At 36.6% G+C, this 144179-nt stretch overlaps 1 pseudogene; it reads right to left on the bottom strand.

Moving 5' to 3' along the window:
* Window positions 1-16160: 16160 nt before the first annotated feature.
* LOC103549835 (lipid scramblase CLPTM1L pseudogene) lies at window positions 16161-89257 on the bottom strand (annotated as a pseudogene).
* Between the last annotated feature and the right edge of the window lie 54922 nt (window positions 89258-144179).

Raw genomic sequence — 144179 nt, forward strand, 5'->3', positions numbered from 1 at the left:
CTGTGAGGGAAACCCACAACACCTAAATAAAAAGGGAATTGAAGTTCTGCTGTGATGATCATTCAATAGCTAATCTCAGATCCCCAGGCTCCTGTAAAATAAAGCCCTTTATTAGTAGATATCTCTTATCTCCAGAGTCTCTTTGAACATTGACAAGAAAACTCCACAAGACAAGCTGGGTCAGAAAAAATTAGCCACTGTATGATAGTTCTCATATAAGCACAATTAAGAAATATGTCTAGTGTCTTGTTTTGATAATTATTACAATAATGAAAAATGTATGCTCACATGAATATCAAATCAACATTTTTCTGAAAGTCCAATATGGGAAAAGACCGGTGCTAAGAGATATGGAAAAATAGAAAATGTGAATGAAAAAATAGGTAAAATTAAGATATTCCTTGCCTTCCAGGAGCTCATAATTTATTGAGACAGAGACACAAATGAAGAACTCTGATACTCAGTTGTCCTCAATTACTGCAACAGTGACATTCTTTGAAATAGAGTCCTTCAGAAAGACAAATTGGTTCTGGCTGGGGAAACCAGGAAGACTTCTTGGAGGAGATTAGAAGTTTGTATTTTTAAGGAAAGAAGGTCATTACTTTAGAATTCAGATAATGATTATAATAACTGCCCTTCATGTCAACTATGTGTCAGATTCTGTGCTCAGTGCTTTTTGTTTAAAGTTTTTATTTTGAGACATTTATAGATTCACATGCAGTTGTAAGGAATAATAGAGAGAGAATGTATAACCTTCACCTAGTTACCCCAACAGCAACATCTTGCATAGCTGTGGTACAATATTAAGGCAGGAAACCAACATTGATCTTATTCAGATCTTATTTTACCAGTTATACATGCACGTGAGTGTGTGTATGTATTTAGTTCTAGGTAATTTTATCACATGTGTAAATTCACATAACCATCACCACAGTCAGGATATAGAATACCCGGTGCTTTTTGTCTATGTGTTCATATTAATATTTACAGATAATATTTCTTGCTATGAGATGAGTTCTTGCTATGTGGCATCCTTAGCACTGTGTGTATACATTCATTCACATTCAGTGGCTCACTTAACTACTCTCTATGGGATAAATGGTAGAGATAGCCACTGTTTTTATCAATGGGCCTTCTTCAGGTAATATTCCTCAGGATGATTACCATGTCCTCCACCATTAGTCTCTGTGACTCCAGTGACTGACTCCTAACTTAGGTTCAAGGTTGATCATATGACACAGATTTGGACAATCTTGCCATGTGACAGGAACACAAATTAGCTAAAGCTAATAAGACTTTTGAGAGTCTTCCTTCTTTCTCTGGATTTGACCTGAAATGCTGTGGATGTAGAGTCACTGGTGGCCATCTCAATACGTCGTGAAGACTAACAATGACAGCAACATGAAGGAGAGTGGTTGATACATGGAGAGAGAGAACATTCTAATGATGTGTTCAGACTCCTGAAAGCAGAAGTGCCTGACAACAGGCTACACTTTCATTTTTCAATTAACTGAGCCATATTCCTCAAACCAATTTAAATCAGGTTTTCTGCCACTTGCAGCAAAAAATTCCTAACTGATACACAGGTACTGTTATTACATACATTTTTGTAAGTGAGAAAACCGAAGCACAGAGATGTTATTTATTTATTTATTTATTTATTTTAGAGAAATAGGAAAAGGAAAACCAGTTAGATATGACAGAGCCAAGGTTGAAATCAGACGGTGTGAGTCTAGATGCTCTACTCCAAGGGCGAGAGTATTACATTACGTCATTTGGACCAACCAACAGGGGGTTAGAGTCTTCATTTTATGGGTGAAGAAACAGGTCTGAGAGGTTAGGCAGATAATTTTAACAGTTATCTATTGCTGAATTAAAAAAAAATACTTCAAAACTTCATGACTTAAATATCAACTATTTTATTTGCCTGTGATTCTATATGTCAGCAAGTTGGACTGGTTCAGCAGGGAGTGTCTTATGCTTGTCTCTCCTGGGACATTCATGTGACTACAGCTAGGTAGCCAATAGTCGGGTGAGGGGTGCTTGGTAAGGTGGGCATTAACTCAGATGGCTCATCTCTGATCCATGTGGTCATTCACCCTCACAGGTAAGCAGAGAGAATGGTAGTAGAAGAGTTTCCAGGAGAGGGGCAGTGGGCAAGTACTTTTCAAGCTTCTGCTTGTGTCACGTTTGCTAATGTCCCATTGGCCAAAGCAAGTCATGCTCATGACCAAGGCTTTCACACCATATCATAATACACTTCTCTCAGATAAACGAGGAGGAATGGGTTACTAGGTAGAAGGAATAGAAACAGGAAAGTATCAGACAAGATTAAATATTACGAAGGATCAGAAAAGCAACGTTAAGAGGAGACTGATGGAAAAGATTTCATGGAGGAAATATCGGTGCGCCCCACAGGAGCAGTTGGACAGGGGGAAAAGGAGAGGACGAAGGAGGGCATGCAGGGAAGGAAAAATGCCTTCAATTAAGTAACAGACCTGCGTACGGTCCTGGAGCCAGGTAAGCTGGAACACAGAATGGATGAGTAGAAGTGGCCTGAGAACAGCTTGTAAAACACTCAGAAGACCTGTTGTGGACGGCTAGGAAACTTCCATTTTCCAGGCGGGGGTAGCTACAGATTATATGGGCAACATGGCATTTTAATCTCTTCAGATTTTAACATTTTCTAATTAATTGCTGTTTCAGTTGCTCTGCCCTACTGCGATTTATGAAGGACTTATACTTTTAGTTAATAGATTTTTTAATACCTTTCAAACTAAAAAAAATAAATACAAGTGCTTTGACGTTATGAATATGTTTTAAAATCATGTGCTAAAGCCATTCATTTCCATACAAAATGTAAAAAGTTACAGATATTTCCTATCTTTGGTCATCTCTAGAATTACCACAAATGTAATTATGCAACTGCTAATAATTATAATCTTGGCTATTTAGCTGAGAGCCATATAAATTTTATAAGGCAATAAATCTTATTAAGTGTTCCCTGGAGCATCAATTGATTCATTAACTTATAATAAATGCTTTTAAAATGCAAATTAAATAATAACTGGAAACACCTCAGTTAAATGCCACCAGCATACCTATTATCTACTTCCTGGAAAGATTTGAAATTTCTCTTCTTTTTAAAGCAGTCTGTTCATACACATAGAGTCAATAAGATGTTTACTATAGTGGAGGAGGGTGTTGGGGGGTGTGGGTGTGGAGGGGAGGGCTTGGTAAATTAGATTGTAGCTAAAAATGATCAATCTTAAATCATTCAAATCTGAATCTTTTTTTAGGAGTAATACTTTGTGCAGCCATTCTGAAAAGCTACTTGGCACTAAATCAAAGGTGTCTTGTCATTCCACTCAACCATTTCACTTACGGGAAATTAGCTAAGGAAATAATCAGAAAGTCATTCAAAGATACAGGTGTAAAGATAGTCACTGTAACAATATTCTAAATATGCAAAAATGTCCAAATTGATTTGGTATTTTCATTTGATCAAATATTCAGAAATTCCCAATGATTTTTTTTTAAAGATGTTTAATTACATGAGGGAAATGCATATAATGTATCATTCACAGCTATTGTTAAAATATTGATTTTTTGGAAATGGTATAAAACCACATTTTTGGCTTCATCCCAATTTTATAAAAACATATGATACAAAAACAGGCCAAAGTAAGTTTATTAAATATTAAGTGTGATTATATCTATATGATGATATAATGAATAGTGGTTTTTATTTTATTTCCTTTTTGGAGTTCTGTAATACTTTTTAAACTTAAAAAAATTCTTTAAAATCTATTAGATTTCTAATTTGAGAAAATAAACATGTTACTTAGAGAAAGAGAGAGAAACATCCTTATTAATGGAGCATAATAAAGGCTTCAGATTTTAATAAGGAATAATCCAGTTGATGACAGAAACGTACAATCACTGAGCCTAAGAGAAGCTGACCCAATCCCATAATAGGAATATAACTGTAGAGTTCTGTCCATGCAGAGCAAGAAAAGGATGAAAACACTCTAAGAAAGCTGACAAATAAGAAAATAAAACATTGCCAAATTTAAAAACAGGCTCAAAAGCTTAGAGTTTGATATATTAATTCACCAGCTGGATTTAAAATAGACTGTAGTATTTTAAATGTTTAGGTTTTATTACTATTGTAATCATTATATAAAAGTATCAAGTTAATCTATTTAAGCATAGCTTAATATTCCAATTTCAGCTCTTAATTACTGTAATTTATTTTCAATCCTTTGTTTCAAGAGATTTTATTTGTTCCACAAGCAGGTTTTTTTTTCCCAAAACTAACATAGTGATTAGATTTCAACAGGTACCTACACCAAAGTCCCTGTAAATTTGATTTTCCGAGGAATAAATAAATGTTGATAACTCTCATAAGTCTAAAGAGGGAGCTATTTACTAAGAATGGCTGGAATATTGACATATTTGACAATTGAATAAAGATGTTTCTCAATTCACAAAGGAAACCTTGCACGTGTTACTAACTGAATTTGATGCTATTGAAACTTGATTCAAAAAAGTCAAACACTTTAAGAATCAACTTCAGCACTACAAATTTGAAATACTTTTTCCATTGACATCATTTTTCTTGATTCAACAGTTTCTTGTCCCTAGCACTATCTCCTTGCCTTTATTGTAAATTGGTATTAAAACCTTCCACTTTTGACAAATACTATATGTTTATGTGTTCTATGATAAAGTATTATGTATTTGCTACATCTCCTTTATATGTCTTCTTCACAATATTCATAAGTGATTATGTTGTCTGCAAGCTTATCTTTGAAAGTGGAGCCAGAAACTTGGCCTCTGGAGGGTCATGATATTTTTAAAAAATAGTGTATTTCATAACTTCAAGTTGCAATGGATTATAATATACCAAAGAAGAAACTTGGTACTTAAAAGTATATGGGGTAGTAAGGGGGCCAGCCTGGTGGCACAGTGGTTAAGTTCACTTTTCACTTTGGCGGCCCATGATTCTCCAGTTCAGATCCTGGGTACAGACCTATGCACCACTTGTCAAGCCACACTGTGGCAGGCGTCCCACATACAAAGTAGAGGAAGATGGGCATGGATGTTAGCTCAGGGCCAGTCTTCCTCAGCAAAAAGAGGAGGATTGACAGCAGATGTTAGCTCAGGGCTAATCTCCCTCAAAAAGAAAAGCATATGAGGTAATAATTTCTAAAACATCAGTTATCCACAGTATATGTATGTGCCTCTTAAAATGAAGATGGCCAACTTCAGGTACTATTTACTCCAGCCTAGTGATTTATAAGATTTAATAACATCTTTGACATGTTCTTGTTATGGAATATAATCAAGATAGTTTCTGCCACATACATTCCTGAATGCTAAAAAGCATTCAGAGAGCAATGCCAAGCACACACAATTTGTATTTTTAAAACTGTTCAAATACTGTCAATGAATTTGCACGCAATGCTCCACTGAAGGGAACTCCTTCTTCTTTTCATAGACAAAACCAAATATCTCGAGAGATCTTCCCAGGTAAATTGTTAATACTTCCTTGATGGGAACATTTTTATGAAATGAGCATGATGTGACATGTGATAGACATTATACCTCTGTTTCCCTCCAATATACTTTGGGAGATCAATAGGATGTGACTTGTGGTAACTGACGAAGAATACAATCCAAAAGGCTGTTTCTTTCACATTTGACTTTGCCAACCGCTCAAAATCCTCTAAGGCACTCTGCTAAGATTTCAAGTTAGTACTATATAGTTACTTAACTACCCTTTGAGAGCAATTAATGAAAGTATAATAAAATACACTGACAATAAAACTTGAGCAAATGATAAAGAAATATTTGCATTGTTAAAAAAGACATAAATTAAGCACATTCCTGAATATAAAAGTAATAGATATATTTTACATTTAACTTTAGAAATAGGTTTTAAATTTTAAATCGTTAAGAGAAAAAGTAACCGAAGACCTATTTTTACAATGGGTAATAGATGCTCTTAAACTTTGATGTTTTCAATACTAGGAAATACATCCTGATTTAGCTCTTATCTAGACACACTGTAAGAATTTATAGAAAAATCATTTTTGAGTTGAATAGAAAATAAACCTGACAATTATTCTTCTACTTATATCAAGCTATACATCATTAGCTCAAAGTCACTTGACTACCAGGAAAGAAAGACTAAAAAGGTTAATTGTCTTGTATTTGAGATCAAGCTTAGCCTAAAGGAGATAGGTACTCAGAGTTCATTTCTAGCACATTTCTAGACTGACTTCCCATAGATAAATTTATTCACTATGAAAGAGTGCATTAACATTATTTTAGTACCTCAGCCATCTGTGATTTGGATTTGAATCATTTAAAATGTATGACACTTTAAGAATATGTATCAAATGTGAAGGCAACACTTTTTTGATCTTACTATAATTTACGTGTTTTATTATGTTTTTAGAACTTTGGTTGTTGAATTCCTATTAAGCCAGTTAAGCTCTATAACTTAATCATCTCTCTGAATAGAAGTACTGGTCTTTGATAGTGGTTTAGGATTAGAGTTGCAAGCTGGTGAAGAGATTTTCTCCATGTGATCTCAACTGGTCCCATGAGAATTATTTCACAGCTTTGACCTCCTTGTTCCCTATAACCATGCTAACAGGTTCAGACATTTTCTACAAACAATTTATGGAACAATATAGATTTTTTCCTAAAAAATAACTATCAACATGTTTTAAAAATATCTTTTCAAGACTTTTGTATGCAGCATCAGTCAACATAATGAGTATGGCAAATTTTATCATTTGTATTTAACAATATTTTAAAGCATAATCTAGGTAGGAAACTCATTAGATTACCATAAACAATTCAAAGGAGGGTAAAAACAAAATAATACTTAAATATTATCAATTTAAGTGAAATTATGAGTTTCCCAGTGTAATATTAGCTTTCTCACTGCAAACATTGGCACTGGGAGTTAAGAAGAAATTAACATCACAATAGGTCATAAATCATCAAACCCTATGGTTTGAAAGTTTATTCACGGTATTGATTGATGCTAACATATTGAAATTGTCGCCTTTAATGCAAAGATGATAAGCACATAAGAAATCAATGTGAGCAATGTCTCATTTTTGGAATTGCCAATTTGATTCCAAATTGCTGATTAGTTCTGCTCGGAGGACAGGGTCATTATGAACTATTAGAGAGCTCAGTTATTTGTAACAGACATTTTCAGGGTCAGAGTTAGCGAGTAAGGACTGTGTTCCTGTAATATATAAAACAGCTGTTGCAGCTGGGAGATCCATAGGGAAATTAAAATCTATAGAGGTACATTTTTGCATTTATATTCCATTTGGAGAACAGTCATCTCTGTTTTTAAAAGATAAAGTTTCACCTAGATTATTCATCATTCAACAAACATTTATTGAGAGCCAGCACTAAACTCAGGGCTCAAAAATGAATAAAACTTGCCTTCTCTCAAGGTGCTGTGTTTCTGAGTCCGCTTATTTTTAACCTGTTCCTCATTTTGATGAAGTGGGATTCCCATACTGTCATTTAAAATTACTTGAAATTCGAATACAAATGCACATATGTGACTAGAAACAAGTAAAATAACATTATTTGTGAATTACCCACATGCCTCTTAACCACTAGAAAATTTCAACATGCTCTCACTCCTCCACCTCACCCCATCATGGACCCTCTGAATTAACATTTCTTGGTATGGAGCTGGGAGTCTATATTTTTCAGTTGCTATGAACTATAATTCTCAAGAGCCTCTAGTAAAAACAAAAAGCTTCTTAGGAACAGGAAACTTAGATAAGAAGGATTGTTTTTAATTCAGCCTTTACCATTGAAGATACTTTTAAAAAGTTATACAAATTATATAGAAATATATCCCAGTACAAAGAAGCATTTTTAACAATGCATTAGCATGGGTACTTGCTCAAGTTTTTAATTCCTCTTTAACAGAAATCACACAAGGTGTAGATGACATTTCATGCCCAATGACTTACACTAGAATCTTATTTTCTAATATATTATTATAAAAATAACTCTTAATATTTTGTCCAAATATTGCAAACAAAATTTTTTCCTTATTCTTCACCTAAATCAATGGCCTTTTGCTCATGTCTTCCTTCTCCTCTCTTCTTTAGAACTTATTTTAAAGATCACAGTGTTAGTATTGCTAAGTCTTGTAAAGGCATTTGGACAAAAGCAATAAAGTTCTGACTTAAAATCATAGCAAATAAGTTTTGGGGGAGGTATTATTTCCCTTTGGATGTTCCCTTAAATAGGAGTCCAGATAGTATTGATAATGGAAGTAGAAAAGGTCCAATTTGAGAGCAAAAACTTTTTGGAACTCTGAGACTAAAATAGTATCATTTAGGTTTCTGGGAATTGTATGGAATCTATTACTAAACACTTCCTATATGTCAAGCATTTTATTTATCTTACCCTAAGTCCCGAGTATTCTTTATAAGTTATACTCTATTGTGAGAAATGAACAGAGAACTTTCACATCTGGAAAGATGCGTATCTTCTTTGCTCCTTGTTAGTTTAAGGCAAGGGCAACTGATGGGCTAGTTTCTGTTGACAACTCATCGAGGAGTAGTGGCTACATAGAACGTAGTGATGAAAAGGATTCTGAGGTGGAGGCAGGGGCCTACAGGAGCAAGCTGATTGGCGACATCTGTGTTCCTTATAGAAGCAGGTGACATGAGTGTGTATTTACTGTCTCTGACTTAGATACTGCAAACAGAGCAGGGTATCTGCCTCTTATGCTTAATTCCAAAATTTAAGTCCACCCAGCAGAACACACTTTACACACTTTGCCAACGATATAAGAAGATTTCCACAAATACAATTTGGTGATACTGTTTCTCCATGTGCCCACTCCTATCCATGTACTTGGTAGTTTACTACAGCTTTTCAAAGATATGTTTTTAAAAATGGATATAAGAGTAATAAATAGGAAAATGCAAATCTGAAATATTATTAAATAAGAAATGACAGATCTAAATTTAAAAATCAATATTTAATCAACTTAATATATTACCAACAGGTGAGGCTAAGTTTACTATTTCTGTATGCTTTCAGTATGAATAAAAAGCGGCTCATAATTGAGTAAGATTCATGATTTATCATAGGTCACAAGAATCTATAACTTGTTCTAGCCTCCATATTTCCATTAACATGAGCACTTGTGAAATATCAGACAATTTCTGGCAATGATGGTCACTTAGATTACATAGATATGAAAACTTAAGAGTTTACATCCTAAAAATCTATTTCTAAGGTTCAGCTGGAAGCTGTAGACAGCCAAAGAACAACAGATCTCTAAGATCAAATTGTTACTTCCCCTGCCTTTCATGCTGGAAGAACTGAGAATAAAATTCAAACATCTTACCACAGCCTTTTAGGTCCTACACGATCCAGTCCTGCCCACCCCTCTGATCTTAGGCACTGCCACTCTCTCCTTTCCCACTTTGCTCCAGAAGCTTTGAAGTTATCTCCAATCTCTTAAATCACTGAAGTTTGTTCCAGCTTCAAGTCCTATGCACTTATTTCCCCTGCCTAAATGGCTCTTCCTCCAAATTTTCATGCGATTGCCATGTCTTGTCATTGAGGTCTCAGCTCAAGTCACACAACCTCAGAGAGCTCTGACCTGACCTGCACTATCTATTTAACTACTATCTAAAAATACCTTAGTTTTTCAATTGCTGATCGTTATTGTCTGTCTTCCTCCATAAGAAACTAAGCTCCAGGCAGACATGACTTTTGTCAATATTGTTTATTTCTCTATCACCAGAGGTCAGACTAGTGCCTAGCCTAGGGGCTTGGAAAATATTTATGAAAAGATTGAGTTAGTAAATAAAAGAAGACGCAGCTGAATATGAATGCTGTTCCATTTTATTCTATCACAAGATTGTCATGTATCTGACAGTGTAACATATTAGACAGTGTTCCCAAGACAAAAGCATCATTCGGCTGTATAAGGTTGGTTCTTCAATAATTTTATGGTGCACTTTCTTCTCTTATTTAGCATCTCAGCTCTGTATCATTGATAGCTCTTGCTGGAAGGGGATTCTTGGACTGGCTTCCCTCTTGAGTTGGTTTATACTAACTTCCAGAATATTCCTTTTATAAGGCTGTACCACAATAACTCCAATTAAACGAACAAAAGTGTGCACAACTACTAGAATGAGGATTTCTATAGTAATTGCTGAAAGGCTCTTTACTATAATAATGTGAGTTAAGATTGCTATAATAGAGATACATTAATTCAGAAAGGGGACTTATCTTGAATGTAGCTTTTCCTTATTCTGTTAGCACTGGGAGTGCGCCTAACTACGTATAATAGCATTTTATATCAACGCTATCATGTGTTAATATGAAAGAAGTTACTGGAGTGCCTGCAAAATAAACCTTAGCCTAATAAACTATCCAATTCTGAGAGTTTCAAGTATACTACAGTTTTAGATTTATGTATAACAGACTTAGTGGGATTTTCATGGTTTTAGGCCTTGGACATATTTGGAAATCTATAATTACCATAAAACCATCTGATATTTATCAAGTACCTTTTAAATGTTAGGAGTATTCATACTTGTATAAAAGACTTTCTGCCTTCAAAGAATGTATTAGGTAGGATTAGTTTTGATTTAACAGATCAAAACCCAAAATAACTGAGATATAAATACAATAGGAATTCATTTCTCTCCCAAGGGAAATAAGCCTGGAAAAAGTTGGTTTAGGGCTGTTCAGTGTGGCACAGGGTCAAGGACCCAGGGTCCTTCTGCATTGCTTCTCTATCATCCTTAGCCTGTGGATTCCATAGCATATTACCTGAGATGGCTAGTCCAGTGCCAACCCCAGGACTCAGATCCAATTGGGAGAGTGAACAGAGGATCAAAGGATGATACACTTTCTCCTTTTTAAGGAGAAATTTCATTGACAACTCATTAGCCGGCCTTGATCACATTGATGCATAGGAAATTTGGGATATTCTTGATGGCGAAGTGCCTACCTAAAATTGAAAGATTTCAATTCTGAGAAAGAAACGGAGAAAAGATTATTGGAAAAAATTGAAATCACAGCTACATAGAAGTCTCCAAAAAGGGTGACAAAACATAGAAAAATTAAAAGTTAAATACCTAATATTTCATTTATAATGCGGAGTAGCAAAGTATAGTGGTTAAGAAATTAGAGCTTTAAAGTTAGGCTGCCTGGATGTGAAGTTTGGGTTCATCTTTTATTTGCGGTGTGAATTTGGGTAAGTACTTATAATTTCCAAGTCTCCATAAACAGAGAATAATAATAGCATGTATCTTAGAGAGAGCTATTGAGATGATTAAATAAAATAATGGACATAGGCCTTTAGCATAGAGCTTGCTCACATTTAGCACTCAATAAATATTGATGATGAAGAACATGATGATAGTGATGTTAATTGAGTAATAGTTGAAATAATGGCATTAGTAGTAATGTAAGAACCACCAAAACATTATGATTTTTTAAAATTAATTTTTTATTGAGGTGATACTGGTTTATAACATTATATAAATTTCAGGCATACATCATTATATTTTGATATGTGTAGACTACATCGTGTTCACCACCCAAAGTCTAATCATCATCCATCACCACACAAATGTGCCCTTTTACGTCATTCAGCCAGCCTCCTACCCCTTCCCCTCTGGTAACCACCAACCTTTAGTTCTTTCTCTAGTTCCTCTAGGTGTATTGTTAGATTATTTGAGATTTTTCTTATTTCTTGAGCTAGGTCTGCATTGCTATAAACTTCTCCCTTAGTAGCACTTTTGCTGTATCTCATAGATTTTAATATGTCATATTTTCATTTTCATTTTCTTCAGGTATTTTTTGATTCCTCCTTTGATTTTTTTTGTTGACCCAATAGTAGTTAAGTAGCATTTTGTTTAATTTCCATATATTTGTGACTTTTCCAGTTTTCTTCTTGTAGTTGGTTTCTAGTTTCATACAGTTGTGTTCAGAAAAGATGCTTGATATTATTTCAAACTTCTTAAACTTATTGTTACCTGTTTAGTGGCCTAATACATGATCCATCCTGGAAAATGTTCCTTGTGCATTCAAAAAGAATGTATATTCTGCACTTTTTGGATGGAATGTTCTATATATATATCTATTAAGTCCATCTGGTCTAATTTGTCATTTAAGGCCAATGTTTCCTTATTGATCTTCTCTCTGGATGATGGTTGATGTAAGTGATATAAGCAGAGTGTTATGATCCTCTACTATTATTATGTTACTGTCAATTTCTCCTTTTAAGTCTGTTAATATTTGCTTTATGTATTTAGGTGCTCTTATGTTGGGCATATGGATATTTACAAGTGTTATATCCTCTTATTGGAGTGTTCCCTTTATCATTATGTAATGCCCTTCTTTGTCTCTTGTTGCAGTGTTTGTTTTAAAGTCTATTTTGTCTGATATAAGTAATGCTACCCCAGCTTTCTTTTCATTGCCATTTGTGTGGAATAGCTATTTCCATTCCTTCACTTTCAGTTTGTGAGTGTCTTTAGGTCTGAAGTGTGTCTTTTGTATGCAGCATATATATGGGTCTTGTTTTTTATCCATTTAGCCACCCTATGCCTTTTGACTGAGCATTTAGTCCTTTTATATTTAAAATATACTTACTGCTGTTTTGTTACTTTTTAATGATGTTTTTGTAGTGTTTCTCTGTTCCTTTCTTCTTCTCTTGCTCTCTTCCCTTGTGATTTGATGGCTTTCTTTAGTGCTATGTTTGGGTTCCTTTGTTTTTACTTTTATGTGTATTCATTGTAGGTTTCTGATTTGCGGTTACCATGAGGTTCATATGTAATAACTAATGTAAATAGCAATCTATATTAAGTTGATGGTCTCTTAAGTTTGACCTCTTACTAAAAGCCCTATGCTTTTACTCTCTTCCCCTCCACATTTTATGTTTTCAATATCATATTTTACCTCCTTTATTTTTGTGTATCCCTTAACCTCTTATCAAGAAAAAGATAATTTTAGTACTTCTGTCTTTTGACCTTCATACAAGCTTTATAGGTGGTTGATCCACTACCTTTCCAGTATATTTGCCTTTACCAGTGATATTTTTTCTTTGATAATTTCTTATTCCTATTTGCAGCCTTTTCTTTTCCACTTAAATGAGTTCCTTTGACTTTTCTTATAAGGCCAGTTTGGTGGTGATGAACTCCTTTAGTTTTTGCTTATTTGTAAAACTCTTTATCTCTCCTTCCATTCTGATTGATAAGTTTGCTGGGTAGAGTATTCTTGGTTGCAGGTTTTCTCCTTTTAGCACTTTGAGTATATTGTGCCACTCCCTTCTACCCTGTAAGGTTTCTGCTGAGATGTCAGCTGATAGTCTTATGGGGTTTCCTTTGTATGTAACTTGTTGCTTTTCTCTTCCAGCTTTTAGAATTCTCTCTTTATCTTTAATTCTTGATATTTTAATTATAATGTGTCTTGGTGTGAGCCTCTTTGGGTTCATCTTATTTGCTACTCTCTGTCCTTCCTGTACCTGGATGTTTTGTTTACCAGGTTAGGGAAGTTTTCAACTACTATTTCTTCAAATAAGTCCTCTGTCCCTTTGTCTTTCTCTTCTTCTGGGACATCTATAATGTGGATGTTAGTATGCTCGATGTTGTCCCAGAGGCCCCTTAGACTGTCCTTGTTCTTTTTAACTGTTTTTTTCTGTTCAACTTCAGTGATGTCCTCTACTCTTTCACCCAGATCACTGATCCCTTCTGCATCATCTACTCTGCTGTTGATTACCTCTAATGAATTTTTCATTTCTATTGTCGTAGTCTTCAGCTTGATTGGTTCTTTTTTATATTTTCTAATTCTTTGTTGAAGTTCTCACTGTGTTCATCTATTCTCCTCAGATAAGTGAGCATCCTTATGACTATTAGTTTCTACTCTTTATCACTTAGATTGTTTATCTTTGTTTCATTTAGTTCTTTTTCTGAGGATTTGTCCTGTTCTCTTATTTGGAGCATATTCCCTTGTCTCTTCATTTTGCCTACTTCTCTTTGTTTATTTCTATGTATTAGCTAGATCAGGTACTTCTCCTGTTCTGATAAATGTGGATGTATGTAAGAGATGCTTTAGGGGGCCCAGTAGCATGCTCCTCTCGTCTCCTGTGCCAAATGTTCCAGGAATGTCCCATGTGTAGGCTGTGTGTGCCCTTATATTGTGGCAGGGTTACTATTGCTGCAAGCACATGGGTAGGCTAGACTGGCCCCCAGCCTCACTGGTTATAAGGCTCAGCTGTGTGTGACTGCTACAGGTACTTTATTGGGTGGGGCAAGCCCCTGGTAAGGCTGGCTGTGAGGTTTAATAGTATACCACTACTGCAGTTTTGCTGGAAAGCAAGTCAGGCCCTTAGCGTGGCTGGTTGCTAGACTCAGGTGTACATAATTGCACAGGCCCCTGGTGCAGCTCCCTGCGGTGCTCAGCAGCCTCTGTGTTGGTGGGTGGGGCAGGTTTTAGGTGAGGCTAGCTGCCTGGCGTGAGGCTGTTGTCAGGTCACATTTGGACAGGGCAGGCCTCTGGCAAGAACTAGCTATGCTCCCCTGTGGTACACAGCTGCCTCAGGAGAAGAGATGGGTGGGGCAGGCCCCAGGCGAAGCAGCACACAATCATTTCAGGCATTGGTAGGAAAGGCAGCTCCCCTTTGTGGTTGTTCATGATGGCCAGTGGCACAAGTTTGCTGTGGGCCCACAAGTCCACCTCAGGCCCACAAGGCCTCTGTGGGTCCACAAGCCTGCTTCAAGCCCATGAGTCTGCCTTGTACCCACAAGTTGGCTGCAATCTCGCTAATGGGTGAGGACAGTTCCTGGGTGGGCTGCCTGCTGCTTGGCTATGCTTATTACCTCGAGTGCTCTAGTAGGCAGGGCAGAGGCTAGAGGAAAGATTCCAATAGCACCTGACAGCATCTGTGTCAGCACCACTGAACCAGGTCACAATAATGGCTGCTGCCAGTTTCTCAGTCCCTGAGGGAAGGGCCCAGCTACCCCATTGCCTCTCTGGGATGTGCACCAAGCTTAGTAAATGAGTCTCTTTTACCAATGAGCTATGTACTTCTCTATCTGGTGTTTTTGTGCTGGTTTCCAGGTCGAGTGACTCTGTGTGTGGGCCCTATATGAACGAGATTTTTTTCCCCCTGAAGTTCTGTAGTTTTCCTAGGCATATTCCCCATTGGCTTTCAAAGCCAGCAAAGCCAGATACTGTGGGATCTCATTTCTCTTGTGCTGGGTCTAACGGCTGGGGTCTAAGGGTCTAATGTGGAACTCGATTCCCCTACTTCTCTGGCAAAATCTCCATAACTTTGAGATCACTCCCAGCCATGAAGCGCTGTGGCTGGGGCGTGGCAATTTCCTCAGTGGGGCTGTATCTCTGCTTTTTTCACCTCTGTTGTTTGTCCCTTGTTGGGGAGGTTCTTTCTATCCCATTTCCAGAGCTCTCAGAGGAAATCATTCCACAGGTAGTTGTTGATTTGCTGTGAGCGTGGGAGGAGCCGAGTTCAGGATCCTCCTATGCCCCATCTTTCAAACTCTCTTCCAACAGTATGTAAATCTCTACAAATGAACTTGACTGATAGCAGATTTCTTATTAGCAATAGGAAATAAGTTTGGTGCTCATCTTCAGTCTCTGAGGTAATGACCACATCCATTTGTTACAGCCAGAGAAATTTATTTTAAAATAGAAATATCCATACATTAAGCTTTAAAATAGTCAAATTTTAAACAAAAAGGAAAAAACCCATCTGATCCTAGAGTCTATTCGAAATGGATTTAATGAAGCATTTGAAATTTACATAAGGTGCACTTACAGACAACCTGAAATACAAATGCACACCTCCCAGCCCCTGGTGTCTGCTGGGTGGGGGGACACTGTAGTGATGTCACGGCCCCCACTGACACTAGACACTCCTGCACTGAAAGCTGCCAATGGCCATGAGGATGGCAAGTGCCCAACATCTCAGTGACTGAGACAGACGTTTGCAGATTGAGGCTGCCGTGTAAATGCTTCCAGCTCCTCTCAAACACAGCATAAAGGGCCTCAAGACATGTAGGAGACAAGTTCAGAGACTTTGGAAATGCAGATGTAATGTCCAGGAAATTCTACCAAAAGAGTCCAAAAATACTCAGCTGATAATCCAAGCTTTGTTGTGTGGTGACAGCCCACAAGTAGCCCCAGCTCTGCATTGTATTTCCCTTCGGCTTCTCCTTGCAGGACTCACCAAATTCATCCACTCTGCTCTTGCTCCCTGGATAAAGCCATTGTTGCTAGAGCTAAACAAGGAACACCACATCGTCCCTGAAACACACCAGCTGGTGGGAGGTGGGCATGATGATGATGAAGGCAAAGACATCATCAATGAAGGTGCTGAAGTTCTTATAGGTGAAGGCTTTCCTGGGCAGGTACACTGCCGACTTCATCTTTTAGTTCACAAAGAGCTCTAGCAGCACAAAGAGGAAGCCAAAAGCATATACCCTATTGATGAAGCTGTTGATCAACTGAGAATATCAACGATTATACTTGATGTTCTGCAGCAAATAGATAGCACCCTGGATACATGGAATGCAGAGCAGGTAATGCAAATACCTCATGGCCCAGGTGTCATATTCTTTGGTTTTCCTTTCAGGTTCACTGTAAGTGGCAAACTAAAACTCAGGTCTTAGGATTCTCAAATAAGTCATTTTCAATGCCTTTTTCACTTTTCATAGCTCGATGGCAGCTCCGATGCCCACCGAGACCAGCCCCAGGAGGCTCGTCTGCTTGTCCGGCAGGGACAGGAAGATGGCCACCGTACTGAAGCAGCACCAGTGCACTGCTTTGGGAGACATCCCAATCATGCTCTTCTTTTTATTCTGGAAACTGATATCATTTTTAAAGGCCAGGAAATCAAGAAGAAAGTGAAATGCTGTGACAAAGAAGTTCAATGCTAAGAAGTACAAGTTGGTATCAAGAACAATTCCCTTTCTTTCATCAGCATCTTTCTCTGAAAACCCGAACTGCTGCAGGAAGTACACGGCATCCTGCATGTGGATCGAGATGCAGAGCCTTCCCAGTGAGATCCTGTCCTAGGACACTGCAAGGGGCAGCTCGGTGGTGGAACAGGATATGACCGTGAAGTCCTTTACTCGATTGCTGAGCTGTTCAATGAACAGGATAAGGAGGTAGGGAGGACAACACGCAGTTGTCCACCATCGTGTTCAGTGTTAGTCTTGGTCTCCAGTGGGAAATGAGCTCATCCAAGGCAATTGCTGGCTTCTTCTCTGCTCCAATCTGCTGTGTAGCAGATTCCCCAGGGAGCAGATTGACCCCTTCCATTTGGGGGATGATGTAGGTGGTGAGACGGCTCACCAGATGCCCTGCTTTCCTGCCATGCCAGGGCCGAATACCAGCATGACGGAGGAAGATGTAGGCCTACAGCCTGCTGTTATTTCTGGTTTTCTCTGGTACAGAAACATTAACTGGCCTTTCAAATTTGGACTCCAAGTCAAAGTCTTCCATGTTCCAGAGCAGATCCACATTGTTCTCAGCACCAAAATTGGACCCCCTGCTAGTGCATACACCCAGCTGCAGCTTGGGCCTCCATGCCAGACAGGGCTGGATGCACTTGCCATTCCAGTGCACAGGCGGGTATAGACAATGCCGTACATGACCCAGCAGGTGTGCACCACGTACACCAGGCACACGTCTACCCCCAGGCTGGTAAAGGATCTGCAGCCCCTCCATATGGTGCTGCACTCCCCACACCATCACCACAGCTCATTCAAGAGCCTCCACTGGGGGAGCAAATGCACCACATGAGCCATGGGCTGCCAGCTCCTCTGCATGCTCCTGCCACTGCCACCGACCTGTAGCCCATAAACATTATGATTATTATGATTAATATTCAGAATGCTTGGAAGGCTTCATAGACTAGGGAGTACTTGAACAGACCCAGGTGGAGAGGTTGGATTTACAGAGCTAGAAAGAGAATTCCCAGGGGAATATATTAATATATCTGGACCAAGTACAACATCGAGCTCTGCCCTGTTCAAATCTTCCATAACTTCCCTGCAAATGGATTTAAAGCAGTTGGGAGACTGAAGCTTACTGAACTTAGGTGTAAACATTGTCTAATGATTTAATTACTAAGACAGACCATTATTCCATTGCAGAACATGATCTGAGTTGCGTCTTAGGGAAATACAAATTATTAAGTGGATTTGCTAGAATCTGGCTAAGTGAAATACTTAGATAGCACCTTTGAATGGAAAACAAACAGCCTTCTGCATCTTCAAAAACTGAATAATTTTTTTACTTTGATAATAGCAATCTTATGTTACCAAAAAGCCCCCAGAAATCTTAAAAGTCCTCACAGATGGTAACCTAGTGAGCAAAAGTATGGTTATCAAATCTATTTTCCATCCAGTATTTGTGAGTGTGTGTGTGTATGTATGTGTGTGTGTATATATATATATATATGTGTGTGTGTGTGTGTGTGTGTGTGTATCTTTTCTTCAAAATGTAGGGAGCTTTGCATATACCTTCAATTGTAGTAATTAATTTATTCTCCCCTAAAACACTAAAACATTCACCTGAGCGTGAATGCTTCATTTTCCCACCATTGGAAATTAGTTGAAAAGTTTTACCCCTATTAGAAAGCTTAATTTAAAATTAATATGTAGGCATTGTCTTTCATCTTTTAAATATGCAAAAATAAGCTGTTTCTCAGTGATGAAGAACTAAACAGTGGTTTGAAATGCCACTTATTTGAATTTCATAAGTCAGTCTTTCCCTATATCTTTTTTTCTTCCTTGAGCTGTCACTCAGAATTGCAGGCAATGGTAGAGAACAAAGCAATGTTCTCTACAAGGTCTGAGTCTTAAAGAGCTAGTTCTTTTACCACTTTCAGTCATACGGTTTACTCGACTTAGGTGATGTAACTACTATCTATTAATTTTTTTTATCCTTTAATATGTGCCAGGCACTCTTCTAAGGTCTTCACGTTCTCTGACTCATTTAATACTCACCAGAACTAGATGAGGTAGACGCTCTTATTGTACCCACTTCAGAACCAAGATAACTGAGACACAGAGAGAATAAGTAACTTGGCCAATGTCATACAGGTGATAAACGGTGGAAACAGGATTGGAACCTAGCCCATCTGCCTCTACATAGCACACACCTAATCTCTGCATTACTCTGCCTCTCGGGCACATAGATCCACTTTCAGGCCACTGGGTAGAAAGAAATCTTTCCTTCTTTAGTTGAAAATTTTCTTATAACACTTTATTTCCATAAAGATAATTGTCTTGTATGGCATCTGTGGCTTCATTTCTCAATTCTACAAACGATTGGCTGAACACATTATATATATATAGTCTTTCTATGGGAAACATCCCAGTGAGCACACATTTATGCTATAGAATTCAGTTATATTCAGAGAAATGACAGAGTGACATGTTTGATTCTCCCTCAAAAGAGTCTGGCTCAATGTCTACACACCTGTCTAAGACAGAGTGAACTCTTTTTTAAAGGCAGAGGAGAAAAACACTGCAAATGGGAAAATACTGGCTGTTTTATGTGTGTATGAAGCTAGCTGGAACTTTACAAGATGAATGCTCCATCTGATAAAAAGCTACCAGAGCTACACAAGCGCCAAGCAGAGTACATGCTTAGCTTCTTAATAATCCCTTGTTGTTTTAACAAACACACATCATCATAGCCCATTTTGACAGCCAAATAATGCTACCACCAACTTGTTGTGATAGAATATAAACCTGATTGAACGTAAATGAAAAAACCCATTTAAAATATGTTAAAGAAATAAACATACACCAGTCTAAGCAAGACATTAAATAGATTTTCAGTCAGTTCAAATCCTTTATGGAAAGAGGACATGAGGATAAATTAAAAGAACAGAGTTTTTTCATTATAGGAAAAAGGGAATTACACGTGCACATACACACACATGCATACTGTTTAGATAAAGAATACACTAACTTTCTCATCCTCTGCCAATCCTAAATGATTCTTTCATTTATCCAGGTGAATTGCATGAGATTATTTATAAAGTGTGGATGAGAGGTATTTTCCAAAGAATAGAGTATTTTAGAGTGAATAGAATCACCTTGTATATGCTTCACTAAGGCCAAACACTCCTAAAAATAAAGAGAAGGTGGGGCTTTCTCAATGAGCAATGAATCTGGGAAGGGCTTTAAAGTTCGTCTTCGTACAGATCTTCTTCAAATAGACACCCAAGGAAATTTTTGAAACAGAATCTGATTGTGTCACCCCCACCTCCACCCCTGCTTAGACACTTTTGACGGCTTCGTGTTGCTTTTAGGATGAAAACAATGCTTACAAGCCTCTGTATATCCCTTCTTCTACCAAATGCTAGGTTCCAATTCATATCTCCCCCACCCCATGCTCCAAGCTCACTGATTTTTCAGTTGTTGGAAAACCCATGTACCTCTTACATCAGGGGTATTCTCCAAGTCTCACTGGGCCTGTTTCCCCAGTACCTAGGACAGCACCTGTGATTTCATCAGCGCCCATAAAGAGTATTGAATACGTGGATGACTGAATGCATGCCACTCCCTCTACCTGGTATGTTCTCTTCCCTTTCATCCTTAACTTCAGGAAGCCTCACATCTTAGCCTAACATCGTCAAATGGTACCACATCCCTCTCTTCAAGGCACTGATAATTGTTGTAATTCCACGTTTATTTCTGTGATAGTTTAATATTTACTTCCTCTACTAAACTCTTAGCTCTATGAGACGAGGAACCAAGCCTTTTTTTGCTCCCTGTTGTTTCCCCAGTGCCGGGCATAGCAGCTCACACATTTGGCAGCCCATAAATGCTTGTTGAATATATGAGTGAGTGAGCAAGTGAGTGAATGAATGAATAGTTGAATGATGAAAGAAAGATCCTAGGAAGAGTGAAGTCCCCCAACACTTTTTTTTTTTTTTTTTTTGAGGAAGAATAGACCTGAGCTAACATCTGCCAGAAATCCTCCTCTTTTTGCTGGGGAAGACTGGTCCTGAGCTAAGATACATGCCGATCTTCCTCTATTTTATGTGGGACCTGCCACAGCATGGCTTGAAAAGCTGTCCCTGGATCCGCACCCAGGATCCAAACTAACTAACCCTGGACCGCTGAAGCAGAACCTGCGACTGCTGTGCCACCGGGCTAGCTCCCCCTCCCCCAACACTTTTGTAAAGTAACCCAGGTATGACATTCGTTCTGTCGAATAAAGGAAGCAGATGGGCAGAACTCTAACCCACTGGCTAATGATAAAGAACCTGGAAATATGGTACTTAAAATCTGAAAATTTAAATATTTTTGGAAAATTTCTCTACTAATAGTTTTAAGTAAAGTATATGCTTGCCACGTACCTGATCAATGGCTGCATTTCTGATACTTCAACTTTGGACTGAGCAAAAAAATTCCATCCATTTCCAGGGGGCGCTTTATAGCTTCTGGGTCAAAGGGAATTGGTTTAAAACTTACTGGGATTCTATGAAAATACATCAAAAATAATTGCTCCACTTTATTTCATTCTGAAGATACACAGGTGAATCTGTGAAATAATGATGAATTTCTAACCAGTGGCTTTAAAATAGTGTCCTCCTGCAAACCTATTGGTCATAGCTTGCAGTAGTTGCAGCTAAATGAATTCCTCTACAAATTAATGAAGTCAATGAGTCAGAGACTTTTGAATTGTAATTGAATTTCAAAAAAATCCTACATGATAAAATCACACATGACTTATAGAAGAACATCTTTGTTTTACTTATTTATTTTGCAGACTTCTGCAGTATTTTTCCTGTCTAGGAGAAATACAAATATTTGAAAAGGGCAGCCTTTATTTTATTGTCTCTTAGGCAGCCAAATTCCACAGTTACCTGGTAACCATAAAATGGGTATTACAAAATATGACCAAAAAAACCACATAGATTGTATTTGCTATATGTTGTCAAATGAATAGTCTTTCTTTTGTAGGGTTTCATTGTCAGTTATTAATTAAGACTAGAGTGAGCTGGTTATAAGGATGTGCACCCTACAGCAAAGTTTTCATCTGAAGTGGGACCGTGACCTTTACAGGGTTCTTAACGACTCGACTCAAACAAAAACATGTTGATACCTCAAGTTATCAAGAACGGATGTTTGCTGAAATTCTCAAATATGTCACTGATATCAATTATAATGTGTTAGGATGTATTCTCTATATTTAAAGGATTTGAGTATTCATAGCCATTTGGGGGAAAGTAGAAAATAATTCAAGATTCTACAGTTTTCAAAAAGAAAGTATCAGAAGCATACTATCGATTCCCTCTATTTGCCATTTCTTCTTTATTCAGTTTAAACTTTTATTCCCACCTCCTGTTTCCACAGTCTTTTGAAAATTCCATTCATTTCAACTTTCAACTCATCACTTTTTTATCAAATTTTCTCTGAAAATACACTGCCTTGACAGTTTTCCCAGAGGTAAGAGGGAAGATTTTTAAAAGAAAAAATTCTGAACTTAATGGCCTTTCAACCGGAGAGATTTTATTTTTGTTTTATTTACTTATTTATCGTTGGTAGTGCTGACATTGATTTGGCTGTTCAAAGAAGGGAATAATATTGTTATACGCTTATGGAGCTTTCCTCCCAATCTAATTTAAAAAATGGAAAGGAGGTCAAAAGTCACCATACTGTGCTGGCTCAAGTCCTTCTGACATGTAATATAGGGATGAGCATTAATCTGGAATGATTTTTGCACTTGAGACTTCACTATTTTGTCTGGAATCAATGTTCAGCAGTACGGGCAGCCTCTGATAATTGGTAATTTCTTTGTTGTCTTGCAGGGTCAGGAAATGGATTATCCTTGTTGTACAAGCATTTGGTTTAATTAAACAATCAATTATTCATTAAGTCCCTATTTAGGTTCAGCACTGGGCTAGGTGCTTTGGGGAAAAAACAGGTATAAGACAGTGCCTGTGGTTCAGTCTAAAGCATACGACTAAGGCACCCATACTAACTAAGGGGAGAAAGATCGGAAGTAAAGGTTCAACTAAGAATGAGGACTACAGAAACTATGACGGGTTCCAGAGAGAAGTTTGACTATGTGTAGGAAGGAGTGAATGGGAAATAATTTTGATGGAAATGTGTTTCAAGGGAGAACAACATAAGAATTGTTAGAAACCCAAGTGCCATGATCATACAATGAGAATTCTACAAAAGTATGCTTGCAGTTCGAACAACATGGGGCAAACAGCAAAGCCCCTTAGATAGTTTAATAGCCTGCTGCATTTTACATATGCAAATGAAAGTCATCAGCTTTGAAGTATTTAAAAACTCTTCATATCTGTTGGAAGAATTATTTTCTTCTTTATAACATATCTTTTTTTAAAGATTAGATGTATAAAGTCTGTTGTTGCCAAATTTTTCAAAATGAATATGCATTTTTAAAAACACACACCGGTTTTTCCTGGACATGCTTCGTGTCTATTCATAACTTTATTTAAAACATATAAAACATTGATGTTTCAGCCAAAAATACCTGCATAGAATGTTACCATTTTGGAATGATCCTGAACCAAAGAGAGTCAAGGTCATATTCATCTCCTGATGTTATAACCTACCCTACCTTTGCCATTATAATACTCGTTTCTTTGCCACAGTCGAGAAACTGACAAAAAGCTTCCATGCTGCACATAGTGCTCTTTGTCTCTCTTTTTTACTTAAAAAAAACAAAAAACAGAAACATGCATCAGATTTGTGTAATGAGGGTATGCCAAGAGGATAGCCAGTCTTGCTTATAATCGTATAAAGGAAAGTTTGTGATCTTACCTACATACACATACACCTACATATATATATATATATATATATATATATATATATATACACCCTTCCCAAGCAACAAAATTTTGTTTATATCGCAAATAAATATTATTTTTTCTTTAAAATAAAAGTTGTCTTAGAGGACAGTTGGGAAATTTGTATATATAGACTGACTCATGCATATACACATCTCTCTATTTCTGTATCTATCTTTCTGTAGAAAAAATGAATACGACTTCACACTGATGCCTTCAACCCTAATCCAGAACCAAAAAGTGATTTCTATCATTCCCTCTTTGCTTATTTCAGACTATGTTCTCCAATAGTAAGAAAACTGGCTCTCATCTATTCTGTATTTATTTGTTGATAGACCCTAGTATACATGTAAAGTTGTTTCACAATTCCTAACCAATATCTTTGGGAGAAACAAATTTACCAACCAGTGCAAAGTGTTTATGAACAGTTCATTTCATTTTATATTTAGCCTTAAAGTATCTAGTCAAAACTGCTTTCAGAAGTTACTTAAATCAGCTCCTTTCTTCTCTATCTCCTTCAGTGTGATTATGTTATATATTTCTAATATAGTTGGATTTATTTGTCATAGTTTGCACTCCATCTTGGGTTCAACAGATATCTGGGTAATTTTCTTTTTAAGATTAGCATACAGGAAAATTAACTGTTTGTAGTTTATGGTTCTACAGGTTTGAAACAGTTATATAACCTCCAAATTGTGTCACACTGTCCCTTTGTAGCCAATACCTCCCTAAACTTGAACTTTTGTAAAACTGAATATTTTGTGGTCCCAGGACCAAGAGTCTCCTGAGCTCCCCTCCTCCTACAGATGTACAGCTACACGTGGAGCAATTCCCTCTAAAAGAGATCCAGAAACTAGCTGAGCAACTCCTACACATCAGACAAATGAGAAAATACTCATACTGAAACAAGTAGGAAAGGTCAGGACACACTCTTGCTATAAACCCCATCCCCAAAACAGCACCATATAATCAGGAGAGAACACCCAACGTGTAGCTCCTCCCTAAGGAGCAAAGAGTTCGGATCCTACATTTAGTGCTCAGTTTTTAAGACTCCTACTGGAGTGGCAGGCTCCCAAAACACCAGGCTCTGAAAGCCAACAGGATTTGTGTCCAAAAGACCCACAAGACTAAGGCAAATAAAGTAATTCTTAACTGACATGCAGCACTCACCATGGCTACTTCCCAGGGTTCAGCACAGAGGGAGTAGACAAAATCACCCATCTTTCAGTCTTTCCCTGAAAGAGGTTTATCTGCAGACTTTAAAAGCTGTTGCTGAGGGCCACAAAGCTCACCTAAGGGAACCCCTGTAAGACTTCCAGCAGATTTTTCAGCAGAAGTCTTGTAGGCCAGAATGGAGTGGGATGATATATTCCAAGTTCCAGAAGAAAAAACTTCCAACCAAGAATACAACACCCAGCAAACTTGTCCTTCAGAATTGAAGGGAAGATAAAGAGTTTTCCAGACAAACAAAAGCTGAAGGAATTCATGAACACTAGACTGGACTTACAATAAATGTTAAAGGGAGTTCATCAAGCTGAAAGAAAAGGAAGCTAATTAGTAACCGGAAAACATATAAAACTCACTGGTAAAGGTAAACATATAGTTAAATTCAAAATCCTCTAATGTTATATATATATATATAATGGTGGGAAAATCACATATAACTCTAGTATAAAGGCTAAAGACAAAAGTCTTAGAAATAATTGTAACTACAATAATTTGTTAATGGATACACAAAGTAAAAGATGCAAATTGTAACATCAAAAGCAAAACGTGGAGTGAGGGAGCTTTGGTATGTCTTTGAAGTTATTATCAGCCTAAAGTAGAATGTTATAAATATAAGATATTTTATGTAAGACTCATGCTAACCACAAAGCAAAGGCCTATAGTAGATACGCAAAAGATAAACAGAAAGGAATCAAAGCATACTACTATAGAAAATTGTCAAATCACAAAGGAAGAGAACACAGGACAAAGAAAAGGACAAAAGAATTACAAAACAACCATGAAACAATTAAGTAAGTGGCAATAGTAAGTCCAACCTATCATTAATTACTTTAAACATGAATGGACTAAATTCTCCAATCAAAAGATATAGCGTGGCTGAATGGATTAAAAAAAACAAGACCCAACTACATGCTGCCTACAGGAGACTCACTTTAGCTTTAAGGACATGCATAGACTAAAAGCGAAGGGACGAAAACAGATATTCCATGCAAATGAAAATCAAAAGAAAGCAGAGGTGGCTTTACTTACATCAAACAAAATAGACCTTAAGGCAAAGATGGTAATAGACAAAGAAGGCCATTATATAATGATAAAGGGGTGAATCCAGCAGGAAGATATAACATTTGCAAATGTTTATGCACCTAAGATAGGAGCACCTAAATATATAAAGCAAATATCAGCAGGTCTAAAGGGAGAAGTAGACAGCAATACAATAAATAGCAGGGGACTTCAATATCCTACTTTCAAAAAAAGATAGATCAGCCAGTCAGAAAATCAGTAAAGAAACATTGGACTTAAACTACACGTTAGACCAGATGGACCTAACGGATATATTCAAAACATTCCATCCAACAGCAGCATTCAGAATACACATTCTTCTCAAGCGCACATGGAACATTCTCTAGGAGAGAGCATATGTTAGGCCACAAAATAAGTCTTAATAAATTTAAGAAGATTGAAATCATAATAAGCATCTCTTCCAATCACAATGGTATAAAAATAGAAATCATTTGGGGCCAGCCTGGTGGTGCAGAAGTGAAATTTGCACATTCCTCTTCAGTGGCCTGGGGTTTGCCAGTTCAGATCCTGGGTGTGGACCTACACACCACTTGTCAAGCCATGCTGTAGCAGGCATCCCAGATATAAAAGTAGAGGAAGATGGGCATGGATGTTAGCTCAGGGCTAATCCTCCTCAAAAAAAAAAAAATAGAAATCATTTACAAGAAGAATATTGGGAAATTCACAAATATGTGAAGATTAAACAACATCCTACTGAACAATGAATGAGTCAAAGAAGAAATCAAAAGAGAAAACAAAAAGTATCTTGAAATAAATAGAAGTGGAAACATAACATACTAAAACTTATGAGAATCAGTAAAAGTTCTAAGAGGGAAGTTTAGAGTGACAATGCCTAAATTAAGAAAAAAGAAAGATCTCAAAGGAACAACTTTACTTAAACCTCAAAGAAGGGGGAAAAGAAAAATAAACTAAGCCCAAAGTTAGAAGAAGGAAGGAAATAACAAAATCACACAGAAATAAATTAAATGGAGACAAAAAAAGAAATAAAAAAGATGAATGAAACTAAGAGCTGGTTTTTGAAAAGATAAATATAATTGAGAAATCTCCAGCTAGACTTAACAAGAAAAAAAGAGAGAACACTCAAATAAACAAAGTCAGAAAATAGAGAGAAGACATTACAACCGATGCCACAGAAATACAAATAATTTCTCTAAAACTGCAGGATACAAAATCAATATACAAAAATTAGCTGCATTTCTACACACCAACAACAAACTATGAGAAAGAGAAATTAAGAGGATAATTTCATTTACAATAGCACCAAAAAGAATTAAATATTTAGGAATAAATTTGACCAAGGAGGTGAACGACCTGTGCACTGAAACTGTAAGAGACTGATGGAAGAAATTGAAGAGGGCACAAATAAATGGAAAGATAGTCCACGTTCATAGTTTGGAAGGATTAATTTTGTTAAAATATTCATATTATCCAAAGTGATCTACAGATTTAATGCAGTCCCTATCAAAATTCTAATGGCGTTTTTCACAGAAATAGAAAAAACTATCCTAAAATTTGTATGGAAATGCAAAATACCCTGAATAGCCAAAGCAAACTTGAGAAAAAAATAACAAAGATGGAGGCATCACACTTCCTGATGTGATATTACAAAGCTATAGTAATCAAAACAATATGCTACTGGCATAAAAATAGACACAGAGATCAATGGAACAGAATAGAGAGCTGAGAAATAAAGTCACGAATATATAGCCAATTAATTTTTGACAAAATATCCAAGAATATACTATGGGGAAAGGATAGTCTCTTAAATAAATGGTGTCGGGAAAATTGGATAGTCCACTTGTAAAAGAATGAACTGGTCTCCTATATACACTATACACAAGAATCAACTCAAAATGGATTAAAGACTTGAATTCCTCTAAGAATACATAGTGGGTAAGCACCCTGATAATGGTTTTGGTGATGATTTTTTGGATATGATGCCAACACAAAGGCAACACAAGCAAAAATAAACAAGTGGGACTACATCAAACTAAAAAGCTCTGCTCAGCAAAGGAAACTTACAACAAAATGAAAAGGCAACCCACTGATTGGGAGAAAATATTTGCAAACCACGTATCTGATAAGGTGTTAATTTCCAAAATATACAAGGAACTCATACAACTCAATAGTAAAAAAAAAAAAAAAAAAGCCCTATTAAAAAATCAGCAAATGCCTAAATAGATATTTTTCCAAAGAAGGCATGCGCATGGCCAACAAGGACATAAAAATGTGTTCAACATAATAATCATCAGGAAAATGCAAATCAAAGCCACAATTTTGTACATAAATGAAAGTTTAGGTAATCTCAAATTGCCTGTGTACTACCTGCCAATACCAGCTTTAGTTTGGTTTTAATACACAGTTTTGAAACAGTTTTAAACAGAGTTTTCCTATCCAGACCACCAAGTTTTCAAGACTAGAATACAAAATAAAATTTTGATTTTGTTTGAAGTGAAGAATAAAAGTTTGGTGGGAAAAGAGCTGAATCTTTAATAAAAGTAAAATAATGTGATTAGCCGTGAATTTTAATCGTCTATTTGCTTCTTATCTTTTCATGTCATTATTAACTGAAAATAAACTGTATTGATAAATCAAAACCCATTTAAAAATATGTGGACACAAATTTAGTCCTATTTTTTAAAAATTAATAATGCTCATTAGGGATAATAACAATTTTAATTTTAGCAAGGCTTAAAAAGGGATTTTTAAAAAGTTTTATTTCCTGGGGCTGGCCCCGTGGCCTAGTGGTTAAGTTCGCGCGCTCCGCTGCAGGCGGCCCAGTGTTTCGTCGGTTCGAATCCTGGGCGCAGACATGGCACTGCTCATCAAACCACGCTGAGGCAGCGTCCCACATGCCACAACTAGAAGGATCCACAATGAAGAATACACAACTATGTACTGGGGGGCTTTGGGGAGAAAAAGGAAAAAATAAAATCTTTAAAAAAAAGTTTTATTTCCTAAAATAATGTTTAGCACATAGTAGGTGTTTAACAACCTTGTGTTTGATTAATCTGAAATATTGAAAAGAATTTATAACTTCTTTGTCATTTCTGCTAAATCATATACATATTAAACAAGAATATTCATGAATACATTTAAAAATGAATACCCATGGGGCCGACCGGTGGCGCAGTGGTTTAAAGTTCGCACATTCTGCTTTGGTGGCCTGGGGTTCACGCACTGGGATCCCAGGTGCATACCCACACATTGCTTGCCATGCCATGCTGTGGCAGGTGTCCCACATATAAAGTAGAGGAAGATGGGTATGGATGTTAGCTCAGGGCCAATCTTCCTCAGAAAAGAAGAGGAGGATTGGCAGCAGATGTTAGCTCAGGGCTGATCTTCCTCCAAAAACAAAAAGAATACCCACAAATTATCCCTTAAATTATTATCAATATTTACTGCACGACTGTGAATAAATGAACTAAATATTCATTTTATAATTCAATTGGATTATCAAGAAAAAGACTAATTTAGAAAACCAAAAGCTAGTGAAGTCACGAAAATATTTTTCCATTGGTACATTATCCATTGAGCATGTTAATATGGAAATGGAAAATTAGTTTAAGTCATGAATGTATTATTTTTATTTTAGTAAAATAGGGAGGTTCAATATATTTACATAAACTATTTTAACTGCAGCTATTTTAACAAATTCGTTGTGAAATTAACATTCTTTACGAAAGTAATTTTAAGAATGCGATACTCATTATGCTATGCTGTTCTTTCTTTACCCCTCACTCGACCTCAATCACCCACTCAAATAATTACAAATCTCATCTGATTCAACGACAGGAAGGATTTTATCACCCTAATATTGAAGACAAATATTAATTATATTTTTGATTGTCTAAATGACAAAGTTGCTTGAGAAAAACTGACATCTCTATTCAGGAACATGTTGGAGTCCTTATTCCAGCTTTTTCTAGCTATGTTCCCTTGACTGGATTATCTAATCTCTCTTCATGTAACTTATCTCTATAAACAAGGATCATAATAAGTACCTTAAAGGTCCGTTGGGAGTGTATATCATCATACTCATCATTATTTTGATGTTAGGAGTGTTTGGTCTTCATTTTCAATACCCTGTGGGAGCCACAAACATCAGGGAAGATAACTGATTAACAAAAGATACTTTACATGTTATAATTCTACCAGATAAGTTAATGGTTTTTTAATAATGATGGTGCAGAACTTCAATTTAAAATCTTGATTAAGTGAGGTCCAATTGGATAGCCTATCTGTGTTGCACAAACTAACAAATTGCTTCTCTGAGGGTTATTGAAATATGGCAAATCAATGTGAATAGTAACAGTTTTTAATAGAGAGCATGAAAGTAGTATGTGATTTCCTGCTTCTGAGACTATATTTCCACTTATTAAAATTAAAATATTTATCAGTGTTTCTTATTAATATTGAGTAATTATCAATAAGAAAATGAATGAAATAACGTTAAAAGATAACTGTCCATTTTATCATAAGAAAAGCAGCTTGATATAATGGAAAATATGTAGATTTTGAAATCTGAAGGAAACATATTCAAGTCCAAATCTCCACTGCTTAGTGAAAAATAGCAATATCTCTGAATCTTAGTTTCCTCATCATTGATATGGGACTAATGAAATTTCTCTTTCAGAGTCATTGTGATGGTAAGAGTTAATATATATGAAAGGATTATTGTGCCGCTTGATACTTAATGGGCCCTCAGTCCATGAAAAAGTTTCCTATGATGAGAATGTCTCCTGTTTTCACAAACATCCCTATCAAAAATGTAGGCAGCAACTTTGACACGTATCTATCATGCGTTCATTAAACATATTCATTCATTCATTCTAATATTCATCACATTGGGGACAATGAAGTGAGGGAAATCAGTACAAGTAACCACAGTGCAAAGCAAGAGATCAAGTAGTGAAGTAGAGACAGTCATCAGAATGCGAGAAAAGGAAAATGTGTTAGGAAAACTGTCATAGGGGAGCTAGAATTTAAGATTGATCATGGAAGATGAACATGGTTCCTAAAATTTGGGAAGACTGTAGAAAGGATTTAGACTGCAAAACCCAGAGTGAGTTCCATGCAAAACCTGGATAAAGTTCTGATCCTCAGGTGACCCGATCTTCAAGCAAACAGACTCCAGTAACAATAACAAAGTAATTCCACTTTTTAAATTGTGTCTCTCAAAGAACATCAAAGAGAACACAATTTAAAACCTACTTCTGCCATTCTTTTCATTCATTTTCTTTTTTCCACCCCCTTCTGTTTCCCCTGAAGCACCTCTCCATGTTTCTCCTTCTCTACACAGCATCAAAACACACTTCATCCCAAGAGGTCTTTCCCTTTCCATTTCCTTTGCCGTATTTCTCTTTATCTTATCCCTTGTAGGAGTTACTCTTGACACAATTCAAATTCTCTATTCTGATTTTCCCTCCACTGATTGGCATGATCTGCATAAAAAGGCCCAAGATCTAGGGCAGGGGTTCTTTTGCAAGAGATTCAATGTTAGGACTGTAGTTCAGTGTAATTGGTTTCTCTTATAATCCTGTGCATTTTATTTTCTGCATTTAGAAACTTTATTCTGAGAAGTAATCCCTAGGTTTCTCTAGATTGCCAAAGAAGCTCATGGCACAAAACAAATTTAAGAATCCATGAAACTAGGAAGAAGAAGGAGCAGTTGGAAATGGCAGCAAATGTTTATTCATTCAAATTTTGTCCCTATTTCTCTTGAAAGGACTGCAGTTTTGTGGGAAGCAGTGAGCAGTCTATGTGGCCAAAACTTGTGACAAGGACAGGAAGCAAAGAGAGATGAGACACTGATTTCTACATGAACAGAAACAAAAATGACACAGAAAACAGCCATTATCCTGTGCATAAATAGTAACAGCCTCTTCATGAAAACATAGAGGGCTCATTCCTTCTATTTTTCTTTCTATCCTCTTCGATTATCCTGCTACTTCTCTCATTAGTTTTCCCAAAATTATCCATAGCCAAAATCTCGCAAAGAAATATTCAAACTTACTAAAACTTCTGATTTCAAAGCAGGTCGGTTGCTGCTCCAAATTAAACGGAAATCAGCTGTCAGAGTTCAAATATTTCACAGCAGTTACTCAGCCATCTATTCCCATCCTGTCTCCCCTTCTACCCTGCACACCTCTTCTAATACTTTAACTAGAAATCTTCAAGGAAGTTGATTTCTGAAAGACGTTCCCGTCAGCTTCTAGTGTTGCTGAAAAACCAACCCATCTGCCACCAGCCGCGTGACAGTTTATATAGTGTTGTCAGGCCCATAATGGTTCAGAGTGTTTGTGAATATATTATTTTTGACAGGTTCCTCTTCCAATTAAGGACCACGCAGAACTCTCCATTCACAGTCAAAAATCCCAGCAGTGCTGTCCCTTGAGTAGTTAAGGAGTTTTACAGCTAGGAAACAATAAAGTCTGTAGGATTTCGGGGGAACCTGGGAAGGGGCGCGAATCAGCCAGCAGCTCATTCTTTTACATTATTAGTCGGTCAGTCTTCAGGGGCAGCGCTGACTGCCAATTTGCAGGATGTTAGGTCACCTTCTGCCATCAGCTCCGTGACAGTGGCAAAACTATCCCATAATACTTAAACTTTTGCTTTTGTGAAAGCAGCAGAATTCCAATTATTCTCACAAATGCAAGACTCGGAACAGACCAAATCACATGTCAGGTTTTTCTCGAGGACAGATTGAATATGGCAGCCGCTTTCAAGTAATGACCACTTAAAAGATCAAGCTACTGTCTGAAAACATACAGATAACAAATAAATTTGAATGGGTTCTCATGGTTTACAGTCTCTGGTCAATGAGAACTGATTTTCTTTTGCAGTTTAGCTCCCCTGACAACTTCAAAATTTATGAATAATATTACTGACCAGTGGTTATACTAGCTGATATGTATTCTATTCCCAGTAATAATAAAATTCAAATAATTTATTGTGTGCTTAGTATATATCAAAGACTTCATACATCTTAATGCATCTAATTTCCCCTCAAACCCTTTGATTTAGATACTAAGACCATTCATTTTGTAGAGGAGAAAACTGAGCAGGTAAAGTTACTTTCTAAAGCTAGTATTGGGCAGAGCCTGGATTTGAGTCCAGGAAGTCTGGAGCCAGAGCCCACTGCAATTTTTGCTGCTGTGCAGGGTCCATGTTTAAAAGAGCCCCCTACTTAGATTAACGCTCTCCTATCATTGTCTTGAAATTCTTAATAATTTTTGGACAAAGGCCCTCTATTTTCATTTTGCACCAGGCCCCACAAATTATGTAGCCAGTCCTGCCGACGTAGTCAACTTGTAGGCAACATTGCCTGTATTTCACCACCTAAGTCATAGAAAGATCAGCAAACTCCGCTTTATCCTTAACCACTGCTCGGAGTTCTTATTTGTCCTTGTCTAACTGAAATGTGGCTCTCACTAGGGGACCTCACTCCTCTGCAGCTCTCTCAAGTGGCAGCCGCATTTCGTTTGCCTTCTACCCTCTATGTACCTCGGGGTTTGGGGGGCTGTTGTACTCCATGCTTCTCATTGCCACTTCTAGGCAATTTCTTCCAGCCTCTTATAAAACAGTCCCTGCTTCCTTGAATACCAAACCATTTGAGTGGGCTATTCTTCCTCCTTCTTAGTTGTGATCATTTTTTAAGCCTCCTGTTCATTCTCTGTTTATTTACCTGAACCTTTGGAACAAGGCCAAACCCTCATTAAGATCCCAGTGCCTTCATCATGCACACAGACAACCCAGCTATTCATTCCCTGGTCTCTCAGTTCCTTGACCTCTGGGTCTCTGGTATTGTTGCAGCCACACATTGCAGAGGTTACACCCAGGTCTTTGTCATTACCAGAAACTGAACTGCCTCCTTCAACATAAATTCATACTTGTTACATTTTTGTTACTGCCCTGACTCCTTCCAGTTGAACTGTTGACTTACTCTTTTGACCTTAATCCTTGACCCTGTTAGAGCTTCCCATCCTTTCACTCTCTGATTTTTCCTTCTGCCTCAGCACTTTCCTTTCTTGTTGTCTTTCCTTACTCATTAAGATACCACTGACCACTATGCCTATACTTATGTTAATATCCCAACTGCGGGGCACTTCTATCTTTTCAACATACTCCTCTGGTAAAATCTCATCCTAAATTAATCCCATTTGCTTTCACTATGTCTGCATTTTACAAGCCAAACAATACTGAATATAGACACACACTAGATAGTTTTGAATCCCTATATTACTCATGATCACCAGTTCCCAATAGGTCATCAGCCCTGCCAGACAATTCTCCAAGAAGTTTCCAGGATATTTGCCCTTAGATTGAGTTCTTTAGTGATATTGTTTGAGACAAGTATTCTGAGCAAGTGATTTATAGAATGAAGGAAGCAGTACAGGACAGGGGAAGAAGTAAGGCAGAGGGGGCTTCTGCTGAGTTCCAGCCTCAATCTCAACCCTATGGAGTCTGGAATAAGAATGGCACTACAGAGCTGGACAACCTGAGGCAAGGACAAGGGGTCTAGGCTTTTGTATATTGCCCTCCCCTCCAAATCCATCAGCTGTCCATACTCTGGGGGTGAGGGTGGGGGATGACCTCATGCCATTTCTGGAGCAAGATGGCTGCATTAGGCCAAGAGCAATTCTGGGAAATGTGTATCTATGAGTTGCTTGCAGTCAATCGTCACAGCAGCTGGGTAATGAGTACACTGCCTAGTAAATGAGATCTGGGTGGGGGTACCACATCATCTACTACATTCACTTTCTCAATTTCCACTCTAATTATTTAACAGTTTTTCTATTTTCCTCCCCGACTAACCTGACTTCCCCATACTCAACCCCTGCTGCTATCTAAGTCATTTTACTTTGTCATATGCTCACCTAGAATGGTGTTACTCAATCTCAGCGATTTTATTTCATTTTGTATGTGTGCTTAATATCTTTCTCCTCAACCAAACTGAAAGCTCCATGAGAACAAGGACCACATCTTTTTGACCACCAATATTATACCTCTTGGACTTAGAAGACGGGTACATATAAGTTACTCAATGAACGAAAGAATGAAAACAGCTATCACTTCTATAGAACCTACAATGTGCCAGACACTATTCCAAAGACTTTATGTATATTAAATCTTTAATCTGCATAGCAACTCAATGAGGTAGGTACGATTAATATCCCCATTTCACAGGTGAGAACTTAAGGAAGGTGATCAAGTTCACATGGTTAGCAGGAAGAAGATCTGGGATATTAATCCAAACTGTGGGAAATAGAGTTCCTGCTCTTATCTGTTACACTATGCAACACTATACTGCCTCTCAAATGAATGATGCAATGAATAAAGGACAGAAGAAATCGAGAGAGAGAAAAGGGAGGGGAATGGAGGAAGAAAGGAAGAAAGAAAGAGAGAGAGGTGAGGAGGAAGAAAAGAAGAAAGACAGAATGCATGCAGACCTACACACATATATTCTATGCATGATGTAGTCAGGAGCTTTTGAGGCTTTCGCAGTAAATGATGCTTTGTTTAACCAGTCTCCTTAATAAGATATCAGCTATCACTCAGCTTAAAGCCTAATTTCCTCATTTCTAATTTGTTGACTCATTACACTAGATTGTAAAGACCAAATACATGGAATCACTATTGCCAATCATTCAGAACTAAGATGCTCAGAAAATTCAACCATGCTAGCCCCATCACAAGTCACCCACCAAATTGTCTATGGATTATCTAGCAGATGCAGCTATGATACCAGGCCCCCCACCAGACTTTGTATATAGCAATAAAGGAAAGGCACCAGCTTCACCCAGTAAATGTATCACTTTAAACATAACTGGAAGCAGAGAGCATGTCAATAATGGAAGGGAATAGGATACTAATTGTTTGAAACCACTGGTCTCCTAGGAATCCGAATGGGAAATTCATAGTTGCTCAGGTTTGGAAGGAACTTAAGGGTCATTCTGTTCAAACCTCTCAGTGACATTTGGCCCAATGAGAAGAATATATTATCTAAAATTCTTTTTCTTTCCCATAAAGACTCCAATTCATGAGTTTATTATTATTATTTTTAAGATTAAGATTAGAAATTGAGAGCAGATGTATTTCATATCTTCTGGCTGCTTTACAACTAAACTGGATTAAAGGTTTGTTAATCAGATATCCCTTTTTGATAAACCATCCAAAATGTCTTTAGTCATCATCAGAATGTAGGTTGAGCCTTCATGTGTGTGAGAACATTTTTCTCAGTTTATTATAATTTATGTGATTTATGAACAACAATGATGGAAACAGCCTAGTGTAGGTTTCCAATGCACAGTGTGGGAGGCACTGTGTATGCACAAATCCCATTATTTGTTAATAGGATTTGTCCACATACCTTCTGCCCAATCTGCCCAATGCTTTGAAATATTGCAGCTGCTTTCATTTCCTGTTAAATCCAATTGGTAGAAATGTCAATGCTACAACTCAACCTGCAAACAGAAGCTCGACTCCAAGCAAGAACACACAGGTGGCAAAACAGTGATTAATGCCACCAGGAAGCAAAAATTTCCCATAGCAGGATGCCATCTGGGGAATTCAGTTACCATTAGGCCCAGCTCTAAAGTAAGATATTTCATCTTTAACTGGATATTTCTTTGTACTATTGGTGACTCCAACATAGTGGTTCTTAACTGGGGTCAATTTTGATTCCCATGGGACATTTGGCAATGTGTGCAGACACTTTTCATTGTCACAACTAAGAGGTGCTATTGATCAAGTGGGTAGAAGGCCAGGGGTCCTGCTAAATATCCTACAACGCATCTGAAAGCCTTCCATGACAAAGAATTTTCCAATACAAGAGGTTGAGAACCCTGTGCAAGGATTTTAAATTAACCTAAGAGCCATAAATGATGGTTTTCCTTTTTTATCACCTTTTAGTATAGAAACAGCATTGCCTTTTGGAGAAAAGCACTTTTAAATGCATGGAAACTGATTTGGTATTATATTTCTGTGTTGGTGACATTTATGAATACATCTCTTGCTGTATAGTTTGATCAAGATAAGAAGTACCAACAATAAGGAGAAGAAAAAAGGCAGAGTCTTAGAAATGGTACACCTGGAAGGGGCAAACTTTATTCCCTAAAATACCAGTTCAGCAAAATGTATGGGTATCCCATGACTAAAGTCATCCAGGTTGAATGACACAGTGAAATGTCGGCTTAAACAGGGGTGAAATGTGTTTCAATCCTGCAGGATGATTCTCAGAGCCTTAAACTGCTCCCAGGCACTATGGCTTTCCAAAGGGACTATAGTGAAAAAAGGAAAAAAATCTTCAAACTCGTTGGATCATGAAATCTTTTACTTCTGTAACATCTGCTAATATTGCCTTAAACAAAGATCTAGTCCAGCGAGCTTGTCCATAAGTAAAGAAGTAGGAGACAAAAGCTGGAGTTATTTGCCCAGGATTACTCATCAAGTAAGGGGTGAAGCAAGGACCACATCAAAGACCACCTCACCCAGTCCATTCTCCCTTCCACTATGCAACATTTCTTTATACAGTTATCATTTTTAAAAGAGGAATTCGTTACACTATTACATCGTAGTATATAGTGAAATACAAAGCATATAGTTAGAATAAATATTACTTTTGACAGAGCATTTTCAAATTCATTACCATGTTTAACACTCACAACTCACATCAGGTTACTTTTTCCTCTTCTCCTTCTCTCACCTTCTCCACCTTCATCATCATCATTCCTTTCATCATCACTACCACCATCCTTTGAATATAAACTCAACAACTAGAATTTACCATAAGGTTAGGGCCTTTGTTACCCCAGTGTTCAAAACAATCTGTGGCACATTGAAGCCACTCACTGTGTGTTGACTTAATGAATGCTCCATTGTATATATAAAATATAGGAAGCATAGAGAGGCTAATTTGAAGACAGAAGTACACATTTTTTTTAAAACACCTACTATGCTGAAGGCACTATTGTAGCTATTTTTCATATATCATTGAATTAGTGAGAAGTAGTAGCATCATCAAAAGATAAAGCAAAATTGGCAAAGGGAAGAAAAAATAATACATTCTTTAGGAAAGTGTCTAATAGAAACTACAGATTAAATGAAGGAAAATTGCAGTAATCTATTTTTTTCTTGCTTTTTTGCTTTAAGACAGACAGTGGGTAGAGTCAGGCTGGACTTACTTTCTACTTCAGCATACTGACTCACATTCATTTGGTTTTATGCAAAAGACCAATGATTTTGCTGGGCAAAATTTCCCAGTAGAGCTACAAGAAGAGACAGGATGATGAGCAATGAACTTTTCATGACCATCCAGTTAAACTAGCTGGAATTAAACACTTCAGTAGTTCTACTTCAATTCTATTTTTATTTATTATGGTCAGGGGGTCTAGTCAACTTGATGTTTAACTCACAATTCTCAAAAAACAAAATTAAAAAAGACTCATTCCAAAAACAAGGAGATGAAAGATCATCTCTAACAATTAATTCTCAAACTGTGTTATTATGTGGCAGATTAGCTTACTGAGGATGCTTGTCAGTTCTTCCCCACCAAAATAGAGTCCAGCAATGCTAAAAATGAACTTGGAATGCAACACAAAATTATTTTAATGAAAGAACTTTTTACTAGCGAAGAATGCTTAACAACGGGATATGTTACCAATTTAAAGGTAATCCAAAAGAGCATTATAACTGAAAGCAGATAAAATTAGCTCTGAATTAGCTAATTTCTAGACCTAAAATTAATGTTTTTAATTTCCAGCAATAGCCAAATGTTTACAAAAATCTTAAATGATCTTGAAGCATATGGTAAACCAAGTTGAAAGATTTCCACAACATACTTGCTCATCGACAAAGTAGTTTGTCAATTATTCATTGAAATATCAATGTTTACCAACCATATAGAAAGCACCAGGCTCAGTGTTGTTGAGGATTAAAGATAAAGACCGTGCTATTAAAGAAATCATGTCCTGAAAAGGAGAATCATATACAAAAAATGATAAACCCACGCCTGTGCACACGAGTTGGGTAACAAAGATGCTCACTGTGGCATTGTTTGTGAAGAAAAATTGCAAGAACATAAATATACACAAAGAGAAAAATGACTAAAATAATATGAATTATTCACATTATGTAATAGCATAGCAGAAGTAGATCAAAAACAACTCCAATATCCAGAATCTGAGTGAATAAAGCAAGTTGTTGAATAAATATGGCCACATAAATATCATATATTTATGGATACATAACATGTATAGAAATGCATATGGAAAAGTTCTGGAAAGACATAAATGAAATGAGAACAGTGATTCCTTCTGGGTAAAATATTAGAACTGGGGGAGATGGCGATAAAAATTATAGTTTTGCTTCTAATGCTCAGATTTTAAAATGAGAATATATTCATGTATTATTTATCAAATGTATGCACATAGAGAAACGTATATATAGGTATATATGAACATGATCAATTCCATAGGGAGGAGCACATAAAGTGATACAGAATTTTAAATGAGTAGCATGGTTTCTTCCAGAAGAATTTATGCAACATTTATGTAGAAGAAGCCACATCTTATTAGTTATAAAAAAATTCAGAGGTGGAAACAGAGCAGAAGAGACAAATGTATAACTATTTATAAAAGTGCTATAATACACAAAAATTAACTAAAAATGGGTGCCAGAGATTTGAGAGGAGGGAGAGAGGGATGAATAGGTGAAGCGGAGGTGATTTTCAGGGCAGTGAAACTATTCTGTATGAGCTGGAACAGTGGATACATGACTTTATGCACCTGGCAAAATCGGAAGAACTGTACAACTGTACAACGTAACTGATGAGCTTTAGTTAACAACAATGTATCAACATTGGTTCTTCAATCGTAACAAATTTACCACACCAATTCAAGATGTTAATAACAGGGGAAACGGGGGCAGGGGGCAGGGAGCACGGAGTATATGGGAATTCTCTGTACTTTCTGTTCCATTTTCTGTAAACTTAAAACTGCTCTAAGAAATAAGCTTACTTTAATTTAAAAATGTTATGATAGAAGAATGCATGAATGACAAGAACATGAATAAAAGAATAATTAATGCTTTGGAAGGAAGACTGAGCTGGTGGTTATATTATATTAACGACATGACAATACATAGAGAGCTCTGTTGTGGCTGGTACACAGAGCATCCAATGTTGTAATTATTGTTAGTTATTCTGTGTTTGTTTTGTTTATAATTTCTGGTATGTCTTAAAGAAGAAATAGGATTGTGCCAGGAAGGCAAGAGCAGAAAAATATTTCAAGGAAAGAGAATAGCTAGATTGATGACACACATGTGTGAGAAAGAGCCCTTGCTGACAGTGGAATAGAATCTGGTGTGGCTAAAGTGCAGACTCATGTCCAAAAGACTGGAAGTGAAACCAGAACACTAAGATGAGATTAGACTGTGAAGTGTATTGAATGCCTTGCCAGGGAGTTTGGGTTAGGTACAGAAATCAAGACTTTTTTTGAGGAAGTTTAGCCCTGAACTAACTACTGCCAATCCTCCTCTTTTTGCTGAGAAAGACTAACCCTGAGCTAACATCCAGGCCCATCTTCCTCTACTTTATACATGAGATGCCTACCACAGCATGGCATGCCAAGCGGTGCCATGTCCGCACCCGGGATCCGAACCAGCAAACCCCGGGCCACCAAGAAGCGGAACGTGTACTTAACCGCTGTGCCACCAGGCCGGCCCCCAAGATTTTCTTAAGAGCATGTCCTACTCGCTTCTGTGCTCCTGGGAGACGGATGGGAATGAGGACAGATGCAGAGGGACCAGGAAGGGAACAGTGAGTGTAATCAGGGTCATGGTTTAGGAATTAAAATGTGTGGGTTCAAATTCTGGTTCTCATACTTCTTAGCTGTGTATGTAAACCAAGGGCACACATCTTGAATGTTTTAAATCTCAATTTCCTCATGAATAGTAACAAATATAATTTTAAAACTCTCTAACAGGTTTGTTGGTGGCATTAAATGAGATATATACTAAAACACCTGGTACAGAATCTTACACACAGCTAAGCGTTCTAGAAGTTTAAGAGTTTTTGTTACCATACTCAGTACAGCCCTTGTTGTGTTAGCGACTCAAGAATAGATGAAGAGAAAAAAGATGTATTTAATACAGTAGAGAGAGAAAAGGTATGAATGCACCTCAGTTTGAGTTTCTGGAAGGATGGTGATGTTAAAGACAAACATAGGAAGCAAAGGGAGACAAGAAGTTTGAGCAAAGATGATTTTGACCATAGACACAAGGACTTCATGATATTCATCCAAACCCCAACTGGAATCACAGAGTAGTAGGCAATGTGGGAAAAAACCTCAGAGCTTAAGGCAAGAAACTACATGAGAAATCAAGATATTTTTAATTGATTCACATAGGAAATGGGCATCATAGGTGCAGGGAGAACACACAGGATAATGTCTGTGATGAAGGCAGAAGGCTGTGGAGAAGCAAGTAGAAACACCCACCATGTTCAGCCAGTGGGAAATGAGCAGAAAGGCAAGAGTGGGTTGCGTGAAGGCTCCGAAGAATTCTATCAGAAAACCAGTATTCTTCTACTGGCCCATTGGCCCATTTATCTCTTTGCTTCATCTCATCTAGGGCCTCCACACAGAAGCCTTAAAGGCATGTGTTAGTCAGCTTGGGCACCTGTAACAAAATACCATAGATTGAGTGTTTCAAACAACATTTATTTCCCATAGTTCTGGAGGCTGGAAGTCCAAGATCAAGGAGCCTACAAGGTAGGTTTTATTCTGAGGCTTCTTCTCTTGGCTTGTGGGTGACCACCATCTTGCTGTGCGATCACAAGATCTCTTCTTTGTGTGCCCATGGAGAAAGAGAGCTAGCTAATCCCATCATGAGGGTTCCACCCTCATGACTTAATTACCTCCTAAAGGTCCCATCTCCAAATACCATATGTTGGGGGTTAGGGATTCAAGGTATGAATTTTGAGGGAAACGTGATTCAGTCCACAGCAAGGCACCACATGCAAATTCTTACAAGTAAATCATAATTAGGACTCACAATTTTCTGAATAATAATTTTCCAACTATCCCTTAAATTTTAGTATTTTCTGTTATTAAGAATAAAAGAAAATGAAAGGACATGGAAAAATATCTGAGCTACTATACTATATCCATTATATAGACATTTACACACAAACATGCACATACACAAACACAAATCTACAGATTCTAAACAATTGTTCTAAAAATAGTGGAAATGTAGTGGAAATTTACCTTGTTTAGAATCCATTATCCTCATGACCTTAACACTTTGTCCTTTATGAGCCATCTTTAAAAGAACATTAATCCCCAAAGTGAATACATCTTTTAGAAAATATTTTGTTTTACAGGCAGAAGTTTTCTCATACTATGAATAAGAATGCATATTTTAATATTTTATGTTAAAAATATTTTGAAGAGTTATATGAAGGATGGAATGATACTGGGGAAAACAATAAAAGCGATATTGAAAAATGAATAGTTCTATAATTTGATAATTTTTTCCTCTCTTATCAAAAAGGAATTTGACCTTTGTTATGCTATCTACTATTTTTTCACTATATTCTCTCAATTACTAAATCAATGGACAATTGCCTAATTGTTTTGTCTTCTAATAATTTTAAAACAATCACTCTTACATTAATTTTGCTCACTGGCATATAGCACCACTGATTATTTTGTTTCATGCATAATATTTTACCACAGTTATAGAAGGAACAAATTGAATTACACATGTATAAACTCTATCCTGCTGTTGTTCACTGATCAGATATTTCATTATTCTACTAATTGTAACACCTCCCATGTTCAGGGTAGAGCTGAGGGTTGCTGGGGCATTAATATTCATTTCCAGGAACTTTAAAGTTAAGTCATTCATTCTTTTTCTCAAAACAGTCTCGTTGTTTCTCCATTAGACTCAAATTGCATCTTATGGTTTTATTCAGTGACTAATTTATGCCATTTTCCAGAACAAATCTCTGACAGGGTTGAGAATAAAAGCCTAATTTAGAATGCAAAAACAATGGACAACATGGTCGTGGCCCGTGACTTTTACTCAAAAGTCAATGCCAGCTAATTACAATGCTTGGAAAGTTGCACAAGGGATCAATGACAACTTATTCTGTTCAGGTTCTTCCCATTAATAATCCAGATGTCTACCAGAATGACTGCCATCCACCTAAGAAAAGACTTCAGAAGGCAGCAAACAAGATGAAATCAATAATGATCATAAAGTGCTTACCACAGAGCCAGGCACAAAATAATTATTTAATAAATGCTAGCTAATGTTAATAAGAGTATTATACTACCAGCTTTGGTAAGGGCCCTGGTTAAAGTTCAGAAAATATACAAGATCAAAAATTAAAACAACTCCAACATGCAATGTATCTGATAAATAAATATTTAAGAATGTCATAAAAAATTCTTAGCTCAGTGTCTGGAAAACAGAACGTGTCAAATAACTGTTCATTGAGTGAGTACCTGAATAAATGGTCTGCAGAATATAAACTGTGTATGTGAGCAAAGGAGGAGGCATAGGAAATGACCGCGGGAACTGTCCCTTTTGTAGTGTTTTGTGCAATGACTCTGCTAGGCTGCTCTAACTTAGGTAACCTGGGTCCCAACACCTGTCACAGGGATCCAAAAAAATCTTCACCTTGCCAGGCCTGCAAGTCTGAAAGAAACAGGGCCACTCCGAAAGAGTCAAAAAATAATAATAATCAAATAAAAATCTAGAAAAAATGCAAAAATGTGACTTACTTCCACTCTGTCTTTACCTATAAGATATACCAAACCAAACTTGAAGTAGGGAGAGAATGTGATACTTTTTTGCTAACCGCTGAGCTTCTGCATTAAATGCCTCAACATAATAAACATTATTTATTTAATTGCATATTATTTAAATTCCATAGATTACTCTCCATTTATATAATTTTAGAGTCAGTCTTGACAGCATCATAATTAGAGAAAAAACAAGATTTTTAAAATTACACCTCTAAAAAGATTGCATTCCTTGTCATCCCTGCACTAGATGTGCACTGGCTATTTAAAGTTTTGTCTTTCTATACATATATCTATTTTAACTTTCTGTTTTCCAAGCACCCTTAAAAGTATACTTTTGCAATATCCTGAGGGAAATTGTGTTCTAATTGCATTTTTAAATTATTACACATGTGTATGCTGGGTAGGATTTTTAGTTAATGTCTCTGCCTATTACGTAATTTACCTTGAAGTTTGAAATAATTTGTTATTATACATTGTTTAAATAATCCCATGACAACAATAGAGCCATTACTATGTCTAGCTATGATTGTATATTCATACATAATGTCTATCACGTATGAGTAAATATTACAATAAGCCAGTCATTAACTCAATGTTAAATGGTAGACCCAATTCAGCTGCTGCTGCCACCTTCACTTTACAACGTCCTCTTGAGATTTCTAATTCAGCGTTATGTGAGTAAAGCCAAGTCGAGATTGCATACAGAATTATAGACAAAATTATGTTAACTCTAATAGCAGTTCCAGGCCTTCGGTCTTGATATATGTTACTAAGCTGCATATACACAACTTCATAGGTACCAAGGCCTATAATTTTCTAGACTTTAGCCACAGAGCCCTCCCCCTCCCTATTTTTTTAATATACCGTAGCATAACAACATAATATACAGAGTTTTAAGACATAAAGCAGGTAAGACTGATGCTCTCCTTGGGTGAAGCAGATGAATAGATCCCCTGGAGCACCCCAGAGTACCTTCTATGGAACTCAGGGCTCCACAGAAAACTGCTAAAAGAACATGCCTTGTTTTAGATTCTAAACTTGACAAACTAATGACAATGTTGGAGAGTTTCTGGTGCAACACCTGTTGTGTTCAATAAGTGTATCTGGATAGGTAGCACAAGAGAAAACTCTGAAGCACTCTAATCATTTTTATTGGAAATCGTGACAAAACTGGATTACCACAAGAGTTCATTTATGAGGCCCTTTGCTCCAGAATACTCTTGGATTCATAAGAGATTCCAAGAAACCATACAGAATATAGCATATCTGTGTGATACTAATTTTGATCAATTCAGTTGATCATTCAAACATCTCCTCACTGTCTATCTATGCCACTTTTGAAGGCTTTTTGAAAATCAAATGTATTAGATGATTTTTTTTTCTATTTCTTGGCATCCTGCTGCTTTTTAAAAATAGTGTGACATTCGGCCTTGGAGATAGCAAAGGCAAGGAGTTGTCTTATTTTTTATTTTGTGATGAATTTCTCTGTCAGGAATTCCCCTCTCCCCCAATCCCATCATCTCTATCCTCTCTCCTTCTCTCTCCCTTCACCTTACTCTGGAAGAGGCTCTGAAGTTAGGGGGAACATGCCTCTAGCCACAAACTACTGCCATCTCAGATTTTTAAAGAGTTTCCTCCACATATTTGTACAACAAAACACAACAGTCCAAAGTCTTCCCCACTCCTGTACATATGGTATTCTATACTATAGAATAGAAGAGGATAGAATAGAATGGAATGGAATGGAATAGAATGGAATAGACTAGAATAGAAATAAAGCTTTTTCAAAGACAAAACCTTTCTTAATATCCTAGGATCCTGGCCAAGGATTCTAAAACTAAAAACTGTCTGCAGATGAAGTAAATCTAGCATACTTTAAAGGACTTTTTAGTTTATTTACTATTTTGCTAAAATATCCTTATTTTGCCATTGATTGCACCTTTGTCAAAAATCAAATTATTATATTTGAATGAATTTATTTCCAGGATCTCTGTTTTGTTCCATTGATTTATGTGTCTGTTCTTTCAGCAGTATCACACAATCTTGATTACTGTAGTTTTATAAGTTCTGAGATTGGCTATTGTAACATATATCACCAACGAATGTCTATAAACTCCTATTAGAGTTAAAACAGTTCTATGTATAACTAAGAAAATAAGCTAGACTTGGTTTTACATACTTTTTGAAGTCATTTTGTCTATTCAAGTCTCTTTCTCTTTTCATAGGATTGGCTTGTAAATAGCTTTCAACAACAATGAAAAAGTCTGCTGGATTTTGATTGAGATTGTGTTGAATCTATAGATCAAATTAGGCAGAACTGACATCTTCAGGACACTGAGTCCTTTGATTCATGAACATGGTATATCTCTGCATTTCCTTAGGTCTTTTTCATTTCTTTCATTAGTGTTCCGTGGTCTTAGCATGGAGATTCTGTACTATTCTGTTAGGTGTATACCTAATTGTTTCACTTTCTGGTGCCTTTAAAAAAATATATTGATTTTTAAATTATTGTAGTTCCTTGCAAGTATATAGAACTGCATGATTTGTTACCTATGAACTTGCAAAACTCACTTACTCCTTGTGGAGATTTTTGTAGATCTTTGAAAGGTTTGACATAGACAATTATGTCATCTGCAAATAGAGATGATTTTATTTCTTCTTTTGCCAACTGTATGTATGCCTTTTATTTGTTTATTTTGGATTGGCTAGAGTTTTATTTAAAAAATGATTTTGAATAGGAATGATGAGACAAGATGCCCTTCCCTTGTGTCTGAACTCAGAGACAAAAAATTCAATCTTTCATCACTAACTGGGATGTAGCTTAGGTTTTTGATGCCCTGATAACTTTAAACTGAATAGCTGGTGGGAGTTTTCTTCTATGCTTAGTTTGCTAAGATTTTTTTATTATGATGAATTCATTTATTTATTATGATGAATTGCATTGATTTTCTAATGTTGAGCCAGGTTTATATACCTGGGCTAGAACCCATGTGGGCATGATGTATTATACTTTTTATATATTGCTGGATTTGATTTGCAAATATTTGGTGGACAATTTTTGCAGTTAGATTCATGACAGATATTGATATGTAGCTTTCTTTTCTAGTAATGTCTTTGCCTAGTAATGGTTTTGATATTACAGAAATGCTAGTCTCATGAAAATGAATTGGAAGTTTTTCCTTCTATTTTTTGAAAGAAATTGTGTAGAATTGATATCGCATATTGCTGAATTGTTTGGTAGAATTCACTATTAAAAACAACTAGGCTTTATGTTTCCTTCTTTGGAGCTTTATGATTTAGAATCCAATTTCATTTATAGATATAAGACTATTCACAAAATCTACTCTTCCTGAGTGAATTTTAATAGTGTTTTCAAAAATGTGTTCATTTCATCTAAGTTTTCAAATTTATTGGCACGGATCTGTTCATAGTATTCTTCTATTATCCTTTTGATGTTTGTGAGGTCTTACAATGACGTGTCCTCTTTCCTTCATGACATTGGTAATTTGTGTCTCATGTTTTTTCTTGGTCATTCTGATTAGATGTTTCTCAATTGCATTCATGTTGACAAAGAATCAGCTTTTGATTTCACCTTCATTGATTTTCCTGATTGTTCTTTTGTGTTCACTTTCATTGATTTTTGTTGTTTTTCCTATCTTCTAATGGCTTGGGGTTTAATTTTCTCTCTCTTTTCTAATTTCTTATGGAAGAAGCATAGATTATTGGTTTTAGATCTGTATTATTTTCTAAGTTACGCTTTCAAAGATAGAAATTTCCCTCCAAGCACTGCTTTAGCTACATCCCACACATTTTGAAATATATATATTTTTCAGTTTTCTTTCATCTCAAAAAATATTTAAAATTCTCTTTAGACTTTCTCTTTGAAGTGTGTTTAATTTCCACATAGTTGTGGATTTTTCAGATATTTCTCTGTTATGGATTTCTAGTTTAATTCCATTATGGTCCAATAACATACTTGTTATGATTTCTATTCTTTTAAATTTATTGTAGTTTATTTTATGATCCAGATTATGGTCTACCTTGGTTAATTTTTCATGTGCACTTGAGAACACAGGGTATTGTGTCTCTTCTTCCAGATCCACCCCACAATGGAGTCTGAAATGCTCTTCCCAATCTTTTTGTGTGAACCTGGTGGGGTTTATAACGAAAAATCTTGCAAGCAAAGAAGGTACAGATCCTGCCAATTTCTATAGCCCATTAGTGTTTCCCACTTCTTCCAATTCTGGGCTTCATTAATTTGCCAACTACTCTTGCTGAACTCTTCTTACTAGTTCAGGTTATGTATGCCTCAAGTGAGCAAGTGCCCAATGTCTTTCATTGTGCTCACTTCTCTCTCCTGAGACTTTCGGTCAGTTGGGTGCTCTGCCAATTGGTTCAAAGAATGTCATGAATATAAAATTAGTCTGACTTTTTAATTATAAGAATGAAAATGATGCTCCTTCCGACTCTCTGTCATCTAAGATCAGAAAGTCTTCTCATTCATTTACTCTCATTGCCTATAATAGGCACTTTTTACTTTACTTAAAAAGTAAATTTACTGCCTATCCTATAATTAACTACTGAATATCTTTTACAGAGCAAAATCCACACGCTTCCCAATGATTATAAAGACTTAAAATACTATCAATTTGTGTATAGCTGAAAACTTTATATTTTTTGTAGTTTCTACAAAATAAGCTAAAATTATAAATCTAAGAGAAACAATAAGAATAGGTTACAAAAACTGAATCCCTTATTAATAATTAAAGCCAAATGCTTGGTTATATTTTTGCTTAAATACATAACCAAAATTCTATAAAACACTTAAAAAATGGAAAAATAAATGAACACATCCTTTAAGGAAATGTAATTGTTGAATAATGAAGAAATAAAGTTATGGATGCTGAACCTAAACAGAAACCAGAACAAAGAATTGTCTGCTTTCATCTACCATTCCACATCTGGGAGCAGAAAGCCTCATGGAGCATCTCAGGCCACAGTTTAACAAGAATGACCCTTGCAATTGGGCTCCATATTTCAGATACTTAACTATAAGGCATTATAACATGGGTATTAGAAGAGAACATATTTTGGCATCAGACAGATTTGGCTCCAATTCCCGCACTCAACTCCATCAATTAACCAAAGGTTACTTTGAGGATAATGAAAGAAGTAGACTCTCCAAGTAGAGACACTTATATTAAAATATTTCATGATTGTTTTCAGATAGCATGGCAATTAATGGCCTAATTAGCTCAAACTGTTAACACACCCAGAAACAAAGAAACATCCACGGTGATCATGTGCTTGCAATTATTTTGTTTAAATTTGGAAGCCAAACAACATATTCTTTGGCATGACATCCTTGTTTAGTGAAAAAAAAATTGACTTTTTGAGCCAGACCCAATTGGGATCTAATTCCAGCCACACACTTATTAGAAGAGCAAATTTTGTAATCACTAAGCTGATATGACCTACAGTTTCTTTACCTAAAAATGAGAATTAAAAATATCTTTCTCTGGGGCTGGCCTGGTGGCACAGCAGTTAAATGCTGGCATTCTGCTTCGGCAGCCCAGGGTTTGCCAATTCAGATCCCAGGTGTGGACGTGGCACCGCTTGGCAAGTCATGCTGTGGTAGGCGTCCCACGTAAAAAGTAGAGAAAGATAGGCATGGATGTTAGCTCAGGGCCAGTCTTCCTCAGCTAAAAGAGGAGGATTGGCAGTGGATGTTAGCTCAGAGCTAATCTTCCTAAATAAAATATATATATATACCCTTCAGGACCATCATAAATAATGCAGAAAAATGCCTAAATCTCTATTACTTCTATCATCATCTTCACTTTTAATATTACAGAACTTGAGAATACCAGGTTCAAGATTCAATCCCAAATCTGGTTGCAAATCCTTGCCACTACCAAAATAAAAAATATTACTACTCCATAATGGACTTCCATATTTAAACTCCACAATTAAGGTAAGAATATAGAAAATAAAAGCTTTGCACCCGGGATAACACAATAATGTCCCGAGGTATTTTTTAAGTGACTTCTAAACTCAACTAATTAGCAACTTCAGCTTGCCAAAATAATTAGGTAACCAAGAATAAATTTGATTTCAGGTACATTGATGTTGCTATTTTCAAATACTGAATTAAACAATTACAGAGTAGACTGGGTGTCATATGACATTCCATATTTAGAGATGTCCTTGGTTCTTTATACTATTTGAAACCTTTGATGCTTTTGATGATTTATCATCTGCTACTCTCTCATGGATTTGCCCTTACAGTGTCCCTGTGAAAAGCTTAGGGGCTTATTTTAAAAACTAAATAGTACATTTCCATAATAATAACTGGAAAACAAGTTACCCAGGCTTAAATGCATTCTATCTAACTTTATTTTTTAACAGCTTTATTGAGGTATAATTGATATATAAAAAACTGCACACATTTAATGTATACAATTTGGTGAATTTGGGCATATGCATATGCCTGTGATACCATCACCACAACCAAGATAACATCCATATCCATCACCTCCAAAAGTTTCCTCGTGCCCTTTTGTTAATTCTAAAAATAAAGTCAATCCCATAGGCACCCATCACTCTGACTTTCATAAACAACATAATGAAGGTAAGGAATGTTTGTTGGAGGGACGTTTTACTTGAATTGATACGTCAGTTTCTGCTGTGATGCTTTCTAACATAAAGCCAACTGACAGAATTTATTTTGAGGTATTACACAAAACTTAATGGTGAGGGGACCAAAAACAGAGCACATTTGTATATGGTATTCGATGTTCTCTATTACCAAGTAGGAAAACTTTTTGAAACACCAGATGTTGATTTAAATACAAATAGAGTAACCTTTAGAAAAACACCACAGACTTATTATACTTCCACGTATGGTCAAAATAAATTGCAACAAATATCCTCAGTAGATATTTCTTTGCCTTGCTTTTCAGCATAGGCTTGAGCTAATATGGTTGTTCATTTCCCATTCTGTTTTGTAATAATCACAAAATGCCTACATTTCTAATTCCACCTGTCGCTGGCCACTGAATGGACTCCTTTTCCAGACCTCTTGGTTTCTGCAGACAGGCTCTCTGTGTATCCTACAGCTTAAATATCAAAGAATTGTGGAAAAGCATTAGGGAAAACTTGCTAGCTTACACGTGAATTCTGATTTCTAGCTTTCATAAAATCAGTCTTATTCTCCAGAGTATCTCTTGTCTTTCACACTTACTGCATTTCCTCTTTTCTATGTTTGGTGAGGTTTGTTTTTTCCATGCAGGATGCTGTTATATCTGGAATGCAACGTAAACTCAGTGAGTTGTGAGTCCTATCACTTTTAAGAGACTTTCTTTTTTAACGAAAAGAGAAATGCTTTCCATATAGTTACTGTAATTTTAGGACACACGGAGCATATCACATTTGTTTCTTAAAGCAATTTTCGAAAACATTAAAACATAATCATGAGGAATGACAGTTTAAGAAAAAAAAATTCTTATTAATGTAAGCCAAATCCAGGTCTGATTCTAGTCTTAATCACCTTTACTTTAGCCAAGACATTGGCCATCCACATATTGTAATACATGAGTTTGATCAGAAGCTTTCTTTCCATTGCTACCTGTTTAATAACTAGAAGAGCCACAACCAAGTTAGATATTTTTCAAGTCAACACAGTTTGTGCAAAGACATATAAAAATAAATATTTCATGGAACATTGACTTAAACCTTATATGAGAAAGGATATTGTCTGACCCTTGCCTGAACTACACACAGGAAATCAAGAAAAACATCACAAAGAAGGAAGAACAGAGGGTCATGAGAAGCTCAGAATGATATGCGATAATGTTAAATTATTATAAATTATCTTTCCAATAAAATTCTCCTTCATCCATCATTTTTATAAAGTGTCACTCCTCCTGTTGTTTCCTAACCAGCTAGACATACTCACTGACCATTGCATCCAGACAACTGACAATCTATCTGTTCGTCCCTCCATCTTCCTATTCATCAATCCATCCACTCACCTTTACTGATTATCTACTTTCCATAAGTCCCTGTGTTAATGCTGACAGAGTTTCAAAGAGGGCTAAGATAAATAGGTTGTTGACCAGCCACTTTAGTAAAGGGACCTACTTTACTGCTTAAGAGTATAGATTTTGAGTCACAAAGATGTAAATTCAAATCCCATCTCTGCTAACTACTAGCTGTGGGTTATTTGCATTTGACTTAACCTTCCTTTGCCTAAACTTATTTATTGGTAAAACAGACGTTATAAAATCTACACTTGAGGGTTGTAACATGTTTAAATGAGATTATCATGCAACCTGTTTGTTGCCCTCTGAAATGATAAGTATCATTATTATTCAAGAGATGGGAAGAAAAACAATCACACAAATAGAAGCTAAAAAATCATCAAATATTATTGATGGAAAGAAGCATTCGGGGACATCAGTGGACTACGACGACATAAGCAGACAGCAAGGAAAGAGGTTTAATTTTTTTTTTAAAGGTACTATCAAACGCTAGGGAAAAATTGAGGAAAATGAGTATTTCTGTCCATTGGTTCTTCCTGGAAATCAGTGAGAAAGTGTGACTGGGTTAAGTTCTTTTTATTTAATGCCACTCATAACTGGAAGCAATGGCATTGCGTAAATAAGTGGAGGAAATAGGATGTATATATATATATAAACACACACTAACGAACTGTGCCATACACACACACACACTAATTTTATTTGAACAGTTGTCACATATTTGAATATTAATTTAGAAAAGTTTGAATACAGAGAAAGTTTAAATGAAGAACTGTGTAAACCTTTTGTTGATGTTCTTGTTTCTTAAGGAAATAAAGTGTACCATTACTTCCTTACTTTCTGGGTACCAAATGACGGTACTTATTTCGCTAGGATCCTCATATATGAAAGGTTAAGAAAATAACGTAAGAACAAAATATTTAAAAAGTAGAGAAATCAATTCATATGAAATCTTGGAGGGCTGCCATCCGAGGTCTCTTACCCTAATGCGTTTAGTTAAAGCTAACTTTACGCCCTATGAGCTTCAGTGAAGGAATATCCTCAAAGTTTATTATATAATTTACTTGAGCCATTATTGAAAGGTGGAAAATCCAAAACTGAGGAAGACATTTGGTTCAGGTGGTCTCTATTTGTAATGAAAGTATGTAGAATTTACAGCCAGAGAAATCTGGAGATCGGAATGACAGCTGACCTGAGTCACCATGGATAAATGACTTCATCACTTTCCGTTTGTGAGAGACAAGACAGTGGGTCTGAGAAAAGCAGAGGGTTTACCGGTATCATATCTGGCTCTATTGTTTATTAGATGAGTTGCCTTGGACATGTAATTTAATCTTTCTGAGTAACTGTTTTCTAACGAACGGTGAATAACACTACTAAATTCATCAGTGTAATGCTAGCAGCTGTAACAAATAAACACCAACACTGCACCATCTTGATGCAATAGAAGTTTATTTTTCTCTTGTGTAACCATCCTGGCAGGGGCTCCCGGTGGGCAGGCAGTTTTCCAACACATGGCAGTTCCTGCATACAGGCTCCTAGGGTCCTGTGGCTCCCCTAATAGCCAGAGTCTCCGCAGTCAGCCAGTGGGAGGGGAAAAAATCCTGAAGAAGTCTCACTCAGCTCCTAAAAGCTTTCACCCAGAGTGGCACATGTCATTTCCACTCAGATTCTGTTTATGACGCATGCCATAGGGTCACATGTGGAAGCAAGACAGCCTGGGAAAGATGGTCCTCGCCTGGCCACGCACTTCTAAGTCGTGACTCTACAATGGACTCGGGCACATGCATAGTGGCAGACAGCTAGCCATCTTCGAGTCCCTACTTTTATGGCTGATGAGAGGTTCAGAGGTCACCTGTGTAAGGCATCAGCCCAACATATGCCACACTGTGAGCAATCAATAGATGATTGCTGCTAATTACTAACTCCTCCAAGTGTGCTTGGGATTTTCCTGGCTGTCGCACTGAAGATCCTGTGTTCTGGGAGCCCTTCGAGCTCCAGGCAACCTGGGATCAGTTACAGGCAAACCAAGATGGTTGGTTATCCTACCACTAATACTAACATTATTATTATCATAGCTTTGGATAAAAGAGAGTAATTTTTTATTTAAGTGTACTCAGTATGTGTGTGTATATGTATAAAGTAATAACTTCTTTGGTGATATGAATCCAATATAATATAGGAAAAGTACCGAACACAAATTTCTATTTTGAAAATGATCTGCTGTGGATGACTCCAGGATATATTTGAGATGTCTGCAAGAGCGAAAGCTGCCTTCAAATGCACAAATACAGGCATGTGCAAGTGTTTAGATGTACCCTGTGTTCCAGAAGGCTGACCTGAGACCTACAGGTGGCAGATAGGAGAGGTGGATGACAGCTCAACATAAAGATTTAAAAACAATAGAACTCTTCAATCAGAAAACAGACCAAATTAGCAGTCCCAAGGCAGATTTGAAAAGTAAAACACACACTGTAACCACACCCCAAAAGGCTTGCGTTATCATTTAACGTGCTCTAAATACAACATCTTTCTGGCCCTTTTGCACGGAGGAGCAGGCCTTTATAAACTGATCCAGGTTCTCAGGCAAAATAGATACTAAGGAGACATTTTAGCAATAAATATAGAATAGGAACATATTTTCGCCTTACTTCTCTGAGCTTTGTATGGTCTATGTTTTAATCTCAATTCTCTGTTATCACCTATTTTTCCATTTCTAATGTCAAACAATGTGGTTCTGTGGGAGCAGAGCTGATCCAGACCTCCCTGCTGCTTAAACCAACCACTAGAGGTGATTTCTCCATTTTCTCTATGGGTCAGAGGAGCAATAGATTACATGCTTGGGCTGAAAAGCGAATACTGGCTAAAGCCTTTGGAGGTGACGATGTTCGGATTCTGCAGAATCTATAGAATTGGCCACCCAAAAGACGTTCGTTGCGAGATCAGCAGAATCTCTGAGTTTCCTTTCCTGACGACATTTTTTCTGGATGCCAACATACACCATGATGACAAGTAAAGAAGAAGTTCTCTGTGAGACCCCAACGTGTGCTACATCTAGAACCTTGTCTTTTTTTTTTTCTTTTTCGGATGTACATCATATGTCGAATTCTGTGTATATTACATCATGTTCACCACCCAAAAACTAATTATAGTCCATCCCCTCACATGTGAGCCTAATAACCCCTTTTGCCCTCCCCCCCTTCTCCTATGGTAACCACCAATCCAATCTCCAATTCTATGTGTTTTCTTGTTGTTGTTTTTATCTTCTACTTATGATTGAGATCACATGGTTATCTGACTTTCTCCCTCTGACTTATTTCACTCAGCATAATACCCTCAAGGTCCATCCATGGAACCTTGTCTGTCTTTGATAGGACTGCCATGCTGATTAACATATACTGTCTTTCTATTTAGGTGACCAGTGGTTGGAATTATTCGTTTTGCTATTGGCAAATCCAAAGAGAAAGAAATAACCACAAGATCTGGAAAGGAGGGAATGAGTCAAACGCTAAAGACTAGTCTACCAGTAATCCTGCATAATTGGGATGTAGGAGCCTGTGCTTTTGAAACGAGACTCCCTGTTAGAGCCCAAAAAGAAATATGTTTGCCATGTGAAGTGGCGAATTTCCATCATTTATTCATCAAGCATGTTGCATTTACTATGTGACAGGAAATGAGCTTTTTATATTAGGCTTAATCAGAAATCATGGAGGACTGTCAGAAGATAGTTGAGGAGGTCCCTTCATGGGACAAGACACTCCCCCAAATCTAAGGTCTTGTGATTCTCTATATAAGTGTGGGGGTTGTTTTCCTCTCACTCTTGCTATGCCATTTCAGTAAATGTCACATCAACACACTAAATGCCTTCCTGGAGTTCCCAAGAAAACAGTACTCAATACAATTTGATAAACAAATGAATGCTGGTTGGATGAATGATATGACTTCTAGAGAAGAAAGGTAGAGGATTAGCATCCAAATAGATTAAATTTTGGTAATTGTTCAAATCCACTTTCAAAAGATAAGTGAGCTGTTAAATTCTACTCGGCTCATAAAATCTTAATTCATCTTAGGACACCAGTGTTTCACTTTCACATTATCACCTCATCCTTTCTACCTCCCCATATGACTTTTCAGAGCACGAAGATGGCACGATATCATTTCTTCAGTCTGTTCAACTTGGATATTAGTGAAAACTGGAAAAGAGAGGACTAAATGTTTGTAGAAGGGCAAAAATGATGACTTTTTGCCAACAACGTAAGTGTCGATTAATCAGGGATATAGGCTAGACCTTTGAAAGAATGTGAAAGTTCTAGCACTTGCCTTAGCATCTCACCCTAAACTCCTTGAGCCTCAGAATTTTAAATGATGGAATGGGGTATATATTATGCACCGATTCTTTCTATCCTTTACATTATAGTCATTACTTATATGTTTCCCCTTATCAGACTCTGAGCTTCAAGCAAGCTCAGAGTCATTTCTTATCTGTTCATATTATTAATGTCACATTAATGTAAAGTAAAAAGGGAATTTATCAGTGTAGAATACAAAGACTGGAGAAGCACTAGCTCTAGGCACAGCTGTCTCAAGGAGGTCAAACAATGTTCCAAGACTCTCTTCCTCTTGGTTCAATTTTTGGCTTTATTTTTTGGCTAGCTTTCTCCATGTTTTGACACTTGACAGCTCTAGGCTTATTCTATCTTTTCAGTCAGCAATTCTACTGAACAGACTACTTCTCTTTAACTAGTACACCAAAACTCCTGGAATAAGTTTCACTACCTTGGTTTGGGTCACATACACACGCTTTAACCAGGTCCTATGGCTCAGCAAATTGAATAAGCTGATTGCCCAGATGTTGTTTATTTACTCACCTGAGAGGTTAAGGGTCAGGCTAGAGTGGATTTCGCCCCATCTCATTAGTCAGAACTATTTCAGGTAATTGTGGCAGAGGAATATTTCCATAAAAACAGATAGTGAAGAAGTAATGGATTCCAGGCAGATATTCACTACATACTGTCTCTCTCTCTCTCTCTCTCTCTCTCTCTCTCTCTCTGTCTCTCTCTCTCTCTCTCTCTGTCTCTCTCTCTCTCTCTCTCTCTCTCACACACACACACACAGACACACGGACAAAATGTATGTGCTGTTACAATCTGACCTGCATGTTTGAGAGTAACTATATTTTAGAGTCGGTTTTCAAACTTAACATCAGACAAGCCCTTTGGGTTATTACAGATCCAAAAGAGTTAGCTTTTTAAACTATCGTCATTTGTAGCATACTAGTAAGGGTACCCATCAGAAAATATTTGGCCTACACAAATGTAATATAAGATAACTAGATGAATTTAAAAAATGAAAACAAGGATAGCCAATGTCCTGTGTAATTATGTTTCTCCTGCTGAACTTCACATTCTATTGAATTTTTCCTCTTGAAGATCTTTATGCTTCAAATATTAGATTAACACAGGTTTCATGCAATTCATTTTTAGCCCAAGAGTCTATGCATTTTCTCATTTCAAATAAGAACTCTTTAAAGAACAAGTTTTCTGCTAAATTATAAATTCTACAAAATTATAACTAAAACTAAACAGGTTTTATCAAATCTAAATATGATACATTTTTTCAATCTTCTGAAAATTATGCTGAAAAATATGGTTATTAAAAAGTGCAATAAAGATAAAGAGTACGAAATAATGGCTCACTCTGCAAAAATTAAAATATGAGTTGAAGTGTTTTATAATTCTTTCTCTGGGTTCCCCCTTCTTAATACATTCCCCTTACAACTAAATTAATTTGAAGAAAAAAAAAAACACTGTTACAACTGACAACATTTAAAAATATGTTATTTCAAATAATAAATACTTTTAAGAGGCCCATACATTAGTTTGAATCATATGCAACTGCAATCTCTGTAGGCAAAAAGCCACCAAATATTAGACATTTTATATAAAACCACAGTTTGGAAATCTCACAAGATTGTAATCTATCATAACATTAATTAAAAAAAAAACAACCACAGTTTGGTAAAACAATTCCCATATATATTTTAGTATCATTACCAGTGATATGGAGACATTCAGAGGATAATTCTATACGTTAAAGTCACTACTCATTTCAAAGATACTTCGCTGCAGCCTAAGCTGCAGACACAGTGTGTTTTCTACCACATCTTTTCTTGAGGTGCTTTTTGTCAATTACTAAAACTAGTTAAAAATTTAATAATTTGGTTTTTCTTTAGAGTATTCAAGCAAGGGAAAGATGAGGAGCTGATATCAAATTATATGCACCCTGCCTATTTTACTGCATTTTCATTTCATCCCTAAGCTGTTCTTATTTTATTGGAAGATGTGAGACAAGTCCCCATTCATAATGGCAACTATTCATTCCTAATTCAATAAAGACATCCTCTTCCACTTCTTTTTCTTCTTCTTCTTTTTTTTTGTGAGGAAGATTGGCCCTAAGCTAACATCTGTTGCCAATCTTCCTCTTTTAACTTGAGGAGGATTGTTGCTGAGCTAACACCTGTGCCCATTTTCCTCCATTTTATGTGGGATGACACCACAGCATGGCTTGGCAAGGGGTGCTAGGTCTGTGCCTGGGATCCAAACCTGCAAACTTTGGGCCACTGAAGCAGATTGCACAAACTTAAGCACTACGCCACCGGGCTGGCCCCCTCCACTTCTTTTTCTTACTCCTTTATTCTCCTTTATATCTTATGAGAATATCTAGATATCCCTGAGACCATAGTATTTTGAATATCTTAAGTATGTTAGTGTCAATGTTGACATCACAATATATTGCCTGTACATCCTGGAGAATAGGAATGCCCTTATTTTTCATCTTTGTACACGGTATCTGAAACATGCATGTAAAATTGAAATTACACACCTTAAAGCAAATCCTAAGACAAAGGGCTACATCAAAATATTGTTAAGCATCTTAAAACATATTAAATTCAGTCACAAATGGAATTTTTTGGATGACTATTTTTCTGCTAGCAGAAACATTTTTATAGGAATGTGACTATATTTACCCACAAATACAGGAAAATTTCATAAAATATCGCTTCCTGAAATGCGTTTATAGTGAAGCATCTTTCAGACATATTCAGTAAGGATTTACATTTCTTTGGTTTGAAACATCTATGGAAAAAGAGATTACTTTTGTTTCTGAGCTGCTAGTATTATTTTTTGTTATTTCTAACAAAGCTGTTAACGCATACAGCTAAAAATTTCCAACATTGTAGAATAGCTTAAGATGAAAACAGGTTCTTGCTGGAGTTCTCCCCTTTACAAGCTTCTCCACTAGAATCAAATACCAAACTTGGTTGACTCTTTTTGGTTTTAGATTCTTCCAGTGGTTGCCTACAAAAGTCTAAATGCTATGCTTATACTGCTATACAAGATATACAAGGTACACAGATATACAAAGTATCCTTTATGGTCTTTCTGCTATGATACTTGAAAGTTTAGCTCAAATATTCTAATGCCATCTCCATCTTCCCTTGCAATATATTTACACACCATTTTTAAGTTCCTACCTGGAACTTTAAACAACATATTAAAACTCAAATTTTCATTCCATTTACCTAGACAGAATATCCTTTGGCTCCACCATTTTGTAACTTGAAGACATACCCACTTTCTCCTAGCCTCATCCCCAGCCCCCACCTCTGCTCACCATCTTCTGTCTCTTACATTTTATCTGTATCTTTAGTTTTGTATTACCTGGTTTTAAATTTCATATTCTTTTTTTGTTTTGTTTTTTGCTGAGGAGGATTCACCCTGAGCTAATATCTGTGCCAATCTTCCTCTATTTTGTATGTGGGTTGTCACCACAGCATGGCTGCTGCTGAGTGGTGTAGGTCCATGCCCAGGAACCGAACCTGGGGCACCAAAGCGGAGTGTGCCAAACTTAACCACTAGGACTCAGGGCCAGCCCCTCATGTTCTTTTCTCTAACTGTAGCCACATGTTCTGTGTCTCACCATAACTATTGATTCTAGATGTTGGAAACCATTAAATCATTAAAACTGCTTACATCATTATGATTAGAAAAATAATACACACATTAGGGCCAATGAGGATGCTAGGAGATCATTTCCTTCTCTCCTTATAATGTCCTAATTTTTAAATCACTTAATAGAATGAAGTTGAAATTTATTCATTCAACATTTTCCTACTCTGCAAATTACTGCTTATCTCCTTAAGGTTTTCCAAGTTCTCTATCATACTATCAATTTCTTTGATTTTCATGGGGGTCTCTGTCTTGGACACCTTTGTGCTTCTGCTTTATTCTTGACTGTTTCTACCCAGTGATATAGTTTTCTTTATGAAATTCCCCTTTTTGCTTTTCTGTGTTTTCTGGATTCCAAAGTTTCCTGGTTCTTGAGTTAATTATTTATTTTACTGAAGCACATCTATGAAAACTTCCAAAGAAAGAATTTGTAATATACTTTCTGAAACTTTGCATATCTGAAATGTCTTTTGTTGTTGTTGTTGTTACTTTTTGTCCTCACATTTGATGACAGCTTGTCCAGGTATAAAATTCAAGTTTGAAAATATTCTTTCAATGTTTGGAATGAGTTTGTCTGTTGAATTCTAACATATAGTGTGGTTGGTATGAATCTCACGCTATTACTCACCGTTCTGATTGTGGTCTCTTTTTTTCTCTCTGGAAGCTTTTAATCTCTCTCTCTCTCACTCTCTGCATCTCTCTGCCACCCAACCCCCCCACTCTCAGTTTTAGTTTCTGAAAGTTCACAATGTCTTGTCAAGTAAAGGTCTTTATTCAGTGTGACTAGCCATGTGGTGGGCCATTTCGATTTAACATCTGTTCTTCAAGGTTTCTATTATTTTTCCTTTTTTCATCAACCCCTACTTTCTGTTCTCCCTCTGGAAATCCGAGTGATCAGACGTGTTTTATTTCCTGATTCTATCCTCTATTTTTTCATTTTAATTTTTATATGTCCTTTTGTTCTAATTCTTAGATTATTTCTTCAATTTTACATTCCAATGTGTATTAATTTTTTTGGAATCATATTTTTAAATTCCAAGAGGTTTTTTGTTTGTTTGTTTACTAATTATTTCTATTTAATTCTGTTTGTGGGTTTTTTGTTGTTTTTTTGGGGGGTGAAATTATCTCCTAATCGATCTGGTAATAACAGCTGGATGCGATTGTCTTTGTTCATTTTATAGTTATTACGTGCCTTTAATTATCTTTGTTTAATTGTTGGTTAGGTTTTCTGTTTTATTTCTCAGATTTTTCGTTATTGTGTTTGTTGCTGTTTGTTTTTGTTTGGTCGTATTTAAGGATGAAGCAACAACAACAAGCAGACACACTGGTAAGAATTAGCATTTAGTTAATAAACAACCCTAGCTGAAACAGAGAAACCATATTGGGAAGTTGTATCACTCAGTAACTGAGAGTATAAGCTCTAGAATCAAATAGGAGCTCCAGCACTTAGCAATAGCGTGATTTTAGACAATTTGTTTTCCCCCAAGTCTCGGTTTCCTAGTGTCTAAAATATGAGTAATAATGATTACACTTACTTATAGGATTATTGTGAGCGTAACTTATATAAGATATATAAGTGACACAATAAGGTATGTAACTGCTGTGAAACAGTATTTCCTATGGGAACTATGGGAAAATATTCTGAATAAAATCTAAAGCTGTCCACAGTCTCCTGTAGAACTAAATTAATTACTGCCACAAAAGTGACATTGATTTTCTGAGGTAAGATTTTTCTAATCAGTTACCTATATATGAAGTCTTAAATGGAAGAAATAAATGTTATGGATCTAAGTTACTAAAATTATGCTACTGATTTTTTTCAAGAAGACCTTAATATTACATCTTTTAATCACATCCAGAAACTCCTTTTTATTTCCTTTGTTTCTTTGTTTTGATATGAATTTTTAATAAGATTATATTTTCAAAAGCACTTGGAGCTGTTATACTTTCCAAAAATCTAAGTCAGAAATAAATCAACATTAAGTGTACTCAGTCAGAACATAGAGGGAAAAAATACATAGGTAAATAAATAAAACCTTGGGAAGATATGGGAGGTGTGGTGGAAAAAAGCCAGGAGCTCATGCTCAGAGAACCTAGACCTGATCCCCCTCTCCCACTCCTGCTCCCAAGCACCTAAGTCACACTTGCCCCCTCATATATGATTTATATTCAAATGACCCAACAATTTGAAGATTCTAGAATCATTTATCCATAAGTTAAAAGCTCCCTTTTGTAGCATCTTGGAAAAAATATGCAAATTGGAAATCTATTTTGATATCTTAAAATCCTCATCTGGTGTGATTCTCAGCGAGATTTATTAATATAACTTCATATATATATATATATATATATATATATATATATATATAATCCATCTTTTACTTTCTTCTTCATTACATTCTCTAAGATAACTTTTGAGAGTAACCTTAGAGAGGAGTGATAAATGCCTTCTACATGTGCCTCTAGAAAAGGTTGTGAACTAGCTTCTCTAGTTTTTCTAATAAATTTAGAAGTGGTTTTATTAGTCAAACAAACCTATGATAAGATTATCTTTTTATCATTTTTACCAAAAAAATGCCCTCCAGAGTTCTGTTCAATTCAGCTTCACTAGAGTTAAATCTGCTTTAAGGACTATTAACGACAATGATATTCAAGTTAATCATGAAGAACTGAAAAGATTTATCTTGCTGTCAGTCACAGCCCAGTTGAATACATTGAGCATATAAAGTTTAAGGAGCTTAAAAATAGCAAGCTATGCTAATTAGAAAAGTTGTTTTAGGTGTTAAACACCTTCAAGTTGTGTGGATATTTATATATAGATGGAAACTTTTCCGCTTGACATGATCATATTGAAAGAGACGATAGTGCCTGGTTATTGAAAATCAAAGGGTTAGTACATGAAGTTTGGGAGTTTAGTCAGGGGCCAATTAGTTCAATGGGTTGGAACTGTTTCCTACAATAAGATGTTGACTTTGTGGTTTCATATTTCTAGAAAGCCTCCTGTTCTGGTTCTGTTGTTGGCTTCTCTCCATCTTCAGCTTCACTATCACTTTCTTAAGAAGACTTCCTTGACGACTCTGTCATTTTCTATCATATTATCCCTTTAATTTCCTTTAAATCATTACAATAATCAACAATTATGTTGTTTCTTTACTTTTGAACTGTCTATATCCCACAACAGAGTGCAAATTCCATGAGTTAGAGAATTTACCTGGATTATTCTCTATTTAGCACAATGCCTAGTGCACAGTAGGAACTTAACCCATACTTTAAATAAATAAGGGAAGACTAGGTCACACATTTAACCTATTTGGGGGTGATTTTCATATTCTTCTCCGACCTAAAGGCTTGCAGAAAATTCTATCAACTTCTGTTACAATAGAGATCATAGTAGTTAAGGGAATGTTATCCCAGAATCTCAGTAGCTTAACACATAGAAGTTAATTTCTTGATCATATGAGTCCATAATGGAACTCCTGATTGGTGGGTGGCAGAGCTTTAGGGACCCAGGCTTCTTCCTGTGACTCTGCCATCTTTAATATTTGGCACCCAAGGTCATCCCTGGAAGAGGAAAAAGCAAGAAGAATAGTACACACAAGTGCACAGCACTGCCGATAATCTTCCACTGGCCAGAATTCTGTCACATAGCTACCTGTAACTACAAGGAGCCTGGGAAATGCAGTCTAGTTGTGTGCCTAGGTCATAGAGGAAATGGATTGGGTGGACACATAACCAGTCCCTGCCACAAGGATTAAATAAATATGTATCTATCATCATTTTTGTTTTGTTTTGTTTTGTTTGGTGAGGAAGATTGGTTCTGAGCTAACATCTGTTGCCAATCCTCCTCTTTTTGATTGAGGAAGATTGTTTCTGAGTTAACATCTGTGACAATCTTCTTCAACCTTCTGCTCTGCCAAAGCATGGCTGATGAGCGGTGTGTAGGTCTGTGCCAGGGATACAAAACTGAAAATGCCAGGCTGCCAAAGTGGAGCGCACAAACTTAACCACTAAGCCACCGGGCTGGCCCCATATCTATCATTATTTTTTAAAACTTGGGCTTTACTCATATATGTCTAACACAGTGACTGAAACATAGTTGGCATGTAATCAATATGTATTAAATAAATTATGTTGAGATAGATATATTTGCATTTTAAGGATGTCTTACAAAGTCATAACTATATGTCAAATCTACAATGTTTCAGTTTTTTTCTTTCATGGCTTCAACAAGTATAAGTGTAATACCTTTTTTTTAGATTAAGGAAAATGGAAGCTTACATGACAGTCTCTGGTATTGATAACTCATCAACTCCACACATAGTTTAAACCACTTTGAGTGTTATTTGACAAAATTGGATGTGGCATAAGTGCCCTACTTTTCCAAACTTGCTTAGATTTTATAATTTGGCGATTCCACAAGATCATTATTAATCACAGTTGATAGATAAGAAAGTTGACTCAATATCAAAATCACATGATTAGAAAAATGTCTTCTTTCCAGGTGTCTAAGCTCTTGTCAGCTATTAGTTTTCACCATTTCACTGTGCTAATTTTCAAAGCTGGTTTTATCAAGTCAAGAGAACAATTGAGTACATATACAAAAATACGTGCAGATCTTGGAGTCAGAGAGCACTTAAATCTCAACTGTGTGACACCGAAAAAGTTATGTAACCTGCCATCATTTTTATCACCTGTAAAATGGTGGTTATATGACCTCAAATAAGCCAGGTTGTGGGAAAACACTGTAGAAATATGATTTATTGTTCCGGAGCTAGCTATTATTATTCTTGATATGTTTGTTGATGGTTCACCCCTTTTTATTCCATATCAAGACCTTCTCTACATAGTTGTAGGGAAGAGCTTTAATTAGTTAAGTCTCGTTTATATATAGATAGATAGATAGATAGATAGATAGATAGATAGATTATGAAGAGGTCATATTTTCTGAGTTTCAGAAAAAGGTTCTTTCATTGGGCTTATTTGCATAACAACCTCAGTATCTCACCAAGAAAATGTAAATATTCTTAAGGATGAAGATTTGAAAATAAAAAATAATAGTAATATTATGGAATTTGGGGTATAAAAGGTCTTATACTAAGAGTTTCAAGAGGCAACAAGGGATTGGAATCCAACTGAAATCGAGATTAATTTCATTCACTATGGTTAAAAAACCAGACTTCAACTGAAGACATTTAAAAGATCTTTTGGCTGTATTCGATGATTCATGAATCAGGCAGCATCCCATCTAGCAGACAGAAAGGAGCTCCACGGAGCTGCTCAAAATGAAAGACTTTTACAGGCAGAAGGGAGAGGGATGAGCAAGTTATACTGCAAAAAGTGGATTGGTTGTGACAAGGTCACTCTCCTTTAGGGGATGGCAGGGTCTATCAGACAGATGACCTCACTAGTGCTGACCTGGTGATTCCTGACTGACTGGTTTAAGATTCCATTTTTGGGAGAGGTCAAAACTGTTATTAAGGTAAGTCTTGGTGTGGTGATGTGGGAGTTAGCATAAGTGACTCCATTTTGTGCCTGTTGTCTTGTTTTTAATACTATGAAATCAGTTAAAGTGACTTTTATGTTTACTGAGATATTTGTAAGAAAGAGAAACCATGGGAGTGGTCTAAAAGGAACAGATTTTGAGATCAGATTATCCTGAATTTGAATCCTTGCTCTCTGCCACTTCTTAGCCATGAGCATATATCTAGTCTGTTTGGACTTCAACTTTCTCATCTACAAAAATCATCTATGAAAATTGCTTAATAATCCCTACCATATACATCTCAACAGCTAGGAAAGATGAATTGCTTAAGTGCCTAGCACAGTGCCCCAGTGTGAAAGATCTCAGAAATACTAACATTGACATATGACATCAGGAAGATAAATCCCCCAATCTCTCTCCACAAACACTCACCACATTGCAGTCTTATCATTTCCTCTTGTTACTTTTTTAGCCTCTCTATTCAGTCTGGACTTCATATGATCATGAAGATGTCTTGATCAAGCTTCATGTCTTAGGGCTGTCTTAGAAGAAGTTAGCACCCAAATTTAACAATATCACTATCTTGGCAATTTTAACTTTGAATACTCCCTGTCATTGAATTTATCCAATCTCATCATGGAAACTGTTGCCTAAGAACATCACATCCATTCCCAAACCTACTAAAATCACAGTCTTTCACTAATAGTCAAGAATCCATTCCCTTCCCCAACATACACACAATTGATGTTGTTGGTTTTAGTTCTCTGTAAACATGTTGTGTTTTCTCAACAATTTTTTTTTCCAAATCTAAACTCTACTCTTGCTAGTCACCAAACACAGCTTTCAGTCTGTGACAGTGAACACAAGGCACTTTCTCAGGTTTCCACAATCCCCTCAGGAGGAAATTAACTCAATCTCTCTCTCTCCTTTTTGTTTGTTTTTACATTATGTCTGTGCATGCGTGCACATATGTTTGATGTTGATATTCTTATGTGTGTATTTGTGTGTGTATGTTAGTGGGTATATATTTGCCTATAAGTTTGTGTCTTACTTTTTCTGTGTGTTCCTCTGTGTGTGTGTCCTTTTATCTTCCCTCCCCTTCCAACAGCCCCTAAAGAGAGAGTCCTTGCTTTTCTTATTCTTTCTATGTAACCCCATTGTAATGCAAATTTTATGGATGCTCAGTAAATATTTGAATAAATGATAATATTTTGTATCCATTATATTTTTCCTTTTCACATAAATCCCAATTCTTAACCACATTGGCAGAAAACGTGATCACGCTGGATTGAATATTTTAATATGGCTTTCTTCAGATGGAATTGTTATAACTGGGACTGAAATTCAATGCGTCATTTACATATCTTTGAACCTCATTAATCCAGGCCAGAAACAATGAGACTGTATTTTTTCCCTAACTTGTGAATTAGAGCATGAATACAAGATCCAAATGCATTTTTCAAACTAATGAAAAGGATTCATAATACACATTGCTGGTTTTTCAAATGCAATAATACTTCGTTCTTCATATATAAATGTGTTATACCACAATACCTAAAATAAAAGGAGCTTTTCTATTAGTCATACCACTTTCTAATAGCATTATTAAGCATTCAGAGTAAGATCGCCAACACAACTTGGTGGAAATAGAAATATTTGCAAATCCATCAAGTAATAATTACTTGCATTCTATTTCTTAGAGACAGTTAACAATTTTCTAAAATCTATATTTAAAACTTGCTTTTAAAAAATGTAATAGCTTTATTAAGATATAAATCACATACCATGTAATTTTCCCATTTAAAGTGTACAAATTCATCGGTTTTTAGCATATTCATAGAGTTGTGCAACCATCAGCATTAACCTCACTTTAAAAATTTTCATTACCCTTTAAAACAACTCTGTACCCCTTATCCCAAAAAGAAAGCCTGTACCCATTTCTTCCCAATTCTACCCTCCAGCCCTACACAATCACATATTCTACCCTCTTTCTTTATAGAATTGCCTATTTTGGACTTTATATGTGAATAGAACAGTACAATGCGTGTTTTTTTGTAACTGACTTCTTTCACTTAACACACTATTTTCAAGGTTCATCTATTTTGAATCAGCAGTTCATTCCTTTTTTATTTTGCAGAATAATATTCTACTGTGCGGACATACCAGCTTTTGTTTATCCATTGATCAATCGATGGACATTTGAATTGTTTTTACTTTTGGCTACTATAAATAATGCTTCTATGAACAGCCATATACATATTTTTTGTGACATATATTTTTAATTTTCCTAGGTAAACACTTAGGGATGGAATTGCTGAGTTATATATAAAATCCACTTTCATGATGCCTCTTCCCAGCAATTATATGTAGAATATGTTTATAATATATATTATAATTTTTAAATTGGGTGTCTTGGGGTCACTTCATTTAGAGCATTGGAATTTAATCACATTTATTTCAACATAGTAAAGATGTTTAATTCAGAGCTGGCTAAGACTTTGATTAAAAGAGAATAATATTCATTAATAAAATTTGAGTTTCTGCTAATGTATAAAAATTTGATTTAAAAATCGTATCTAAGTTATTCAATTAAAAAATCTAAAGAAATTGATGCATTGCAATATAAATCACATCAAATCCTAATTTTCACAGGCATATACTAAAGAATGCTCTGATGTCCAAATGGAATAACTTGCCAAGGACAAGTGCCAAATGGATCCCAGCTCAAGGATAAAAATTGTTATCTTCCCCACTACAGTGGAATTGGTAGCCTTATCTCTGTGCAGTCCACTAACCATATGGTGGTATAGTCTCACCTCCATGACTACTTCCTATATAACCCATTCAGAAGACCCCATACTGAAGTCGGAAGTTATGAGAGGGATAAGAGTACGAGTCTTTCATTTTCCTCCAGAATTTAGGAAATTTGGGGAAATATACAGTTCCCAGAGGCAGCCATGAAGCAACAGAGGAAATAGGAACCAAAATAACTCTGGCAGTCAGCTGTCCTCAGATTCCAGAAAACACTCAAAAAGCTGAAGAAAGCTGGAAAGTTTCAATATAGCAGCATTATTTTTCTCTTTTTCTAAATATTCACAGGAGAATAGCCTCATTTCACCAGCTTCTAGAGCTGTTATTTTTGGTCTACTCTGCATTATACTGGTTGTTCCTTGGGTACAGGAGAAGATGCTGGCATTCAAGGGCTAATAGGAATGTGGCAAGAGGACAGTTCAAAACTGTCCTATATTGAAGAAAAGGAATGTAGCGCAAGGTTATTTCTTCTTCAATGATTTTGTGACATGAGATTTTACATTTGGACTGGCTTATTTGTAATAATGCATCTCCTCAAATTTCATGGTTGGGTGAGAGATGAGCCAAAACCCCGAGAGGAATGGATTAAAATAGTCAAAAAGAGGAGGGTGCGCTTTATTTCTTTCATATAGTAGACACACGACATTTCCTCTCTGATAAGGAAAGGAGATGGTTATAAGAAGAGGCTGGTAATAGCTTTATTTATGCCTCCAATATTTAAGAGAGGAGAAATCACAGGGCAGAAGTTAGCTTCTGATCAATGTGAACAGGCAACCTACACAGAGAGAAAGAATAACATTTACATTTGACATCTTCCCCAGAAGGCTCCAATACTAGCTAAGAGGATGCAGAGCTGAGGCAGATCAGCCTGATGATGAACAACAATGTAGGCTTAAACTGCAAAATGGAGAGTAAACGCAGTTTACCCAACCCTGTAGCAAGGGAAAGTCTTAATAGTTGGCAAGAGGAATATGGGGGATGATATACAGGAACATACTTAAATATCAAAGAAGTTTTTAAAATTTCCTTGCAGTTTTGCTTTAGATTGGTATTTCATGTACATTAATATTTTTAAAGAAAATATAGATATGTTAATTGTTCTAGTGATTTTTAAAGAGCTTCATTGAAAACTGGTTCCTTGTCAAAAGCATTTTTAAAAAACTTTGTTGGTTATCAGTAGTGCTAAAACGAAATAGGTAGTAATTACACCAGCTGAAAACTTTCACATATTGGAAATGTACCAAATGCATACTTTGGTCAAATTACTTAGGGTTGAATTTTTAAATCAATATTTGTATAAAAACTAGGCTGAAATTGAATATTATTGTCATAGAATGAACTTAATAAACATGACTTTTTAAAAATCACTTACTATTTAACCAAGTACTACTATTACCATTTTGTTATTTATCTTTATTTAAACTTTTAAACATTTGGCCTTATATTGGAGGGTTCCTTTGTTCCTTTTTCATCATTATTTGTTCTAGATTGTTCCTATAGTTATTACTACAATGCACCATTACAGTGCTAAAGTCCTTGCTTGTTTGCAGCCTAGGACCATGAAGGGATGAGATATTTCTGGCCAGCTCTGACAGTAAGAGGTATTGATAATGCAGTGATATTGTTTTTCCTTCCTCAATAATAGCAACTGATTAAAGCAAAATCATCTTCACATCATCTTCTGCACTTCAAGATCACTGAGGAAGATGTAATTTTATTGAAGTTGTCATAAACTTAGTTTCATATGCTTTGTCAAGAAGATGCTTTTTGAAGCAGATTAAGATATTTGCCCTCACTTTTATTTTTTTTAACTTCTAATATTTTTGTAAAAACTTGCTGTTTCGCATAATCCCTTGAAAAAAAATCCTCCTTAAATTCAGATCTAGAAATACGGCAGCATGCCAATGTAACTGACTTTCAAGACAAGCAAATTGTTTCTAAATTTTCATTGGTATCTAAAATTTCACAGCATGTGGACCAATTTCAGCATCTTCCCTGGAATAGAATGTTAGAAAATTCTTTACAAACAGATACCATCCAAGAAATATCTGTATTCTCAAAGCACATGAGTTTGATTCTAGCAAATAAACGAATTATTTTCTCCATGCAAATTTAATTGTTAATAAGTCTTTTCTCTTGCCCAAAGCCAAATATGGTCCATCTCTGGAAAGTTTAAAATATTATGATGACTATTAAGTATTAAACTCTTTAGAACAGGTGTTCTGAAAGCCTTTCAGGATTTGAGAGTTCTTTTTCAACACAAAAAATTTACAAATCGCCATTATTCACAGATCAAAAAGCTATGTGCAGACCACACTTAACTTTGCTTACCAGAGACTTATTGAGAGACCCAGAGTTTTCCACCACTGCTGTGAAAGACGCACTTCCATCCAATTCTTAACTTATTTATCTAAAATTATTAATTGAGCTATCATGTGCCAGGCACTGTTCTAGGCACTGAGGATATCCCAGGAAATAAATAAAACAAAGACAATCTCTGCCCTTGGGGGTTTGTATTCTAGCAAGGACGGAGAGATAAAAAATAAACATCAATAAGTGCTGTGGGGATAATAAAGTGGTGAAGATGGATGGGGGTACTGACAAGAAAGCTCTTTCCTATAAATCAAATAAGTCATCAGCATTTCGCTATGCTTCTTGGAGACTTTCTTTAGAAAGATTCCTTTCTAAACTGTGATTTTCTTTTGACTACTATTCAAAGTGCCAAATAGATCTATTTTGGTCATTTTCTTGCCATAAAAATTGGCAAAACAAATCAAATATTATAATGTCTCTGACGCTTGAAATTATATTTTCTTTTGAAAATATTACAACTTGTGACATAAGGACTGTCTGTTTTAGCATTAGATAATATGCTAAGAATATTCCAGATGTAATTATATGAAATATCTTTGGGAACATCCATTCAAATCTGTCCTACTTTGAATAACTATAATAACGCTCCATAAGAATATTACAGTCTTCAAAAATACTTTACATGTAATGTAAAGCTTATAACATGATAATCTAATTAATATTAGTAGTTATGCCACCAAATAATTATAATATGTGATAATGTACATCGAAAATTAAGAATCAAAAATAAGAAACATAGAATTTTATCAAAGTACAAACGCTATAATAACATATTTCCAAACAAACGAAGCCTTTGCATCATTTTTCTAAAAATTTGTATCAAGGTCAAAACATCATTCTAATCTGAGATAATATATCACTGTAAATTTCCCCAGAGACTCCATCTCTTTCCATATATTAGAGAATATCATTTAATTCAATTTTAGCTAATAAAGATCTTAATTTATTTGAAAAATAGCTATTATTTCTTTCAAATCCCTTTAATACAACAGAGCAAAATATCTCTGTTGTATTTTTGCCTTAGATGGAATTCCCATTTCTCCTGCTGAAATCTTTCACTTGTTCAATTTTAAGGTTGAAAATATGGTAAGTAATCATAATGCTAGTGTTTAGCTTTTAAATATTATCTGAGCTTCCTCTGTTTGAATCAAAACTATTACTTTTAAGTATTCTTAGGGCTGCTAGGAATGAATTGTGAAATGATGTATTTTAAAGTGGTACCTGAAAAGAACCTCAAATGAAATCATCATTCTAAGAATTGTATCTAAAGGCAGATAATTTGGAACATGACTTTTCTCTTCCTCAACCCTGTCTTTGGCTAAATTCTTTTTACTTTGCCACACTAAGTCTTATAGAAGGAGATTCTTTTAAAATATAAGGAGGAACCTGAACAGTAGACAGACAAAAATCACTACCATTTAAAGCAACTACAGATGAAATTCACATCACATACAATGTGAAATGCAGCATAAATACTCAGGATTTTACTACAAAATCTAGTTTACAAGCATCATTGTAACTGCTGAATGGCTTGCTATTTTGTTCACATGCTATGTGTCTGGATTGCAAATACATAAATGAAGACTAATATATTACTTCTGAATATGCTGAGAGCATAATGACCTTTAGAGCAAGAATCAGGTTGGTCATGAATGAGTTATTGTGCAAACTAGGATCTAATTGATTGGGCTTATTGCAATGATTATAATGATAATTATACAAAAAGCAGTGTCTATTCACTGGTGCTAACTCTGGATCAAGGACTTTCCTCAGCACTTCGTGTGCTTTATCTCATGATCTAAAGCTCAAATAATAATACGACACCTGGTAGTAATTCAATTAATTCTCATAGACAACTTTATGAAGTAGGCATTATTATCTCAATTTTACAGATGAGGAAATTGAGGCTTAAAAACATTAAGTAACTTGTAGAAGTCATGAACTTTAGATGTAACTGGTGGCAAAGCTAGTGATCAATTCCAAGTTTATTTGAAACTAACGTTTGCATTTGCATCCACTACATATAGTGTTTCCTACTAATTGTTTTCCTTTTTGCAGTTGAGTGACTTCTAACTGAAATTTCTGTCATCTTAGATCTTGATTCCACCTTTTATATGAAACATAATTATGGTTTACTTCCTTTGCTTGAGAGTTCGATTTTGCCGTTTGATCCTGACCCAAACCCCAGTTTAATATGCTATAACCTAACAGTTGAATAAGATGGTTGGGCATCCCTCTTCTTGAATACTTGTTCCCATGATACTTCAGGGAGGAAACTAAGGCTTAAAACTGTGTGACCTTTTGACTTTTCAAAGGGATGCACTATATCAGCTTCAACTCATACTGGGTTTTGGACATTTCTGCATATTTTAAGTAGTTGAATAGAAATTTAATCATCATATTCACATTTTTTAAATGAAAAATAGTATAAGAGCCATGAAATGACCTTCATTTTTCATTTTTACTTACTCAAATAGATTCTGAAATCTGATGATTAATGATTTTAAATAGGGCTATATAAATCAATTAACATATATTGAGATTCATGTTCTCCTTCAAGCTTACGTAATCAAAAGCCATCTTCCATTTAGGTATTTCCTTCCCATTTGGAATTGTATTGCATTTCTACTTGAAAAGGAAAACCCACTGATTTTTCTGACACGTTTCTTGCCAAGACAAAGAAGTTGGATTCATTTCCCTGGTATGTAATCACACGCCTTCCCCAGTAGCTGAGTGCATTGGTCAGGAATCTTGGTTATAAGTGGCAGAAATCCAAATTAAATTGGCTTAAGCACAAAAAGGGAGTCTTGGCTTCTATTATTGAGAACTTACAAGTGATATCTTGTACTAGGAATAGCTGGTTTCAGGAGCTCAAATAATGGCAACCTACCTCAGTTTCTTTCTTTCCCTTTCTTGGGAAAATGTCTTTTCATTTTCTGAGAAATGGCTTTGTCTTATTTTCTCTCTTTTGTCTTAATCCTGGACTCTACATGACAGTTGCCAACTTGTCAAAACTTATTTTACTTATATTAATAATAGATCACAGCATTTTGTAAAAAGCCTCTTTTTCCCAGAAGTTTCCCCAAATCATCCAGATTGGGGCTCATGTACATGGATTGGGTTACATGACTATGCCTAAACTAATCATGTGGCCAAGACAGGAAATACATCTATTGCCCAAGCATGGATCACATGGCCACCTGAGCTGGACTAAATTGTGTCCACCCAAAATTCGTATATTGAAACATTGACCAATGTGGCTGTATTTAGAGATAATGTATTTAGGAGATAATTGAGGTTAAATGAGGACATAAGGGTAAAGCCCTGATCCAATAGGAGTTGTATCCTTATAAGAAGGAACAGCAGAGAGCTCTCTCTCTCATTCTCTTTGTCACCTGAAGACACAGAAAGATGGCCAACTATAACCCAGGAAGAGAGGCCTCACCAGGAATAGAATCTACTAGAACCTTGATCTTGGACTTCCCAGCTTCCAGAACTATGAGAAATACATATTTATTTTTTAAGCCACTCAGTCTATGGTATTTTTAATAGAAGCCTGGGTTGACCAATACATCACACTTATAGCATAAATGATTGGATCAGTCCCTCCCAAAGTTTAAGGACAAAGGGCAGAAAAGAGACAACTCAGGGAAGACAACTCAGAAGCTATTCCCAAAAAAGCTAAAGTAGATATCTCGTAGGCATAGTTACCAACACAATTTTGGCTAAGCCAGAGGAGGAGGACTCTATGAGTACGCCTCTGGTACAATGGAATTATGTGCAAAGCTTGTGTTGTGTGCATCAGCACATATTCTTGGGAAGATGATTCGTGGAGTTCATCAGATCCTCAAGTGGAAGATCAGTCCTCAAAAATGTCCGGATCTGTGTTCAGTAGGGCCTATAGAATCTCCAGTTGGGCGTAGGGGTGAGGAGGAGAAGGAGTAAGGATGGATTCCAGAGATATTTAAGAGAGCTGTTCGACTTTGTTTTGCATGATCGCTCTGCAATAAAAGGACTCACTCTAAGTGTTATAGCATCAGATGCCAAGTTAACTGTTACCTGTGAGTTGTTCACCCTTTACTTCATATATCCTTGGGAAGAATGGGTTGTTTAGTTCCTATATTTGTAATGTGTTACTCAATTATTAAAAAGTCACCTTAGGGGCTGGCCCCGTGGCCGAGTGGTTAAGTTCGCGCGCTCCACTGCAGGCGGCCCAGTGTTTCGTTGGTTCAAATCCTGGGCGCGGACATGGCACTGCTCATCAGACCACGCTGAGGCGGCGTCCCACATGCCACAACTAGAAGGACCCACAACGAAGAATATACAACTATGTACCGGGGGGCTTTGGGGAGAAAAAGGAAATAATAAAATCTTTAAGAAAAAAAAAAGTCACCTTAAAGATTTGGCACAATGTTAGGAACTATAAAAAGTTGGTTCAAAGGATAGTCTCTCCAGGAGCTTTCATGGTAAACAGACATTCCTTCATCCACAGCCACTGCTACATAGAGAAAGAAAACAAAACATCCAAACTACTTGCTCATAAGCAAATACGGTTGTCAAAATGGTTGCTTTGTATCCTAAGTGCTAATTGGGTGAGCTGGTCTGGGTGAGGGAGAAATGTTGCTTTTCTCCTAGCTGTTTGTGGAAGTTTGAATAATCTTAATCAATATCCATTCCTGTTAGCATGAAAGCAAGAAAAAAAAGTGAGAGAAAAGAAAAGAACCTTAAAATAACAATCATGGGGTCACATTGTTATTTTATGACCATGTCTCACAAAATTAGCAAAGATTATTGCAGCTACAGAATTTGCAACTTGCATAAAATAATGTATTTCAGTACATAATTTCTATTCATTAAAATATGTGAAATATGCCACTGTATGCACAAATCAGATTCATCCAAAATACAGTTGACTCGCATGTCACCAGAATGAAAGGTGATTAAAAATATAACCTATGAGTGTTTCTAAGCAGAGAATAAAACCCTGCTTTTATTCCAACACCTTATTTGGCATCAAACTAACACCTCATTTCTGTAAGAGAAAAGTGGGATTCTTACCAGTTTATTTCTCAGATGATGCTAATATTTCTAGAATATCACCACCTCATATTCAAGCTCAATTAAAAGTTTAGGCAGATAAATCAATTGGCAGCCTAAACATTAGGATGACAATGATCTCATTTACTTAGGATGAGGGGGGAAAACTGGCCAAAGAAAGAAGCTACCCAAGAGGCCAGACAGTTCCAAATTGACATTAGATCAAATTTACCACAGTGTCAAATGCCCAAGACATTGACTGAAAAATTCTGTTTTAGAAGATTTTGGTTGGTTTGGTTTTTGTTCTTTTTTAATAAAACGCTTGCCACCAATAACACACATTATAAATATAACTAAACTATGAAATAGCAGAAAGCCTTGGAAACCTTCTGTAAAAGTGAACACCAACCACTTCCTTCTCTGCAATGATTCTGTCTGACAGCAGCAAAGGCTCACAGGTCGGTGAGAGAACTGCCCAGGCACTCGGAAGGGCTGAGGAAACTCGCCAGACATCTGAGACAGAGGCAGATGGCAAGGATGGAGGCCACAGGCAATAGCACCTGTGGTCTGGGTTGGGGTCTAAAGATGGAGATGAGCACATACCCCAAAATAGATGGTTGAAATCTAACTGCCATGGATGAGACTCTCAATAATAACTGCAAGTAGGGAATAAAACTGGGGCTGTATGTCTATGCCCCTTGGCTATCTGAAGGACCAAGGAGAAATAAGTGGAAACCACTGAAGGATGTTTGCATCTTTATTAATTGTAATAAAGAAGGTTATTATTATTACTTTTTTTTAGTTATGGTATGTTCAGAAACATCGCACAAAAGAAAAAAATATATGATTGATAGTTTCCCACATTAGCCAGCCCTGGAGGTCTAATGGTTAGGATTCGGTGCTCTCTTCACACCAGCCCAGGTTCAATTTCCCATCAGGGAACCACACCACCCATCTGTCAGTTTTCATACTGTGGTGGCTGTGTGTTGCTGTGATGCTGAAAGCTATGCCACTGGTATTTGGAATACCAGCAGGGTCACCCATGAAGGACAGATTTCAGCAGAGCTTCCAGACTAAGACAGACAAGGAAGAAGGACCTGGCCATTCCCTTCTGAAAATAGTGGCCAAGAAAACCCTATGAATAGCAGCAGAGCATTGTCAGATACAGCACCAGCGGCTGTGGCTCGGAGTGGCTATGAATTGGAATCAACTGGCACTAACTACAAAGCTTACCACATTAAAACTACTGCAAGCTTGGGGCCAGCCCCGTGGCCGAGTGGTTAACTTCACACACTTTACTTCGGCAGGCCAGGGTTTCGCTAGTTCGGATCCTGGGCCTGGAGATGGCATTGCTCATCAAGCCATGCTGAGGTGGCATCCCACATGCCACAACTAGAAGGACCCACAACTAAAAATATACAGCTGTGTACCCGGGGGCTTTGGAGAGAAAAAGGAAAAATAAAATCTTTAAAAAAAAAAAAACTACTACAAGCTCTGGTGTCTTTTGTTCTTTTTTTCATTTCTGATACATGGTTTTTCTTTAGCTCTTATGATAATATAGATACAATTTTATAAATATTTCCTACTTATAAATAAGGATTTTGTATGTTGTGAAAATACCTGAAATCTGTGTCCATGAGAAGAATATAGCCAACTATGCTTAAGAATGGGCATCGCTCTGTCTCAATGAGTTAGGGTTGGGGGTAAAGGCAGGGTGAGAGAGGTAGAATGGGTATAGATTGCTTAAGGAAAGGAAAAGATATCTATGGATGGATTTTAGGAATTTCTCTAAGGAATCGAAAGATATAAAATTTTGCTTTAAGAAAGTGTCTGTAAAGACATGCATTTTTCTTTGATTTTAAATTAAATTTTATTTCATTTATTTTTTAAAATAGAATTTATTTTTTAGACTAGTTTTAGGTTCACCATAAAATTAAGCAGAAGGTACAGAGATTTCCAATATACCTTTGCCCCAACCTAGACACAGCTTCCCCCACTTTCAAAAGCCTATACCAGAGTGGTACATTTGTTACAATCAATGAACCCGCATAGACACATCATTACCCAAAGTGTGTAGTTTACATTGGGATCCATTCTCAGTGTTATACGTTCGATGGGTTTTGACAAATGTGTAATAACATGTATCCATCATTATAGTATCATATTTTCAGAGTTTAGGGGTTTTTTTATTTTGTTTTAGTTTCACTGCCTTACAAGTTCTCTGTGTTCTGGCTATTCATCCTTCCCTCCCACTTAATCCCTGAGCAAACATTGATCCTTTTAGCACTATCTCCATAGCTTTGCCTTTTCCAGAAAGTCCTATAGTTGGAATCATACAATGTGTGGCCTTTTCAAATTGGCTTCTTTCACTTAGTAATATGCATTTAAAGTTCCTCCATGTCTTTTCATGACTTGATAGTTCATTTCTTTTCAGCACTGAATAATATTCCATCATCTGGATCTATCACAGTTTATCTATTCACCTATGGAAGGACATCTTGATTTCTTTCAAGTTTTGGTAATCATGATTAAAGCTGCCATAAATATACATGTGCATTTTTTTGTGTGGACATAAGTTTTCAACTCGTTTAGCTAAATAGCATGAAGCACATTTGCTGGAACATATGGTAAGAGCATGTTAAGTTTTGGAAAAAATGGCTCACCTGTTTTCTAAAGTGGCTGTACCATTTTGCATTCCCACCAGCAATGTATGAGAGTTTCTGTCGCTCCACATCCTTGCCAGCACTGGCTGTTGTTAGTGTTTTGAATTTTAGTCATCCTGATAGATTGTAGCGGTATCTTATTGTTTTTCAGTTTGCAGTTTCCTGGAACATCTTTTTATATGCTTATTTTTTTTAATTTTTATTGTTGAATTTTAGGAATTCTTTGTATATTTTGGATAACAGTCCTTTATCAGATGTGTCTTTTGCAAATATTTTCTTCTAGTCTGTGGCTTGTCTTCTCATTCTCTTGACATTGTCTTTTGCAGAACAGAAATTTTTAATTTTAATGTAGTCCAGCTTATCAATTGTTTCTTTCATGGATTAGACCTTTGGTGTTGTATCTAAAAAGTCATCGCCATACCCACGGTCATCTTGGTTTTCTTCTATGTTATCACCCAGGAGGAGTGTTATAGCTTGCATTTTATATTTAGTCTGTGATTCATTTTGAGTTAATTTTTCTGAAGGATGTGAGGTCTGCGTCTAGATTTTTTTTTTTTTTTTTGCATGTGGATGTCCAGGTATTCCAGCACTCTTTGTTGAAATTAAATGTATTTTTGACTAAATAAATACATGTAAATGGTTTAAATAAAACGGATGATTAATTTTTTCAATTTCTCCTTCTGAAATTTGTATCTACCTTATTAATATGCTTAATATTACTATAATACTGTTAGTGATTTATCGATTTCTGATATTATTTATTGATAAAAACTACCATTCCCTATGTAATTTTATTACAAATTTACATTATTATGACTAGTAAATAGTTCCCACAGAGCCAAATACTTTAATAAATTTTCCTCTTTTGTATTGAATTTAGTAGCTCCTGAAGTTAATAATTTTCCATTAGATCTTCCAACTGCCTATCATTAACATTTTTCTTTCTTTTTAAAATAAAGAACTGTTGAAACATATTGGAAAATACACCCCTTCAGCTTTTTTTCTCCCTCCACAGATCCTTCATCCTTCTGCTTCAATCTGTACATTCCCATGAAAATCGAGATTTTCAAGGAAAAAATACAAGTGTCATTGGAAATCCATATGCAATTGAGTGAATTCTGGCAGAACTTAATTCTATTTTATAGTCTCCCTCATTCCCCTTTCTGTTGGGAGTGAGAGTAGGTGAGAGGACAGTGGGAGTTCAGAAAACATTCATTATTGTTCAATATGCAGAGCAGCGGGGGAGAGAAATTAAAGCAGAAGAGTGGAGAGAAGCAGCGGCAATTCGGTTCAAATCAGCAACACTCCTTCGTGGGAGTGCGAGCACCCAAGGGGAAGAGAATCTGAGAGTGCCCATCTTCTTGATCTTGCTGCGCTCTGTGAGTAAATATAAAATGACAAAGTGAATATGCCCCCAGAAACTGAAGGAAAAACAGGTAAAAAACTGACTGAAACAGAGGCACCCTGCTGCATCGATCACCGGGGCTCTTCTCAACTTTACCGTGGCTTTAAACTTCTTTTTTGTGCTCACTTCCTTACATATCATGATAAACATCTTTAGTCAAAAGACGATGAGATTTCCCAAAGAGCATCAAATAGTTTAATATGCAAAAAAGATCAGAAATTGAATGGAAGAAGTAGCAATTGCTTGTCAGCTAACACTAGGTAGGCATTGCACAAAATCCCACTTCCTCAGCTATGAATATTTAAAATTGGCAACCACATTAGAGGAGAACAATGAAGCAAGTCTGACAATTTGGCAAACTCCCCCACCTAAAGATTTACAGAAACACAGAACAAGCAGAATATGACATTTGACAACTGCCGTTTCTGAACCAAACTGTTATTATTTCCAAAGCAAGTAATTTCTCAGAAAGCAAAGCAAAGCAAATAAACAATCAAAAACCATAGTGATGGAGCTGTAAACACAAGCTGGTTTTTAAACTGAAATATAGGGGCCGCCCTGTGTGACGGAAGACAAATTTGGACTGAATAATACAAGAACGAACTCAAGCCTTTATTCCAAGTCAATCTGAAGCAAAGGAAACTTAAAAATTCATTATTCATTTTTGAACAAACATGAAATTCTTAGTTCCAGCTGGGACCAGAAATTAAATAGCCAAATTAGAGAACCAGAAGACAGGAGAACTCTGTGATATGAACATCTCATTTGAGAACGTGAAATAGGAATATTTTACGGAAGTATAATTAATAAACATTCCAATCTAGCCTTGTCAAACTTAAGAAATTAAAACTGCTCATTAGGAAATAAAAAATACTATCTTATAGTGTTTTAAAAACCCAAAGTCACACCTGGAATCAATTATATATTATTCTATACAGTGTGATGCCAAGAAGTAACATAGCTCTTCTGTTTATTAGAACTGGATAGTTTTCTCTGCATCATTGTATATGCAATGTCTAGTACTGAGTCAAGCACATAGTAGGTGATCAATAAGCTCTTATTGAATAAATTAATATTCTATAAATACATTTCACCATACTATTTTCCAACCAAGTTTTAATGATTCCAAAGGTGAAAAAAAGAAAAGTAAGTTCTCCTTAGAAAAAGTCTGCTATAATAACAGAAGTAGAAAAGAGGTAGGAAACATATGCGAGAAACTATAACAGTCATATAATATGCACAGCTTCTACTTATACTAAAAAGAGGGCGCATGAATTCTTTCATCATTTTCACAAATATTCATTTAGTATCTAATCTACAGTTATATTAAATTCCACTATATAAAGATGTACAACATATTGCCTCTGCTCTTGAAAAACCTGTAATCCAGTAGGAAAGACAAATGCATAATTACAATTCAATTTGAAAAATTCTGTATTAGAACCTCCCAAAATATTATAGCCACATAGAAAAGTGAGAATCTTAGATAGAAAATACATGAAAGCAAGCATACTGATAAGGGAGAATATAAATATATATATGATGGCTTTTAGTTAGAAATATAAGGAAAAATAACAGAAATGAAAAGAAAAATATTTGCAATGTCGAAAGTCCAAAAATAAGTTACCTTTTTTTGCTACTGAATAGTGAAAGAGACTTTGCTGTCTTAGAGATACATCTTATTTCTAAAAAGACATCCAGGGCAGCAAAGACTATAATAAGGCCATATTAGCTACGATGAAGTCATTAACTGGCAAGTGGATGTAATCAAGTTTTGTATACCAAAGAAGTATTTGAAATAGTCAAAGTTATGAATATATCCAATGCAAAGAGAAATATAACATAAGCCAAGAATTGAGTTAAGCATTTATTACTCATTTGATTTCATAGGGAAAGCATCAATCTGTGCCTAGATACGTAGATTTCTTTCATCTTGCGCCAAATCAACTATTTTTTGTTTATTATGCAAATTTAGATGTTTACTAAAATTTACATATGTACATGCTTAATTTTGCTTTGAGTATGTTAGTAAGACATCTGCCTAAGGTTTTAAAAATATAGAGAAGTCTTTTTCACCTTAAAAATAAATTTAAGCATACAATAATTCTGACCTGTCTGTATTTGTCAGCCCAGAGCTTTATTCGCCATGCTGCATTGTTTCTCAATCAGTTCTTCTCCAACGTCTTCAATTTAAAAAGTATACGTTATGACAGTGTTAAGAAACTTTATTAAGAAAAAAATCTCGTTAAGAAATCTTTAAAACTACTGCTAGAATCTGTGTCACGATCTTTATGTAAATAATAAATTTCAAAGATCTCCTTCTTTTTCCAAACAAAAGCCACTGAAAGATGTTTCCTGAATGTGCTTCAAAGAACTGAAGGGAATTTCATTTCACTTCCGAAGGAATGACAGGAAGGCTGTGACATAGGAGAAATCTGCCTTAAGCTACTGTCACCAACGTAAATCCTAAAAATGGAATCCCTAAAAAGCAATACTAATAATATTTTAAATTTTAAGGTGCTTGAATATTTGACCAAATTTTGCAAAGAATGAGAATTCTAAAACAATGAGAATTCTAAAAACAAGGAAAATGAAGCATTCGCCATTCTCCCTAAAGAGTGATGAATGTTTCATTATTCTTGTTTTCTAAATTATTAAATATTTCAAATATATGAAAATTACATAGAATTTGAGAGAAACTCTGCCATAATTGCTTCAATTCTCTTCCTTAACAAGCAAAACATTAAGCATTACATAATTAGCTGAAGCCCAAGGTAATCTATCTGTGATGGTTAATTTTACGTCTCAATTTGACTGACCACAGGGTGCCCAGATTAAATATTATTTCTGGGTCTGTCTGTGAGGGTGTTTCCAGATGATATTACCATTTGAATCAGTGGATTCTGTAAAGTAGACTGCCCTCCCCAACATGGTTGGGCATCGTGCAACCCCATTGAGGATCTGAACAGAACGAAAGGCAGAGAAAGGAGAAACTCACCCCATTTTCTTCTTGCCTGCCTGCTTTGGCTGGGACATGTCATCTCATCATCACAGGACCTCGGACTGGGATTTACAAAATAGGCACATCTGGTTCTCAGGCCTTCTGACTCACACTGAAATTATACCACAGGCTTTCCTGGGTCTCCAGCTTGCAGATGGAAGATCATGGGACTTCTCAGCCTCCATAATCACATAAGTCAGTTCCACATAATACACATAAATCGTATAGATGGACATAGAAATATGCAAGATATATATATATATATATATATATATATATATATATATATATATTTCTTTCTCCTACTGGTTCTGTTTCTCTGGAGAACTCTGACAAATTAATTAATTCACCAAAACTGACCACTGTTCTGAATGTGGTATATATATATATATATATATATGTAGACTGCTTCTTACATTATTACTACTATACATATTATAATTCATTAAACAAGTTGGCATTTTATCATTTAGGACTGTAAATAAATAAAATCAAGACATATGTGTCATTTTGCAACTTTTAAAAGCTCAATCTTGGGCTTGAGATTTATTCACACTCTCACCAGTTGACTTCATTCATTGATTTTAGCACTTTTTCATATGAACATGCATAATCTATTAGTTCATTCCCTTACTGAGGTATACTTAGGTTGTTTTCTGTTTTTTTAGTTGTTATTATTATTACAAGCAATGCTGTAATGAATATCTTTGAAAGTAACTTTGTGCCAAGAGTGATACTCAAAATATTTAACATTTGGAGTCATTTGGGAACTACACAATAAGAATGGAGAACTGGCTAGCCGTTAAAAAAAAAAAGAGCTATTATAATAGAGTGTATTGGTTCAATATCAGTCCTGCCTTGTGATCATGGACAAATATTTTTCTAGAATAGATATCCAGAAGTTAAATTGCACAATCAAAAGTTCTAAATTTTACATACTGCCAAATTGTTATTTTAATTTCTATGTCCTTGGTAATTATATCAAGCATTTTGAATAGACTTGTCCAATAGCGTATGTGATGTTTCTTCTTCAAACTGCTTATTCATAAGTTTCATCCATCTTGCTCTTTATTGGTATTTCTCTATTGATTTTTAAGAGAAAGATTTGTATTGATTTCTTTAAATATTCTCAATACAATTTTTTTGCAGATATTTTATCCCAGATCATTATTTTTCTTTAAACTTTGAAATGCTGTGCTTTGTTCTATAGAGATTGTGTTATATCTTCTTCCACTTTTTATCAAAATGAAATATTTCTTTTACCTGTTTAATTTATTCTTGTATATTCTTTCATTATATAGCTCTTCTTCTAGGATACACACAATTTTTAACACACTTATGTAAACAAATATTTCTTTGTCATTACAAAAAAATTATTTTCCCTACTTCTCTTGAGTCTGTTCATTTCAGTTTATATAATCATACTTTGAATTCATACTGTCAAATATTTTTCCTTCTCATTACCTTTACTTTCGAGCTACAGTTTTTTTCAGCATTTGCCAATTTATTCTTATTTAATGGCCCTCCCTAACAAATTCTTCATAATTTCTGGTCTCATCTCTTTTCCAGAATTGTTACAGACATATTCTATCTATTTCCTCTGAATTCTGAAGATTTTAGCTGGAGTGAAGTAACTGTGCTCAGTAGACTATCTGGACCCAGTCTGTCTTAATTTTGCAAAAACATTTTTGAATGCAAAAAAGTCTAATTGACAGAAATATTTACTATCCACACATGGGAGCTATCTGAATAGACCAACTTGAAGGTGTAGTATTAGGAGACCCAATATATTAGTCCATGTTCTCCATGAGGAGATACCAAGACAAGATTAAACGTGCAAGGGTTAAGGGCAGCACCAAAGAGAGAAAACAGGTGTACGTCACTACATTTCCACTTCTGAAATCTACAAAATGTTATAAACCAATGTTACCTCAATTAAAAAAAGAGAAAGAGAGAGAGAAAAAACGCGGAGAGAGCTGGAAAAGGCTGGAGGAGCCAGCAAACTGCAATGCACGTCTGACTTTGAATAAAGGAAAGAAGAAGGTAGCTGCATAGAAGCATCCTCAGTTGTGTGCATTTTCAGAAAACAAACTTCACGAGGCTTTTGGGGAGTCCCTGAGCCAAAGTCAGCCATCAGAGGATTCCTGTATCTCCCAAGAACGGTCTGCCTTAGTGTCCCTGCTGTGCTCACTCATCGACTGGGCGTAGCCCGTGGTTGACAGGAGTCCCCAGTACAAGCACGGTGATGGATTTATGAGAAGCTCGAGTCTGTGGTGGGTTAAAATTTTTGTAGTTGGAGGTCTGAGAGGCATATTCTTATACCTGCCAGGGTGACATATAAGTTTTCCCTATTTCATTCAGAGTTAGGTTATTTGAACTTCAAGTTTCATTATGTTTTCACTTTTTCAGGATGTAACCTTCAGAATGGTAGGCACTGTGTATTTAGAACAATACCTGCAGGCTCTTTACAATTCCTTTTATTGTAAAAATATCAATTATTACTCATTTAAAATAAGAATAATCCTACTATAGCATTTTATTCCATCAGAATGTTGAAAGTAGAAAACCACTAATTTTATTTATTTATAAGTTTTGGGAGAACAAAAGGGCATTTTTAATTCTCTCCATTAATGTGCTAAATGCATATAATCTCGTCACCCTATCCAGTCGATGTAAGTGTATAAAAGATCAAGAAATAAACAAATTACAAATGGAAAACAGTATATTGGCCAATAACACTCATGACCAGTAGCTTTTCTAAAATTTCCCAAAACTGCTTTTATAATTGTCATAGAATGTTCTGTGAACACTTCCATCAGGTTTTTCTGTATCCAGAAATGTTTTTCTCTTCTTTTGCTTCATTAATTGTAGTTTTTTTCTCTTTCTTAATACCATATTACTAATTTATTTAGGCATACTTAATTCAATTAGTTTTTAATTTTTAGTTAAGGCTTCATTTCCTCTTATATTTTTCTGTTCTTTCCTAAAGCTGCTGTAATTTCAGGTTTTTAGTATTAGGCTTTTCTGAAATAAATATGGCATTCCAGGTACAGTCCGCTCAACAATGGAGAGAGGCAGGCACATGGCCCTCCTCTTGGTTCATGACATGATGCCTTTCCAACCCCAAATAATACAGTAGTTTTTAACTGGCCATACACACTGCAAATTCACATCTAATTTGCTATCCACAGCCTTTTCTCTCTTCATCACTGCCTCCTTTGGATGTCTAGACAATGTAGAGAAATCTAAACTACTTTTATTATGTCTCATGAAGCTTATGCCACTTAACAAATGCCACTCTTCGTACAGTTAGTAACATGTGTGTGGAATCTGTATTTGCTTTCTTTACTTTAACTCTTGCTTGTAATTCAAAACAATACTAACACATTTGTGAAAATATTATGGCTGAGTACATAGTAGGTCTTGCTATTACTCAATAAATGCATGTTGAGTTAACAATATTAACAAGGAGTGCTTTTTATCTTGATCTTTAATAAAAATGTGAAATTATGTTTTATGTGGCATAAGCTATTCTGACAACTTACATAAGGATACTTTATCTTGTACTATGTAGTATTTCTTAATTTTAAAAGCAATGTATATTCATTAAACAGATCACAAAATATATAAACTGCACACAAACATACACATAAAAGAAAAATGAAAATAACCTTTAGATACTAAATATATACGTGTGTGCATATATACATATATATAAATATAAATTGTTTAAATGTTTTATATATACACGTTTAGCAGCCATTTATCATTTGATCATAAGTAAGATTCTAGCATCCTTATATGTGATTCCGTGTTGTTACAAATATTTAATGCTTAAACTGTTAGTTTCTCAATGTCCCTGTTATGTAGCAGAAATCACCCTTGCCAGGAGTGAGCACGGAGAAGCAAAGAGAATCAAAGCACTTAATGTCCCTTTTGTTTGACACTCCAATGGTGGTGACCCTGTGGTCTATTTCTCAGATTCTTTCCTCTTGAAAGTTTCTAAGGACTGGCTAGCCAGAAGTCACTCTGTTCTCACTTTCCCCTAACAGAGGCAAAAAATGTTAATCCCTTGCAGCTAGGATTAAGTTTATGACATAATCCTGGCCAATAATTTGTAAGCAGAATTTTCTGGATAAGGCTTCTAAGAGCTAGATCTCACAACCACCATAATGTCTAAAATGAAAAAGACTGATCAGATCAAATGTTGGCTCAGACGCTCTTAGTGGGAGAATAAATCAGTAAAACTTCTTTCGAAAACTGTTTGGCCTCATCCACTGATGTTTAGCACACCGCATGAATTAGGCACTCCACTCCTAGGTGGAGTCCCCACAGAAATGCATATGTATGGTTACAAAAGGAACAAAAAAAACACAAAAACTATTATAGCACCATTCATAGTAACCTAATACAGAAATCAACCCAAATGTCCATCAATGGTGAAATGGATAAATTATGAATAATCACAAAATAAAATCTTTTACTACAATGAGAATGAAGAAGCTACAACTATACCCAACAAAAAGGATTAACATCACAACTGTAATAATAAACAATAATAAAGTTATTTTTATAAATAATAATTAATAAATAATAAATAAATAATAAAGAAGTCAGCCACAAAAGAGTATTAACTAACTGTATAATTCCATTTATATAAGGTTCAAAACTAGGAAAAACTATCCTGTGGAGTGATCAGTCAAGACAGTCGTTATCATTGTCTGGAAGTAAGAGGGATCTCCTTAAGGGTTGGTATTGTTTTAATTCTTAATCTGGGTGTTGTTACACAGGTGTGTTCAATCTGTGAACTTTCAACTATCTGTGCATTTATGATTGGAAAGTATGTTATACTTCAAATAAAGTTTACTGAAAGAGAGAAAGAGGAAGAGAAAGAGAGGAGGAGAGAGAGAGAAAGAATGAGAGAGCAAGAACGAATTTGGCTGGCAGGGTGCCCCCTTTACCTCTGGACCTACCACCCTATTTCTAGCTGAAACACACATGTAAGTTATGGATATGCAACAGTGACATTGAGACCATAAGGATGAAACCTGTAAACCAAAGATACCGATGTGCAAAGACAGATAGTGCCGGGGCCTCTAATCTCTGATGACATCACTGAAGAACTGTGCCAACTCTCATATACTTATTTCCAGACTTCTTGTTGCTTAAGACAAATTAACTCTTTACACATTTTTGATGCTATTTGTCAGATTTTCTCTTGGCTGCCATCACATTCAATTCCTAACTAATTCACCATTTTATTCTAATTTTTAGCAATTTTCTTTCATGTTAGCAGTACCATCACGTGTAAACTTAATCCAAACCACTAAACCTGGCCATTTTGGTAGTCCAAGAGAGAACCTAAATGTTTGCACTAAAGTTTGAAATAAAGTATCATTAGTTTAAAACAAATAGCTGGTTCCAGTTCAAGATGCTGACACGGGAGAACTCTCAGCTGGCCTCCTCACACAGAGACACAAAATCTGGAGGTATAAATGGAACAACTTCCTCTGAAAAAAACCCTAAAAACTGTCTGAGCATCTCCTATGCATCACGGCATATGAGAGAGGCCCAGAGTCACGGAGGGAACTCAAAACCCAGAACTTCTCCTGGAGGAGCTAAGTGTTTCAACTCCACACTGGGCACCCCTAACTTCTAAGACTTGCACCTGTAAGATGGCCCCCAACACATCTGGCCTTGAAAACCAACAGGGCTCGAATCCGTGGGACCCACAAGGGTACACCTATCTGAGAAATGGCTCTTAAAAGCCTAGAGGGCTTGGACTCGCCTGCCCCAGGGCCCAGAGGAAGCTGCAGATGGAGACATGCCTGGACTTTCTGTGAATGAGGCTCCTTTGCTAATCTTAAAGGGTTGGCCTGAGAGGCAGGTGTCTTAAGGTAGCGCTCAGCTAGAGGCCTGCTGTTGGTGGGCACCATCTTCACACTTTCCCTCTGACTCACTCTAGCCAGCATCTTTCTTTTTGAACCTCTTCTTTTCTTTTCCTTTTTTCCCTGCAGGTGCTGTATGTTCCCTCTGTTTCCTTTCAGCCGGCAGGCACTATCTTTGCAGTCTAGCTGGCAGGCGCTCTCTTCCTTTCTCTTTTTTTTCCCCAGTGGGTGCCTTCTACAGGCTCTACCTCTCCCTCATGCCAACCTTTGGATGCCATCTTTCCACTCTCCCTCTGCCATGCTCCAGAGTGCCAGGAGCTCTTGAAGGGGAGCTTTTACCTGTGACTTGTGCCCCAGTGTTTGCAGCTGCCACCCAGGCGACGCCCCTTGCTCGCCTGGCTCTGGTGGTCGGGGGGCTTGTGTTTCTGGGCCCTGTGGGACTGTAACAATTGGAGAGACAGTTCTCGGCAGGCTACTACCCGCAGGGCTCTGCATAGACAGCTGACTGAAATGTGCCCCATCTTTCTGTGAAAACACGCCCCTATTTGTTTGTCCTGGAACTGTGGTCTGAGTGGCAAACATGAGGTCTGGCGCACATGTAGTGGCCTACAGAGCTGGGGGGCTCTGTGTCACTCTGCGTTGCTCCAGCTCTCCTGTATGTCCCACACAGGAGCCTATACACTCCTCTGGAGACCTGATTTTTACCACTGCCACCCAGGGGACACCTCCAGATCGCCAGGCTGTGGTGGCCATTGGGACTTATGCTTGCTGTCCCACAGGACTATATGTATTTGCATTCTTTAAAAGCTGCTGCCTAAGGGTCTGGCTTCCAATCAGCCTGATTCCAGGTGCTGCCTGAGATGCTGCCTTTTGGGACACTGAATGGTCTTGACACACCCCCAACTACTGGAAGCCATTAAAAATAGCATAGGCTGCTTGAACAATCACAAAGGTTTGAGAGACAACAAAGCCCTATGGCAGGGGTGAATGACGAGTTTCATCTTCTACACAAGGCCAGCCCTTCAAGATTGGGAGAGGTGGCTGTTTCATCTAATGCATAAAAACCAACAAGAGAGTCAAACAAAATGAAGAAACAAAGGAATATGTTACGAACCAAAACACAAGATAAAACCTCAGAAAGAAACCTTAATGAAAAGGCATAGTTTTGAAAAAAAAAATTTATTATTCATGCTTTAATAATTGGCAAGAAGACTGATATATTTTGTAAAAACCCAATATGCTCATGTTTGCTGAAAGAATATAGCCTGTTTTGCATTCTCCTCACATCTTTGATGTGCCCTTTTGACTATTCTCCATTTACCTCAAATAGCATTGATTATAATCAGTTATTTCAGTCCATTCTTCACTCTAGTTTGTGAGGTCTTTGAAAGCAACGGGCCTGGTTTTAATCTCAGTACTTAGCACAGTTTTACAAAGAAAAGACATATTACATATATATTTGCTAAATGTTGCATGAATGCATTAGGAATAGATTTTTAAAGCCATGGTGTATTTGAGGTGTATAATGGATATATGTCATTTTTTACTACCATTTATTAATTTCCACTTTTCTTCTGCAGGAGTCTGCAAAGTTTTTCTGTAAAAGGCCAGATGATAAATATTTTCAGCTCTGCAGGCCAAAGGGTCTTGGCCACAACTATCAACTTTACCATTGCAACAGAAAAGCAGCTATAGGCAATACATACATGAACAGGTGTAGCTGTGTTCCAGCAAAATTGATTTACACAAATAGGCAATGATCAGGATTTGGCCATGGGCCATAGTTTGTCAACTCTTGTGTCTGAACTTGTTGTAAGTACAATAACAAGTACCCACTGCTACTAATAAAGCTAAAGAGATCAGAAACTTCTCCTTCATTCTCTATGATAAATTGAAAGTCTAGACTTTGGAGAAAGAAACACAAGGAAGAAAAGACAGTGGGAAGCTATTCATTGTAATAACGGGGAGGTGCTGACCAGATTTTTCCCACCTTAATGCCATTATGGTACCCTTGGCGTCTCACATTTCTGGAGCCCTGATTTTTTTAAAGGTTTTGCCAACTTTAAAATGCAGATTTTATATAAAATCTAAATTTTCAGATTCTCCTGAAGAATTGAAAAAAATCCTATGGACCTTAGAACTGGCCGATCCGTTCAGACTGAGCGTAAGTTTGCAGTTCCCCATCACGCCCCACTGCCTTCCCTATTACGAGGCTTAGGTCTGTTGCCGTTTTGTGTCACTCATATGCTGTTGTTTTTCTTAACCTTGTTTTCTTCACACAGTTATGTTGCCTGCCTAGTAAGTGTATAGACCTGTAGGTTCAACTGTCTAAATGGGTCATCAAAATATGCCTTTATTTTTAGGATGATCCCACATCTAAAACCCTCTCATCTGGATATGACTCAATAAGTGGTCTTCTTAACTCGAAACAAACACAATAATCCAGAAGTAAAGGTGAATCTTATTCTACACACTCTGAGCATGTGGAATATCTCACATTCCACATACTCTGAGGGGGGAAATAACGGCTTTTCTTTTAACCATAAAACAAAGGGCTTATGTTTTCAGTTGGGGAAGAAATAACTCCACTCCTCTACCTCCTTTCCTCCCCTGCCCCAACTTCCTCAGAAATTGCGGTGCACAATCACATTCTGTAGTTTTTAATTTGGATGTGAGGTTTCTGGACATAGCTTCAACATTCTGACGTTTCTTCCCATCTGAAGTATCAAAATACTGTTAGATGGAGCCCATTATTAAGTAGATTGTTTTTTTTCTATTTTCCATGTTTCCCTCCATGAGGAGGGGGCTCCATTCACATAACACAACTGGCTCTTCTCGTCCGTTTCACTCACTCAGTCTAAGAGGAGTGTATTTAATTTCCTATTTCGGGAGATGTGAAGAAGAGTGTGGGAACGTGCACACTGGCCCCACCCTGATTGGGAGCAGGATTTTCCTCGTAAAGTATCGTCTTTTCTCCTCTGCTGTTCTGCGAGTTTACAAGGGACAGCCTGGGGTGGTCAACTCTTGTTTCTGAGAGGGAAATCCATCTAAGGCAGAGTTCTGTATTAGAAATCTCATTTGCCTGCAAACTTAATACACGTTTTTAAATATCAACTTCATTAACAGAAAGGAGATATTTTGACTTCCATCTGTGTAACTCCTTTGTCTTATTTTAAAGTACACTCAGAAGCCAGACGGACAAAGTGGAGTGATGTTACTGGGCACCCTTGGGATCACCACCACATGTGAGTAACAAGGTGTTCTTGGAGACCACATCCCTCCATGTTTTTCTTTTTGGTGAGGAAGATTGGCAGCAGATGTTAGCTCAGTGCCAGTTTTCCTCCTTTTGTTTGAGGAAGATTGTTGCTAAGCTAACATCTGTGCCAATCTTCCTCTATTTTTTGTATGTGGGACACTGCCATTGCATGGCTTGATGAGTGGTGTGTAGGTCCACGCCCAGGATCCGAACCTGCAAACCCCGTGTTGCTGAAGCAGAGTGTACGAACTTAACCACTACACCAGCAGGCCAGCCCCCTCCACAATTTTCAATATTAGTCAGTTTGATGAACAGGATTTGATTTAATCCTGACCCAGGTGATCAATACAAATATTTGCCGTGGAGAGGTTACCTCCATGAGAATCCTCTGCTCTGTGTAAAGCCAGCTCCTGATGATAACTATTCATTTAGAGGCATCAATTGTCTGGTTAGGAGACCATTAGTCTCAGAAAACTTAGCAAAATTGAACTCTGTTTTGTTTTGTGCCTAAATACAAAGCGTATTTATCATTTAAGGAGCTACCTGTGATTTCTGGTCGCTCAAACTGGTATTTAAGGCCTTCAGTTTGCAAATGGCACAAGTATATCACGATGCCCCTTTCACTAAACAGGGAAAAGGGACAGTCTGGTTAAATGCAGCCTCAAAGCTGACCGTAATATACCGTACCCCCAAGAGCTCTGGGAGCCCCAATTAGAAATTCATTTCTGCGCAGCTAATAGGCCTTTGATCCTGCTTTTCCTGCCAGTGAAAAGATTCTTTTCTCATTGCCAGATTACATTTTTTCAATTGATTTTTCACACTTTGCTCTCTGGAACTAGATTTGGTGATTTAATATGGGTGCACTGAGAATTAGTAGTCAGCATACATTTCATTTGTGGTCCCTAAAAATCATACTTATCTGATGCATGATGATATAGAATACATTTCAGCCACTTCCAGGCTATTAACAAGGATAATGGGTTGTCACAGATTACAGAATAATTTTATCTTAATTCTTGAAGTGCAAGTCTATATTTTAAATATTATTTAAGAAAAGAGGGAAGGAGAAATAACATTACTTAGAAAAAAATAGTGGAATGAATTTTTTTATTGCTTAAAAGAGATTCTTGAGGAAGCCTTCTAGTTGCACACACTCTGAAAATACGTAAAGCAAAATGGACTATTACAGAAGGAAGGAGAAACCTGTAGTTCAATGCGGTAATCTAAAATAGTAACCATTTCTTTATTTTGTATTCAAATTTCATACCCAAAATATGAAAAATAATATAAATAAGTTATTTTAGAAATTCTGGATATATTAACAATTTAAAAATCTGATTCAAAACAATGTTCTTTTATATTCTATTTTCCAGAATTCTTTTAAACATGCAATTATTTTCTTTTTTAAACTTGATGTTTGGGTAAAAATATAGTGCCCACTCCAATGTTATTAAATCCTATCGTTTTCATTTTTTTTAAAATAGACCATGAATAGCTAATTCTTAAAATCTTGTTTTTCCATATTCCTAGAAAATCTGTCATGCATATTTTATGTCAAAGGGATAAATGCAAAACTCTAATGATTCTTGAAAATTATTTGAGTGCATAAACCCAAAACATGAGACAGGAGTAGTTTCTTACTAAGACTATTAGAAGACTAACAGAAATCTTTGATACAGATCTCTCAACCAATATTATTTCTTGATTCAAGAAATTTTTCAGAATTACTTGCATGCAGATTTTTGTTACTGACTTAGCACAGAGAGAGCATTGTGTGAGGGAAAAAATGGCTGCCTTGCAACTGCTACCCAGAGAAAATATTTACAAACCTGCCAGCCTGGCATTGATTTTTATTAGAGTGAATGCAGACAAGAAATCCAAACCCTATCTCCTTCCTCCTCATAAAAATGTTTTCAATAGAGACTTCGAGCAGAGAAGTTGCCCAGTATATCCAAGTAAAATGAGATGTATGCACAGTGTTTTACTGCATTGTATGGCAATCCCTCCACAAAAATAAAAAGATCTACAATAGAAGAAATCGCAGATTTTGAAAGTTTCCTTTAATTATACACCTTATGTCATTTTTATGTGTGCCACATTATAAACCAGTCTATATATTACAGAAAATGTATACTTCAAACTTATGAGTAAATACAGTCAGTTCTACAAATTCCATTTTACAGTAGTAATAAATGCCTGCATGATTTACAGAGTATATATAAGGTAAGTAAACCCCCAAGAAGTCACTTAAAATCCTCTATTCAAATCTATATTTTTAAAAGACTGCAGTTAGCTATTAATATTCTTATCTTAATTTGATTTTTGCTTTAGGAAATTGAATGAGAGAGTAGATGGTCTTAGGAGCTTTTTCTTCTTGGCCAGAACCACCATCATATACAACACGCATACAAAAATCAACTCCTAGTACCATCTGTAAGAAAACAGCTTAGGGAGAGCTAAAAAGTTTTAATTTCCCAATGCCACTATCAAGCTGCAGCTGTAGGAGCAAGCCTGAGCTTTTGTAAAACTACTCGGCTTGCTTTTGTTCCCAGGCACTGGCATAGCCTACCGTTCAGGGGAGGTGAATATCGTATCATAAATATGAAGTGCTGTTTTATGGATCTCTCCTGCCTTTAAGCAAGATTAAGAATCAACAAACTCCCATATATGTTAAAAGATGTAATAGGCTGGCATTGCCACATGGTGTGTCATCACAGATTTTGCATACTTACCCTAAGAATTTATCAACCAAACAATATGTGGGTGCTTGCTTTATAATTTAATTTTAAAGGGTATTTAGCAGAGGGTTGCTTCTTCTTCTCCCTTATGCCTAGCATCCAATCTGTTGCCTTGTCTGGTAGATTTTACCTCTAAAACAGCTTCTCCCCGCTTTCACTACTGCAGTATTAGAAATTTTGAAATCACTCCCTGTATCAGTTTGCTAGGGCTTCTGTAACAAAGTACCACAGATGGGTTGCTTAAACTACAGAAACTTATTTTCTCTTGAGGCTGGAACTCTCAGCTCAAGGTGTCGGCAGGTTTGGTTCCTTCTTCTTTCCTTGGCTTGCAGATGGCCATATTCTCGCTGTGTCCTCACACGGTCTTTCCACTCTGCACAGATGCTCCGGTTAGCTTTCTGCAGGTCCAAATTCCTGTTCTTATTAAGACACCAATCACATTGGATTGGGGCACACCTTTAAGACCTCATTTTAACTTAATCACCTTTTTAAAGGCCCTCTCTCCAAGTACAGTCACTTTCTGAAGAACTGAGGATTAAGGCTTCAACATACGAATTTTGAGGAAACGTAATTCTGCCCATAACACTCTCCAATTTTCTCTTTATGTCAAGCCTCTTTTCCAAAAAAAATTTCCTACTTCTGTCAAGCATGTTCCTGACCACATCATTCTTTTGCTGACTATCTTTCAGTGAATTGCACTATTTCCAAAGAGAAGTTTAAATTTATAGTCTGGCATTCATAGCCTTCTATTTTCCAGCCTACCTTTCCAACTACAACACCCTTTTTCCATCTGATCTGCCAAACAACTAAAAAAAATGGTCTTCTCTCTACCCTGGCAGAAACATCCTGCCTTCATGATTCTGCTTACCACTGCTCCCAACTCAGATGCTATCCTAGACCAAATGTTCCTTAATCCTTCTGTGTGGGAGACATCCATTGACTCTGGGACAACAGCCACACTCACATTGTCTGCTAACAGTCTCCTGTATCTGTAACTCCACTCAAAATCCCAAGAGGGCTCGTGGAACTTCCCTGCCTTAGCTCTTAATCCATGCAGTTAGGGTGGGCTGACCACAAACCTTCTGACCTCAGGTATGGACACATGACCTAGGTCCGGCCACTGACTGTATTCCAACTCGAAGGCTGTAGTATCGTTCAAAGAATACACATTTATCTAAAAAGTACAAATCCTGGGATTTCTGCTGGGACACTAGGGAAAGAGAAACTCTTTTAGTTGAGGTTGTAAAAATAAACCTGGGCTATTGGAACTTTGTCACTCCAGTGGGATAAATAAAAATAATTCAAACCCTGGAAATAGCTTGGTTGAACTGCAGAACATCAGAGACACACAGCAATTTTACATGCCACCAGAGGGAATATATTATTTGGAAAGGTACGACAACTAGACTAACAGCTGACTTCTCATCAGAACAATAGAGACTAGGGAATCATATCATTAAACTGTTAAACAAAAATAACTGTCTTTCTAGAATTTTGTACCAGCTAAAGCAAGAATAGGTAATAAATTTAAAAACTTGTCATACACATAATAGCCAAGATAATTTACCATCCACAGATGTAAAAGAAAAAACTACTAAAGGATGTGTTTTATCCAGAGGAAGTCATCCACAAATTAAAGAGAAGGATGAAAGATAAAATGGTAAAAAAAGAACTCAGTAAAATATGTTCATAAATCTAATTTGTGTGGAACTAAAATTATATCTTTATATATATTAATAACAGGGATGGTGGTCCTGGGAAGTTCACCTTGAATTAATGCATGCTAATGTGTAATGTATGCACAAAGATGACAGAGTTAATAAATATTCATCATCTTATTTCTGAATATGAATTGTTACCTAAGTATAGTAAAATGTTCATTTATTGCTGATGTGTTAACTGGGAAAACTGGCAATATCTACTAAGGCTGAAAATATGCATATCCTATGATCTAGCAATTTCTAGTTATATATCTAACATAAATGCACACATTTTTATCAAATAAATACACAATAATGTTCATAGCAGCACTATTAACAGGCCAAACCTCCAACTAAGCCTAATGTCCATCCATAGGCAAATGGATAAATTGTGATATATTTATACAATGGAATATTACACATGCATGAGAATAAGCGAATAATAAACACAATATTGTGGATGAATCACACAGGCATTATGTTAAGCAAAAGAAGTCAGACACTAAACAGCACATGCTAAAAGATTCTATTTATATGAAGTTCAAGAATAGGTAAAACTGATCTATGCAGTTAGAAATCCAAACAGGGTTATCCTTGGGGGTCAGGTAGAAACTGGAAGGGAGCTCAGAGTAGCTTCTAGGGTTCTAGGGATGTTCTATTTCTTCTTCTGGGTGCTGGCTGGTAGATGTGTTCACCTCATGAAATTTAACCAGCTATTTCACTTATGCTATATGTACGTTATATCAATATGCTTTACATTAAACTAGCAACAAAAATATACAAATAATCATTTAAAATATAATAAAATTGGAAATTTCCAAGCTTAGAGAGAAATAAAGTTTAGCAGACTTTATCAGTTCAATGGAAAGCAAGTAAACACACAAAGCAAATAAAATATTTTGTAAGAGATAATAATAATTTATTCATTTATCCAGCAAATGTTTACAGAGCATTTACCAGGTTCCTGAATCTGTTCTAAACACTGAGGATATGTATCAAGGAAAGGAAATAGAAAGCGCCAGAGGGAGGCAGAATCTATGACGGGGTGACCAGGGGAAAACTCACTAAGAAGGTGACATTCTAAAAAGACTTGAAGAGGTGAAGTCTTGAATCCAAAAGGAGAAAGTACCAGACAAAGTGCAAAAATTCTGAATTGGTAAAGAGTGAGCTACATAAATTCAAGAGACAGAGCAGGGTTAGTGTGGCTGAGTAGAGTGAGGATGGGGACAGTGAAGCAGAGTAAGAAAAAAAGCCAGATTATATGGGGTTCTGAAAGAAGTTGCTGAGAGAATGCACATGGGAGTAAGAAAAATGAAAGATGATTATAAGGTTTTTAGCCTAAGGAAATGGAAGAGTTACCATTTACTGAAATAAGAAATACTGTGGAAGAAGCAAATATGGCAGTAATGACAATAAATATAAATGGATTAAACTCATTTGTTAAAAGAAAGAGTTAATGGATTTATTCATTTGACACATAGTACAGTATTCTCCCCTTATCCAAGGGGGATGGATACGTTCCAAGACCCCCAGTGGCTGCCTGAAACTGTGAATCATACCAAACCCTACATATACTATGTTCTTTTCACTTAAAGGAAGCATTTTACAGCTTCTCGTTGGCATGTCTGACTTGCCAGCATCACTACTCTTGCCATTCGGGGCCATTATTAAGTAAAATAAGAGTTACCTGAACACAATCACAGCGATACTGTGACAGTTGATCTGATAACTGAGTGACTAATGGCGGATAGCATTTACAGCTTGGATACACTGGCCAAAGGGGTGATCCACATCTCAGGCCATATGAAGCAAGATTTCATCATGCTTCTCAGACCAGGAACAATTTAAAACATATGAATTGTTTATTTCTGGAATTTTTCATTTAATATTTTCAGACTGCAGTTGACTGCAAGTAACTGAAACCGTGGAAAGCAAAACCATGAATAAGGGGATCTATTGTAATATGATGTTCTTTCTTCTATGAATGTGTATATATTTCTGAGATAATTTATATAAATGCACCTCTTTCCTTTAAATGTAAAGTTTCTTGCAGTTTTCTTGGAGGGACTCTTGAGGCAAAGAGATATAACACTTTAATATGTGAAAAAATGAGGTGTACCTAATTAGGTAACAAGAACCATCTAAAGAAAATTAAGGGGGCAAACTTATTTCTCTACTCATTTTGATATGATTTTTATAAACTTATAAAGCAGGTTCAGAAATTTCAAGTTACTCCTCCCTTAGTAAACATTTGATAATGGTAATATTACTATTATTATTTGTAGGTATGATAGCCCATTCATCTTATACGCACTAAAATGGCAAGTTTTCACCTTTAATATTGTACTGAAACCTCATATTAAATTTTAAGTAATCCTCTCCAGCTACTTTGTATACCAAGAGTAGATCCAATCACGTTAGATCTACTTAGGTGAACAGCATAGAAAAAGAGATTTTGAAACAATGGAACTGAACCCCTTATTATTTTTCCCTTTTGGGGGCTTGAGAGAGGATATTTTTGTTAATTATATTTCTCTGTCCATGGCACTCTATCAAGTTGAAAGACCTTTCTTTTAGTCTCCATTCCCCACTCTCATTCCCCTTCCCTCTCCCTGGTAAACATTTCATTTGTGATTTGTGTCCCATATTTGCATGTATTCTTAAGAAGTTTGTATTATTGGGGTTTTTTTCTCTGCATGTATTCTTACTTTACATAAATGAGATTGTGCCATAGATCTCATTCTTTTTTGTATTTCCTCACTCATCAATCTTTCAAAGATCTTTCCATGTTGCTGTGAGTATGTACTTTATTGCTTTCAACTGCTGCTTAGCATTTACTGCAGACACAGTCAGTGCTCCACTTCTGTCCTTACCACATCAGTGCTCATCTGTGAACTTACAAATGCCTGCACCTGCATTTCATTGCCTCAGGGCTTTCTCTGGCCTTCAGAGACCACATTGCTGCCCACAGCATGCCCAAAGAGCTAAGGATTTTATGCCTCCTGCCTCAGTCAATGACTGACCAGAATTGGTGTATAAATTCTACAGTAACCTCTCCTCTTGGCTGTATAGTATTCTAGGCCAGCCTCCAGAATTTCCCCAAAGGGGAAGCTCCAGAAGCTGGTTGCTGAATTAATAATTCAGTCTTTATTGGCGGCTGCCTTTCCTTTCATTTGGCTCTTCTCCAATCTCCTACTTGTTTCCTACACATCCCAAAAAAGTAGCCTGGTCCCATGCATGGTCTGCTTCTAGGTGATTCCAAACTAAGAGAGTATTCCATCCACTTCATTGTATTAACTTATTACCCTAGTGGTAGACTCCAGTGATGAACTTCAGATAACTTCCTCCTCAACACAATCATCCTCAGACAAGTCTCCTTATGGACCTAAGAGATCATTTCTCTAGGTTACATACACAGTAGCAGGACTGCTGGGTCACATGGCTCATACATAATTAGACTTAACACTGCTAGATTCCTCTCCAAAGTGACGCACATGATTTTTTAGATCTTTCCATCTCTGTCAGCCCTACTTTATCCATCTGATAAGTGTTTGAGGCTTATTGATGTTTTAGTTTGAATATATCTGCTGACTAATGAACTGGGATCTCTTCATAGGCTCTGGGTCTCCTGTTCTGTGAACTGCCTGCTCAGATGCTTTTCCTATGTTTCTAATTACACTTCATTCAGGCTTTTCTCGCATTCTTGGAATCATTTCCTTATAAATTTAGACATTGCAAATATTATCCCCCAATCTGGTATCTGTTAACTTTGTGGATGGTATCATCTTTTCAACGGAAATCTTTCGTTTTGATCAATTATTCAATTAATCTATTATTTTCTCTTTAATATGTGTTTTGTGGATGTTAAGTGGTCCCTTGTCACTTCCAGGCCATAAAGATACTCTCCTACATTATCATCTATTACCTTTAGAGTTTCACACTTCACATTTATGTCTTTGGTTCTTTTGATCACCCTTACTTATGACTTTAAAAAATTCCTAAATATTTGTTACCTTATATCTATACAGATTAATCAACTGCACATTATTAAAGGATAAATGCAAAATAAAAGAGAATCAACAGCAGCAGCACAACTTGTTCTCAACATTTCGATTCGTACAACGTTTGAATTACTCTTATCCCTCTTTGAAGGTCACAGTTTTGAGCCTAAGTTATGCCAAAACTACTAGATGACATTCTGGTTTCCCTGGTTTTGATCTCTGCTGCTAGGTGAATTACTTTCTTAAGAAGGACACTTTTTTCTTTGACAAATTTGAGGATTCTGGGTTACACATTTTGATTATTTTTTCTCTATTGCCTCAAATGCGGCAACTAGCTCTCTTTCTGATATTCTTCTGAACCAAAGTGCAAACTATTTCCAAACATGGAAAATGAGCTTCGTCCACTTGCTGTCATTGGGTTAGTCCATCAGACCAGCTGGATTCTGGAGGTGTGCTGCAGAGCACAGGATTCCCACCTCTGCCTACATGGTGGCATTTTGTGGGACCATTGAGTCTCCTCTATTTCTAAATTTATAGTTCCAATGACAGAAAAAACAGACACAGACACCCGAGCAATCTGTTGATCTTGCTTTCATGGAGCTTACTTCAGTCTATTCCTTTCTGTTAAAAAAAAAATAAGCACTTTTAAAAGATTGTTTTTAAAGTGCTAGAATTTTCTTTTAAAAGTCCTACCAGATTTCAAAATAGATCAGCCAAGATACAGTAATAAATATTAAACAGACACAATAATACAAGCTCAAAACTGTGGACAGTTTAAGGTGTTTAATATGGATGTTTTAATTTTTTTAAATAATTCAAGTATCTACGAAACAAAATAGCAAGTAGTTAGAAAGTTAAAATTACAGAATTACATTTAAGTGCTGGATAGAAACTTAGACCTCATCTACTCAAGTCTATCAAATTGCAGTTACAGTGAGAATCACTGTGGGAGCTTATTAAAATAAAGATTCCTCGCCACCAGCACCAGAGATTTTGAATTAGTTGGGGTCTTTATTGGAGACTAGGCTTGTAAGTCAGCTCAGTGTCTTTATTTAGTTAGTACAAACCACCTACCTTATAAATGAGAAAACACCAGTAAATAAAATGCACCCCATGGCAGGACTGACAATTTCCGACCCAACACTCATTCTGTCTTTCTGACTCACTTGCAGGTAAAAAACCCCCTGACATGTAAGAGTCATCACGTGACATAATCCTTTTCAATGAGATGCAACAGAAGCTTCTGGTAGGACTTCTGGAAAAAAAATCCCTAAAACATGACAAATTTTAGCTTAGTAAGCTCATTTACTTTTCCCTTATTCTTTTTTCTTTTTTACCAAGCACCCTTCTCTCTTTTCCTGCTTAGAACCTAAAATTGGTGATAGCTCCAGCATCCATCAAGTGAGCATGAGAATAAGCTCTGAACTATAGGGAGAGCCAAGCAGAAAGATACAAGGAGTCTTGGTGCCTGATGACATCATGATGCTACTATAACAGCCATGGACAGTCTACTCCCCGGGTTTTTGTTGTATCAGAGCAGCAGGTGATCACAATTTCTCATAGATATAGACACTTATAATTTCATTTGTGAAATTATACATCTGTATGTATGGACATTGTGTATATATTTGCACGTATACACATAGGCACACACATAAATACACTACCAGTGGACGAGAGCAAGGGCTAAGAGTATTAAAAAATCTAAAACATGAACTTCCATGGCCCTTAATCCAGGGACTCTCAGAGAGAAGTGGAAGAGAGACAATGTATTATTGAAAGCTCTGGTAGTTGTATTTAAGAGAGAGGCAACTTAAAAGTCAAAAGTTCAAGGATGAGCTTGTTTAAGTCATGGCTTGATTTAAGACCTTGCATAGTATCATCAGGATGCTGTTTTTCCTTCTCACTTTATCAATCTGCTTTCCTCTATCCTTTGGCACACAATGTCTCAGGGGATCAAAGATGGCAACCAGCATCTTCACACATATATCTACTAAATTAAAAATCCAAGGAAGACAGAACATGCCTATTTTTTCCCCAATAGTTTCAGGAAAATGTTTGTGACTAAGCTACATTGGTCTCAATAAGGTCATGTCCACATATCTGAACAGATAACTCTGGCCAACAAGATCTAAACTGGCCAGGTCTGGTCATGCACCCACCACTGGAGTCAGAGGAATGAATTGGCTCTACCCAAACAACATGTACTGAGAGTGTAGAAGGAGTTGTTCCACAAATAAAAGTAGGGTCTCGTTATCATGAAGAGTGTATGGGGGAAAGAGTGGGTGGGTATTGACTCTGGGCAGATAAAAAAAAAAACGATGTCCACCTCATCACATCTTGATCATTCTATCATAAGCTCAAGGTAAATAATAAGATGGGAAGACCACAGACAGTTTTGTCCAGAAAGACTCCATCTTGTGCCTCTTCTCAAATGGTACTAACTCTTATGATTCTTGAATTGTAGGTCTGATTTACCACTTATAAATATGAGTTTCCAAACTTTGAGAATAATCATTGGCAGACGCATCAGAAATACTAGACGATAAGCTCTAGAGGGAAATTGCTCTGACTTATCTCTCCTTAATGTACTTTTCAGTGTGGTGATCTCATAGTCTTCCATGATGGCTCAGGGTAAGAGATCAATATAAGAATCTAAAATACTGTGCTCAGAGTACGTAGGTATCTGTGCATGTGTGTGTATCCAAACATAATAAAATTATATGCTAATGGATAATGTGTATATGTGTGTGTATAAAATCTGGGACAATAAAATACTAATATATATCTACCACTCTATTATTATATTACTAGCACATAGTACAGAGCCGGAAAAACAGCAGAAACTGAATAAATATTTGATGAGTGAAAGAACAAATGGATGAAAGCAACTGAGGCTGAATGTCTTTGAGTGATCTCTCCAAGTTATGTAGGTGATATAAGTACACAGGAAAACAATCTGTAAAGTTTACTTTGGCAGGTTAGAGAGCTCTGCTTTCCTAACTCAAACCCTGACTCAGCTGACAAGATATTATAAATAAATCACCTTAAAGGTTTTCTCTTTTTTTCCTCTTAGGGAACACAGTGGTAAACAAAAACATTTATCAAATACTGAGTCATAAATATCTAGGTAGCCATATTTTGCATTAATGACTCAATCCAACCTTATCATTATAATGCTTGAATAAGTTCAATAGAAGGATAGAATTCATAAAAAGGCAGAAGAGAAGTAGCAAGACAAGGTACTTTAAATATAGATGAATAGTGCCTCCTTTTATAATTATATTTCTCACCAGGGCCACGTGAAAGACAATAACATACAGGAAGCTATACTTCTGCCAAATGTTGCAAAGGGCAGTGCATTACCATCACTTCCAATTCATCCTTCTAACAAAGAATTACAGTGGTACACACAGATCTAATCTGTTCCTTCTAGATGTTAGTTACTTAATTTTAATACTCATTTTCTATGAACTATTATTTATGTTCCTTATTTCCTTGTAGATTAACTTCTCTTTTCTACAAATTTAAATTTAGAATTGTTAAAGTAGGCATAGCATCAATGCGATATTTAAGTAATATAAAGAAACAACATTCTTTTCTTTTCTATCCCTATTATGAGATTGTGATCATTAACTCAGATTTTATCTCCATTTATTTCATGTATTAATGCTACTGGCTCAAGTTTACTGCTTTTCAACACGGAGTTTTAGAGGATGATGAAATCTGAAAAATCAGAATACTCCTTAAAAAATTACCAAAATGATCAATGAGGCAGAATTACAAATGTATTAAAAAGACAAGAAAAAATATAAATGTGTGTGTGTGTTTGCTTGCATACATGCATGTAAGGAAAAGAAAAAGAAACTGAGTGCAAATGTATTTTCTGAAAGGGAAAAAGAAAAGTGATCTCTTCTATATGATGAAATTGTGATTAAAAAGCGTATCCTCTCTTTTAATTTTGCTTTCCTATTTTTTTTGTAATAAGTGTTTACCATGGAATTAAGAAGACAATATTTCTAACGTAACATAATGTAATATTTAGTTCTAAATGTGTTTTGAATTTCTCAATAGCCTCATTAAAAAAAAATCCTTCCTGGTTTTATCTTGATTTCTTTATTTTTTAAAAATTCTGTGGCTAATGAGTTAATTAAAAGCGAAATTGTTGAAAGACAAAATATGATGACAGAACATAATGGAGTAGAAAACAGACTCAGGGAAAAGAAAAGCTGTGGGACAATAACAAAAGACCCAAACTTTATATCTTTGAAACAATAGAAGAGAAAGAGTTTGGGGCTGAAAAAGTATTTGAAGCAATTATAGCTGAAAACTTCCCAAATTTGGCAAACACAAATGTATAGACACGAGAAGTTGAATGAACTCAAAACAGAATAAACCTAAAAATATGCAGGCTAAGACGAAATGTAATTAATCTTTTAAAAAATGAAGATAAAGAAAAGATCTTAAAAGCAGCCAAAGAGAAAGGATGCATTACCAATAGGCAAAGAACAAATTGAATGACAGTAGATTTCTCATCTGAAACCATGGAGGCCAAAAGGAAGTGTCACAATATTTTGCAAGTGTTGAAAAGAAAACTTGTCAACAGAATTCTATATATGTCAAACTATTGTTCAGGAATGAAGGGGGAATAAAACCATTATCAAATAAAAGAAAATTAAGAGAATTTGTTGTTAGCAGATCTTTCTTTAAAAACTGACTACAGAAAGTTCTTCAAATAGAAAGAAAAATGATAAAAGAAGGAGTTTAGGAGCATCAGGAAGGAAGAAGGAACAACCAAAAGAGAAGAATTATGGGCATATACTGTAGACTATCCTTTTCCTCATGAGTTTTATAAATCATGCTTGAAATTAAAAGAAAAATTATACTACTATGTAACACCCAAGACAATTATATTTAAAATGGGGAAGATAAAGGACTTAAATGGAACCACAACACATCAAATTTGAGGGAAACAGTTAAAGCAGTGCTGAGAGAGCAATTCACAGCACTAAGTGCTTATATTGTAAATGAGGAAAGAGGGGGCCAGACCAAGTGGTTAACTTTTCACGCTCTGCTTCAGCAGCCCGGGGTTTCACTGGTTCCGATCTCAGGCATGGACATGGCACCGCTGGTCAGGCCACGCTGAGGCAGCATCCCACATGCTACAATTAGAAGGACCCACAACTAAAATATACAACTACGTACTGGAGCGATTTGGGGAGAAAAAGCAGAAAGAAAAAAAAGAAGGTTGGCGACAGTTGTTAGCTCAGGTGCCAATCTTTAAAAAAGAAAGAAAATGAGGAAAGATTTCAAATCAATAACTTAAGTTCCTACCTTAGGAAATTAGCAGAAGAAGAGCAAAGTAAACCTAAAGCAAGTAGAAGAAAGGAAATAAAGATAAGAGCAGAAGTCAGTGGAACTTGAAAATAGGGAAAAAAACAGAGAACATCAATGAAGCAAAAAACTGGGGCTCTTCAAAAAGCTTAATAGAATTAAGAAAGCCATAGTACCAATTACAAAAATAAAAAGAGAGAAGGCATAAATTACCAATATCTAAAATGAAATAGGGACTATCATTACAGAGTCTGCAGCCATTAAGAAGATAGTAACAGAATACCGCAAATAACTGTGCTCATCATTTTGACAACTTAGAAGAAATGGACCAAGTCTTCAAAAACTGGAAACTACCAAAATTCAGCTAAGATTAAATGGACAATCTGAGTAACCCTGTAATGATCAGAGAAATTGAATTCACAATTTAAAAACTCCCAAAAAAGAAATATATAGGCCCACTTTGTCTCAGTGGAGATTCACACCAAAGGTTTAAAGAGGAATTAACACCAATTTTACATAATTTATTCCAGGAAATAGAAGAGGAGGGAATACTTACTAGTTCATTGTATGAGGCCAGCATTACCCTAATACCAAACCAGACAAAGACTACAAAAAGAAAAAATTACATTGAACTTGACTCCAAGATCCTCAATATATTAGTAAGCCAAATTCAACAATATGTAAAAAGAATTATACAGCATAACTAAATGGAATTTATTCCAGGTATGCAAGGCTATTCAATATTTAAAAATCAAGATAATCAATGTAATCCAACATATCAACAAGCTAAAGATGAAAGGATCATATCGTTGTATCAATTGCCTCAAAATTAAGCACTTGACAAATTTTGATACCTATTTATAATAAATAATCTCATAAAAATAGGACTAGAGGGAAACTTCCACAACGTGATAAAGCACACTTACAAAAACCTGTAGATAATATTACACTAAAAATTGTGAAAGACCGAATGCTTTCCCTCTAAGATCAACTTCAAAGGAAAATTTCTGTCTCATCACTATTACTCAACATTGCATTGGATGTTCTAGCCAGAGTAACAAGGCAAGAAAAAGAAATGAAAGCATGCAAGTTATAAAGAAAGAAATAAACCTATGTTTATGCATAAAGGACATAAAAATCTCAAAAAATTTACAAAATAAACAAACAAACCAAAAACCTCATAGGACTAATTAGTGAGTTCAACAAGGTCACAAAATACAAGATCAACCCACGAAAATCTATCTCAGTTCTCTATACTAATAATGAACACACAGAAACTAGAGTTTAAAAACAATACAATTTACATCACTTCCAAAAAATGAGACGTAGATATATCCTTAGAAAACATATATTGGATCTGTATGCTGAAAGTTACAAAATGCTCATGAAAAAAATCAAAGAAGACCTAAACAAATGGGGAGACAAACTCTTTTCATGGATTAGTAGACTCAACATAATGAAGATGTCCACTCATCCCAAACTGATCTATCTTGATTTAATTCAATTCCTATCAAAATCCCAGCCAGGTTTTGTATACATAGGCAAGATTATTCTAAAGTTCATATGAAAAGGCATAGACCCTAGAAAAGCTAAAAGCTTCTTGACAAAGAACAGTGTGGGAGGAATTACTCTACACTTACTAATTCTTACTATGTAGCCAAAGTAATCAAGACAGTGTGATATTAGTTGAAGGGATAGCCACATACGTCAATGGAGCAGAATAGAAGACCAGAAATAGACGCCTACGAAAATGCTTGACTAAATTCTTACAAGGGACAAAACCAGTTTAACGGAGGAAGGTTAGCTATTTCAACAAATGAGCAAGTGGACAACCGTAGGCAAAAAGAAAATGAACTTAGACCTAAACTTCACAACTTATACAAAAACTAACTCAAAATGGGTCATGGACTTAGATATAAACATAAAACCAGAAAACTTTTAGAAATAAAAATATAGGAGAAAAGTTTGGGATTTGGGGCTAGGCAAAGAGTTCTTGGACTTAACACCAAAAGTAAGATCCATTAAAGCAAAACTTGACAAATTAGACCTCATCAACATTAAAAACATTTGCTCTGTGAGAGTCCGTATGAAGAGGATGAAAAGACAAGCTATAAGATGAGAATACATATTTGCCATCCACATAGCTGATAAAGGACTAAATACCTAGAATATATAAAGAACTCTCAAAACTCAACAGTACAAAAAAAAATCCAATTAGAAAGTGGACAAAAGGCATCACAGACCAAAGAGGATATATAAATGGCAAAAAAACAAGCACAAGAAAATATATTCAACAGCATTATTTTAGGGAAATACAGATTAAAATCATAATGAGCTATTACTACACACCTATCAAAATGACTAAAGTGAAAAATAGAGACAACGCCAAATGCCAGAGATGATGTAGCAAACCTGATCACTCATACATAGCTTTTGGGAATGTGAAATAGTACAGACACTTTGGAAAACAGTGTGGCAGTTGCTTAAATCTCTACATATGCAACTACCATATGACCCAGCAATTTTACTCTTGCACATTTATCCCAGAGAAATAAAAACTTATGCTCCCACAAAAACTTGTGCATGAATGCCCATAGAAGTTTTATGGTAATAGCCAAACCTGCTATCACCCCAGATGTCCTTCAACAGGTGAATAGTTAAACTAACTGTGTTACGTATATGCCATATAATACCCCTCAGCAATAAAAAGAAAGACACTACTCATACAAAAAACAACTTGAATGAATCTCCAGGTTATTATGATGAGAAAAAGAAAAGAAAAGAAAGCCAATTCCAAAAAGTCACATACTGTATGTGCGCATTTATGTAAAACTTTTGTAATGACAAAATTTTAGAAATGGAGGAGAGTTTAGCAGCCAGGGTTTAGAAAGGTTGGCATGTAGAGGGTGACCGGGTAGGCTGTCAATGAGTGTGGTTATAAAAGAGCAACAGGGGGGATCCTTGTGGTGTTGGAACCACTCAGTATCTTGACTATGGTGGTAGATACACGAATTTACACAGGTGTAAAATTGTGTAGGACTTTAGCCAAACACTTAAATGAGTGAAAGTAAAACTGAGAAATCTGAATAATATCACTGGATTAATTGGTGTCAACATCCTGGCTGTGATATTATATTGCAGCTTTATAAAATGTTATCTTTAGGGGAAATTTGAGGGCTCTCTTTGCATTATTTCTTACAACTGCATGTAAATCTACAATTATCTCATTTAAAAAAATAGACTATCCTTGAAGATTATCTTTGATGAAAACAGCTAAAATTAAAATCTACACTTTACATCATGGAATAGTTTTATAATAACATTGAGTGTTCATCTCTTTCTCTACGGATATCCATCTTTATGATACGGTAGGGAAACCTGAATAGTGTAGTGATAAAGATACATGAATTTGGAGTCAGACAGATAGATAAACTCTTCAGATTTCCACTGACTAGTGGTGTGACCTATGGCCAGTCATTTAGTGTCTCTGAGATTCTGCTTCTTCATTAATACGTATAAATTTTAGGCTTACAATATCTCCAGATTATAAAGATCAAATGCAACCCATTTCAGACAGATCATGCCAGGTGAAAAGCAGCCCTATTTTTATGAGGGCTCTGACACTTCTGGGATACGTAAACCAAGGACATTATTAGAGCGCATTGGAGGAAGGGTTCTTCATCTTAATATATCCTATTTTTAGTACTTTATATTTTTATAAGTATTTATTTTCAAATATATGATCCTAAGATGGTTTTAGGATATGTCCACAAATTCTTTTATGCCCTTCCCTTCAAAAGATGGAGCCTAATGCCCCTCCTCTTGAGAGTTAAAGAAATGAGATGAGACACCCCCAAGGCTAGGTCTTCAAAGAAATTCTGGATTTGGTCTCTCTCTTGGCTCACTCACTCCAGGGAAACCAGCTGACATGTCACGAGCACACTTAAGAAGCCATATGGACAGGTCCACATGGCAAGGTAATGAGAACTCCTTTCAACAGCTAACAAGAAACTGAACGTGTGACTAGGACAGCCATGTGAGAACACTGCGGAGGTGGATCTCCAGTCCCAGTGAAGCCTTCTTAAGACCGCAGCCCCAGCTGACCTGTAGACTGCAACTTCATGAGAGACTCTGAGCCAGATCTAGCCAAGCTCTCAAATTTCTGACCCCCAGAAACTAAGATTATATGTGCTTGTTGTTTTAAGCTGCTAAACTTTAAGGTAATTGATTACACAGCAACAGATAACTAATACATGAGCTCATTTTATTCTTCATGCAGCTCAGAAATGTTAAGGAATTCTAAGTATAGAGTTAGTAAAATACAGATCCAATGAATCCTGGTGTCCTAGCCACAAATAAAGTGCCTTGGTACTTCTTCCAGCTTGTATGAGAAACCTTCACTTCAGAATCCTAAGTCACCGTCTGTCTTAATCTGTTTGGGCTGCTATAAAAAATATATCATAGACCAGATGCCTTAAACAACAAAAATATATTTCTTACGGGTCTGGAGGCTGGCAAGTCCAAGATCAAGGCACTGGAAAATTCAGTGCCTGTTGAGTGCCCATTTCCTGGGTCATAGAGAGTGATCTTCTCACTATGTGCTCACATGGCAGAAAGGGCACGGGAGCTCTCTAGGGTCTCTTTTATGAAAGCACTAGTGCCAATCATGAGGGCTTCACCTTCATGACCTATTCACCTCCCAAAGGTCCCACTTCCTAATACCATCACACTGGGACGTTAGTTTTCAGCATATGAATTTTTTGAAGGGGGCACAAATATTTAGCCTAGAGTATTGTCTTGAAGAGAGGCAAGTGATGCATCTAGCTTGCATTTGTTGGCAATTGGGAGAAATAACACCCTTTAGAGCCAGACAAAAGTGGCCTTACCCTAGATCCTATGTTTTAGAGGGTCCTTGTCTGGCCCTCTTTCAGCCATACCTCTCCCTTCAGGGTGAAGAATCCAGGCAGTTATGGAGATACACCCACCTGTAGCCTGCATCCCCCCTTCTGGACAAGCTCTTGGTACTTGGGCCACCTGTACATGTCCAAGGCGTATGTGGGCTTCCTCCCTGCTCTACTCTGAAGGCAGACTGCACTGACAGTTTGTGCACCTGGGTCCATGGAGTGGCCAAGGGCACCATCCCCAAACCTGTGGACCAAGCCTGGCTGTGCATGTGAAGCTAGGCAGGGAAGGAGGACAGGCTACAGGTCACAGTTTGCTTCTCTCTGTACCACTACGTTTCAGCATGGGACGTCAAGGAATTTACAAGGAAGTCAAGGAGCATTTACAATTTTATCTTGGTATTCCTAGTGAATTTGAAGGTATATTTATCAAGCTAAGAGGGTAGAACAGTGCATTTGACATTTTGTTAGCTTTATTTTATAACTTTAAAATACTTAGAACTATGGTATGTGGGCCTCTGGGTATATCATGTAAGGGACTCTTTCCTTGGGCCTCTCAACTACGAGTGGCAAGTCTAGGCAGCCAGCATGTATATTCCCTAGACATAGGGACCAAGAGACCAACCTGAAACAGCCACCTGAAACACCTAAAGGATTATATGTTATTATGTAATCATGTAAAGGATTAATATATAATCATTCCAGCAAATCCTACATCCTCCTAGGGTTCTCATCGATAATTCTAGATTTGGAGATTCTGGACATGAAGGAAGGATGTGGTCTTCTGAGTTCTATAGCACACAAATCCAGTTACAATAAAGACCATAATAATTACCGTGTCTCAGGGACTATATTAGGTGCTTTACATGCACTGCATCATATAATCCTTATAACAACTATGTAAGTCAGGTGCAGTTCACCTCATTATACAGATGAGGAAGTCAAGGCTCAAAAAGCATGTCCTAGATCAGAAAGCTAGAAAGACACAACACAATTCTGTCTCAGTCTAAGTCCCGTGATTGTAACTACCACTCTTCAAGGCAGTAGATCTATTTGGAGGTCTTTAGGGTCACATTCCCCTCCGTGCTGGATTAGAGGAATAGTTTCCTTTGAAAAGGCCACAGCACCCTAGGGAGACATTTGCAGCAGAGTTGATCTCAAAAATCTATTCCAACTAAGAGTTTATCAGTTTAGCCTATTAACCATTACTGAATTTTTATGTTATTATAGAAACGTTATTTCTAAGACGTTATCAGTTCTCGACATCAAATCAAAGAAAAGGGAAAAAGTCAGTGAATCAAGGCTTTAGAACATCAGAAGAAAGATATGAACCAAATATTGGATTTTAGATATCAGAGAGAAAAAAAAATCTTAAAGGAAAACATAAGGAAACTGCATGAAGCTATGAGTCTACAACCCAGTCTGACAGTTTTATGTTGCACCATAATTTAACATGATGGAGGAATGCAAGATGTAAAGTGTTCATATTAAAATATTCATGAATAATAAAGTCATCTTCATTTTAGCTGGTCACATATTCCATTTAAATTATTTTATGGTTTTCCAAATGGTGAGAAAGGCAAGAACTGGATGATGTTAATTCAAAAGAAACTGCTTTAGTTGCTTAAGATTTAAATAATTCCCGTTTTGTGCAAATTGAAAACCACTGATGAGTAAATCAAGGAAGGAAGACATTTATAAAGGAATGAAACATCACTCAGGAATGATCATATTCTAGTTAACACTTCATGTAACAATGCACCTTGTAAGGGAGTTGGCTGTATATTTTAGTACACTAGTTTGTCAATTTTACAGAGAAGATAATATATTTAGCTGCTAAAATACTAGCATTGTATAAATGTCCTAGCGTCTCCATCTTGGAAGTACATGCCCAACAATCTTCAAAAACATATGTGTATATTAATTTGCCATTGAACAAATAATACAGCCCTATAAAAGAAAGCCAAAACTTTTCTTTCCTAGCTTTGCCTTTCAGATAGAATAATATCGTGCCATATCATCTAGTATTATTACTTACATAAAATTTTCTTCCAGGATGAAAATACAAGGTGAACGATAAGTTTCTTTCTGAGCTGGCATCCTCACCACAGAAGATAAACCTTTAATACACTGTAAAATCACAAACTGCCTAACGTAATAAATTTCTTTTCCGGATAGCATTATCTTTCACCTACTTATTTCTTCCATCTTTCATCCATGGAGTTTTACATCATTTTCACATTGTATACAATGAGCCAGTCACACTTCATAACTACACAATCTTTGCCCTTGACAAATCCATTAACCAAAAAAACTAAGACCGTGGCTTCAAGCTGGTCATCATTTGTTCTCTTGGATATAGTACACACGTGAGTTCCCACCCACAAGTACATGCATTCTATCTAATTCTATCTAATCTAGGTTTATTTGAGTTTGTAGCTTTTGTCCACTTTATTTTACATTCTATTTCTTTTAGACAGAAAGTATGTAGAAGAAACCCACAAGCTTCAAAACTTTATATATATAAATTCTTTTCAGTTTGCCAAACTATTCTGTGAAAACATTTTTCTCCCCAAATCCCAAAGTAAATTTTTAAATGCTCATTTGCCTTCAAGAACTCCTTAGTCTGTCTTTCAAAAAACTCCTTCTCTTTAAATCATTAAACAGCACATACTTCCAACTATCAAACATAAATATATACATTCATATACACATATACATATGCATATTATAACCAGGAAATTCACCTTCTCATTTCCTAATGCAACTCATTCCAAATTTATCTGCAATTTAAATCAACAAAGGTTTTTTTTGCTTTTTTTATCTAAAGCCAAACAAAACACAAGACAATAAATTTAGAGTCTCCAGCTTATATTCCAAAACATTATCCCGTGAAAGATGACAATGAGGTTTTGCTCCTTTAGAGAAAGAAACCAATCTCGAAAATAATGCTCTAGGAAATAGCTTTTCCCTGAGATTTTCTTCTTTATTTTTATAAAGGAAAAAGAATACAAATAGAGAAGGCGAGCAAATCAAAGGGTAAAAAGCTTCCACGTTAGGCACACTTTTCTTTTTCTGTTTAGAAAAGAAAAGTAGTTTTATCTTATACTGCAAATACTGCAGAATGTTAAGAAAGGCATTTGTTCATCCTCATTTTTTCCTGAAATTTTTAAGTGTTCTTTCTAAGGCTTCATTATTACTTAAATAATCATAATAAGCATTACCACAACCAAGATTATATTTAGTGAACATGAAAGAGGAAAAACTGCTTGAACTGATCTTGAAATAACGGATCTTGAAATGATCCTTGAAATAACCGAATTTTTATATTTAAGAGAAATTCAAACCCCCAACAACTTCCTCTATATTAATTTACATCACATTAATAAATTACATTTATAATCAATTAATCTCAACTGAAAATGCAAACATCTGTCAAGGACAATTTATCGTTGTTTGTGGATAGGTAATATGAAGTGGATTTTGCAAAAAATATAGCTGCATTTACATCTTTTCTAAAATCATGAGAGAAATAAAGACCAGCTTTCATTTCATTACCACAAAATCCAGAACATTTTCAGAAATGCTCGACTCTTTTTCTAACTGTGTGCTAGAATGGAACCTTGTTTTTAATAGTTCTAACATTTACAGATTCTAGGACTTGGAGTCAGACAACCTGAGTTCAAGACCTAGTTCTTGGCTGAGTGATAAAGAGCAAATTATTTAATATTCTAGGCCTGCCCCCTACCACATAAAATGGGCTTTACAGGGTTTCATGAGGACTAAATGCTATTGTACATGTAAAGCACTTTTGCTGTTAGTGCCATTGAGATGCTTCCGACTCCTAGCGACCCTGTGTACAGCAGAACTGGACCCTGCTCAGTTTTTTAAGCCATCCTCTCACCTTCTGACGCTCTATCAGACAATGCTCCACTGCTATCCATAGAGGTTTCATGGCCAATTTTTTGCAAGTGGGTGGCCAGGTCCTTCTTCCTCATCTGTCTTAGTCTGGAAGCTCTGCTGAAAGCTGTCCACCATAGGTGACCCTGTTAGTATTTAAAATACAAGTGGCATAGTTTTCAACATCAACAGCAACACGCAGCCACCACAGTATGACAACCAACAGATGAGAGATGGGTGGTGTGATTCCCTTGCTGGGAAACAAACCTGGACTGCAGTGGTGAAAGCACTGAATCTTAACCAGTAGACCACCAGGGCTGGCTATAAAGCACTCAGCAACACCCATTCCTGGCTCACGATATGTCTTCAATAAATAACACTTGCTGCTGCTGTAGTTGCTGAGGTCCTGAAACACTTGTTCTTTCTGTCAGGTACACAAAGACTCCACTGGATGTACTCCAAAAGATATGTTTGTTTGATTGGCCAAACCAGAGCATCGATTGCAAAGACAAAAGAAACATGTTACTCTCCCCCTGTGTTCGCCAGTGCTCCTTCTTAGCCTTCACATAACTATGCAAAGTGGGCACTAATGTAACCTTATTTTGGACAAAGAAATATATGTGAACATGGTCACACAGCTCAGTAAAGAGTAGAGCTTAAATTTCTATCTCTGAATCCCATGGACATTCCTTTCCACCATGGTATAAACACACATATGAAATTGGGAGGAAGGGGGAAGGAACCATCAGATCCTCCTTTTCACCAGATTCATAGACATGAAATAGTAAAACACTGTTGGAAGGTTTGTCCCCATAAACTCTGTGAGGTGAGCGGTACTTGACAAGCCCCTCTGACAAATTCATACATATCTGAGAATCTTGAAGGCTCTCTTAAGCTCCTATTAAATGCAAACACTTTATTACATAATTCCTGAGGAAGAGTTAGTTGACTGTTGTCTGAGTGTGATGGGCTGGCAGAATGGAAGGCAGAATTGGGAAGTGGAGGGGTTGAAGGTGGGACAAGAAATGGAAGAGAGATCCAAGATGGAGACCTAGCAAAATAGTAAATGAGGAGATAATTCCCATGTATTGAGTACTTATTAGTCAGATATAAACATGTACTTTATAATTCATCTTTAACTTGGCCATAGTGGACTCATCAATTGCTACTCCTTATTATTACTAAAGTCATCTTCTGTGGGAAAAATAGTAAAGAAATTACACTGGCTTAGAGAATAGGAATTCTGCATTTTTGTCAAAGTTCTGCCATTTAGTACCTATGTTACATGAAGCAAATTACTACATAGATCTGCTTCAGTTCCCTCACCTGTAACAATTGCCTTTCTTTCTACAGGGTTGTTATGAAAGAAAGCTAGAGTATAAGCACACAGGAAAATAAAAATAATGCTGGGTTGATGAAATTATTCTCATGCAACAACCTCATCAAAAAATATTTGGCAAGTAACCCTTTATGCAAGGCACCATTTTACTATAGAGTAACCAAAGTAAGCTAAATGTTCATTTTGGCAGGAATTACATGTAACAAAATCATTATTATTCATTACCACTTATTCTGAATTCTTATACAGAAGCAAAATATGGTGCTACTAAGATAGGATTCTGAGACTATTCTAACCAAAGTCACACATTGGTGAACTCCTAAGCCTAATGCACTTGCCAAGTGTGTGAGGCCCAAGTTTCCACTTCCAATTATGCTGTCACCTGTGGGTGAAGAGTCACATACACTTCACTTCATCTCTGAATTGATCGGAACTTGAAGCCAAGCCTTAGGTTAATGCAAACTTGAATGGATCCAGTTGGCAAGCTCAGTATTTGTACACCCTTTCATATTCACAAGAGACTTATTGTTCCTACTTGAGTTCTAGCCTAAAAGAACAATGGGGAAGAAATCTACTTTTAAAATCCCAAAGAAAAACATAATTAACTGCTGCCAAATTTTGGCTGCTGTTGTAGCCTACAGGGCAGATATTGCACTGAGAAAGAGTCTCAGTAAATCCCTTGGCCCACACCAGTGTATCCCATTTATCAATGCAGTGAATTCTTCCTCAAAGTATCTTAATCATGAAATCATACAGCAATTCCATCCAGGTCTTCCCTCTAAGCTCTCATCAGCCTATCATTTCTCCTATCAGTTATATCACCTAGCTGTGCAACATGCCTTCATTTCCAAAGCCCTTTCCTGCAAAAGCAAAAGCAAAAAAAAAAAAAAAATCTAAATTGTAAAATTTACGCCTATTCACATTTATGTTCTGACAATTTCTTTCATATTTTTAAATTTTATTTTTAGTATGTGTGTGTGTGAGGAATATTAGCCCTGAGCTAACATCTGTGCCAATCTCCCTCTATTTTGTTTGTGGGATGCCTCCACAGCCTGGCTGATGAGTGGAGTAGGTCTGCATCCGGGATTCGAACCTGCAAACTCAGGACACCAAAGTGGAGTGCACGAAACTTTAACCACTTGGCCACAGGGCTGGTCCCCTAATTCCTTTCATTTTTAATGCCTTTGTCTTTGTCCTTTGCAATCACTGCATTTCTTTAATCTGTCACTTTTCTTGGACTCTGCTTGCTTACTTCCATAAACAATATCAGGAAAAAAATCAGTGAAGTTGAATTTGATGTTGGGTCAATGAGGATTTGAATCTTTTATTTACTACCGTGATCACAAAGCATAATTGGCTCCTTCAAATTACACTCATAAATTATCAGCTATTATGCCTTAGTGTATTGGTGCAAAGGTTGATGCTGAATGAAGTTTTAGAGGGGCAGGAGAATTAGTAATTTATATGTCACATGTGGTCACAACACACCTGCTTGTCACTTGCTTGAGTAGCTACAGAGGGATGGAGAAAAGGAGAGCTGAAATACCCTTGCGTTTGCCATAACTTTCCCTTGCAAATGTTGTGATGCATCCAAAACCTAGCTCCTGAGGTCCTAGACCACTTTGCTTCGTTAACCAGCTACTCAATTTTCAATTTTCAGCTTCAGAGGACCCAGTTATTTCCCTTTAGGAAACAGAAAAATTGTGGCCAAGTAACGAAACATACTCATTTTTAGGCACAGAGATTATTTCTGTCCTCCTAAGGTAAATCAGCAAAACAAAGTCCATAGACACAGCCACAGGCTTTCCTTTTGTCCATAAGCAAGCGCATATTTATTCCATTCAAGAGGAGCAAGGTGAAATTAACTCATGGAATATGGAAAAGGGCTTATTTAAATCTATTTTCCTCACTAAGCCCATAGTTCAGTGTTTATGAAGACTATTAAGCCAAGGACTCATTATTCATTCTGCAGGTAAGCCAACCCTTAGGTGTGCAACTCTTTCAAAATAATGATAACTTCTCTGCATTGTAAGTGGAGAAAAAAATTAATACATACAGTCATTGATGCTAGCACCAACATTAAATTTTTCAGTGAAAATTTAACCAAAGCCGGACGGAAAAAGACACGCCATAGAGTAGGAGAATATATTTGTAACTCATAAACAAAGAAGCCTCATCCAAAATATAAGAATAAAAATAAGAAGATGACAATCTAATAGAAAAAAATTGACAAGAGAGTTGAATAAGCATTTCATAAAAGAAGAAATCCAAACAACCAATAAACAAATTAAAACTTACCTAACTAGCAAGTTCGAAAATAAACACAAACTTGCAGTGAGCTATCAATACACACCCATCAAATGGGCAAAAAATTAAAGTGTCTGAAACTGCCAAGTGTTTGTGAGCACATGGAACAGAGAACTCTCATATATTGTTTGTGGGGTATAAACTGCACTTTTAAAACCAATTTAACATTATCCATTAAAATTGATGATATGTACACCCTAAGACACAGCACCAGATATACACCCTAGAGAAATTCCCATAATTTGTACAAGGATCCAGGGCAGAAGGTCAGTAGCAGCACTGTGCATGATAGTGCTAAAGAGGAATAAGCTAAGTGCCCATGACAATAGAGGGAACATAGAAATTGTAGTATGTTCATACAAAAGAACACTCTATAGCAGTGAAAATAAATGAGGAACAGCTACACAGAACTATATGGATACCTCCAGGGTTATATTGCAAATATTTAATAATTGATATGACATTGATTTTGAACAAACAGGAAACATACTAGGTATTAACAACTCATACAGGTTTGCTGGAAAAAGATCAATGAGCACTGGATAAGTCTCAAGAAATATCATGTAGCTCAAAAGAAAAAAAGTATAAATACTTATATAGCATATCATTGTATTCAATGAAGTTTAAGAGCAAGTAAAGTACATTTGTTTAGGGAAGTATAATGACTGGTAAAATTAAAAATAAAAGCAAGGAAATAATTTCCACAAAAGGCAGGATAGTGACTACTTAGAGGGGAGAGAGTGGCTTAAAAGGAGATAAGACGTAACTACCACATGTATATCTAGTCAGGGGGCTTTTATACAGCTATTCTCAAACCTGAGATGTTCATTTTTTATGCTATTTTCTATACAGAGAAAATATTTTACAATAAAAACATACAAACAAGCAAAATAAAAGAAGAAAACCAAAGTCGTATATACATTTGTGGGCATTTTCTTCAAGCACAGGGTGGAAATATTTATTGAACCATCAGAGTTTTAGGCTGACATTTGTTTTTTCAAGATTTTCCAAATTGTTACCCAATTCATACAATTGTGATTGCCTTCACACCATTTCATTGTCCCAGCTCCTTCAGAACTTGATGTTGCTCCTTCCTCCTGCACTTCTTCCCGATCCAGGCAGAGGCATCTTAGTAACCAGTGTACTGGCACAGGCCAGGAGTAATTCCTTCACTTCTCACTGCCACACTTGCCATCTCTCCTGTGAGTCATCCAGCCTCAAAATCCATCTGGGACGTCTACTTTATAGGGCCAGCTGTGGTACTAGTCATAGCCTGGGGTTCCCCAAAGCAGATACTAAGGTAATTTTGGAGGAGAATGATTCAGATAACATGAATGAGAGGCAGGAGGGAAGGCCAATACAAGAATCCAATACTAAGGGTGGCTAATACCTAATCCCGCAGGATGCTGGAGGATAAAAAGCAGAAGCATTAATCCATTAGCTCCTCTCCCTCATTCATCAAGAGGGACCCAAGAAGGGTTAACTCCTTCACATCTCTAGGTTGCACATGCTTGAGTGTTGAGAAGCTTCTTGTGAGCTACCTGTACCAGGGCAAGAGTCAAGAATATGAAATAAGGGCCTGAGCTGATGCTCTCTGAGGTTGCCCTTCCACAAAGCTTGTTGAAGCTTGCAAAGGAACTGGTCACCACAAGAGTGTTGGAGTCACTGGTAGTGACAAACAAGTGGTGTCTGGTACACTGGTATAAATCTGTGTAGGAACTTCCCAGCATCTATTGACTGTCTTTCATAAGAGAATCTCCATTTCCTTGAGGAACCCTTCATCCTCCAATTTCAGCTCCTGTGAATAGTTTGGGGTTGAAGCCATACCAAGCTCTAGAGGTGAGCTTATGAAGCAGACCTGGCCATTCACTTTCAGCGAGTCCCACCTGGGCACTTTTGTTGGAACTGTCAAGAAAGAGGAGGTTTTCTCATGGTAAAGCTAGAAAGATGTACACCTGGAGCTGCAGGAGATTACCACATGGAACTAGGCTGCCTGTGAGCGGAGGCAACACAGTGGAAAGGTAGGTGCAGAGAATGAAACAGAAAGATTTCTAATAATATGTTTTAAGTGTCTGTATACGACCAGGCCTGAAGCCAAAACACCTTGACTGTTTCTTTAAACATGAGCCAAGTAATTCAGGTTCTTCTCTTTTTCCTTACCATTTCTTAAATACCCCAAGAAAAGCTGTTGTGTCTAAGATTTTTAAAAATTTGTTTTCAAATAAGAATGAGACTTGAATTAACTAATTAAAGACTTGGATGTAAGACCTAAAACCACAAAATTCCTAGAAGAAAACCTAGGTGGTAAGCTCCTTGACATCAGTCTTGGCGAAGATTTTTTTGGTTCTGACTCCAAAAGCAAAGGCAACAAAAGCAAAATAAACAAGTGGTATTACATCAAACTAAAAAGCTTCTGCACATCAGAGGAAACCATCAACAAAATGAAAAGGCAACCTACTGAATGGGAGAAAATATCTACAAATCATATATCTGATAAAGGTTAATATCCCAAAAATATAAAGAACTCATACAACTCAATAGCAAAAATATCCCAAAAAATTCAATTAATAAATGGACAGAAGATCTGAATAGTTATTTTCCCAAAGAAGACATACAGATGGCCAACAGGTACACTAAAAGATGCTCAACATCACTAATCATCAAGGAAATGCAAATCAAAACCACAATGAGATATCACCTAACATCTGTTAGCATGGCTATTATCAGAAAAAACAAGAAATAACAAGTGTTGGTAAGGATGTGGAGAAAGGGGAACCCTTGTGTACTATTGGTGGGAATGTACACTGATGCAGCCAGTATGGAAAACAGTAAAGAGGTTCTTCAAAAAATTAAACATAGAACTACCATATGATCCAGCAATTCCAGTTTGGGGTATTTATCCAAAGAAAATGAAAACACTAATTGGAAAAGATTTATGTGCCCTTATGTTAATTGCAGCATTAGTTACAATAGCCAAGATATGGAAACAAGTGTCCATTGACAGATGAACGGATAAAGAAATGTGGTGTGTATATATATATATGTGGTGTGTATGTATATATATGGAACACTATTCAGCCATAAAAAAGAAAAAAATCTTTCCATTTGTGACAACATGGATGGATCTTGAGGGCATTATGCTGAGTAAAATAAGTCAGACAGAGAAAGACAAATACTGTATGATCTCACTTATACATGGAATTTAAAAGAAAAAACAAAATCATAGCTACAGAGAACAGAGTGGTGGTTGCCAGAGGTAGGGGCTGGGGGCCGGGAAAAATGGGTGATGGGAGTCCAAAGGTACAAACTTCCAGTTATAAAATAAATAAGTCATGGGATGTAATGTACAGCATGGTGACTATAGTTAATAATACTTTATTGCATATTTGAAAGTTGCTAAGAGAGTAGATCTGAAAAGTTCTCACCATAAGAAAAAAAATTCTGTAACTATGTATGGTGATGGATGCTAATTAAACTTATTGTGGTTATTATTTTGTGATATATACAAATATTGAATTATATTTATGTCAACTACACCTCAATAAAAAAAAAGAATGAGATTTGAAACTTAATAGGTCGTGGATGAATTTGTAAAGTTGTTTTTGCACAATTATCGTAGACATCCAGTTTACATGTGTAAATTCCTGGTCTCTTTAACGATACCTATCAGATTCATTGGGACAAGGAGAACATCTCAAGAGACAACTCTGACTTCCTAGAAAAAAGGGAAATGTAATAAAATGTATTCTAAGGACTTGAATGATTGAAAGCCTAACATAGGGCCTCAAGGTCTCTTCATAAGTATTTCTTTCACCAGCATGTATTGTCTGAGAATTAAAGTCCATATCTGCTTGAAAAACATTTTTTTCCCCAAACTTCAGGAATGTGCAAGGCAAAGCAAGGCAAGGACAAGTGTATAATTAGCTGGAGAGTGCTTTCTTATTTTCTTTAAAGGCACCATAATGCAGCAGAGATTCAAGTTCCTGTCTGCAGAACATGGGGCTGTTAATATACCATTCAGATGCAGTAGTTCTCTTGGCTGACAAGTCAGTTTGATTTTATTCCCTCTTAACAGTTTTGATTTTCTGAAAATTATGATGGAATTGACTGCAGGCAGCTCTGTGAATTCATTACGTGGCATTAACTAACAAGAGGATTTGTAAGAATAGGTGTGGCATTGACTGAACATGCTGGGGAAAGAGAAAGATGGATAAATGGACAGAGATAGATGTGATACATACACATTAATAGATACATTTACACAGGAAATATATGTTCACAAATTAAAGTTCACAAATGGCTTTTCTTATTTGTCTCATTTAAGGTTTGTAATCCACTCCTGAGGTAAGAATTTTTATCCAGATTTTGGAGATGGTTAAGTGATATTAACCATTGATGGAGATTCAGAAATTAAGCAGAATAAGAAACTCTGTTTTATCTTTTTTCTTTTTCTAATGTTCTTTCCACTCCAACGGAATTGAAGTTTTTGTAAATAAAGGAATGATGTTTTGATAAAAATTGGCCAGGATTTTACACTTTCAGCTTTCTGTGAATTCCTGTTGCACTTATAGTCTGCACTAACCAACTTATCAAAAAAATTTTTTAAAGGTTTTGCATCCTCGGATTATTATGCAAAATTTCAGATCTTGTATATACATCTACTAAGCACTAATCATCTTGAATTATAATTAGCTACATGTACTGGACTTCTGGTTGACCACACAAAACCCATTTTGTCTGCTGCTTCTTTTTGTTTTTTTTTTTAAAGATTGGCACCTGAGTTAACAACTGTTGCCAATCTTCTTTTTTTTTTCTTTCTGCTTTATCTTCCCAAACCCCCGTACATAGTTGTGTATCTTAATTGCAGATCCTTCTAGTTGTGGGATGTGGGACACCGCCTCAGTGTGGCCTGACGAGCGGTGCCATGTCTGCACCCAGGATCCGAACCCTGGGCTGCCTCAGCGGAGCGCGCGAACTTAACCACTTGGCCACGGAGCCAGCCCCTTCTTCTTTGTTAATACTTGTTCAAAAATCAGGTAGTCATGGGCTTCAATGGTGGTTGAGTCCCTCTGCAACACCACACCAAATTCGCTAGGTGAATTTTGACTGCTGAAATTTTGACTCTTGAAAACAAGTTAGTATTCTATTGCCCTTGTTAATGATGGGTATAAAAATGAGCATAGGATAAAATTCTGACCAGTGAAAAATGAGGGAAGTCTGCTGGGAGAGGTCTGATCATTTTTATTTACTTTGCAAAAAGAACTTCAGACAGTTAGGACCCATGATTCTCCCTCTCCCTTCTGGCTTTTGGATGCCGTTGTGTGAAGATGTTATGCTTGGAGTTGCTGTAGCCATCTTGACGCTATGAATGTAAAGCCTATGAAAAAAGACAGCTCATTAAGTATGACTGAGAGAAAAGATGAAAAAAATATGAAGCATTGCTCTCACTTTTGAGCTGCTGGATTTTTTTCCAACTTGTATTGTGCACAAAGTGCACAGATTTTGTTTCTTGCAGCCAAAAGCATCATATTGGAAACATTGTGTATATTTTTTGTAACAAATTAAACTTTGAGTAACTTGAGGAAATAGACTACATCCTTCTAATCTTTGTAACTACAGTGCCAAGCATAGAGTGAGTTCTCAAGCATTGCTAGCTAAATGAATGCATGAATGAACAATTTTCAAAATAGTGAAAGAAAGAAAGAACAATTGTGCTGTCACTTTAATTTTGGGCAAATAGCTAAATCAGAATTTTTACTGTAGAAGGGTTTAGAGAGGTAGAAATGCTGAGAATATTTGTTCCATAGGATTAACACTTAAACTTTCTCAAGTGTATAGTAATGGAGGTTTACGAATTCCTATAGAAGCCACTGGAAGTCTTTGTGTGTAAGACAGGGTATGATTTACACCAGCGATTTCTGTTGTGCTCTCCTTTTAGAATGTCTGTTAATACGGGTCATCTGCTAGAACAAGGGCATCACTTTGTTCTCTAGTCTCTCTCTCATCTATAGGAGAGCTCCTAACATGAGAATGACATCTAGAACAGAGAATGAAATAAAATAAGTGAGTACATAGATGACTTTTAAAAAAAAAGCTACCAAATGATTGATAAGTAAAAGGAATTATTTGGAAGTTTCATTTTTAAGTTGAAAAGAGAATTGAAACAAAAAGAGATTCAATTTTCCACACGGTCAGGGGCACTGTCTGAGCTCGAAGTGACCGCCCCACTCTCCTTTCTTCCTGTGCCACTGAATGGGGGCTGACTTTCCTCTGATAAACTTTTCTGATGCCTTTGAGCTGTCAAAGCAGTTCTGTCAAGATTCTTGAATAGATCACACATCATGATTTCATTTGAAAATATATACAAACATAAAATGGGTCTACTTGCCAGAAAAATTTAAATTTAGTTTGTTACAATGTTTTTTATGAAAGAAAGTTGTCTCCCACAAGAGATATATCTTATACATTGTATCCCTCATTTTGAGCTAATATTTAATCTATAATTTATATTTTTTATCTAAGTCTATCATCTTCAGTTTTTCAAAACTGTGATATTAATCAAAAACAGAGATGCAATTTCCTGCATTTATTCAATCACAGATTTGATCCTACAGTGACTTTAACATGCATATTACTACAAGCAATAGAAACTAACATTGGCTATCTTAAACTTAGACAGATTAATAGATAGATAGATAGATAGATAGATAGAAATAGACAATAGATAAACAAGATAAAACAATTTATTGGAAGGATAAGGGCATCAAGGGAAACCTGAATAGTCTGTTTTGGAAAGGACAAGAATCAAGGCAACCCCAGTGTCTAGGTAAGCAGAACTAACAGTCATGACTTTAGGGCATAATCTGAGGAAGAAATTAATTCCAAATATGTTTTGTCCTTGGGATTACTCACTCAGGATTAAAAGTCCAGGAAACACAGTTTGGATTTAGATAAAGAAGAGCCAGTCTTTTTGTGTCTATTACTCATCTAAGACAGCCTGCAATATAAAAGGGGTAATTCCTCAAGCAAAAACTATGGAGTTATTACTAAAAAAACTTTAAAAAAGGGCAAAGGGGGTTGATCAGACCTAGTGATAGAGAGCTTTATAATCTAACCACCAGAATTCCTGCATTTGAAATTCATGGCCCAGGTTATAGCTTTATCTTGCCTTCATTCCATTCATTAATATCTACTTACTATTCTTCTGACTTTAGATTTTGGTTCCTATAGGATTGCAACTCACACTCTCTCTAATGTTTGACACTTGCTACTCCATGTAAATCTTTGCCAGGCCTAGCCCAACAGCAAGTATCTTCCACACTAAAACATTGGAGTCTAGATTACTGTGGCTCAATAAAAAAGGCCCATGGAAAAAGCTGTTCATATACCAACCCTTTCATCAGATGTGACAGGTGCTATGATAGGAGGGGATGGGGCACAAAGATGAGGGAAGTAAAAGAAACACCATTTCATCTCTCATGAAGATTACCCTTGAGTGGTGGAGACAGACATTAAATAATAACTCACACAAATGAATGAAAATGATAACTGTGAGTAGGGCTAAAAAATAAAGTCCACTGTCGTATTCACAGGAAGACTTGATTATGTCTGCAAGGCTAGAGAAGATTTCCTTGAAGAAGGAACAATTACAATGGGATCTGAGGACATAACAGAAATTAAACAAGTAAAAGGTCAGGGAAATGGTGGCAAAGGAGAATGCGCCAAGCAGAGGGGCAGGTTTTGCAAAACCCCTGAGGTGAAATGGAGACCGACCTGTTCAGGGAAAAGAAGAGTGTCAGGGAGGCTGAAGGGCAGTGACTGTTGTGGGGAGGAGGCCTAGGAAGTTTGGATTTGTTTTGGATTGGTATGAGATGATCTCGGAAAACCAGGCAGGTACCAAACAAATCAGGGCTTTATAAGGGATTTGATCTTTATCCAAAGAGTAATGAAAAGCCAATGGAGTGTTTTAAGCAAGATCAAATTTGGAAAAAAAAAAAAAATCTCCCATCTACTGAGTGAAGAATATGTTGGAGAAAGGCCAGAACGGTGTTGGTGTTCCGACTAGGAAGCTGGGGCAGGAGTCCAGGCAGCGATGACGACCGTCAGGTTATGGTGATAGAAATGAAGATATGGAAAGAAGATATACTTTAAAAACTAGTTAAGAGTTAAAATTGTCAAGATATTCATATGTTGGATATGGGGAGAAATGGGGAGGGAAGAGGAAGTGTTTCTTGTGTTCCTACCAGAAAGGATGGTGGCACTATTCACTCAAAGAGGATGCAGTGGGAAAGACTGGGATTTGGCAGGATTCAGACAGGGATTGATGGATTTGAACATGCTGATTTTGAAATGTCCTTGAGACACACAAGTGAAGAGGTCTAATAGGTGACAGAGTATATGGTTCTGTAGCTCGGAATAGAGATAGAACAGTAGATGCAAATGTGTGAACCATCTGAAGACTCCGTTGTAATTTGACATATTTTAATTATTTTCTCATGTCAATCCCATTTGAAGAGGTCTGAAAATCACAGTAATCTTCAGAATTGTAGGTTCTAACTTGACAACGAGATTTTTTAAATGTAAAGTAATATAATGGAAAGATGGCAGCATTTGGTGTCAGAAGCCCTGGGCTCAAGTCTCAACGATGCCTCTTAAACATTTTTGTAATCTTTGGTTAATTGCTTTATCAGATTATATCGTTTCCTCCTCCATAGTGGAACAATAATGATACCTCCCTCTGATCACGGTTCTAAGGAATAATGTGATGACATTCATGATGAGGGTATATGGAAATGCTTTGTAAGCTGCTACAAATATCTGACCTTTTTTTTCCAAACTCCTTCCACTATGTGTGTATGTACAGTCTACTCGAGGCTTAACATAAACCATCAAACAAGCACTGGCCTTTGAACAGTCTCAGACTAAGTTGGCATGTTAGACTATTGCTGGCTCACTGGTTATCTGAGAGTTATGCAAAAAAAAAAAAAAAAGTCCAACCTCAGTTCCCTTTAATCAACACGACTTCTACATCATGGCTCCATCCTTTCCAATTAATTATTATGAAAGATAGAGAAAAGACTGTACCAACATGGGAATTCAGTGGTTGTAACAAGTGTTTTCCATTTAATTTCTTATCTTGTTTTGAATGGCTAAGCACTAAAATGGGTTGTGAAGCCTTTTTTTTTTTAAAGAAAAAAATCTGTTTTACCCCGTTCCTCTCTAGATATAATAGGTACCATCTCTCCACCTGCAAGATGAGAAGATACTCTCTCTGGGGGAACTGGACATAGTCCAACAAGTCTATGAAATAGTTGCAGGTTAAAACCATAGGAAACAATTTCAGGGGGCACTCTATCAACGTTCTAGAACGATTTCTGAGAGCTTACTTTATGATTTTGGAGAAAATCATCAGAAATGCTAGAAGAATGGAATTAAATGTCACTTAACTTTACAGATGTGTGACAACACACCTAAAAATTATTAGTCATTAAGTCACATTCAATAGTGAAATGGATATCTTAGTTCAGAGAACATTTTAATAAACACCAACTAGGAAAATTTCTGACCAAATATCCCTCATATGTCACTGTATTCTTTTACTAACTCCACACTCAGACTTACAAATAAAATTTGGATTCCTCCATAGTGTAGCTATCATTATTTTCCATTTCTACATGAACAATAATAACAAAAACATCAAAGTAAGCAAAGAATTACTATTTTCATTATGTACTATTATTAATTTTTAATAAGTATATAAATTTATGTTTGATACTTTATTATAATCCAGAATCTAGTGAGAGCTGATTATTACAGTTTCTGATTGGCTCACTTTAATATAGCATCTATTGAGGAGACATATCTACTGCTCAAAAAACGTTTAAATGGAAGATGGAAAACACTGATAATTTTCATCATTTCAAATAAGTTACCTTGACCAAGAGACCAAAGCTGGAATCACCAGTAATGAGGTATGCCAACTTCATGCACCTCCTAATGTGGAACACTAAGAACACAACACTATTTTCTGTGGTATTCTTGCCAGTGGAACCTCAGTCAAATCACAACAAATCCTTAGACGAGCCCAAACTGAAGGACATTGCACAAAATCACTGGCAAGTACTCTTAAAAGACAAAGTAATGCCAAGACAAAAAAAGACTGAGAAACCGTCCCTTATTGAACGCGACTGAGAAAACATGAACCCAACAGCAATATTGGATCCTTGATTGGGTACTGGGCTGGAAAAAATATATGACTGGGACAATTGGAGAAATTTGAATAAGATCTGCAAATTAGTTAATAATATTGAATCGATGTTAACTTTCTTATTTTGATAAACTATACTAAGTTTATGTAAGATAACATTTGGGAAAGCTGCGTAAAGGGCATATGGAAAGACCCATGTCATATTTCTGCCAATTTTTTGTTTACATTTTATAAACGTAAAATTATTACAAAGTTTAAAGTTTTTCTAAAGTTATGTTTTAGGTTAAAAATACAGCTTAGATTTTATAGATATACGTTGTAAAATTTGTTTATAAATGTTAACTATTTTAGAAACTGTTCACTTCATTAAATCACTTCAGTAATTATTGTCCAGCATAGTATTATTTGCCTGGAAACTTATTTATTGTAGACTTTGATTTGTCTTGTGAATTATTTTTTCGACAGAATTTTTGTATTTTGAAGTAATAATTCCTAAAAAAAGTTGAAATGTGGCATCATTCTTTGTAATAGTCATTCTCATAATAGTTCAGATTTGATAATAAAGTTCTCTTTTATTAATAATAGACATAGTTTCATTTTTATGAAAGAAGAAAGGAGATAATGTTTTTTAAATAATCACAAAAGACTTACGACCCATACATGCTGAGAAATGACTTATTGTGAAAAGCACGATGGGCTTCAGGACATGCTACACCGAAATATGGCACCTTGGCATATTGAATATCTTAAGCTGAAGGAGCTGAGAAAACAGTAGAAGCAGGACGGTCACTCTGACCTTCCCCCACCTCACCCTTCTTCCCTGAAAGCAGGGAAATAAATCTCCCATGTGAGAGGTACCCTCCCTGGACCAGGAGGTAGGAAGACACTCATCACCGGAGACAGAATCTGGGACTGAGAAACAAACAAACCTTGTTAAACTAACCCTTATCTTCCTAATTACTTCTTCACCACTTACTACCCCTAGTCCAAACCCCTTTGTCTTGTCAATCCTTCACAAATTTATTGTTCCTTTGTCTAAAAGGTACAAAAGCTTCCTGTTCTGGTCACCTCTTTGGGACTTCACTGTCTTGTGAAGGTTCTCATGTACATGTAAAAATTTAATACAATTTGTATGCTTTTCTCCTGTTAATCTGTCTCTATCAGTTCCAGCCAGGAACCCTACGAGAGTCAAAGAAAACTTTGTCTTTTTGTGGAGGAAGATTAGCCCTGAGCTAACATCTGCTGCTAATCCTCCTCTTTTTTGCTGAGGAAGACTGGCCCTGAGCGTACATCCGTGCCTATCTTCCACTACTTTATACGTGGGACGCCTACCACAGCATGGCTTTTGCTAAGCAGTGCCATGTCTGCACCCGGGATCTGAACTGGCGAACTCTGGGCCACCTAGAAGCAGAACGTGCGCACTTAACCACTGCACCACCGGGCCGGCCCTAAAGAAAACTTTTTCATCCTCTACAAGCACAAAGAAATTAAGGGACTTGCCCTGACTCACCCACCTGGTAAAAAAAAAAAAAAAAAATGCCAGGGCTTCCAGTCAAATCCATGACTATAAGCTCCACTTTCATCAGACTTCCTAAGATGCCACCAGTTTTCCCAAGAGGCTGCTTTAAAATATGATCTTTAACAAAGACTTCACTTTTCATCTTCTTAGTGAAGCCCAATCCTAGGACTTCATTCATCCCACTCATCACCAATCACATTCTGTCTTGTTATTGGAAGTCTACGTGTTCTCCATTTACTCACGATTAGAGTGAAGGGAGGGTGGAATGGACAGTCGCCCTCAAAGACTGGGATCCCACAGGTCTTATTTCATAACTCTGTTACGAAATGAAGTATCAGGCTGAAAGGAACACGGTGTAAGAAAATCATAATAGATGGAAGCCAAAAAATAGTGGCAGAAGCCACCTCTAGCCAGGCTGGTACAGTGGCTCCCCAAATTGTGCCATATGATACTATTCTTTCCACTCTGCTTAAGTTTCCTCCCTTCCTTCCCCATTTACTAGTTGCTACAACGAATCGCTAGACTTGCATCTTCATAATTTCTCATGTCAAAACTATTGCTTTCTGAGCACTGTCTTATTTAACAAAACAGCATGATTCCAAGGTAAAATAGATTCCAAGGTAACTTTGGCATAACTGGATATTCTCAGGATGCCTACTTTTTGCACGAGGCCAATTTCAGGATGTTTTAATATTAAGCAACAACAACATTAAATTAGCAAACAGTTATCAACATATACCTGCTTCTGAAAGCATTGAAGTATAATCTGGATTTTATTGAAGATGTCGTTAGAAGACTCGGAGGAAGTTAACCTGAACTCACAATGGCAAAATCCCTTATCTTCCTCCATTAACTCCCCTCCCAATATTCCTCCTCCAGTCATATCTTCACCTCCTCTTCTTTCTCCCTGACAGTTACTCTCTGCCCTGTCTCTCTACACAGCCCCACACACCAAAGTTCCTTTGCATAATTCAATCATCTGCCCCGATAGCTCAAACCCAAACCATTTTCTTGTTCCTCAATGTTTCTTCCCTGCAGAGGCCCCCATTTATTTCAACATAGAATTTTTATCATTAGATTCAAGATCATAACTCACTTTAAAATAGCAAGAGTAAATCCATTCTTTTAAGACTGCTCCTGATTTATGGTGTGAATTTTAGCCAATCAGTCAAATATTTCTGAATCTATAAAACAAAAATGTAAATTCTGGTACTTTCCAGTAGATTAACAGATATCAACAGCTCCTGATTTTGTGTTCCCAAGGCTGAAGTTGCCTTTTGAGTTACAAGAGTATGCAAAATGGCAGTTGGTGATCCAGAAGAAAACTGCAGATGGTTTTGATCCTTCATTGTTCATTTTTCAAAAATTAAATGACTTTAGTTTCGTAGATTTATATGCAGACAGATTTCACATCAACACAGAATTCTGGCTTCTCTTTAAAAATCTGGAAAACACTGGTATACATTCTATATATCATACTCATCGGTGCTTGAGGAGGAGCTGCCATCTTTCTACTGGGCATCTGATCTTCAGTCTCCACTCCTCCTTACTGTCTTCCACCTGGCCTATGTCTCTCACTTTCATCACCTGGCTGGCTCAAATAGCCATTTAAGCTTGCAACCCTAGTCTAGAAATAGAGATTCACATGGGATGGTCAAATCATTAGAGAACTACTTAATGTTAGTTAGTGAAGACTCCAGGGAGGGGTATTTGTGAGAGAAATCTACATATTTACACAGAAATAGAGGCACGTGCTCATGTAAATTTAAGCCAAATAATACGTGATACAAAAATATATTACCATATCCTAAAGCAACGGTGCATTTGCCACCTTAAGTTGAGTGTTATTTTTACTTTAAATAAAAGCTTTATGTGAAGTAATAAAAGCCTCATAAATTTAATTTTTATTTGGGTGGAACATTAATGAACTCCATAAAATGTAAAATAGCACAAAGGACCCTGAATATTTTAGACGTATTTTTTTCCTCAAGTTCAAAATAATTCTGCTAATTAACATTTTTTAATCTGAAAAGATTATTTAGAGGGTTAGAAAAAAAGAGAGAAAATTATTAGGACTACAGATCTCTGATACTGCATTTCATGGATGTTCTCATAACAAATTAGATTAAAAGACAAATAAATCCTATGCTTCCCCTTCAAGAGAAATAGACTTGTGCTAGTTACTATGGCAACTACATACAATTCCAACTATTAACTTTCTTATTACAGGAAAAAAATCAATAATGACTTAGATTACTTAAGATAACATATAGCTTTGGAAGACACCTGTTTATTCAATATTATTACAAAAACTGCTTTACTATGAAAAATGGAAGACAGATACTTTTTTAAAATGAATATGCCAAAAGTGAAGCAAGTGTTAGCAAAACCAGCCAGACTGCCCACATCATGGCTCCAACACGTGCCTAGACTAATTATGCGTAAAACATAATTCATTCTGGGCAGTCACGCTAGCTGTAATTGTGCATGTTATGCTCATAAAAACATATCACTAACCTTTGCAATTTCCTTTAAAATTAAAACAGCAGTTAACTTTCTTTCAGGTCAACTAAATGTTTCTGCCCTGGCTATTCTAGAACCGGGTTAGCATACTAAAACATAAATCAATGAGGGCTTTTTCCTAGAAAGGCTGTCCAGTGAAATATTATTTATTTATCATTTGGGATTTATCTAAACAATTGTTTGACCCACATGACACCCAGGAACAGGTTTGACTCTTGCGGCTTTTTGTTTTGTCTCTAATTTTTGTGTCACGGATTTGAATGCTATGTTTTACAATTGAGCAAACAGAGCATCAGGAGTAGTTGGAGGGGAGGAGCAGAAAACACAAGCCCAGTTCCCAGAAACAGAACATCCTCGTCTCTTCAAAATAACCTTTATCTATTCAGTTTGTATGGCCCCTGATGACACAGCCTAAGATCTCAGTGTCCCACATAGGTTTGTCTTTGCTTTGAAGGAAAATTGTGTGATGGAAAAATACCTTCCACTTTTTATTCTAACCTCATTCACTTTATTAATCAGAAATATGTTGGGGTCTTTTTCGTAAAAAAACAAAAGACACCCTCAGTCCAAACACTGCCTCTATATACCTTCATCCTCTCTTTCCCTCAAAGCAGTGGATCAAAAAGGAAATAAAATTATTTGGCTTTTTGTTTGTTTGTCTGTAGCCAAAGGACCGAAATGAAAATGAAGCTGCATGACATCTGCTGACCAAAAGGGTTGGTTTTATCCTTCACACTGAAAATGGGCCTCATGCTTTAGAGGTGAAAAGAATGTGTTATATTTTTATCTCAGTCCTCTTGTTCCACTCACCGAACAATAGCATCAAAAATTTGGCTTGATGTGTCAAAAATTTTACTCTTATTTCAACCTAAAATCAGTAAAGTGCAAGACATAAAGGTACAGCTCAGAATGTTTCATGATTCTCTGAATACTCAGATCTGGGAGAGCTGTGGCTATTTGCATTATTTTTTCATATAGATGATGGTAAGGCATTGAAGGAAACCAGAATATGCCACTCCAAATATACCACTTTGACATATGGATTATTTTGAATTAAAGGCACTTGAGAAACAACAGGTGCAAGAAAGACACATTGACCCCTCTTTTTCTTCCTGAAAGCAGGAAATAAAACTCCCATGTAAAAGATATCCTCCCTGTACCAGGAGGAAAGAAGACATTCTCACCAGCCGAGAGATGACACCTGAGGAATCTGCAAAGAAATCTTGCTCCGTTAGTTTCCTCCTGTATATTCACCCATAGTTTACAGCCCTTGGAAGGCGAAAACTACTTTCCTTTGTCCTGTGATTTCGCTACAATTGTATTGTTTTTCATTGAAAATGCGATATAAGCTGGAATTCTAAACTGCCATTTTGAGCGACTCTGGGTTTAGGTTTCTCCTGTGTGATGTGCGTTGCTTGTGTTAATAACCTGTTTGCTTTTCTCTTGTTAATCTGTCTTTTTTGTTACAGGGGTCTCAACTAAGAAGTCTGAAGGGTAGAGGAAAAATTATTTTTTACCCCTACAGGATAAAAATAAGACTAATGGGTGCCATTTTAGCCAACTTCCTGGATAATAGCATTCATGCAGATGCATCTGACATCACCATAAATAGAGACACCAGTAGAGTGGCCTATTAGAGAATGAAGAAGCTGACCTATAGTGATTCCTACATTCACTGAAGAAACTGATCAGGTCAAAACATATCCTAGTTTTTCCATTCATCTCCATTGGCTTCATAATCACTTTACTTTCTACATTGCCACTATGGTCCCCCAATCTCTTATTTATCCATCAACTTCTTTCTCACTGAACCCTCAAAAGAAGAAAATCAAAATAATTCTTAGCAACTATCTGGACACATTTCAACAATGGGTTCTGCTACATTAAATATAGTTCTACAAATGAGAAAGTCAACAACAACCACATCTAATTTGAAGATTAGATATGAGTGGAGAAACACTGTGTTCACATCTCCATATTGGACTTTGACTTTATTGAATCTGTCGTCATTAGGTCATCAAGCAGTGTTTAGCTGGACCAAGCCTGCTCCACGAATGGCAGCTTCTAATGGATAGCAATAATCAAAATGACAACAGCATCTTACGTCCTTTTTCACGACCATTCAAACCATTTCCTTACATACAGCCAGTGTCTCCCTGTTTTCCAACAGATATTGAATGCTGACAAATATGTAATTACTTTTACAGGCAGCAAATATTATTTAGTGCATTATTGCTGAAGTTGCATACCTTACTGGATGCATTTTACCAAGGTCTGACATAAGCACTGAGGAGTAGAGACTTTGATCATGTTTGTTTGACAAGGTAACTTTATGGTAAATTTCAGTTAATACATCATTTTCCAGATGGTAATACTCTTTCTCCAAATGGTTAGTTGATTTGCCTTAGGTAACACAGCTATTTTGAGACAAAGCTCACCCTTCATCTAATTGATTTTGCCTTCAGGAGACTAGAATTCCCACCATTCACTTGAAGGCTACGGGTTTTCAAATAGGGCAAATATTTACATTTGTTTAGATGAGTCTATTCTAGATAGACTGCTGATTCCCAAAGTAGCCTTTAGAAGCTTATAAACTGTATTAATTCATGTCCAAAATTTATGAGCTGATCTCATCTAATGACATATAAATCATATCAAATACATTTTTACTGATCGCTTTTTTAAACTGTCATTGTTTGTTTCAAAAGGGAATTTAAATTCCATGCTGAGTTCCACTCATCAATTATACATCCTCAAGTTAGATGCGATTATTCCCAAAGCAATCACCTTGAATTGCCATTTGTCTACAGCTCTGAATATGGTCATCACCCTCCTGGTTTTGGATGGACTGGGAGAAAGCATGCCAAAACAGCTTGGGACATTTATCCATCTTGTGCAGGATAAAACAAAACAAAAAATGAAATAGGATGTCAAAATTTGGAATATTTAGTTTGGTTTTTGTTTTGTTTTGGTCACTGAGAATGCTAGTTTCTTTATTCTCCTTCTATCTTGAAATCTCAGAAATTCATTTTTGATATTAAAGCTTTTTACTCTAATGAACAGAAAGTAAATCACAACAAAATGTGTACGTGCAATAGCTATTCACGTAAATACATACACTTTTAATCTTTTCATTTATTCTCTTCAATTAGTAAATGAGGACCTGTTTTAATGTTATTTATCCATATTTCCTGCATGATATTGGATACATAATCACTTCACTTAGATTTATATGTTAACAGGGAAAATGTAACACCTTCCACACAGTAAAATTAGTATTTCTATAAAGAATTTGGAGAAATGTATTCCTTAAAGTCTTTGTGCCTAATCAGAGACCCCCAGACCACATCTCTCACTCATCATCTCTCTCTCTTCCCCTCTCCTCTTTCTTGCACACACACACGTTACTTCACTGTATATTTCCTAGAAAAGCTATAATGTGGAATATTGTCTTCCATATGGAAGCACAAATACTCTATGGTTTCAAAAGTAGTAATTGTCTCATGACTAGATTTTTGTAAGAAAGAATTTGGCTGAGTCAAGTACCATGATATAAAATGTTCTTCCATTTCAATCTGCAACTCAATGTTACTAAGGAGGACTTTTGTATAATTATTGCAAACAAAACTTACCTGTAGCTAATTATTTAACCATTGTATTTCAGGCTGTGTGATGTTAGAAATGCAGCTCTTTCTCCTACTTCTACTTTTTCTCTCCTTTTCAAATCAATGATACACAAGTTATTCACTCATCTCAAGTTTTTGTATTTAAAGAAGAAACACTTGATTCTATGCAGGAATTCTCTTTCTTCAGTCATGTTTTATTACACATTTATCAAGGTTAATTTTTTCGCATCAATTGATTTAAACATTTTCATTAGCATTCAACATTTCAAAAGATTACACTGAGAAAAATGACCTATGGGTCAGATATCCAGAAACACCTTTGAATGATAAAAATACGAGCAGATGAGAAAACTTGAAAGCAGTTAATCTAAAAACACCAATTTCCAGCTTTGCAATGGAAATTCAATCTTCTGCCAAAAATTAATTTGATATTTCTATAGAAACAACCTGGTGATCACCTTCCTCTCTTATAGGTGCTATGATGCACATGTCCATCGACTTCAGATGCACTTCAACACACATAACAAGTGGCTGGTCATTTTCCTAAAGGGGGAGGAGAAGAGTGAGAGAAAAACAGGAAAGGGAGGACTTTAAAAACAACTATTAACACATTAACTGCATTTTTTATCCTTCATAAAAATTTATCCATTGAAAACTGAGCGTTAACTTTTGGAAAGGTGTTTTTTCTAAGCTGTTCAAAGATCTTACGGAAGTTAATCTAGGAATACTCCAATTCACAGGATGAGAAAAAATGCCATGGAATGAATGTCCTTACTATGTTGAGGTAGACAAATGGCTACAATTTCAGAATCTTACCAATCTCTGAACTTACACCTCCAACATATGACTCCAGAGAGGATACCTGCTTACTTCCAGGTATGCATCCTCCTTGTATCCTTTAGGCGAGCGCCTGGCACTGCTGATATTTGGGACCAAATAATTCTTTTTTTAGGGACAGTTCTGTGCACTGTAGGATGTTTAGCAGCATCCTGGCCTCTGCCCACTAGGTGCCTGTGGCACCTCCCATCCACATTTGTAGGAACCAACAATATCTCCAGATATTGCCAGTGTCTCATGGCAGAGAGGGACAAATTTGTCCCCAGTTGAGAACCCTTGAGCTAGAGGAGGAAAAAAATAACAATTAAAAAAATAAAAAGAAAATCCTAGAAATTATGTTTATAATATGTGCCTTAATTTAGGTCCCCCAGAAGATAACCCTAATGTAAGGATTTGAGCACGTCGTCTATTTGGGAGAGGGTCCCAGGAAATGCTAGTAGAGGAGGGGAAAAGTGACACAGAGAAGGAAGAAGCCAGTAGGGTTAGTTAAGGAGGAGATTACTGCTGTATGCCACTGGGGCTTAATCTTGCCAGGATCCCTGGGAGACTGTGAAGACCATGCCTAAGTTTTGTCCCCACTGAGAGCTAAGGGTGATGAGGTATTTGTTCTTCAACTCCCCTCCCTAATTGCTTGCAGCTACTCCCAAGATCATTGGCTCTCTGGTACTTTATGCCTGCCTCATGGTGAGCTGTGCATACCCCGTGCCCAGAGAAAGTTCTCAGGGAGAGTGACAGGTGTCTGCAGCAGAAACTACAGCATTGGTGCTCAAAGTGTGCTTTCTGAACCAGCAGCATCAGCCTCACCTGAGAACTTACTAGGAAGGCAAATTCTCCAGCAGCACCCAAGACATAGAAGAGGGACTTTGTAGCTGAGGCCCGGCAATCTGTTTTAACACGGCCTCCACGTGATTCTGATGCTGGCTCAAGTGTGGGAAGCACTGGTCCAGGGTAGTTACTCCCCCAGCAGTCCTTTCAGAATGTCTGGAGATATTATTGGTTGTTCACAACTGGGAGAGGAAGAGTACTACCGGCATCTGGTAGGTGAGGCTAGCAATTCTGCTAAACATCCTACAATGTACAGAAGATCCCCCCACAAGAAGGATTTATCCTGCCCAAAATGTCAACAATGCCAAGCTTGAGAAAGCCCGGTCTAGAGGAACGGAGAGTGATGAAGAAATAAGGGTGGGGCATCAACAGTGTCTCTCATATTATGAGTGTCACTTTCTTGTGTGTTTGTTTAATTTTCTTCCAAGTGCTGTTGTGTTTTCAATATTGCAAACATTAGCAAACATCCAACTAGTCGATGTAGCTGCCATGTACGCACTGCTGCTACTCTTGCTTCTTTTCAATCTGGTAAGCCACTTCCACTTATAAAGCCTCCTTTTCACCTCTCCTCCACTAGTCTCTTTGGAATGACCTTTTCTCTTGAGGAAGACAACCTGCTCTTCCAGAAATCCCTTATCTTTCTTTGCTGCATACAGCTAAAATGGCTGTCACCATCCCAATGTCTCCTGTCACATTTATCCATGATTTCTAACCTAAGGGCTCCCTTCAGAAACATAGGTTCCCTTCCCTATGAGCAGGATGCTGTCTAATCATCAAATCCGCTCCATTTCCAGCTCCTATAAACCTTACAAAAGGTGGCAGGATTAAGATCTCCTCTCTGATTTTAGTTTCTCAGTTTCAGGTGAATAAAGTTGCCATTAAAATACTCTGGTCTCAGCCAACTTCATAACAAAGCATCTTAAATATAATCATAATAACTAACATGCCTTGGAATTTACTTCAGGGTAGCACATTCATTTAGAATGTATATACCCCACATCATGGATGTGTTGTCCTAACTGTTGCTGTAAACAACCAATAGTCAGCATCCATTCTGTTTCAAGCTGTGTGTGCTAATTAGTTTGTGAACTGTAGTAGGAAGAATTTTAGCTCCCATGACTTTGCCTCCCAGTGTTACCTCTGTGACTGTTACATGGCAAAAAGTGCTTGGCAGATGTAATAAAGGTTACTAATCAGTTGATCTTAAAATAGTTATAGCATCCTGGACCATCCAGGGGAGCCCAACGTAATCACACAAGTTCTCACGAGCAGAAATAGAAGAGGATGTCAGGGAGAGTCTGCAGAAGGAAATCAGAGAGATGCCAACTGCAAGGAGGGTTCGGATGTGCTGTTTCTGGCTTTGAAGATGAATGGGGCGTAAGCCAGGGAATGAAGGTGGCCTTAAGAAGCTGAGAATGTTTCCCAGCTGACAGCCAGCAAGGAAATGAGGACTCAGTCTTACAACCACACAAAACCAAATTCCTGCAACAATGTGAATGAGCCTGGAAACAGATTCTACCCAGACACTTCAGATGAGAGCCCAGGCTAGCGGACACCTGACGCCTTAATTTCAGCCTTGTGAGACCCTAAGCCAGACCACCTAATTAAGCCTGCCTGAACTTCTGACCTCAGAACTATAGGGTAATAAAATGGGTGTTGTTTTAAGACACCAAGTTTGTGCTTTGTTATGCAGCAATTAAACGCTATTGTGCAAACAGTATTTCCCTTTATGCTCATGGCAACACTACAAGGCAAGGTTTTCTACTTCCATAATTGAGAAAAACAGAGGCTTAGAAATATTGAACATCTTGATCAAGGTTCCACAGTGGAGAAGTCAGAGAGTTGGGGTCAGAATTTAGACCTGCTTGTCACTAAAGACTGTAGCCTTACCAACAGTTCAATTCTGCCTTCAAAAGGCAAGCTATCAGAAGTTAAGAACAAGTTGTTTTAACTTATTGATTTATTTGGTGATACTCCCTAATGGATTTGAATAATTGAGTCATTCACACTAAGATTAGATGAGACTAGTCAGGAAAAAAATAATCCATAAGTCACATAGGCATTAGAATAAATGACTTCCATTAGGTTTTGGGGGTACTAAATGCTATATAAACTGGTCTGGAGAATATGATTGTAAGATAAAGTTTGTCATCTAGTTGAAATGAGCACAAACAGAACATTTGCAAGTATTTATTTCACTTAGTACAAGATAAGAAGAGTATTGATGCTGGAGTAGACTTCATGGTGGTGGGCTCTTCCTTTCATTCTTTCCCTCCCCCTCTCAATTCTAACACTAAATTAATTCTTTTGAAAGCAACAGACCCTCTCAGTACAAAGTCAACATTAAGGACCTCCCCACAAAGACACTGCAAACGTTATGCAATGTTGGATGGTCTTTTCTTCATTTTTCACGTTCTTATCTAAATCAGCAGTGAGGCACAGCAGGTTTCATGAGGCCTTCTGTATAAATACAATTGTACTTAATTCAGCGAGAGAAACTTGAAAGTGAACACATTAAGCACTACACACTTTTATTTCACATATAATGCCATGAGAAAAGGAAAGGCTACCAAAAGAGGTTAAAAAAATGAAGATGAATAAGTAAAATATGTTCGTGACAGGATAACAATCTGGGACCAGCTGCTGCTGAACAAGCATTTATTATTACCATCCATCTGAGGTTTCGTAGAAAATAGAATTTCCAGAAAGGCACCGAACAGGAAATGCATATCTGATAATCAAATATGCAAAGCTGCCGGCTCCTAAGGATAACGCTTTTCCAGAGAAACACTTGAACCTATTTAAGAAACATTTAAATAACTCAAAGCTTGTGTTGGGATAAAAGGAACAGAGCTCAGATCCATAGATAAGCAGACTCAGAAATAAATTCTATATTATTTTGGCAGAGAAACCTGCTAGTAACTTCAGGATCTCCCTAGTTTGTCCTAAGCCTGAAAGTTTGAAAGTATTTTTCTGGTGAATTGACCCTTTCTCAGAATCTATACTGCCACCCCCTTGGTCTGAGCCATCTTCATCTCCCACCTGGATTGCTGCAGACCTGCAAGCTGGTCTCCTGATTCCACCTGTGGCCTCTCTGTGACCTGGCTGCAATATACCAGCCAGAGCAATCCATTTAAAATGTAAGTCAAATCAGACCATTTCTCCTCTCAAAACCCTCAAACCCTCCATTGGCTTCCCATTTCATTCACAGTCAACATCTAAGTCTTCAAACGCACTGTGATCTGTCCCGCCTCCCACATCCCTTGCTTCCCTGACCTCAGTCCCTACTACTCTCCCTTTAATCTCACTCTGCTCCAGAGTAGTCTCTGGTCTCTTCATTGCTCCTCAAACAAGCTAGGCAAGCTTCCACATTAAAGTCTTTGCATTTGCTGTTCCTACTTCCTGCAAAACTCTTCCTCCATACCTGCATGATTCTTTCTTGAAATGTTCATATTTCTTAAAGCAACCTGCCCTCCCACTCAGGTTGAAAAACACATTCTATCCCCCTACTACACCTGATCCTTCTTATTCTGCTCTATTTCTTTTTTTACCCCCTACACCCTCCATCACTTTCTACCTGAACATAATTCACTTAGTAGGTTTACTGTTGATGGTCTCCTTTCTTCCGCTAGATTTGGATGTCCAACAGGACATGGCTTTGCCAGTATCTAAAAAAGTGCTGTCCAGGAGAAACACAATGAGAGCCATAAATATAATGTAAAGTTTTTTGGAAGCTTGATCAAAATATTAAAAGGCAACAGGTGAAATTAAAGTAAGCTATATTTATTATATGTAATAATATACATCTCTAAAATATTGTCACTTCTACCTGTGACCCCGGCCACATTTCAAATGCTCAATAGGCACATATGGCTATTGGCTCCAGTATTGGATAGCTCAAATCTGGAACAATCCTGACACATGGTAACTTCTGAATATGTTGGTTTAATTTACTGATGTTCAATTTGTTGAAAAAATGAATAAATGAGATTCCAGGGGAGTCTTGTCTGAAGTTAGCTGTCCTGTGGTAAGTGATCACTGTTCTGTCCTCATCTTGGCCCAAACTTCAGCATGAGGGAATTGGTGTTCTCTCTCCCTCTGAAGCACATCACTTGTCATATTGAGATTTAAGTCACTACAAGAGGTTTCCCTTCCAAGTCCCAAGTAACTTCCCCAAAGACTTGCAATTCTTATCTTTCTTGGTGCGTGGATGCCTTCTAGGAATATGATGAAAACAATGAACCCCTTTCAAAGATAATACATTCACACACACATACACACACACAGAGGACACATTTTGCACACTATTTCAGGGGCTTCATGGAACACTGGTTAAGAACCCTCATGATAGCTTAAGCTAGCAGGTAGGTTTTCAGGATTAATTCACTTAAAATGACCCTCAAAGCTCGAATTCTTCTGAATCTCTAAGCCTACAGCCCAGATAATTCCAAATCTGTGGAGCTCTGAGCAACCTCATCCAATCAACCCTTCCTCTCACTTTCCACCTTCCCACCTGGGATTAAGTAAACCCACATATATTTTCCTCAATGTTTCCTGACTCTTCCCATTCTCTCAAACTTGATTTTAACACAATTCTTCCATTTTCAAGTCCCTGCTACTGTTTTTCAGCTGATGAGCTAATATTTACAGATATATATTCAAAGTTGTGTCCTCTTTTCAGAATAAATGGTTTTCCAAAATATATACGAAGTGGGGCAGCTGGCTGTTCATCACAAATGGTTACTTCTCCTCTAACTTTCAATGGGCTCTGTATTTTCTGCATTAATCTTCCTAACAATGTATAAATTGGATTTGCATTCAACAAGGCCACATATAGTGCCTGAAGTCTGCAACTACTTATCTTTGGCAAGTAGGAAATACTATAAATATCCTTGGTGTGTGGAAAGCACACGACCACACAAAAAAAGGATACATTCTTATTTTCTAAGATGTATCTGGAGCAGATGCTGTCTGTGCCCTATCAATAATCCCCAACACTTATCGAGTCAGGGCCCACTCTTACAACTATGAGCCCATACATTTCTTTCCCTGAAGAATTTTCCTTTCCACTGGAGCCCATTTTGCCATATGCACCATAGCCCAGAAGTGTTGGAGAATTAACCCTTCAATTAATGACTCATAAGATCTGGTGTACAACATACAGGAGTGTTGGTGTATAAATCCTTGCCCATTGGGTGGGATAACTCAGAGCTGTGTATTTCATCCTACCTCCTAGAGTTTCCACAGAAGCATCAAGTTCCATTCACTTACAGTGGTAGCTGACTTGAAATGCACCTTTTAGAGGCTGCCTTCTCTCCCCTTCCCTTCCACACTTCTCCACTCTTTCAGCATTTCCTGGGATCATATCCCAGGAATTTTCTTATCTAAAATTTGGCTTCTGGAGGAATCCAATCTAAGACATGTCCTCTGCCAAAGGTCTCCATGAGACAGTGATACAAATGAAAATTATTTAGTGGTCTAGAAATAAACACTGAAGTCAACGAATGAACTTAAGTAACGGGATAAAATCTATGATATTTGATAAACTGATCATGTCTTCTGAATAATAAGAAGTAACAATTATAACAATAAAAGGTACAATACAAAAATTTGTTGTAAGGCACTTGTAGAGAGAGGATATTGAGCTGCATTCAGTGAATCCATATGACAAACTCATTGTCATTGTTCAAATTTAGAAGTAAAGACAGGCAACTTCCGATTCGACAGTACCCACTCAGTGTAGATCATGGGCAAAGCACAGGATAGGTGACGAAATATGAAACGTTAAGTACTATTCAATTTAACTATGGTTATTATAATCATTGTTAATAATAAGAGCAGGTAACATTTGTTCAATGCCTATAATACACAAAGGATATTACTTGTTTTATCTCATTTCGTCTTCCCAATAAACATATGGGATAGAGAATTCCATCCCCAATTATTAACTAAGGACACTGAAATTCAGAAATATTAACACACCCAAATTTAGAGAACAAATAACTAGTAGACTTAGGAAAAATAACCAGATATATTTGACTCTGCAGCATTTTGGTAGCTTAGCATCCATTCTGCCTTCTGTTCACAGTCATTTGGCAATCTCTCTCTCCTCCATTTGTAGTCAGTGCAATAGGTGTGGGACCTTCACGGGGAGAGCAGGTGATACAGTCTCAGCCTGTGTGATTGGTTTGTGATGAACTGGAGTCAATGAGGTGCCATGGCACATTTGCTAGGACATCTGAGAAAGGAACTCTCATCTTTCCTGAAGGATTTAAAGCTGAGACGAAATAAATTTTGCAAGTGCTAAAGTGATACGCAAACATGAGGAGAACCAGATGCAGAAGAGATTGAGGAACTATATCTTGCGGGGACATCGCTGGAGCCTCTTCTCTGAATTGAGTGTGATGCTACTCAACTTCCTTAGTATCAC

Source organism: Equus przewalskii, chromosome 15, assembly GCF_037783145.1.
Source record: "Equus przewalskii isolate Varuska chromosome 15, EquPr2, whole genome shotgun sequence".
NCBI classification, from domain to species: domain Eukaryota; kingdom Metazoa; phylum Chordata; class Mammalia; order Perissodactyla; family Equidae; genus Equus; species Equus przewalskii.